At 39.0% G+C, this 144,179-nt stretch overlaps 1 protein-coding gene across 3 annotated transcripts; it reads right to left on the bottom strand.

Moving 5' to 3' along the window:
• Window positions 1-32,560: 32,560 nt before the first annotated feature.
• On the bottom strand, window positions 32,561-130,315 carry ZFAT (zinc finger and AT-hook domain containing). Of its 3 annotated transcripts, none has more exons than XM_054059725.1 (16): window positions 130,057-130,315; window positions 116,569-116,739; window positions 106,821-107,081; window positions 96,577-96,750; window positions 85,455-85,605; window positions 83,706-85,174; window positions 82,305-82,537; window positions 75,240-75,327; window positions 71,616-71,765; window positions 69,267-69,440; window positions 64,272-64,360; window positions 62,301-62,439; window positions 53,240-53,358; window positions 51,376-51,502; window positions 48,690-48,820; window positions 32,561-35,781 (listed from the first exon to the last, which is right to left on the bottom strand). In XM_054059725.1, exons 1-16 carry the CDS (start codon window positions 130,073-130,075, stop codon window positions 35,542-35,544), a joined length of 3,735 nt encoding a protein of 1,244 aa, XP_053915700.1. In that variant the 5' UTR covers window positions 130,076-130,315; the 3' UTR covers window positions 32,561-35,541. The 3 variants fall into 3 exon arrangements, with proteins under 3 accessions (XP_053915700.1, XP_053915701.1, XP_053915702.1); XM_054059726.1 differs by lacking the exon at window positions 130,057-130,315 and adding an exon at window positions 128,044-128,170; XM_054059727.1 differs by lacking the exons at window positions 32,561-35,781; window positions 130,057-130,315 and adding an exon at window positions 46,046-46,162.
• Between the last annotated feature and the right edge of the window lie 13,864 nt (window positions 130,316-144,179).

Genomic DNA, 144,179 nt, shown 5'->3' with positions numbered 1-144,179 from the left:
GAAAGAGTTGCTGTACTTGCCTATCTTCCTCAATATATTTTTGACATTTCTAGATCTTGTGCTTATTCTAGGTTTGGAAGATAATTATTTGAATCACTTATTTCTTAACTTATTGTTATTATATTATATTTTACATTTAGCCCTTAGTGTAATCATGGCAAAGAACTTCAGATTTGATCAAATCTGTTTTCTGTATTCCCTCTGGTCTTTCAAAACAGTAATTGGATTGTTGTATATGTCTGGTGAAAATAGCATTTTCCATTTTCAAGCATCAAAGGTCTTCACAAGTATTTATTGATTGCCGTCTTTTACAAATCCACTTTGAAGCCTGAAAGGTCTGTTACATCTGTTTAACTGATGGATAAACAAGGCTTGGAGTTCCTCTTAGAGTTTGAATGACATAATAGCATCGATATTTTTATTAAATTCCTTCTTTCATGTCCAATTCTGATGGGAAACTTCATCCTTCCTGCACAAACCAATCTGTCAGCCTCACCTCTGTGCCTGGGAAGATCATGGAACAGATTCTCCTAGAAGCTATGCTAAAGCACATGGAGGACAGGGAGGTGATTAATGGCAGCCAACACGGCTTCACCAGGGGCAAGTCCTGTCTGACCAACTTGGTGGCTTTCTATGGTGGGGTAACCGCAGCAGTGGACAAGGGTAAACTGACGGATGCGATCTATATAGACTTCTGTAAGGCCTTTGACATGGTCCCTCACAATATCCTTCTCTCTAAATTGGAGAGATATGGATTTGATGGGTGGACGGTAAGGCAGATAAGAAACTCGTTGGATGGTCATATTCAAAGAGTAGTGGTCAATGGCTCAAAGTCCAGAAGGAGATCCGTGACAAGTGGTGTCCCTCAGGGGTCTGTACTGGGACCAGTGCTTTTCAATATCTTTATCAATGATATTGATAGAGAGATTGAGTGCACCTTCAGCAAGTTTGCAGATGACACCAAGCTGAGTGGTGTAGTTGCCACACCAGAAGGACGGGATGTCATCAAGAGGGACCCGGACAGACTGGAGAAGTTGGCCTGTGAGAACCTCATCAGGTTCAACGAGCCAAGTGTCAGATCCTGCACCTAGATCAGGGTGATCCCCACTTTTAGTTGATGACATGATTGAGAGCAGCCTTGCAGAGAAGGACTTGCAGGTGCTGGTCAATGAGAAGCTCAACATGAGCCGGCAATGTGTTCTCACAGAGCCCACAAGGCCAAACGTATCCTGGGCTGCATCAAATGAAGCGTGGCCAGCAGGTCAAGGGAAGTGATTCTGTCCCTCTTTTCCTGTCTTGTGAGACCTCATCTAGAATACTGTGTCCAGTACTAGAATCCTCAGTGTAAGAAGGATATGGAGCTGTTGGAACAGGTCCAGAGGAGGGCTACAAAGATGGTCAGAGGCCTGGAGCACCTTCCCTATGAGGACAGGCTGAGAGAGTTGGGCTTGTTCAGCCTGGAGAAGAGAAGGCTCAGAGGAGAGCTTATAACGACCTTCTAGTACCTGAAAGGGGCCTACAGGAAAGCTGGAGAAGGGCTATCCATAAAGGCTTGTGGGGATAAGGCCAGAGGGAATGGGTATAAACTGGTAGAGGAGCAGATTTAGACTAGACATTAGGAAGAATTTCTTCACTATGAGAATGGTGAGACACTGGCACAGGTTGCCCAGGGAAGCTGTGGATGTCCCATCCCTGAAGGTGTTCAGGGCCAGGTTGGGTGGGGCCTTGGTCAGCCTGATCTAGTGGGATGTCCCTGTCCATGGCAGGGGCTTGGAACTAGATGATCTTTAAGGTCCCTTCCATCCCAAACTGTTCTGTGATTCTATGATTCTATGATGCTGTGATTTCTTTTCCATCACAATATCCCATGCTGCAGACAGAATTCCAGTTGTCAACACCTGTGTGACTTGCATTTCAATCTGACACGGTTTTGGCCACCTCCACTCTATGGTCATATAACTCTTCCTAAATGAAACCCCTAGCCTGCTCTGTGACGGAAGTGATGCTTTATTTTTCTCGTAAGTAATTTTCTTATGCTTACCCCTCCTTTTCAGTAGCAGTTGTCAATGCACACTTTTAAATATTAATTTCCAAAGCCAGAGACCTTTTTTCCTCTTTGAAAATTTAATCCTCACCACAAATTATTGTAAATTTTCTTTTAATTTCATCACAACTCAGTTCACTTTTCTTTACTGATGTCTAGTTTATTCACCTTAAGTGATAATTTCTTGCATGCCTGGAAAAAAGGCATTGTTGACTTAGTTGGATAATCTCATATCTTATCAAAGAAGTCTTCAGATTTTCTCTGGAACCTGTTTTTAACAAAGTCTTGTAACATGTGAATTTATTTCCTTGTATGTCTATATTTTCCCTAAATATTTCTCCTAAAGTCTTAGATATAATTGCCATGAACTAATTTGGTTTTAATTTGACAGTTCTTTTTTTTTTTCCTACTCACTTCAATAAATCTGCTCAAATCATCTGATTTGACAAGATATCTGACAAGAACAAGAGTTATGCAGAGAAACTATGCAGAGGGAAAATACTTATCACAGTACCACAGATCAGCTACTTTTCATTAGTCCACTGAAATCCACAGGGCTGTTGAATATGGGGTTTTGTGAATTCAAAATCAGTTATTATAGTTCTATCCTTAAAGCCACCTTTTTCACAAGATTTGGCACTTTAGGACAGGATGATTTAAAAGCTGGACATCCCCAAATGTTCCTGCCAGGTCACTGGTTAGATGTGGTGCTTATTTTGCTGTTGCCAGTAAATGTAAACTCTTATCAATATCAGTTTTCATTAAAACATCAGACTGCAAGTTGTGCGGGCTGACAACTCAGATTCACAATCACCTCTGAATTAGCTGCAGTGGTTGAAGAGTTTATCTTCCAGGCTGGTAAATTCTTCAGCCGCTGCAGGTAAATGCAATGTGAATCAGAGCCTGGATCATCCTTGTTTTCCCAGTTATCCAGCTATCAATGCACAAAGAGTCATGAGTCCTGAACTGCACATCTCTGCCCTGCACTTCAGAGGCCTAGGACTTATCAGAAAAGACATGATTCAAAATACTATAGGTAGACTTCAGCTATTCCAATTGTCTCTTCAAGCAGTGAGAATAGATTATTACTAATATTAAAAGGATTTTATCAGATTATTGTATTCCAAAGCCTGGGAGAGAAATACACCAGGAAACAGATCCCTACTGTTCATATACTAGGAAAAATTCTGTTTATTTATTGGTGCAGTTAATCTTTCAGTCGACAGTTACATCAATAGCAGGCTGAGATGCAAAAGCTGCTGCTCTACCATTAGACTGCACCTGTAGAATAAGCCTCAGTTGGGCAGATAGCTTTTTGCCCGCTGTTGAGTGATGGGATTAGCTCACATCTGAGCGCAGACATGATCTTGACATGCAGGAGGCTTTTGAAAATGGTTTGGACGGAGAGTGAATAAGGGTCTGTGGCAGTAGCTGAAATTTGAAGTGGCACAGGGCACCTGACAAGCACTGAGAAAAGGACATAGCGGGACATGCTGGCTGCCTACAATGACAAATAAATGTTCCTAGGCCTTGAAGTCAAGTGGTACACATCAGCCCACATCCACACTAGTAAACCGTGGTAGTCCTCAAAATAAGGTGGCTGCTTACAAACCACTCTGGGGAATGTTGGAACAGGACAAATTCTTGACAAGGAACTGTCTAGGGATTTACCAGCACTTTGAGCCATGTTCCTGTGCCCAGGAGTACACTAGTAATTACAGAGGCAGCCTTGATATGCAAATGTATGCAGAACTGGTACTTCCCTGGTAGAGTAGGAATGGTGATGGAAAAGTCTGTGCTAGGGCTTGTTAGTGTCTAGCTCTCATGATATGGTTGGAAAAGTCACCAATACTTCTGGCTACTCTATACACACGAATTGGAGCACATAGTCCAACACGCAGCAGGGAAGTCACAGCACAGAGGAGATTAGAAAACATGGACAGGTGGTGTGTTTTTCTCCCTCCTCAGTGCTAGCACATCCAGGCAGGACGGACTAGATACACAGCTCTCAGCACTGGCTGTAGGGCACTGGCTCACGCTCACCGTCTGCAGAGGACCAGGCAAATTCAATGCCCTTACAGCCTGGGGTCTGCAAGGTGTATCCTACACAGGTCCATCCACTCTGCTGGGCTGGAGCAAAGTCTTTGGGGTATTCATGTATGTGGGGAAATATCTACTGTATTTTGAATTAATTTCACTCAAAATGTGCTGTTTATCCATTGAGCTTCCTCATCCTTGTATTAGTTTGGTCTGTTTAATAAATTCCTCCTCAGAAAAACAGAAGGCAAAGTTTTGTAATTCATGTGTCGTGTGTGTATTTCAGAAATGACCTTATAGGCAGAGATATTTAATTTTACCTGGTTAAAGAAGCCTTTTAGTAAGAGTCAGTAGATGTTGTGTTTAAATCCAGCTGGCAACTAATCACCACACAGCCACTCTCACTGTCCTCAAGAGGCAGCTGCGACCCCTTGGCTGACTCTCCCAGTTTATATGCTCAGCATGAGGTTATATATATGGTATGGAATATATATATATACACACCATATATATATGGTATGGAATATCCCTTTGGTCAGTTTGGGTCAGCTGTACTGGCTGTGTCCCCTACTCCCTGGCAGAGCAGTATGAGAAGCCAAGAAGTCCTTGGCTTACTCCAAACATTGCTTAACAACAACTAAAACTTCAATGTATTATCAGCATTATTCTCATCCTAAATCACACAGCATTCCACACTTTACTAGGAAGAAAATTAAATTTAGGCTGGCTGAAACAAGGACAGCGGGAGCTCTGCCATACACAGTCATTGTATACCCAAGAGCAACTTCTATGAAAGGTAAAGGAAAAAAAGAAAATCACCTTCATGATTATCCAGTGCAAGTGGATTTTTACAAAAGGCAAAACCAGTTGCATTTATAGATGCAAAAGATGTATGCATGCAGATATATAGCAATTTTTTTTTGGCTGACAGTAAAAATAAACTATTTTAGCTTTCAAGCGACAAATGACTTCTTGTTTGGCAGAGTTGATTAGATTTGTTTTGTGGTTAGAAAAAAAAAAATGTGCTGCAGTTCATTGATACAGAAACAATTAAAATAGATTGGCTTTGCTGATGCAATTCCAGAAATGAAAAAATTATCTCTTTATGCAATCGCATCTGTAAAAAGATAATTGATTTGAATGAGTACAATATTTCATAGAGACTTGAGTGAATACAGTACCTATTTTGCCTCCACATTACCTTTTCATAGGCTTCAAAAACTTAATTCTTAATAGTGACTGGTTTACTAATTGCTTGTTTTTATTTCATACGTACATATGCATTAGTTTACACATTTCCCCTATGGATATATATTTCGATATAAAAATGTTTGGCTTCAGAAAAACAACAAAGTAGCTTGGAATGCTGCAGAGAAGCCACAGTTTGCTTAAATGACACAATGGTTTCTAAACCTTCTGTTAAATTTGTTGCTTCCAAAGCTGTCCCAAAGAGTCATACATGAAACGACTCTTTCTGGGGGTGGAAGGGTGGAATACTAAGCCAAGCAGTATAAATTTCTCCCATTTTTTTTGCCTAGTGGGTGTTCTGCCTAGAAAGTAGGATTCTGTACAGTGGCAAATGCTTTGACTTGCAGAAATAGCATCTACATTGGCACCCAAAAGCATGAGATGAAGTGGAATAATGCCAGGCAAAGGCTGCAAATCCAAGAGAAGAATTTCAAGGTGTGACATGGGAAAAACAGCTAAAGAAATTTACAGCATGTGGTGTAGCGAACAATGACCTGACAGATACAGTGATAATATTTAAAGAATGTGTTAAAATAATGTCAGTAGGAGTGGAAATTTAAGTATGCTGTCTGAAAGTGATTGGTGACATTTAGCTGTCAGGTCAATTAGCTAGCAGAACAATTTATATAGGGCAGTAATAACTCAGAACAACTGAGGAGGAAGGCTGGTTTGCACTTGTCCATCATGAGTGACTGAGAATCACTACTACTTCATCTATGAGAAAGGCAAAGGTGTTACTAGGACATAGATGAGATTTTTCCAGTATATACAATGAAATAACAAATGTCACTGTTTCTCACAGCATCTTGGTGTTCTTATTGTTGGACAAGAAACCTCACCTGTAGTACTCTGAGCCAGTGAGGTCCCAGCGCCCAATAACCCAGACCGAGCATAGTGAAGAAAAAGCCAGTAATCTGTCTGGGCTGCTGTGCAAAAGGAAACTGGGCACAGAGAGGTTCATTCAAGCTGTCTTGACAAAAGGAGGAAAGATTTTCCTAAAAATTACCCCTTCTCTCCATTTTTTCAGTTCCAGAGGGGGAACACTAGGTTGATGAAGGACAAATAAACTTGGCATGAATACATTTAGACAGATAATGAACTCTGTGTATCTTTAAGAGCAGGAGTCAGAGTCTGATGAACCTTCCAGTCTAGTATTCCAGGTAAGGTAAAGTAGTGCAGCCTCATCTTCCAAGGTACCGAAGAACAGTGAGCCATGATGCAGGAAGTTGACCTTGTTTGCACTTGACCTAGAAAATATACAGGAATTGAGCATCTATTTAATTATTAGACTGAATTAGACCTTTAATAAGCACTGCAGGCTCATGTATTTAATTTACAAGAACTAATTTTCATGATGCAATATTATGTTGTTAACAGAAAAAAAAAAATCATAAAACTGAAAATACAGCATAAAATAAATTTAATTTAATATGAAAATAACAGCATAAATATTGCAGTACTTATTTTATTGTTCATAGAAGAAAGTTGTTGGTGGCTTTTCTTAAGTAATAAAAAAACAGGTTTTATATCATCCAAACATGTAACTTAAAAATGGGCAGAGTATATAGTGTTCTGTGTGTTTATTCTGGTTGAAAGTTGCATCGATTTTGTGTTATCCTTTGCTTTTAAGTGTATACTATTAAAGATGTGTGCCATTCCCATGTTGTCAATACGCTGTGCTACTAACACACTGGCTTTGGCCAGTACGTTTGCACCAGCCTTTTAAAGGTTTATGAATTTCTACTTGCCAAGGATTTTGGTGGAACTAGAACCATCAGTGCCTTCTGTTGGAAGCAGCTTATCAAAACAGCAATAAAAAGAAAAGGGGAAAGTTTGTTTGTAATTAAAAACAAAGGTCATTCTCTCCATCCTTTAAGAACAGATTCCTGTAACCTGAAGAATTATTAATGGACCCAGCACGCTGATGATCAAAAGAGAAACTTGAAAGGTGTAAAGATTTTCAATATCTTGCTGGTTTCACAGCCACAGGCCTACAGCCAACATAGTTATCTCTTGTGTGTAAGTACAAAGCCAGGTTAAAGTAATTAATTTTTTTTTATGGCGAAAGATCTTTCGTTTTGGTGATATAATGAAAACCAGTTTGCATACATTACTCAACAGGTGGGAAGAGAGAACTTGGTTCTGTTTCATTATTGGAACTACTTAGATACGCTTTTATGATGAAATCATTGTAGTCAATTCTAAACAGTTACATGCCAAGGAACTTCAACACTTCATTTCAATTAGTTACTAGAAAAAAAATTGACTTACAACTGCTCTATCCTCCTGTGTTTTCTATAGGATGCACTGGATTGCAAATGCAAATTCTCTTAATGCTGTTACTTTTCAGGAAAGAAGCTCTAGAAAAGATTACATAGAGATTGAAAGAATTTCCAGAAACTCTGTATTTTGAGAGTATAATACAAAATTAAAGAAGCAAATGAAAATTTAGCACAGTGAACAGGTGGGTTTCCTGAAGCAGGGAAACCTCAAGGGAGTGGAGAGAACCCCTTGGAGATGGCAGTTCACATGACAGCTTGGAGAAGAATAGTTGGAAATCTGCCTAGAAGAGAAGGATCTCGGGGTGTTGGTTGATAGCTGGCTGAATGTGAGCAAGCAGTGTGCCCAGGTGGCCAATAGGGCCAGCAGCAACCTGGCTTGTATCAGAAATAGTGTGGCCAGCAGGACTAGGGAAGTGATTGTGTCCCTGTACTCGGTGCTGATAAGGCCACACCTCAACTACTGTGATTAGTTTGGGCCCCTCACAACAAGAAAGATATCGAGGTGCTGGAGTGTGCAAAGAAGGGCAACAAAGCTGGTGGAGAGTCTGGAGAACAAGTCTTACGAGGAGAGGTTGAGGGAACTAAGGATGTTCAGTCTGAAGAAGAGGAGGCTGAGAGGAGACCTTACGTTCTCTACAATTACCTGAAAGGAAGTTGTAGCGAGGCGGGTGTTGGTCTCTTCTGCCAAGTAACAAGTAACAGGAAGAGAGGAAATGGTCTCAAGTTGCACCAGGGGAGGTTTAGATTGGATATTTAAGAAAATTACTACAACAAAAGAGTTGTCAAGCATTGGAACAGCCTACTCAGAGGAATGATGCAGTCTCCATCCCTGGAGGTATTTAAAAGACATGTAGGTGGTGTGCTTAGGGACAGGGTTTAGTTGTGGACTGGGCAGTGCTGAGTTTACAGTTCGACTTAATGATCCCAAAGGTCTTTTCCAACCTAACTGATTTCATGATTCTGTGAGTGATGGAAGTCTTATAATTTCCAATATCTGTTCTCAAAAGATCAGCTCCCAATGATATTCAGTCTAATCTCGGATCCAGAATTTCACTCACTCCATAAACACCTTTGGCATTTGTCTTGAACAAATCTCTGGGACACAGCCAATAGTATCCCATAGGACGTAACTCTGAAGGAGAGAAGAGCAAAGGAGAAAATACACTCACAGCAAGAGTGCACACTATGTGTATGGAAAATGAAAATAAAACGAGGTCTCTACACAGAAGAACAGGAAGCAGAATCTGTCTGGATTAGCAGTGAAAGGGAGAGCATAGAAACAAGTGATTGGCTTCTCAGTGAAGAGGGGAAGCTGCAGACAAATGTTGAGAAACTCAGAAGAGGACTTGCATTTTTTGCTGAACAGTGATCATTTACTGCCAGTGAGAAAAAGCAGAAGACAGCTACATACAGCTGGTTTATGACTACACTGCTTGACCTTAGTAAATGCTGTTATTTGAGATTTTCACCTCATCTCCAGCTGCTGGTACAGAAAGATGTGCTACACCCCACACAATACGCAGATGCTCAGACATGCTCAGGCATCCCAAATACCACTCCAAGTTAAACAATTTATTTGAACCTTTGATATTCTCAATAATGTTTTGCCTTTTAAGGTTAACCATGGGGTCTGCTGGTGATCAGATGGGAGAATTTGTAAAGTAAGAATGAACTACCAACAGACTGTGAAGGTCCAAAGCATCCCCAGTCCTGGAAAGAGAGAATAGAGAGGACTTGGGGAAAAAGCAGACCTTTCAGTTTGGCTGAAATCCACAATAAAATTCTGGATCAAATCATCAGACCAGCCAAGTGTAAAAATCTGGAAGATAAGAAAGAGCTAGATAAGAAAAATACAAGTGTGCAAAGAATTAAATAATGACGGAACCTGTTTAATTTCCTTCCAATACTAGATACAAATTCGCATGGCAGTGAAGAAGTTCTGGATTTCATACAGTTGATTGGCACAGTTTTGACACTGTTTTCCGAGCTATTATACTATAAATAAGAAAAGGCACAATCTAGAGAAAAATCTATATAGTATATGCAGAAATATTAATAGTAGGACAGCATACCTGCATTTCTCACTGCTATTGTTCATAACATTAGTCAGGACTTTTATCAGTAGTACTTTTCCAGTTTGAGAAAAATGCAGCAGGTGAGGTGCCAAACTTCTGAATAGTGTTTAACACTGAGTCTTTAAAGAATTTTCAAACGACGTGAAGGCACTGTTGAACCTCTTTGAGAACAAAGTCTAATTCCCAGATGATCTTGAAGCCTGAAACATGCAGGGTGAAATTCAATAATAAAGCATGCAAGGCAGGAAGAATCCACTGTACGAACACATAATACAAACTAACTCCCCAGGCAGTAGCTATTCAGAAAAGAAGATAGGGGATATAGTGAGTCACAAGTTGGAGCTCAGTCAACAATACCCTGGTGTGTGAAAAAGCAAAAATGACCCTGGGATGTGTGAGAAGCAGCATGCAGCCTACAGCAGCAGTGAAGCTGCAGACCTTGGTGTAGATATTGATCAGCATTTGTAACCATATAAAGGTCTTGCTGACACAGTAGTGAAAGAGCAGGTCTCAATGAAGATGTGACCATAAGTGAACTGTTTGTCTAATATAATGCTAGAGAGGTTTGGAGGATGTCACAAGGTGAACTGTCTTCTAAAAACCAGGTAAGGGACATAAATTTATTAAACACAGGGTAGACAGTGTGCTTTACAAGGACTAGATGTACACATTTCTAGATTCTACAAAATAAAACAGGAGTGGTTTGACCATTGTATAATATTAGGTTATATGATAAAAGGCTCCTTTACACATGCACGGGGGAGCCCAGAGACACAAGGGCACTGGGAAGGTCCTGATAGCCCTTCAGAAACACGAGCTGCTGCCCCAGCCCCAAACCTGCGCAAGTGGCTGAGTGGGAGTTTGCTGGCTGTCCAAGGTCAACTCACGTGTATTGGTTTAATGTGACATGGGTTTGGTCGCAGAGGAGAATACAAGAAGCTTCCCTCACATTCAACAGCATCAATGCTAGCTGTGTCCAAGATGGATATGCCACAGGCCAAAGCTGAGCCCACCAGCAATGGTGGTAGTGCCTCTGTGATAATATAATTAAGAAGGGGGGAAAACTGCTGCAAGAAACAGCAGCTGGATAGAGAAGGGAGAATACGTTAAAAACAGCTCTGCAGATGTCAAAGTCAGTGAAGAAGGGGAAGGAGGTGTTCCAGGTGCTGGAGTAGAGACTCCCCTGCAGCCCATGGTGAAGACCATGGTGAGGCAGGCCGTTCCTCTGCAGCACATGGAGGTTAATCGTGGAGTGCTACAGACTAGAGGAAGAGTGACTAGAAAGCTGCCTGGAGGAGAAGGACATGGGACTGATGATTGACAGCCGACTGAACATAACCCAGCAATGTGCCCTGGTGGCCAAGAAGGGCAATGGCATCTTGGCTTGTATCAGAAACAGCATTAAAAGCAGGTCCAGGGAAGTTATTCTGCCCTTGTACTCGGCACTGGTAAGACCGCACCTTGAGTGCTGTGTTCAGTTCTGAGCCCCTCACCACAAGAAGGTTGTTGAGGCTCTGGAGTGTGTCCAGAGAAGAACAACGAAGCTGGTGAGGGGGCTGGAGAACAACTCTTATGAGGAGCGGCTGAGAGAGCTGGGGTTGTTTAGCCTGGAGAAGAGTATGCTGAGGGGAGACCTTATTGCTCTCTACAACTACCTGAAAGGAGGTTGTAGAGAGGAGGATGCTGGCCTCTTCTCCCAAGTGACAGGGGACAGGACAAGGGGGAATGGCCTCAAGCTGCACCAGGGGAACTTCTGGCTGGACATCAGAAAAAAAAAATTTTAACAGAAAGGTCATCGGGCACTGTTAGAGGCTGCCCAGGGAGGTGGTTGAGCCACCATCCTTGGAGGAATTTAAAAGAGAGGTAGATGAGGTGCCCAGGGACATGGTTTAGTGGCAGATAGGAATGGTTGGACTCAATGATCCAAGAGGTCTTTCCCAACCCAGTGATTCTGTGATTCTGCAATTCTGAGATTCTGCGACTCTGTGAAAGTAGCCACGTGCAGCCTCCAGAGGATTCCATGCCAGAGTAAGCAGATGTGCCTGAAGGACTCTGTGACCATGCTGAAAGCCCATGCTGGAGCAGGTTTTCTGGCAGGACTTATGATCCCACAGGACACACACTCTGGAGCAGCCTGCTCCTGAAGGACTGTAACCCATAGGAAGCACTCCCATTGGAGAAGTTTGTGGAGTAGTGTTTCCAGTGGGAGTGACACCACGCTGAAGTATTGGAGGAACACGAGGAGGAAGGAGCCGCAGAGAAAACATGATGAGCTGACCACAATCCACATTACCCGTCCCCTGTGCCACCTCTTGGTAAAGAGGCAGAGAATTCAGAAGTGAAGTAGAGCCCATGAAGAAGGAAAGCGTGGCGGAGAAGATGTTTCCAGGTTTGTTTTTATTTCACATTATCCTACTCTGATTTGATAGGTAATAAATTAAATTACTTTCCCCAAGTCAAGTCTGTTTTGCCTGTGACAGTAATGGGTAAGCAATCTGCATACCCTTATCTCAACCTGTGAGCCTCTTGTTATATTTTCTCTCCCCATCCAGCTGAGGAAGAGGAGTGATAAAGCAGGTTGTAGGGTTTCTGTCATCCAGTTGATGTTAACCCACCATGCCTATAAACCTGGATGATTTTTTTGCCATCCAACCAAGACTATGGTCCCGCTATGAGAAGCGAGACTATGGATCAAAGGATGTGGTGTACCAAGACTAGAAGATGACAAAAGTTACAATAGTACATCTTACCTCCTCATGCAGCCCTCATAAGACCTCAGCTGGACACTAGTTTGGATAATTTAGGAAGGATGTAGGTTAAATGAGGCATGGACAAAGAATGCTGGACTTTTTAATTTCAGCATGACCAGTTCAGGCGAGAACACTGGCTGTGAGAGTTGTGAAGATCATATTGCTCAGAGATGTTTACGAGCAGATTAGCTCATCACCTACCAGGATGGCTTGGCTAAAGCTGATCTTGTTTTTTTTAAGTCAAAATGCACTATAATAGTTTATAAGATTCCCAGTCACCGACAGATTGTAGTGAAGACAGACACCAATTCACTGCAACAGCTTTCACAGAAAATTATGCTACAAAAACAATCATGTAAAGAGCCAGGACAGACTCCTCCTGATGGGAAACATTCCTAATTACATCTGGTTGCAGACTTACAAGAGGCAGGCTGCTTCCTTTGCCAAAAGCATTAGAGAGCTATAGTAAATTAAAGCATAAGTCTCCAAAGTTTAAACCATGCAATCTACAAAACCATAATTCATGTATATCAAGTGCTTTTCAAAATCAGTGACAACCATCTAAAGCAGACAAGAGATCGTTCTAAAACTCACAAACAACTGCAATGGATTTATCAGCTCAAAAGCACATAGATATGGAAATAACATATGATGTAGCATAATATATTCTATGAGTTCCTTTTCTGAAGAAATATATTATTTAAGCTCCAATTTCTAAATATAGAAGAACAAAATGTGTGATAATAGATACAGGCCAGCAAAACATATATAGAATTAAATCCATCTTTTTGTCTAGGACTGGAAAGGCCTATCATAAGATATAGTATATGCTAGGGCAGCAGATCTTAATCCAAGAAAGAATGTTCTCTCTCTAAAGAGCATTTTCCACATTTAAAAAGTAAGAGACACTTCTTTTGCTTTTTTAAGCTAGTACATCAGAAGGAGAAAACACCCAGTCCCAGTGTCAAGCGAAGCTATAGCTGCAGCTCCAGAGACAGAAATATTAGTGAACTAGCATTACTGGAGAAAGCAACATGTAGGCTGGGTTTTACTTGCTGAGTTCATAATTTCCTTACAACCCAATCAGGCTCTGAGCCATAGTGAGGACTCTCTAGCCTTGTATAAATCCCAAGATTGTAGAGGTCAGACAGACCATTAAGAGGTGCCTATGAAATGAGTTGAAGTATCCTGATTGATATCAGGCACTGAAAAGGTCTCTATAGCGGGCATAAGGACCCAGTAATCTCCCTATTCCACAAAGCGCCTCCTGCAGTTTGCTCTCCCAAGTGGTTCAGCTTTAGTTGTGAACCAACTGACTTTTACAGAAAATGCCCCATCCAGGTGATGGGGATGCAAGTTTGAGTCCTTTCATTCTGGGGATGGAATTGAATGGAGGTCTCCCTGGCCCTGGATGTGCTGTGGAAAAGGCAGTCACCATATAACATTGACTCATCCCAACAGAAATGACACAACATAGGTATCAACTCTGGAAGAAGACCAAATGCTTCCATACAACAGACCAACGAGCTCAACATGCAGCAGTGCATTAAACATTTATAGTTCTTTTGCCTCCAGTCTGTACCCAGTCAGTGTAAAAACACCCTTCATCCTCTACCAGAATTTTACCCCCTATAGAGGGAGTCTGGTCCCAGAGACTGTATTTTGTGAAGGCACGAGTGATCCCTCCTCCCCTGCCACACAGATATTAACAGATCTCAAACAAACTATTCCAAAAATGATTACCCAAAATAGATGGGGGGAAAACTAGAAGACCATTAGTGAGATAGGGATGGACAGAAACTTGGAGTTAAGGGAGAAGTAGGAAGAGTGTGGGCAGAGCAAGGACCAACATGGCAGAGCAAAGACCCTCTAAAGAATCTGTGTTAAACAAGCTCCTTCTTAATTTTTCTCACAAGATACTTTCATGTTAATATTCTGCGGCAAAGCCAGACACAACACACAGAGTACCAGACTGCAGGAAATAAACCTTTTTAGCAATGCCTGGCAGCAAGTTAGGATAAGTCAAGGTTCATTTTCTATTCTCACCCTCCCTGCAGAGAGGAATGGTGGAAATACCAAACAAGACACATAAGCATTAAAAAGTGAGATTTTTAAAACATCAGTACACTTTTAGTAATCCCAGGTGTTATTAATAGCAACAGTATGAGCATTTATTTTCCCTACACTGAAACTAGAGTTTTAATCCCTTATTGATTGAAGCTGAAGTGTAGGACACACTGTAATTTATGTGATTGATTCGCATACCTTAAGGGAACCAAGTCATCTGTAAACCAAATTTTTTCTTTCCTTACAGGTCCCTGTTAGATAAATGTCTCTGTAAGCAAAATATCTTCTTTAAATTAAGGGCAAAAGGTCAAATACAATACTAGCAAAAGCAGGCAGAACTTCAGTGAAGTCTGAGTGCAAAATTTTACCTGATAAACACATTTCCTTAAGTTATGAGAAGGTAACTTGGATTAAAGGAAAAATAACTTTCTTAAGACTGAGAAGTTACATGATGCCATGCAGAAGATACACTTGGCAGCATGCCGATAGGGATGTTCACCTGTTCATATATAGAGAATGCACTTTTTTGCCAAAATAGCAGCTTTTTGCAAGAACCCAATCTAGTGTCCAATAGCTGGGATTTGCTCAGATTTTCAGAAGGTACAGAGCATTCCTCCTGCTAAAAGTGTTGGTCTCAGCTCAGGCATAAAATGAGAAGCTTGAATATCCCAGTACCTTCATGAAAGGAAAACTGGAAACCTGTTCAGAAATCACAGATAAATCACCTTAGAAATAAAGTCAGAAGGAGGAGAGAGCCACAAGTACCTCTGGCACTTGTGCCTGTGAAGGACCTCTTCTTAAGCCTCCTCTTTAAAAGCTTCATGTAAAAGTTTCTCCGGTCTCTTGACAAACAGAGTTTTTGCTACATTCAGCCCAGCAGGGGAAAGTGTGATAACTTAGAAGGATGAAACTCAAAAGTATTTCTGGTTCATTTGAAAGCGCAGCAACCATGACTATGTGGTATAAAAGAAAGTTCTTTCAGATATTGTCATTGCTGTGAATCTCAACGTCATCTCAGACAGGAATAATAAGATTTGATTTTTCTTCTACAATTGTCATGCAGGCACTAAGCACCTTGGGGGAGGGAAAGAAACAAGGACTCACAGCATTCATACATGGTGCATTACAAATTTAAGGAGTTGGGGATACAATACAGGTGAGCTTTCTGATCTATAGCACTCAAAGCCTAGAGCTGAGAAAGCCAGTAATGTAAATTTTGATCTGGTTTGTGTAAAAATCTGATTTATATTTTCTGATTTAAGTACAAGTGGGTGACCACCACCCAGCCTGGAAGTGAATGGCAGCCTTCCTAGTCCCAAGTCTGACCTCTTTCTGTCCTGCTAGCAATATACCACCTTAAACTGATGAAGTGTGCTGTCATCTTATAGACACACCTTTTTGCAAGCTGCACATGGAAGTTGTTGTGCATAAAAGACTTGTTATTATAAGCTTTTTCCCCTTGCCTTTCCTTTTTTATGTGTTACTGATGGCACAGGCAAAGAGATTCAAGATTCCTCTGTGCACAGCTTCTTCCCAACAGGATAAGCTGTAAGGAAATTATTATTGGCAGACACCTCTATAAAAAAAAAGGTAAATGAATGACTTGTTCATAATTAATAATTAACAGAAACTGACTGTTAATTATTACACCATTGCAAAGCCCTTTTTTAAAATTTAGCTACAGAGACAATGATTTCTCTTTCTAGTCACACTGATGTCCTGGCCACCGGGCCAGTAAGTAGAGGTGGGTAAGGCAACATTTGGAAAACTACTTGTGTTTCCAAAGCCATGCTGAGTTGCTAGAATGAGCCTGGACATTTGGTTCAAGTCCTTTCTTGTGTTCCTAAATAAGTTTTCATTTTCCTATGTTCCTGTGCAGCCGTGGCTCAGTTGGGTGTAATAGTGCCAACATTTTGAAAGGAAAATTGCTTTCAATTTCTCACAGTATTTCATGCATAAAGCATCCCTTACGATCAGAAAATGCAACCGCTCAGCTTCTGCTGATCAAGGCAGTTACTGAGGCCTCAGGAAACAGGAGGGCTGAGGGCTTTGTAGCTTTTCCAGTCTCAAACAGGCCAGATCCACAATCCTTACTATCATGACCCAGGACTACACTGGCATGAGATAGAACCAATAAAAGAAAGAAGGGCAGTATTTTTGTCCACCTTCTACAGACTGAAGAGGAGTCATTTAATTTTAAAAATATTTGAAAAAAAACAAAACATAGAATCATAGGATCATAGAATGGTTTGAGTCAGGAGGGACTTTAATGATCATCTAGTTCCAGCCATCCTGCTGTGGGCAGGGACAACTTTCAAATGGTATCTGAATATTTAGTGCAATGAAAATAAACTGAAAAAATGAAAAAATCTCAGTTTTTTTCCATACTTCTCTGAAGCGTCTGTTCATTCCTACTTTATTGTTAGTCAGAATCATGCAAAGAAAGGTTTATTATCTACTACCAAGAATATTTTATCATGGCTGTTTAAATGGCTATGAAAGAGCTTTTGGAGGAGCATGAAGCTCTGCTCATGTTACAGGCAGGATAGCAGCAGCAGAGGACACATTTCCATTCACTTCCTGTGAGGTTTTTATTTTTCCTTTTAAAATATGTTTGTACATAACATTGTCAGAAGGTGCCAGATAATACCATAAACACATAGCCTCTGTTCAGCTGCCCTTAAAACAGCCAAAGCAGTGCCCCATGCCCAAGGGATCACTCCTCCTCCATTTCTAATCCTCAGGACCAATGGTAGAAGGGCTGCAGGGCATCATCTCCTCACCCATGAAGGGCCCATGCTGCTGCCAGACCAGTTGTATTTCACTTCCCTCATCTCACCCTGTGAGACACAGCCGCTGCCAGCTGCTCTTGTTAACGCAGATACTTATATCACATTTAACCTCACTTAGATGTATCACAGCACTTCCTTAAACCGGTGTGAAGTTTATCCTTACTGCTCCTAAGGGAAAGTATTCAGAGCCCAGCTAAACAACGACTCAGAACGACTACTGAGAATGAACTTAATACCAAACCATCGCATACAGGGATTAACTGCCATCTCCAATAGTGCTGCTGATGCCCTTTTCTGTTTCCTCACACTTTGTTATGCTGCGGATGGGCTCAGCTGCCTTTCTGCAGCTGTACAGCACAGTAGTTCTGATGAGATGGAACATACAAGTTATTTTGTAAGCTAAAGAGAGGGGAGGGCCAGGAACAAATGCCTGACAGAAAACCAGCATGAACTGGAAGACAAACAGAGCATTTTCCTTGACCCAGCGGAGCATAAAACCTTTCATATCCCAGAAGGGTCCCCTAGGTGTCCTACAAACTGCATTTGGGGAAATGATGACTCAGAACTCGAATTTCCCTTGTTCCAGCTCTACAAGTGCCTCTCGGAAACAAAGGTGGTGAAAAAAGGAACTAATTGTAACCCATCAAGAATGTTTTCAGGCTGCCAGACCCAAGTCCTGTGTCTTTGTGAAGGAGAAGGAGGTGAAGGAGAAGGAAGGGACCTAAGAGCACTTGAGAAAAAAATAAGGGCCACCACAAGCAGCTCACTAATTCAAAGATATCCTGCAGCCAGGATTTAGAAAAGCACTGGTAAAAAGTAATAGGTTATAAATCCTTGATTCCCTCAAAACACTAATGCCAGTCATCTCAAGTTTGCTATTTACTGCCTGCCTAGACAGCTGCTTTTCAGTTTGAGCATTGAATGAAAAATTTCCCTGGACAACAGAGCAGCAGCGATTAAACTTTAAAATCCAATGCATGACTTTAATGGCACAATCTCCTGTACTTTGTGAAGAGAAAAATTGCTATTCCACTTCAAATTTAACAACAGAGCAGACTTGATCTTGCCAGTTTGCACAAGATGACAAACTTGTAACCATAAAAACCTGAAAAACTGAAAACTCGGAAAGAAAAAGAGAACTTACATTATTGGAAGGGGGTGGGGGGAGAAAAATTTCACCGTTGGCACTCAGGTTTTTATATAGAGCATTTTGTAAAAGGAAAAAGAGATCCAAAACATTTACTGGGGAAAAACTGTGCAGAAGCTATTCAGAACCCAGGCTGTTCCACTCCAGCTAGGCTCGCTTATTAAATAGAAATAGAAGCAACCAAACCAGAATGCTCCATCTTCTGATTAAAAACAGAAAAGAAGAGAGAAGTGAATTGTTATCACTGTATTTGCAGCTTAGCAGGCTTTTTTCTTTTCTTTTCTAGTAACTTACTTTTACAAGTGCTCCATTAATAATTCATGCTGCTTCTAAACGGCAGGGCAGCCGCTGTTTCTTTGTCGCATTTCACAATGTCTGAGTGACAACGGTGGCTCTGACTCCAGGCTACTATCTCTGACTATCTGCCAAGAGCGACACATTGCTGTCCTTCCTTTGTCATTCAGTCCCTGACACAGCTGTGACAAATGCTGGCATGCCCTGTCATTCCCTTCACCCTCCGATAACAGAAATCTGCCACTTTTCAATGTGCAGTCTGCACTCTTGTACCCCAAAGAAGAAGCTGTATGTTAATGACGCCTGGTGCAGTGCAGGTCTGCTTCTGCTGGTTGCTTTTTCCTCCGGTTACATATTTGGATTGACTGCGCTTCAGAAAGGACAGACTCTAAATGCTGCTTTTGGCTCAACATGAGCCGGTGATGTGCGCTCGCAGCCCAGAAGGCCAAACATATCCTGAGCTGCATCAAAAGAATTGTGGCCAGCAGGGCGAGGGAAGTGATTCTGCACCTCTATTACTCTGCGGTGAGACCTCATCTGGAATACTCTGTCCAGTTCTGGAATCCTCAATGTAAGAAGGATACGGAACTGTTGGAATGGGTCCAGAGGAGGGCTACAAAGGTCAGAGGGCTGGAGCACCTTCCCTACAAGGACAGGTTGAGGGAGTTGGGGTTGTTCAGCCTGGAGAAGAGAAGGCCCAGAGGAGATCTTATAGTGACCTTCCAGTATCTGAAAGAGGTCTACAGGAAAGCTGGAAAGGGGCTATCCATAAAGGCTGGTGGGGATAGGACCAGGGGGAATGGTTATAAATTGGAGAGGGGCAGATTTAGACTGAACATCAGGGAGAATTTCTTCACTGTGAGAGTGGTGAGGCACTGGAACATGTTGCCCAGGGAAGTTATGGATGTCTCATCCCTGGAGGTGTTCAAGGCCAGGTCGGATGGGGACTTGGGCAGACTGATCTAGTGGGATGTCCCTGCCCATAGCAGGGGGGTTGGAACTAGATGTTCTTTAAGGTCCCTCCCAACCCTTACAATTCTATGATCAGCACCCAGAGAAAGCTTTTATGATAATAGTGTCTCCAAGGGGGGGGAAGAAGCATCTCTTTTTCGCCAAAAGTGATCAGAGAGAATGTCAGCTAATAAAAGACTATAGGTGGAAAGAACTCTGTATTTCCCATCAGTTCTAAGCAGGTTTTGTGCCTGAGCTGGCATGGTGCAGTATCACCTCTAGCATTATCATAGAATCATAGAATCATATAATCATAAAATAGTTGGGGTTGGAAGGAATCTTAAAGACCATCTAATCACAACCTCCCCGCCATGGGCAGGGACATCCCACTAGACCAGGCTGCCCAAAGCCCCAGCCAACCTGGCCTTGAACATCTCCAGGGATGGATGTTATACTGCACTGATGAAGACGCCGAAAAACTTGTGCAGGACAGCTCATTCTGTGTGCCTTCCTTCTGAAGCATCGCAAAGTGCTTTGCAGAATTTTGTAAAGAAAACTATTCTGCTTCCTTTCTCAGAGGCTTGGAAGTGGTGGGTTTGTTTTCCATAGGCAGTGCAAAGTGTTCTCGGGCACTCTCTGACTCTGGCAGCAATTTGCAGCCCTCCTCCCTCCCTCCTTGCCTGCAACAGGAGGGCGCATGCTTGATGCAGTCAGACAAAATTGCTCTATTCGGTTAATGTGCAATATCCATTACTGAGTATCAAAGCACCTGTTCAGGATGCTGATTCCTGGAAGGGGCTGGGAGCCTTAATGAGTTTCCTAATTTCCAGCACTTTGATCTTCCCAGATGAATGGACGCAGGCAAGTGCAAAACAGGGATTAAGTCATCATTGCTAGAGATGCCAGCACTGGTCTACTGAACCCACCATGCCCTCAGAGCAGACTGCAGTGCCTTAATGGGGCATATTCAGCAGTCAACCACCGTACCCTCTGCAAACGTTCACTACATGTTGCTATTATAAACACGGGGGACGAGATGTAACAAGAGCATTCTTTTTCCCACAGAGACATTGAATGCTGCTTCCTTTATCCTTAGCTACAGCAGCGCTCCTACCAATTACAGTCACTAAAGGAGAACAGCTGGCACTTGTTCAACCAGAGCATGCTCTCCAAAGCCCACTGAAGCAGATGGAAGATCTCCTTTCTTTCATTGGATTTTGGATCAGACTCAGAGACACCTGATGGTTTAGAAAACGGGGGGTGGGGAGTGTAATTCCTTTGTTACTTCTCCGTCTTATGTTTGTGATCAGAAACCAATTTTTCCAGAGCTATACATCCAGTGACAGAAGGTTGGAGCAGCATTACCACCACCATTTTTATAAATTAAGAGATGTTAATGAAAAAGCTTCACAATGGAGCTGGAACTATTAGAAACTAGAACTGGAGAAAGAATGAGGCAGACCAACAAACAGGAGCAGACTTTTTATGTCCTTTGCACATGATGTTTTTTTCCCATTAGATTACTTTCATGGCCATTCCACGTGTTCCTCAAAGCTCAATTTGTCTTGTGCACAGGATTTACTGAAAGGTAATAAGCAACTCCCAGCAAAAGAGTCAATTAACATGTAATCTTTGACATTTTGAATCATCAGCGGCTGCCAGATCGGTTTTGCCTTTATACAAAATGAAACCTATTGCTTGAGTGTTTGAAAATTTGATTTTATGCTACATCTTTCCAGATTTTGCTAGACCGTTCTGTCCTCCAGTCTCATGGTGGGAAAGAGCATTGAGTTTTGCCTCTGAAATTACCAATTGCAAACTCTTTATGAGCTCAGGGAGCAACAAACTAATCCAGAAGTGACTGTGATGGGAGATCAAAATTTATTTTCCTTTCATCTTGTCCATTTGGGGCCAAATTTTCATTTTCATACCTGTAAAGATCTGACCAGTGAGCAGGCAGTGTGCCTAGATGGCTGCAGAAGCTGCTGACGCTACCCTGCATGAAGGTTTCCCTCTCTGGTTTCATGAACAGCTCAGAAGCTCCTGACGCAAGCACTGAACCCAATGCACAACGGTAACATGATCTAAGATTATCTTGTATTATCAGAATGCAAATCAGGAGAATTTTAGCAGCTGCTTCACAAGGCAAAAAAGCATGGGGAGAGTGTGATAGGGTGGGCAGCTGACCGTTATCATCTCTACATCCTTCCCAAGCTGTGAAGACACTAGGTCCTTTATTTGCAGTGAAATAACAGTTCGAGCAGTTTTGGCAGAATACTTTACAGATGAGGTACCTTACTGGACAACACAAGTACCTCAGCATTCAACCTACAGACTGATAGACTTAGACACTAATTTCTCTGGTGCATAGAAAGCACATTCTGTGACGGACCCCAACCGAGATTTCAATTGCTATGGTTACAGAAATATTATATAACGGCAAGTAAATGATTATCATTGCTCTGTTATTTCATTATGTGTAATAAAATTTCATTATGTATAATTAAATGGTGTCTGTTAGTTAATGATATGCACATATCTAAATACAGCAGTTGCAATAAGCTCCATCTTGCTCACCTTTCTGCGTTACTGTTGGATCTCCACCGGTCTCAACTTGGCTGAGATTCCACGTCAGTTCAAACAGCTGTAACTATCTGTCCTTGAACGATTAACAAGGAAACAGGATTATATAAACAGATTAAACATACACATAAAAGTAACATAGTAAATAATGCAAGAAAAATTGGAGTTGGATCAATCTCTGAATCACCTGTGAAGACTGGAAAGTTGTGAAATTGCTGTCTTTTAGAGTTTCATGTTTTCTACATCTTTTTCAGCTATGCAAAATGATTGCAATAAACAATCACCTATGCCCAGAAGAAAGGATATAAGAATAATGTAATAACTTCAGTTATTCTGTGTCACTTGTTAGAGACAATCCCCTCTTGGCAAGTTGTTCATTTCATCTGAAAGTCATGCAAATACATATACACATTTGACATCAAGTGATGTCTTTGCTGTCTTCTCTTAACACTTCTGAAAAATAGGCAAGATAATAGTAACACTCAGGAAAGAGTGATTACCATCATTGTGTTAATGATGGTCACAGAAGAAAAGCGGAGGCTCAATAAGCTCTGGAAATGAATTTTGCAGAAGAGCTAAGGAATAAATGAGAAAATCTGAGACCCAAATCCATGAGGAAGTGATTTACTGCAATTTTCTGTGAACTATATAATCCTAAAGTAGAATGGAATTCAAGCCTTTTACTTTTCAGAGATATCTGCCACATCTATGTGTTTGCTGCATCACAGCCACAAAGTGGCTCTATCCACTGCAATATGCTGCCTCCCAGTCAGATGAAATGGCTCGCACCTCAGGTTCACTGGATGGTCAATTAAATCAAGCTGATAAAGCTGATAAATTCAGCCAAAGGACAAATTAAGCAGCACGGAACGTATCATTGCCAAGGCAGAAATGTAACACATGGAGCAGATGCAGAGAAGCTGCTGCAGTCCCAGTGAAGTTCTGGCTGAAGCAAAGCAGTGCTACCAGAAATTAATGGCAATATGGTCTAACATACTGAGCACAAAAGCCACGCCATGAAATGCATGACCCAAACATCGCAACTGATTAAAGTAAAATTAAGAGAAAGAGAGAGACACTATTTAAAGGGTAGTCCAGCAAGTAAGAGTTTACCATCTTTTGTGAAGAGTAGATCAATGCAAGAAGGTTCCCGATAAGAGAAGAAATTAATGGCAGTCAGTGTTGCTGGTACATGAGCAGAAAGGTCACAAACAGTCTGGAGCAGGAAATGAATGGATTGAAGTTTCTATTACACAGTGTTAGATGGAAATGCGAAATAATTACTTTTTCAAATGAGCAAAGGATTAAACTGATTTAAGTGGGATGAATCTAGCCACAGCCCACTGTGTCATCTATGTGACAGTAATTAATATGCAGATTAAACAAAAAATGAAATAGAGTAGTTTACTTTGCATTAAGGCAACAATTTCCTTTCAGAATTTCAGTGACATCTCAGGCCTCAGCAGAGATATCTTGCAATGTGGATGATGTCTTCCAAAGTTCAAAATTCTTAACGTAAAGATAAATTAATCTTCTAGACATCTTTTTAATGCTGAATGACTTAATTTGGAGATTAGAATTGAAGTTCTCATTTTACACAATAAATTTAAAATATGTTTAGGAAAACAATGTTCAAATGACTTACAAATATACAAAATGAAGTTTGAATAGATGTACTTGCATTGGCTTATGTTTGTGCTTTGTAGCTACGTAAAGGCCACAGACAGCATTAGACATAATTAAATGGTCAATCTAATCACTCCAAATATCCATATTGCAGTACTACTCACAAGTCACACACTAGAGTCCAACTGCTTTATTCAGTCTGTATCAGACCTAAAATTATATGGGCAGTGCTGAGTGGTTGTGACAGAGTCCATCAGCAGTCCCAAACAGGGCAAAGTGATTATTTAGGTCCGGGGTTCATCTAGGGAATTCAGAAAGGAACAGCAGAAGCCTGGGCAAGAGGCACAGCTGCAGACAAAGACAGTGTAGGTCTCAGGTCCATCTAGGAGATGGGCAGAGGTAGGATTGGAGAAAAGCTATCGACAGCCAAAGTCCTTCTAGGAAACAAGGCCAGAAACATCTCCAAAATACACACATTTTCAGTGTTAATCCCCGTGCATAGCTGGGGCTAAGCAATAGGCAGTCATGTTATCACCCAATAATTCCTTCCCACTCAAGCGCGGGAATTGGGAAAAGACCTGTGGGTTGAGACAGAAACAACTTTAATAAAACAAAAAAAAATAATAAAACTAATAAAAATAATGACAATATAAACAAAGCTATACTCAGCCTGCACAGTGGCTGCGGACTGCATGCTCCCAGCAATGACAGCCAGACAGAGGACACAGGGGACACAGCAGTTCGGCTGAAACACTACGGTCATAGCAGGCGGGAAACAGCGCACAACAGGAGTGAGAGAACAAGATCCCCTGGGGACGATGGCCATCAGGAAAGAGGGCAGTCCCCAGCAAGCTTCCCATTTATATATAGAGCATGACATTTGTGTTCTGGGATACTTCTGTTGGCCAGCTGTCCTGGCTCTGCTCCTTCCAGCTTTATATACTTGCTTACTTGTTAAACATGGGAAACTGAGAAAAGCTCTAGTTCCATGGAAACAGCATTCCATGGCTGACTACAAAACTAAAACAGAATGTCTTATCACCTTTATTCCCACACTAAATTTAATGCATTAGCTACTGAAATGTGCAGTTACTTAGAGACTGAACTTTCTGAGAAGAAAATTGACGCTATCCTGGCCAAAGCCAGGACACTACCTTCCGAAATACTTCTGTTGCCTGTTGGCTTTGTGTTACGCAGACTTAATAAGCATACTGTTACATACCAGCCATGATGCAGGCAAGCACTCTTGATACTCTTATTAAGAAAGGAGAGTTAAGACGATGTCCAGCCTGTGTTTCATACCGCTTGATTTTCAAAAGCTTCAGAGGGTATGCAAATTACTTCTCACCATTGATGACCAGCCTTGGATGTCTAGCTCTGCAAAATCTTCAAGAACATCATCCTATGCATTTCCTTTTACAATTACTTTTAAGATTTAAGGATGGGATGTCATCCAGAGGCACCTCAGCGTGCTTGATGGATCGAGAACGGCCCTGCAGAAAAGGACTTGAGAGTGCTGGTGGATGAGAAGATCAACATGAATCAGCAATGTGTGCTCGGAGGCCAGAAGGCCAGCTGTGTGCTGGACTGCATCTAAAGAAATGGCACCAATAGGCTGAGGGAAGTGATTCTAACCCTCTGCTCTCGTGAGACCTCACCTGGAGTACAGTGTTCAGTCTAGAGTCCTCAGCATAGGAAGGACATGGATCTGTTGGAGCAAGTCCAGGTGAGGGCCACAAAGATGATCAGAGGGCGGGAGCACCTTCCCTGGGGACAGGCTGAGAGAGTTGGGCTTGTTCAGCCTAGAGAAGAGAAGGCTCCGGGGAGACCTTATAGCAGACTTCCAGTACTTAAATGGGGCTACAGGAAAGATGAGGAGGGATTCTGTTGGGGAGCGCAGTGATGGGATGAGGGGTAATGATTATAAAATGAAAGAGGAAGGATTTGGATTAGATATTAGGAAGAATTTTTTTCTTACCATGAGGATGATGAGGCACTGGAACAGGTTGCCCAGAGAAGTCGTGGGTGATCCATTCCTGGAGGTGTTCAAGACCAGGTTGGATGAGGTTTTGAGCAACCTGATCTAGCGGAAAGTGACCCTGTCCATGGCAGAAAAGTTGATATTGGATGATCTTTAAGGTCCCTTCTGACTCAAACCATTCTATCCTTTGCAGGCCATTACCATTATTGCTATAGCAATGCTCTGTTTTGTGCTAATAAAACTTGATGTTTGGATCCTGAGAAACTGATGGTGTAGCTCTTCAGCAATTCCTGAGCAACTCTTCTACATCTGTTTTTACAGCAGCCTCATCTCGTATTCCAGATATTGCAAGAGCCCCACAGCCACCTGTGTGTCAGGGGCACAGGAATTACTACCCAGCTCCCTCTTCAAGCCACTGTGCACTTGGATTATCACGTAGCAGCGATGAGTTCCCAAGCCCATTGGCACTGGAGAATTAGTTCTGTTGTATGGTGATGCTTTAGAATCTCTACATACGCATAGCTAATTTTGTTTTTAACCACACTAGCTGTTCCTTTCAGTCTCTAAAACCTCATGAGAAATGGTATAATCCCATTGGTTCTCATTTCCATGACACATGTTCCTAACGCATGCAATTACTGCATGCATAATTGCCAGCTTGCATAGGCTCAATTATTAGTTTCTAAATCAGGTATTTAGCTAGTCCTTCTAAATCACTGGGAGGGTGATTTAAACACAAATTTATATACCCTTGTGGTGTCAGCCTCAGTGAAATGGTTTGGGTTTGCAGTAAATCACAGAGTTTCCAGGTTTTAGTGCCTTCTGTTTTATAAGCAGGATCTATTGTCTCAGAACAAGTAAAATGCTTTACTACACAGAATTCTTTTAAATTTCTGAATATGTGGTTAAAGCAAACTGCCTCAAACAAAGGCTGAAAAATGGATCAAACTAAGCATTTCAGAGCTCTAAAAGCAGATGAAAAGTGGCAAGCATATTCTTCTGAATATACAGCACAAGGGAATAAGCATGAATGTACAATTCAGATGGATCTTGGCTCAACTGCGAAATGTGCAATTAGATGACAATCTGGCTTTATGCTGAGCTGTGATGTAGGGCATTCTGACATCTATAGAAACCTTATTGATGCCTCACAGCGCTCAGTCTTTGTGAACCTACTTAAGCACAAAGTATAGATGCTAACAGCTAGTAAGCTAGACTGTGAAAAGAGAGAAGAAAGTAAAAACCAAAGGTTCTAGATTAAGACAAAGCACTTTTATTTCTTCAAGGGTTGAAGAGGGGGAAAAATCCTAGTGGACCTATAGAATAGTAAAAATACAGAATTTTGCTGCTAAACACATTGTTAAGACAGACATAGCTCTTTCTTGCACTACAAAATCTGACTTTTCAAGAAGGCCCCTTGCAATGTGGTTTTGCAAGCTGTGTTTATACTTGCCTTGGTGTTACGCTCCTACCTTAGCATCTACTAATGTCTATTTCCCACTCTGACTCCAGTCCCACTGGTGATGACTCCAGTCCCTCTGCTGAAGAGTGCTCTCATCAGCAGCCTTTTAAAAGTTCCAGTTCTGGGAGCTTGGATAACATGAGGGGTAATGGTTTTAAGCTGAAAGAGGGGAGATTTACGTTAGATATTAGGAAGATATTTTTAACTGTTAGAGTGGTGAGATACTGGCACAGGTTCCCAGAGAAGTAATGGATGCCCCATATCTGGAAGTGTTCAAGACCAGGTTGGATGAGACTTTGAGAAACCTGACCTAGTGGAAGATATCCCTGCCCATGGCAAGGGGGGTTGGAATTAGATGATGTTTAAGGTCCCTTCCAACCCAAACCATTCCATGATTTTATGAAAATACCTCTGTACTGGGCGTTAGCTTTCAGACAGAATACTCTAAAAATCCAAATTCCTGATACTTCTAGCATAACCAAAATCGTAAATCACAATGTTCAAAGAAGAAAAGGTGAGTCACAGAACCTGCATCACGACAGCCACAGAAACTTTCTCACCGATCTACTAAGGTGTCTACCCTGTTTTTCAACTACTCCAGGCTCCACGTGGCCGTTTGACATGGTGTTGTTTCACTAAAAAATGGCGTGCTACTTCTTTTCCTGTTACACAGGGATTTTTTACTTGGACTTTTTCTATCATTATCTTGGATTTGAAATCTCTAATAACAAGCTACCTAGCACCAAAAATATCTGTACTCTTATTTTTAATACCCTAAGCCCATCCAGATTTAGTTCCCAGAAAGTATTTTCACTCCTAATGATAGTAGCAAAATAAATGCTATCAAGTCTAATCAAAAAGGGGAACCATTTCCAAAACAAATTGCAAAACCATTGACTATCTCTGTAATCCACTGTGATATTTCACCCTTTATTCCACTGCTAACCCATAAAGAATATTACAAATGAGGCAGCTGCTATGGTGTCACTCTCGTATATCTTATATATTCCTGTAAAATACACTTACAGTGTATTTCATTTAGGTGCACCACACAAAATGATCTCCTATTTTCCCAAAAATAACACAGCTTCAAGTGAATAAAAAAAAAAAAAACACAAAGCTTGTTCTATAAATTCCCATCCATTGTTTGATTTCATTCCAAAACACTGAAGACCTTTTGATCCCTTTCATTTACCTACGCTGATAAAGTTATTTCCAGCTTTTCAGAAATTTACAGCTTTTAAAAAATCAGGCAGAGATTTGTGCAAAGTATTGACTGCAACTGTAACCCTCTTCATCCACTTTTAGCAAACAAGACTGTAAAAATGATTTTTATAGAGAATAAAAAGGTCATTTATGGCACTGTCAGAAACGTTTATTTTGTGGGTTTGTATTTTACTGGCAATCACTACTCAGTTCAAGTCTTGCACTGGATTTTTCATGAAAAGTAAGTGACATAAAAATAAGAAAATGTTAGGGCCAATTTTGCCCTCATTTAACACCCCATCAATGCCCATCCCATCAATTCCTTCAGCGCAAGCTCTGACAAGCATCCTTGTTAGGTGTGGCTCTGAATACAAAACAGGTCTTATGGTATTTTGTTCTCCTTTGCTGATTCCAAAGGCCCAGAAATCCGAGGTGTAAGAGGATAGCTTGAGGTCAGTTGCCTTTTTCTTCCCACCTGGATCACTCCTAATGCCTGGCTGTATTTTACTCAGTGTAGTAAGAAAGCAACTCAAGATGAGGAGCTTCTACTATTTCAAGTACTATAGCTCATGTTAATGGTCTTCCCCAACACTGCATCAATACCATTATTTGGCCCAATATTTCTTCTGCTCAATGACGTCCCATCATTTCATGGTTTGCTGTCACACTAAGCCCTCCTGTTCTCCTCTAGTTTAATCCTTAAATGTTGTTGATCACTGTACGCCTCGACACTCGGCATCAACCACCAGGTCAATCTACATAAATTCAGTTCAAGAAATCCTTTGCTCCAGCTTCTTCCTTTCTGGTTTCCTGAGGAGATGCAGCTGATATGGAACCAGCTGAACTCAGCAGAAAAATACTCCACAGAGTTAAAAAAGAAAAAAAGGCTAATCCATCTACATCGAACTCTACCAACTAAAGCCTTCCCCTGAAGAAACTATGGCCTGTGGGGAGCCCAGGCAGGAGCAGGCTATCCCTAAAGTTCTGCAGGCCAGGGAAGAGCCCGTGCTATGGCAGGGAGAGGTGTGAGAAGGGAGAAGCAGCCAAGAAGGGCTGTGAAGGACCAACCCCAGTCCCGATCCCCACCTCAGTGCCCCTCCAGGAAGCGGAGTTCGAGTGTGGGAACAATGTGTGCATGGATGAGAAAGATTAGTTTTCTAAACTAGGATAACTATTGCCATCCTTCATCCAAAGGGCTTATAAATTTATTTAAGATTGATTAGACACCTTAAATTTCATTTAGAGAGAGGAGAGAAGAAAAAAAGTACCTGTACTAAAACAAGCACGCAAATGTTAAACTGTTCAGCTAAAGAAGTCCCCTCCTGCACATAGTGCTATCAGGTCAGGAATAAACTGCCTAGCTGGAGTAACTGGACAACCAGATGTCCCTGCAGCTGCAGCAGTCTCTTTCTAGCATTCTTGTGCTGAACTTCAGCTCCGCTACAACTGAGGGCTGAGTCTATATGGAGGTTGGATCTTTAAGGTCCTTTCCAGCCCAAACTATTCTATGAACTAAACTATCCTATATCCCCTGAATGCCGAGATTGCGAGTTTGCACTGTGATCCACTTTGTACAACAACAAAGGAATTATGTTTACATACAGGCAGAGCATTTTTATCCATTAGTACTTACCAAGAAAGACGTAGTGGCCTCCTTTCTCTGCCTGAAACATCTCAAAGATTGACAGAAGTGAACACAACAGCCTTGAACAAATTGTTTTGTTAAAAATGTATAAGTGTTCTGCAATTTGCAGTGTCCTTTGAAATGTGTGGCACTGCTTTTAATCACTTAAAGCCCAGTACAGGCAAGTTCAGAACAGGAACACATGAAAGATCACCTAACCAATTACCTGTACTTTGTGGAATTAAAGCAGAGATGAATGGGATCCTACCTATTTATGTCATAATATCAAGTTTGATACTCTCAGGATATGCCAAAATACATCTCTGTAACTGAGTGAACATGAAAGTTTTCCAAGATGACAAGTTGTCCTCATTTCAAGAAAGAAAAAAGGCAAATGGAGTGGTGCTGCTATTGATGGAAATGATGTCTGCTAATGATGGGAGAGCTGGAAATGCAAATTGAGAAGCTGTCAAGCCGTGTGCAATACAACTCAGTGACCTCACTGTGATCAGATTACAAAAGGGAAAAGAACATCCGCAGTTTATCATGTTATGAGCAAGGACTGTATTGTTAGCACTACCTAAAGAAATCACATTTTTGCTAATGATGCACTCTGCTAATGAGCTCATGTCTTTCTCTGTTTAAACTTTCAGATAAAGCTCAAACATAACCTACAAAAAGAAGAAAACCGTAATCTGCAAAAAAAAACCCAAAACAAAACAAATCACAAACCAAACTATAACAACCCATACACTATGATTTTATGTACATCATATATTTCACTCAGCTCTGCTACGTGCACTCTGGTAACAGTCATTATTTTTTGAGCAAAATATTTAAAAAATAAAAATAAATTATTTTTTCCAGTTTAATAATAGTTGAATAGTTTTCAGCTGAATCTCACTGTAATTCACACTTAAATTTCTTACAGAAACACAACTCCACATTTAAGCAAGACAAGAAAAGACAAGCTTGCAGTCTTTTAAAGCATAAGACTGGTTTCTAAGTATCTGACCTCCACAAAAGATTAGGTGTGACTTTAGAAGGTCTTCCAAAGTAGTTGGTTTCATGTATTCTGCACTCTTTCATCCCGAGATTTGATTTTCAGAAGGTTTTGGTACTTAAAACTTCCCCGCTGGGTGAATATTCACATCTCCATTGACTATACTTTTAACAGTCTTGGGTAAGACTCCTCCGTAGGCAGGCATGAGGAGTTCAAGCCAAAAATCAAGTCCTCATCCTGCAGCTGAACACATTTCCAAAATATTCACTCCCATGCCAAGCTCTCTGCCCACTTGGAGCTTATTCAAACATCTGGATATCTTGCAATGTTATTGCTGCTTTCTTCCTTTCTCTACTGTGCTAATAGTTCCAGTTTATTCTTGAGATACAGGGGTGGGTTTTGTGGGTTCTGTTTTTGGGTTTGGTTTGGTTTGGCTTTTATTAAGTTTGTAAAGCATGTACCCATATTCTGAGCAACTTTATTGGAATGTGAAAGCATTTTTCTTTTCCTTTATTAAGACTGAATGGATTAAGAGCCATATTCTACAGTGCTAAGATGCTGTGTAGACTCAGAACTTTATAAATTTAGAAGAAATATATTAAAACATTTCAAAAATGTCAGACTTGCAGCAATGTCACTTCTGTAATCTTATTTGAAAACATGCCATTAAAAGCTTTCAAGTCAAGCATACATACCCAAGGAGTGTAATTCCTTATTATAGTAGGAGAAATTGGTCTAACATTATCATTGCTGCAGTACTCTCGCCTCTAGCTGTGATTTCATACAAATCGAAATTTGAGGTAAAACAGCATAGAAGTACTCAGTTCCTTTCTCTTTTCATCCCATGAACTTGCCAGATAAGTGATACAGATCTAGTATAAAGCCTCTATTAGAACAGCTTCATATAAGCTAAGAAGCTAGAAAAGTTTGTTAAAAACAGTGGTTATCAAGAAATGGTGCTGGGATTAACAGGCACCACAACTGGCCAGAGAAACCAAACCACATCAGAAGGAAAGGCAGATCCCATTCTTCTCTCTACTCAGAAAGGAGAAACTGCTCTCTGTGGATACAAAAAATCAGAAAGAGATGTAAAATTTTTTTGCAGTTTCCATTCCCCATACCTTGTCCTGCGCCTTTTGCCCTCCAAGGTCCAATTTTTCCTCTCTGCATACAGATGCTTGTTCCATTCTGTAAGATAAGGGCCTTCCACTAGCGTTCCTGGTTAATTTCTATGAGACTTTCTGAAGAGGACTTCAGTTTCAAGCACCATAATCTTACTTTCCATTAAATAAGACTCTGCTGCCACTAAAATTATTTGAAGTCTCCTTTTACCACATTTTTAACAATCTTTAAAAAAGATGGGTCTTCCAAGACCCATCTTCCCTTGGTGCTCAACAAACTCCCAGAAACATTTGATGTGTTCTTAGTTGTGCAGATCAGTTCGCCCATCAGTTACTTGATTTATGCACGCATAATCTTTTAAAGAGCAATATTTGCCAAGTGTCAGCCCTAAGCCAGGACACTCCTCAGGTGTCAAAGAAAGAGGAAAAACCATAAGTTCATACTGTGTAGTAAATGCTAATGAAAATTACTAGTGTGTGCGAGGAATGTATCATCTTCAGAAACAGGAGCTACTTGTCTAACTTAAAACTACAACTGCTTGTCTACCCTCAACTGAAAAGGTCACCTAACCCTCAGAAAAATTAAATTGGACAAAAGGAGTTGAATCTACACTGAAAACAATCTGTGCTGTTTAGATGAAAACAGAAACAGAGCTTGCCAAGTAAAGGATTTAATTCTTACCTTTTTGGTGGTTCCAATTCCAGCCAAAAGATATCTGGAACAGCTGTAGCCTCTCAAAACAAACACCTGATATAAATAAAGCTGTTTCTGTACCTTCTGAATAAACACAAATCTTTGGACAGTCTCTTTGTTAAGTACAATGGCTTACATTAAAGAAGATGTACTCATTTCCTCATGGCACTACAGACCCTGCATTTTCTCAAATGTATTAGTTACGGAGGCACGAATCAATGTGCAGTATTCAACACAGCTGACGGTCTTTCCTGACTTATACCTTATATGCTTCCAACCACTGCATTTCTAAGAAAAGCTGGGAAATAAACCTAGAGCTTAAGAAAAGAGCTGAACTGAAAGTTGTAAAATTAAAAAAAAGATTAAAGGAAATTCACACAAATGTTTATGCTTTCGTATAGGAAAACTAATACGTAGTCATATAAAGTGTAAATATATCTCCATTCTGAAACCCATAAAATGTAGTAAAAGAACTGGACTTTTTCCTTCAAATCAGCAGGAAGGACAACGCTTCTACTGCTGATTAAAAAAAAAAAAGCAGGTCAAGCCTTCAATGACACCAGTTACACATGGTTGTGGTATACTAGAATTAAAACAAACAAATCTAAAAGCAACCCCCTTCCTCCAAATACACACATATCTCATAGACTCAGTGCGTCTATCTGGAAATAATTTACTTAAGAATTCCCGAGTGCTCTTCTGGCTTCTTGCTGCCAGTCAGATAATAATGCGGTACATCACTGAACTGACGCAGAAAGGTTTTACATTAAGAACACAGCTGTTACTGCGTATGACTGGGATGCTCTTCCAAATGTGATTTTTGACAGCGAGGTGTGAATATTTCAAGAAACTCTAAGAAAACTTTTTGAGACTGCTTTCTTCTCTTTTAGGTAATAGAGGGCATTACTCTTGCAAATCAACACTGAGTTTCAACAAACCCAAAGTTTCTTATGAAGATTAATCACGTTGATACATTTTGTACCTCTATTTCTATCACATTGCAAATGCTATTAAACACTTCATGGCTCACTCTAGTCAAGTTTACTGAGCAGGTTAAGAAATAGATGCTGACATTAGTTACCAGCTCCAGCCAGTTACACCAAATGGCAAAAAGGTCTCCATGCTATAAATGTAACAGCACTGGGTCTAGTCGTGCCCTTTCAAGATTAAACCAGAGGAAACACAGTTACCACCAAAGTTAAACGATTTTCAGTTCTTTTCTGTCAACAAATTTAAATTCTCTATCAGCAGAGTTAACAGAGAAGCTACCACTGTTTGTACACTGATTTTGTGTAGCAATAACAGAATACAGTATACTTAGAAGAGGCAGACGACTAACTCCCTATATCAACTTAATTAAAAGCTTTTTTCCACTTTTCTACCCAGAACGTCCACAAGTAAGTTCAATCATATAGAAAGGTCTGCCTAGACTTCATTACTCTACTTTCTTGATTAGAGGCTACTAAGTGGAGGAATAATTTGTCACAGTCAATGCACCAGCATTTTTTCGTTAGCTGTGAAAGGGAAGCCAACACTTGAGAAATTAGAGCACCAGAAGAAAACATGACAATTCTGTTATTAACTAACAACTTTTATAGCTCAAATTTAAAAATATTAAATCAGAAACAATTCAAGATTCATGAAGAAAAATCTGGAGCTATATACATGCATAATTAAGAATATCTAGATTCAATATTTACTTAATTTTTTTGTACAAGTTCCTTCACACAATTGTATTTACAAGCATGTCTGTTTAAAACATATGAACATACATCTTCTTTTATAGGATTTACAAATCATTTGGATATAATTTTTTCTTAAAAACAAAGGAATATTTCACTGATCTGACAGATTTGGTTTCTCATATGGTACCGGACGGGTATTTTTCCAGTGGGAGAGAAAGAATTATCACTATTCAATTATCTAAATAACAGTTATCCTGTGGTACCCAGAATTATCATATATGGCTTTAAATACCTCCCAAACTCAAAGGATCATCTCACAAGTACAAACCACAGTCCATCTGTGGTATTTTTCAAACTAAACCCTTGAGCCTTTGTTTGGGTTAGATCCACAACTTGGCAAACACATTCTCAGCATTTAATCAGAAATAAGAAGCCCTTCTAATTTAAAGAAAACCAACTCTACTTCCAGTCAAGTCAAGCACATATGGAGAATGTATAAAATGGGACTTTTCTAGACATTCTAGCTACCATTATAGATGTTTCATTATTGTGGGATAACATGGAATTGAAGACACAATATTTGTATGGATTTACAGGAATCAAGTGAGAGATCTTCTAAGAAGGGGAAGAACATTTTCTCCTCAAAATATGAACACTTTTTAGAAAAAAAAACTCTGAGGAGGTTTTCTACGTAATACATCCAAGTTACCAATACAATCCAACCAGGCAGTTCACTATCTAGCAACAAGGTCTTGCATCACAAATGAACTGAAAATTTGTCACCTTGCTTGCTTTTGGCTAGAAAAAAAAAAAAAACCAAAATTCTGTCTTTGGCAAATCAAGTAGTCATCTCCTTCGAACACTGTTCACTAGAGCTCCTGCACGGATTGTTCCACTGTTTGTTCTTCTACAGGCTGCATAGCTTCCTGAACATAAACTATGAATTCTGAAGCCTCTCCACCCTGCGTATAGACAGTCACTGTCTCAATTCCTTCCACTTCATCTGATGAGACTACCAGATGATGCTGTTCAGACAGCTCCACTGAAGCCTGCTGCAGCGTCTCTTGAATCATCAAAGTGTGATTGGCTGATTGCTCCTCTTCTTTTACCTAAGGAGAAGTTGAAGTGGTTACAAAAATTTCACCTTTCCAAGAAGTACTCGGTATTGTGATGATTAACGGAAATACAGCACAGAAATTAGAAACCAGATAGTTTTGAAAGAAAATGTCAGTTCTACAGAACATTTGTTGTGAAGACTTTTGATTAATAAGTGTATAGCTAGACAGAACACTGAATACAGCATCTCAGTTATATGCACAGAGAGCTGTAAAGTTCCAATAACACAAGTCTTTGGAGACAGCTTCTATCTCTCAGCAGTCATTCATTCAAAACCACTCTTATTTAAATAAATCTGAAGTCAAACAATTCCTATAGTAGCACTGAGATGAGAATCCACTGAAAACCACACGAAAAAACACCTACTCTATTAATTTCTTTATCTTTTTTTTTTCTTTAGCCAAGGATGGCTTATAGAAGTAAAAATGCAATTGTAAACTTTAATGGACTACTATCAGAAAACTGTGAAATGTAAATATTACTGAAATAGATTCTTAAGACCTATCATTTGTGAGATAGTATTTTTTCCATTATTGAAAGGATAGTTACAGAAACAATTGAAAATAACACAGTTTTTACAGAACATTTTGCTTCTTGTAAAAAAGAAAAAAAACCCAACACAAATTGATATCAAATTTCAAAGAGTTCAAACAGGGGTCTGTCAATTATTAGAATACAGTACTTAGTAGAATTCAAGAAGTAATCTGAATTCTTAATCAGATCCATAAAAAATTCCTATGCAAAGTATCCCAGGCCAGTAAAAACACATCAGAAAAATGTAAGTCATGTGGAGGAAACACATTCTGTTAAGTACTTGTGATAAATGAATGTACTTGTGAGGAGAGAATGAAATAGCAAGTTTTTGCTATGCAAACACATTTGCTAGGCATTTTCAGCACAATACCACTCTCTGTGTTCATTGAAGAGATCTGTTTTATTTGCAGGATCATAAATGCCAAACCACCTGCAACCGCAACATGCAGTGAATCAAATCCTCGCTTCCTTCTCTTTTCAGAAAATGGGTTGTTTTTGTTAAGGCCTATTTATCTTTCATTTAGACTTAGCAAATGTATTATGAAGTAAGCTCCCAGAGATAAATCATGTTTATTTCTCACTGTAAGAAAGCAGCTGATTGAACTTGTAGGAGGCCACATTTTCTATAACAATTTTTTTCGTATCATCAAATACACCTATAAATTGTCCACTTACACAAACAACAGGGAATGGAGACAGAATTCCTGACTCACAACTCATGATAGAAAGCAAAACCCCATGGTATTTCCAATAACCATTGGAAGTGTAATAAGAAGAGAATAAGGGATTGATAGGTATCAACTTACTGGATCTTAGTGTACCTTTGTATGTCAGAGTAGTATACGGTATGCAGCAGTGAACTCGTAAGTGATCTTGAAAAGAATAGGTCAACTATGGTAGCTTCTACAAAGCATGGAATCTAAATAAAGTTAATTCGAAAGGGGAGATTTTTTTTTTTTTAAAACTAGAAGCTGATTCAACATTTTAGTGCTTTGTAAACAATACTATTAGAACAATCAAGTTCAGAGAAATATAATTAAGATTAGTACGGTTGCTTATGAGGGGAGTGGGAACAGAAGAACTACAGAGATGCTTACAAGCATGTGTCTTACTCCTTACAGACCATCAAGGAGAAAAAGAAGTTCTATACGTTTGTTTTCTCAATGTTCTTTTCTAATTTAATTTCTTTTCCTAAGCAACCATTCCCATTGTTGTTCACTGACTTTTAACTTTTTCATTCTGTATTTGTGGATGACACTAAGCTGGGTGGAAGCATGGATCTGCTGGAGGGTAGGGAGGCTCTGCAAAGGGACCTGAACAGGCTGGACCGCTGGGCTGAGACCAATGGCATGAGGTTCAACAAGGCCAAATGCCGGGTCCTGCACTTGGGGCACAACAACCCTATGCAGTGCTACAGACTAGGAGAAGTCTGGCTAGAAAGCTGCCTGGAGGAGAAGGACCTGGGGGTGCTGGCTGACAGCCGACTGGACATGAGCCAGCAGTGTGCCCAGATGGCCAAGAAGGCCAATGGAATCTTGGCTTGTAACAGAAACGGTGTGACCAGCAGGTCCAGGGAGGTTATTCTGCCCCTCTACTCAGCACTGGTGAGACCGCACCTTGAGTACTGTGTTCAGTTCTGGGCCCCTCACCACAAGAAGGATGTTGAGGCTCTGGAGCGTGTCCAGAGAAGAACAACAAAGCTGGTGAGGGGGCTGGAGAACAAGTCTTATGAGGAGCGGCTGAGAGAGCTGGGGTTGTTTAGTCTGGAGAAGAGGAGGCTGAGGGGAGACCTTATTGCTCTCTACAACTACCTGAAAGGAGGTTGTGGAGAGGAGGGTGCTGGCCTCTTCTCCCAAGTGACAGGGGACAGGAAAAGGGTGAATGGCCTCAAGCTCCGCCAGGGGAGGTTCAGGCTGGACATCAGGAAAAAAACTTTAATGGAAAGGGTCACTGGGCATTGGCACAGGCTGCCCAGGGAGGTGGTCGAGTCGCCTTCCCTGGAGGTGTTTAAGGGACGGGTGGATGAGGTGCTGAGGGGCATGGTTTAGAGAGTGTTAGGAATGGTTGGATTCGATGATCCAGTGGGTCCTTTCCAACCTGGTGATTCTATGATTCTATGATTCTAATGTCTGTCAGATGAAGAGGATTTCAGAGATGCACAAACCCCTTAGGAGTTTATCTCACTTTGCACTTTGACTCAATTCATTACCCTGTACAAAGCTTTTTCTTGAACAATAGGTATGATCAGGTGTTAAATTATTCAGAGGTCCCAGAGTCAGTATGTCTATAGTATTTGTGGATATACACATATATATACACATATATGTGTATTTTATCCCATGAAAGATTTACCATTTAAAGAGAATCTTGCCATTTTCATCGACCTTAATGCAACAGCACAATTTTACCTACTGATGTTGACGCTGGCTTTGTTTGATGGCTTTGTTGCAAAGGATTCAGATTATAGGGATAAAACTACAGGAATGGTCTGAGTCCTTTCCATGTTCTGTACATATCTGAACATTTTAATTGAAAGTTACTTTAAACAGCTCCCGCTGAAGTGCAAGCTCAACATCTTTCAAAAGTGGCTGATGCTGTTTTGACACAGAATAACTCATTTATGTTGTCATAAAATACGAGCATTACCAAAGTACCCTTTACTAATGGAAGCTTGAGCTTCCCTTCAAAAAACAAGGAGCTAAATTATGAAAGAAACAACACTGTTAATGTTCTCCTCTTGTTCCTCTCCATTCACCCCCTTTAAAAAAAAAAAATAAAAAAAAAATTAAAGAAATCCCAAGTCCTACTGAAAGCAACAGGAATTTTGTGAATTCATACACAGAACCCCCTTTTCATAATTGTCCTCTCCTCTTTCCGGAGGCTACCTGCTCCACTGTCAGCACCTGCGTGAAAGGAAAGGACATACACAAGATCTACTGATGAAGATAATTATAGGCAGACAAAAGTCTAATCACTAGCGAATTCAGATAGGAAGATGCAATAAAAAATGTTAGATAATTAAAATTCCATGGCTAGTTATGAATCAGCTGACAATTACCACCCTTGATGCTAGAGATTCTCAAACAATGGAGAAATAGGGGTGTCTAAAATTTGGCCCTTTAATTATGGAATACATACAAACTTCTCCTGTGTTAGTGCACTATACATAATCCTCTGACAATATGCCTCAGGCCAGAAAAATCACACTACATTTGCTAAGAGCTGCAAGAATACGCAACGCAGTCTGAGAAGGATCTTGTATAGCCTCACTTTTGTTGCACTAAATCAAAACCATAAATAATTTTAAATATAGTTTTGCGAGTGTACATAAATAATGAAGAAAATAAATAAAGCACAGTTGACATGAAAATGAAATGAAACTAGAACCTCATCCAATTCAATAGCAGCAATCTAATATTTATTCAGTTTTATATGCTTTTGAAATGAAAATGGCCAATAAAGAAAGTTAATTTAACCTCCCTACCTGGCTTTATCGATATGGCTTTATTACCCTTGTCATGCAGGGTAAAGAAGACTAATGCCCTTATTTCTAGTGTCTCTAGCTTCCAGTATCCTTTTTGGACAGCTATCTGTAATTCTTTTAGTTTGACAAACCACCACATTATTTTTGATATTTACATTTCAAATCAGTTCAACGTTTACATGCTTACGCTCGGTTCCTATGAGGTTGTTCCACAGGGAATTATCTCAAAACGTTAATTTGCATCGCTCAGATTGATGAAACAGTGGGACAGCTGCCATACGAATGAATGAAGTCACTACACACTTCTTTTTATTGGCATATGAAATCTTTTGAAGAGTAACATCCAAGACCTCTCTTCTGTTTGAGAGCCAGCTGAAAAGCATCTGTCTGCTTATCCTTTGCTAAAGAATGACAGCAAGAAGCTGAAGCCACACACAGCTGGCATATTAAATCAAGTCAGTACCTGCATAAATATTCTTTATTAGTTAAATGTGTCACTCATAAAAGCCAATGGGACTATAACCCCCGCGTCTTATTAAGAAGCTCAACATTTCTAAATTATAAATGTTCTTAATTTAAATATCCAAGGACCATCTAAATACATGTAAGTGACACTAAAAATGGGTGTCTCTTTGAGCAATCTCTTCAAGACAAGTAAGTTCTTTTTAATTTGAGAGAAACTAATTAAAGCGATTAAAGAAAATATACTCCTTCCCTTCCCTGAAAGGAAGTAAACAAAATATTTGCGGTAAGATGCTAAAGCTGTTTTCTTATTCTACAGCTCATCCTGAGAAATAATTAATATCTTCCATTTCCTCTGAAGTTAGCAGGAGTTGCAGGTCCTTAGTGTTTAAAAGTTTTGCTGGGCTTGACCCAAAATCCCCTACAGAATGTCTCCCTTGATTTCAGACTGAATGCTGCCCTTCAGCTTACCATGAAGAACAAAACTTTATATTAGCTTACAGATGCTCTTTTTTGTATCTTAAGACATTATGCTATACAAAATATCTACAGAAAAGATTAAAAGGAAAAGTGAATATAAGCATTCTAGACTACAGAAAGCACCTGGATATATGATGTGTCAGCTTATGTTGGTGCCTACAGGTCTGTCTCTATCATTTTGTTTAGTGCCATTTGAATAACCTGAACTCTCTCTGTCTCAGTTCTAGTTTACATATAGATATATTGTATGAAAAACACAGCCAGATACACAGAAAATACTGTAATTTGATCACACTGACCTCTATAACGCGCTATAAACCAAAGACAATCTGGCACACAATACTTTCAGAATGTTAAAGAGACTTGATATAAGAGAGTTGCTTTGCATAAAATAAAATCTACAAGGTGGCAAACAAATCTTCATACAAGCGATGTAGACAGTTTAAACGTTTTAGCAATTGGCTGTTTGAATATATCCTGACAGAGAGCCTGTGACTGGCAACTTCACTCATCTGGTAAAACGCTGTATCACCAGATTTCTTTCTGAGGAAGTGCCACAACACTGGCACCATTTCAATAGCTCTAACAGGACAATAATCTTGATATGACAGATATCTAGATGTTACACGGATGACAAGAACTCCACAGAGGCTGAGAACACAGGGCCATCTGCCTCAGTTAAAACTTTATTTTGCTGGTACCATTAAGCACCAAATTGCTCCATGTCCTAAAGCAACAGCAAACTTGACAATCAACCTATAAACAACTCCATGTATTGGCAATTTTTCTAGATGGACATCAGCATCCAGCATCATGTAGGTACAAATGAGAGCCAGACTGAAATATAAGGCATGTTGCTGAAGTACGACATGCAGTAGCCTTTGACATGACAGCCATGCTAATATTATTAGGTATTTATTTTGGAAGATGTGTTACACTATAGAGCTCTGTTCTGTGATCAGCTTCAAGCTGATGTGTAATTTTTGCTGTGCATTGCTACGGCTGTCTCTTTGAAGAAAGTGACTGTTACCATGGTAGGATTTTACTAAAGCCTGAAGAGATCACAGAATAAAAGGATGAAAGGAAGTAAAATAAAGGATGAAATGCATGGAAATACAGTGTTTTCTTAACCTTGATAAAGACCTGTTTAGTTAGTGAAATAGTTGATATTCTTACTCTTCTGAAAAAATTATGTACAAGTCTAGGTTGAAAATAGGTTACCGTGCTTTTCAGGAATAGAGTTTACCCTACACTCCAAGCTACAGAGGTAGTAAGGACATCAGTCCTGTCTCATATTTCTAAATGGGAGAAAAAGAGAAAGAATTCAGCAGCCAATTACTGCTCTTCACAGTTAATATTAGAGTGGTGCTTAGCACCAGGACCTGGAATGTATCACGTATGCTACATACAAAAAGTATTTCATTCCCCAAAGGCCTTCTAATTTCAATATAAAACAAGAGACACTAAGCAGACAGAAAAAGGGAGGTGGGGAAGTATAATATAAATGAGACAGTGGTCCTTTGTGTGACAGGCATTAGTATCAATATACCAATAGCCTAACCACAGAAAATTACTGTCACCGTATTTTTGAACAGTAATTGAGAGAGCACAATGAGATACAAATCACTCTTCATTAAAAATCCACAGAACTAAGCACGATATGGAAGAAAGCATTAAGAAACTTGTTTGAAAAATGTAATGAGCAATTAAATCTTCATGGATTGAGCAAAGGTAGGAGTAAAAATCTTTACAACTAATGAGATATGGGACACTATGAAAGGAGTAAAAAGTGTTGGAAATGAAAACAAGGTTTTGTTTGATGTGCCAAAAAAGGAACATCAAGCAAAAAATTAGATATTAAGGAAAAGAAGAGGGAGTTGATAAGGCAATCAAGACCATGGGCACAGGCTAGTTGTTTTTTTGGAGTGCTGGTTTTGTTTTGTTAGAACAAAGAGTGCAGCTCTGCTCTCCAGCAGTTCTCTGTATACAAGACAGTTAGGATTTGCTCTGAATGAAGAGGGTTTCAGAAGTTTGTTCAGACAGGAAAAATAGTATTGAGGGAAAGAATTAAAGCTTTACACAATCACCTCCTGATAAGCTTCTCACATCAGGACAATAATCTCTGGTTCAGTATGACACATAAAACATATTGCAGACCTAAACATGCAAATTAGCAGCATATTTGTCTATCAGTATCTAAACAAAAACTGGCTACGATGGTATACTGATTTAAAACTCTAGTTAAGACTAGGAACACAAAAATCAACTTCTCTGGCTCAGTAATTTGAGGCAAAAAGAAAAATCCAAATTTTGAAAAGGATTACACTTATTTTCTAAGAGATTTGGTACAAATAATACACCACATTTATGAAAAACCAATTGATTAATCCAGAAATTATCTTGCTATCCTTACACATTCCTGCTAACGAGCACTGGAAATGGAAGAGCAATAACTATAATAAGAACTATAGCAGATGGACACAGACCAAGAAGGGGACACTCTTCTCATGTCCCGGTCAATGCAGTGAGAGATTCGGGAAACAAGCTTTCAAGAAGGTTCATACCGTGAAACCAAGAAAACACACTTTGAATCTTCTCTCAGTGAAGAATAACTTACAGATAAGACACAGACATTAGACAGTGAAAGAGTCCCTTCTGCAAAAAATAAGATAACAGGAGCGCTCAGTTCAGAGTGAAATGTTCCCTCAGAAGAAACACAGTATTTAAATCAAACTTGGAACAAACTTCTTCAGGGTTAATTAATATCCTTATTTGATGTATATTGCTAACTGAAAGAAATAAATATACATCAAGCTAGCTTGTAGCTAAACACTCTCTCTCTCTGTTCTAGTCTATATACAGCTATATTGTGTGAAAACCAAGTCTTTGAATACAGACCTGCAGACACTGTAAACCAAGGGTGGCTGTGATACTGCCATGACTGCTCATTCTCTGATCTTGCCTTTATGTTCAGCATGTGGGCTAGGAAACAGTCCACCTATGTAACTAATGGACCAAAGAGCATCTGCTAGTAAAATAAACAAAAACCCCAAATGAATCAATCTGCCCACTACGGCCCGTGGACAAATTTATACCTGTAATAGGACAAAGAGTGTCAAATGTGCAGAAAGTAAAGTGACTTGTTTTACACTGCCAGTCCCTCCACTTTGCTATGTGCTCTGTTCTCATTAAACTGCTTTCTGCTTCATTTCTTGTCTATGTTTGCCGTCCACTGTGGACAATATCTTCTCAGCATTAAACCTCTCCCCTAGTTATTCTTTAAACTTAGCACTCTTTGCTCACACCTTTTTCCCCACCTTTTTATTTTTTTTTTTGGACTTTAAGCTGTTCAGAACAACTCAAATATGTCATAAAGAAATACCTTCATTAGCTCTGCCAAAAGAAGATCCAGACTGGATCACTAGTCACTCAAAAAGTTTTAAACTGACAAGGATGCACTTCTCCTGCCATGCTGCGATCAAAGCTTCACTGTGGATGTTTGTCAATGCCAGACAATATTGTTAAAAACGTCACATTATTGTTTTTCTCGGGCATTTGTGTGTGTTATGCTCCTTAGCGGCTGTGTGCTTTCATAGCTGTCACACAACAAGATTTCTCCCAAATTAGATACAAGAAAAAGTTTAATTTTTGATAATAGGCTAGTATACCAACCCTCAGGCAAGAATGAGCTAAAGCCATCTCAAGCTCTAGACACAACCTTTGAAAGGCCTCATACACACGACGCTATCAGAGCCAGCAATGATTCCTATTTTCCAATCATAATCCAAGTTAAATAGGGCAAACTTTGCATTTTTGGGGTTAAAAATCATAAGCTCAATCCCAATTCAGGCTATGATTGGTTACTGCTAAGTTGTCAAAGGGTGTTCTTTTACAAAATCATTCCTAGGAACAAAAAAAAAATATAAAATTTCTAAACTCAGAACTGATTTTTTTTCTTCTCAACATTCAGTTCATGAGCCTGGGGCTTTGAACAGACAATCTGATCTTGATTTCACCTCCATTATAACATGTATTCATTATTTAATATACTTGCATTAATACTACATACAACCCAGGACAATAATTGAATAGAAAAACACCTCAGACATGTTATCCCTTCTGTCTTATCACTTAGTAGAAAACTACTTTAAAAATACACAAGTCATAACTAATACACTGGCATCATGCCATACGCTGAAAAGGACTTAGGGATAAAGGCAGAGTTTGTTTCCTCAAGCAAAAGTCTTGCATTAACCTGAAACACTACAAGTCCTGCAGACTGAAGGTATCTGAGCACACAGGTTAGGGGAAGTGCTGAAGCATCAAGGCAGCAGCATTACTGATAAATACGTCTAGATTCACATGCAATTTTAAAGATCAAGTGCAAATGGTACTTTTACGGATGAAAAGTAAGGAAGAGCACAGCAGTGGGAGAAAGTTCCAGGGAGGAAATGGGAGAAAAAGATAGCAACAATATAGTGTAACATTTACAGCAAAAAATACTTTTAATCATTCCAATAATTTGGGATTTTGAAGAAATTTCTTGGCACAAATATAGCAATAAGAAAGCAATTTGGAAGGGCTAGATAAAAATGAGACATGAAGGTAGGAACTGATGAGAAACTGGGTAATGTATGTCCTTAGAGAAAAAGAAAAAACACCTACACAACAGCATAAAAATCAGAACAACTGCAATAAATGTTATTAAGGAAAAAAATGGAACCAAGCTGCTAAGCAAGGACTCAGTGAGGCCATTAAAGAACAAGAGTGGAAATTCAGTGACAGATGATGCTGATATATTGCTGACAACCTGAATGAATTTTTTGTCTCACAATTCACAAGAGAAGCTGAAGGTCACAGAAGAAAGCGTGGAATAAATTTTCCAGCAGGAAAGTGAAATATGAATATGTCTTAAGATCACTTCAAGGTTAACAATTAGGAACACAGCATAATTAAAACCTGACAAAGTCATAGGTACAAATGAGTGATATCCCACAGAAAGCAACTCGGTATTCACGAAAAAAGAAAAGCTGACATTTCTGAATAGGAGAGAATTATAGTCACGTTAATAACATTTAAAGACTTCTTTTTCAAATTAAAATAGGTGTGGCTATAATTCTGAAGCAATCCTCTGGTAGGAAGACAAGAAGAGGAAACTAGCTAAAGCTATATAACAGCTCAAACAGACTTCGATTAAACACTGATTTATATAGAAAACTGTAAGAGAAAAAATGAAAACAGAAAAATAAAAGAAGAAAAAATTAAAAGAGAAATAATTATCATCATCTACAGACCTCCCCTGGTCCTTTACAGGTAACTAAGCAGACGGTCAGCTGTCAGCAGGCGTATTTCCACCTTGTCCCCCCTGGGAAAGCACAGATCTGCACACTTCTGCACAAGCAAAGTGAAAGTCTCTGAGGGTACCAGAGAAAGAAATGTGTGGGTATTTTAGTACATGCAAAAAACACGAAATGATGCCTCAGGCATCAAAGTAAAGCATTGGTAAAATCCAGCATAAACAGAGGTAGCACAAGATCACTCAGCTTGAACTGCACTTCAATTCTTCACTGATTTTGCTTCTGTGAAACTTCAAATTAGGTGATCAAAGTTTTTTTTTATATATTAACAAGACTCTAAGGGGTGAGGGAGTTGGGGGGAACAGAAATAGAAAAGCAGCAAAAAGATTCTGTGCTTTGAGAATTCAATATTTGATTTGATATAACAGTGGAGCTTGTAACAGCCTGACACCAGACCAATGAGAATCATTGATGTATACATGGCAAGGAAAAAAGAAGTGCTCAATGCTTAGCAGCTTGTAAACTCAAAAGGCTAGAAATATAGATGAAAAAGTGAGGGATAAAATTAATTTGGGATATAAACGCTTACTTATGAAGAGCTAACAGCAAATTCAGATGGTCTAACAAAGAAGACAATAGACTTTAAGATGAATCTGACATGGATCACAATTAATAACTGGAGGAGGAAGAATCACTGGATTTTTTAATTATGTTTACAGTTTAACATTCAAATATCAAAATATAGTTTCTCCTTGGCAGCTGCTATTTCAGTAGTCACTTTCTCCAATGCTTTTTGTAGAAGGGCCTTAAACAATGCACTTTAAGGGAAGAACAAGGTTCAGTAATATCGACAGACAACACAAACACCATTGGCTAATACTGCATTCAACCCTTAAACAGATCATATGTACAGTACAGTGTGCATTCTGGCAGTGACTCTACTGTTAAAGATGTTATGAAACTTGTACATAACAGGATTAAAATGTCTCTTCTCTTTAATGACTGAATTCAGTTTCCAAATCTGAATCTGTTACTCTTAAAAAAAAACCCAAATATCCTACGTGATTTCTAATCAAAATACCTGTGAAGTACTGCAAAGGAAAACCTCAGGATGCTTTGTGTTGAAATTCAGCCACGTATCCCTGAGATCTGGGCAGCAAGTTTAGGAATCACACAAATACTGCCTTCCCACTTCAGTTCTCCTGAATCCAATGCTCACAGCACACGGAATAATCACAGTTTTGGTTCATTTAAACAAAAACGAGTCACTTAAACTCTTCGAGACCCCAAGGAATCAATGAACAGAATGAGAAAAGGGATATGCAGAGAAATACAATGAAACAGGAGGAACAAGTGAAGCTGGGAAGACAGTGTGAGAGGAAATGTAAAGTGTCAGTAACCAAGTTAGCAGACACCTGTGAGGAAGAAATACTGAGCAAAAGTCTTGATGTTTGTGTTCAGTAGCCACATCAAATTGAAAACTATTTTCTTTTACTTGCTGATTTTGTATATATTTTTATTCTTAGTTTCTAAACTGTTTTAGAAATACTGTACATGGCAAATATTTTTAGGAAAACCTGTGCAGTACCAGACTTCAATAAAAACCTACATGCAATAAAGTGACTTCTAGCAATACCTTATAAGAAAGATTTGTCTCATTTTAAGAGGAACTATATTGCCTACCACAAATTATGTCACTTAATTATCAGGTGAATCCTTCAGTTTTCTGGAAAGAGAATTTGTGTAAAACTCTGAAATTAACAATCAATTGTACACTTTTTTTTTTTTTAATATATTGATCTATATCTTCTAGTCTTGCACAATTTCCCTGGTAACTAGAAAATTTATCACAGATCTTTCCAATCGACAACTCAATTGAATTTTTCTTTATTTACCTCAAATATGGGTGCTCATGCTGACTTTTGTTTCACATAATCAACTGTTCTAAGGAGCACCTGCAATATTCTTCCTGAAGATGTTACATGCCTGCAGTTCACTTGTGTTGCAACGCTCATTAGAAAAGCAGAGTGAACTCAGACTGAGGAAATGTTTAATTTGTACCCAGGGTAAGTGAATTTAAAACCCTAGAAGTCTGTCAAACTTCAGCCATGGGATAGCACTGCAAAGATCAATGACAATGGTTCATCTTTGGGTATTGTCCTACAGCACTACAGTTGCAGAGCATGCACAGTTATGGAAGAGCATGGAAGGGCATTGCTTCTGCAGATCTGGATGTATGTTGCGCCAAGGACCTCCTGATTCTTCTAGATGAACGTGGAATCAAGTGACCACGCACAATGTAGATTGTTTATTTTAAAAGCCTGAAAACACTTGTTAGAAAAAAGCTGTATTTTCACACACACATACATATATACTTGTATTTGTTCACTCATGTTTTATATACATGGAAAAATGTATGCATTTTTATATGCATAAAGATATATGTGTATATAAGTATAAAAATGTATGTGTGTGGGCATATAAACACACATACACAGAATATGTAGTAAAAAATTAGTTTAGGAAAAATTCTATATGTCTTGCATCATTGTTCAGAATTTAGCCCTTGCAAAATAATACTCATTTCACAATAAATATATGAAAATTATTATATAGCTGGCTTAGAGAAGAGAAGGGCTCTTACCTGCTTGACCACAGTCACAGTGCCAGGTGCCATGGTAACTACAGAAGCAACTGCAGTAGCATCATGGGTCTCCGAACCCAACTCAATGATTTGCTGTAGGATGTTTACAGCTGTTGGATCGAGCCTTTCACCTTATCAGAAAGACAGTAACCATAAGATCATTACAGTAAAACAGCTCGAAGTGTATGTGAATCTAAGTGCTACAGGCACTCCTTCCCCTCCTGCCTTAATCCTGACTCCCAGCACTCCAATAGCTCAATAACATGACACTTTAATAATAGATCTAAGGCAGGAAAGTATTCACAAAACAATTTGCCCGAGGAATGCACGTATCAGCAAGTGAAGCCACACTGATCATTTTTATGCCTATTTGTAAGAGATCTAAAAGACTACATTCAATAAACAAACAACAGGCGCAACTCACAGCAGTAACTGTAAATTAGGAAGCTGCAAGCCTTTATAAATCCAAATATCAGACATTCACCTTAAACGGAACTCGAACTCACAAGAAAGACATTGAGCTGCTGGAGCATGTGCAAAGAAGAGCAACGAAGCTGGTGAAGGGTCTGGAGAACAAGTCCTATGAGGAGCAGCTGAGGCAACTTGGGTTGTTCAGTCTGGGGAAGAGGAGGCTCAGGGAAGACCTTATACCTCTTTACAACTACCTGAAAGGAGGTTGTAGTGAGATGGGTGTTGGTCTCTCCTCCCAAGTAACAAGTGATAGGGGGAGAGAAAATGGCCTCAAATTGTGCCAGGGGATGTTTGGGCTGCATATTAGGAAATATTACTTCACTGAAGAGGTTGTCAAGCATTGGCTGCTCAGGGAAGTGGTGGAGTCACCATCTCTGGAGGTATTTAAAAGGCGTATAGATATGGCTCTCCGGAACATGATTTAGTGGTTGACTTGGCAGTGTTAGGTTTATGGTTGGACGTGATGTTCTCAAAGGTCTTCTCCAACCTAAACAAGTCTATGATTCTGTAAGTTTATACCTATAACCACAACAGTTATTTGGTACATTACAAACTTGTGTTACTACCTGCCTGGTCATCTGCAATACCTCTCAACCTAAAAAAAAGTACTGTTATCACAAGCATGCTGAAAGGAAAAGTTAATTGTGCTTGAGAGAGCTCGTGCTTATAGTTTGGTAAGATTTGTTTGCCCCTTTTTGTTCCAAAATCGTCTTGATGTGTGTAGCCCTGCCAAAGGAAAGGCAAGTTTAGGAAAAACATCCATACATACTTATACTCTCGCTTCTCTTGAAGTGAGAGAAGGAAAGATGCGGATGCTGGACAATGTTTTTTGTTATGTAGGAAAAAGAATTGCCCTCCTCTGCCCACCCCTCCCATGCTCCCAGTGCAAGAAAGAAGACAGAAAGCGAAAGAAACTCTCGAGGTCATGTTAAAGCTGCCTCTGTAATCACTGCTTGATCTAGGAGAGAGACAGTAAACAGAATAAAGCTCGTCTCCTAACCCCGAAACCTTTCAAACTTTACAGTTGGACTCACTGATCTTAAATGTCTTTTCCAACCTAAATGATTCTGTGATACTGTGATGGGGATCTAGATGGGATAATTTCATTTCAAACAGAAAGTAATTCTATTTTGTTATCTATATAACAAACAAGTTTATCTGAGTACTAAAAAGTGTGTGCCTGCTTTAGGTTTTTTTCTCTCTAACTGCCTTTAGACAAGATACTACTGCTTTTCATAGCTGGAAGAGTACCTAAAGCTGGATGCATGAAAGCAAACCATTCTACTTTGAAAATTACAGCCTCATGCTTAAAATCAAAACTGTTGTATACAGCATATTCCATGATCATATTTATTTTAAATTAAATAGATAAAAGCTTTAAAAAGTTTTCAAGAGGCTTTTACTCATTCAGAATCTCCAGTCATTAAAATAAAATAATATACAGAAACTGTCAGTAAATGTAATTGATTATATTAAAATAATTAATTAATGGGAGTTTTTGAAACGTATGTGTATCATGAACTATAAAGACACAATGGTAAACCAGTAAAATGCTATCTTCATATAAAAAACATGTGTATTTATATATATAAAAGAAAAGCATATGAACTTCTTCTCCAGTCTCTGATGCTTTAACACTCTCAGAAACCTGAACATATTTTCTTTTCTTTCAGTTTTCATTATATCCCACTTAACAATCATTATCTAATCCCACCCTTGTTCTTACTCAGCCTGATACAGAATAGCTTCCTTTGATTTGTGTATCATCAAAATTAAGTTTGTTAGTACTGTCTTGGGAACATGGTAAATGATTTATTCCAACACGTCACTTCTGCCGGCTTGCTGATTTAAGCAGGGAGAAAAATAATAGCTAGAGACTTGCCATTAGATACACACCATCTACTCTGCCAAGATAGCTGATCCTTCAATACATTTAATAATACAGGCAGGAAATTCCACACACCTAATAGGAAAGTACAGAACATAGTGTGACAAGTATTAACAACCTAAAGACACAGAAATTCATGAAGAAAGGTTGTTTCTCATCATTTACCCTCAAAGAATAACATAAACCCCAGAAGTAAGTTCTGGATGACTAATTTCAGCATTTTTAAAAGTTTCACTGGAGATCCTATATTGCCCAGTATATCAACAGAATTAGATACTTATGAGAAAAAGATATATTTTGTGTTCCAAATCAAGGAAGGTAACTTACCATTCTCAGAAGTATATCTAAGGTTCTGTAATGCAGCTACTGCAGCCTGAGTGCCTTGAACATCTTCTCCAGCCTCCGTGATATGGAGATACTGAGTGGATGCTTCTTCAGAAACTTCAGCAGTTAACTTGAAAACAAAACCCATCCAATACATGAATAATCTCACTCTCATTTAAGCAATTTAGAGAACAATAAAAGTTCTCAGTTTAAAGGAATGAATTTTGGACAACAAATATTGTAACCTGAGTTACAGAAATACTGGGTGAAATAGAAGTCAAGACGAACATTATGTAGGGATATCATCCCATAGTCTTCTAGATACTACTTCAAAAGTTGTTTTAGGCATGTTAAATTATCTTGGCTTCATTTTTGTTGCAGTTACTTTTGAACTAACAATAGAATCCTATTGTATCAGAGTCTACTAAAGAACTTTTGGCCAAAATTAGTTTATAATGCATGTTCTTGCAGATCTGGTAAAATGCCTCTGAAGCATGAAAATGGCAGTTTGTTTTAGAAAAATGATCCTTTCCATGACCACGTTTTCTCAAGACAAGCTGTCAACATGTATTCTTGCTCTGATAGGACATCTTTATTTATAGCTGTTTCAACAGCACGGACATGCTTGCATCTTGGACGTCCTCTTATTATTTCCAGTTTGGGCATCTACTAAAAGAGTGTACAGAGAATCTTTTGTGAAATGCACGTGGACATAAGACTTTGAAGAATTACATTTTAAAATGCTTGCCTTGTCTCTTTGAATAATTGACTATATTGAACCTACTTTGATATTTTTCAAGGACTTAGCATTCTGTCTGTGGATACTCAAAAACCAACAAGAGCTGCAGGATGGCTCTTCCAAATGAGGCATTAGGTTTATAATGAGGGCTAGACTGCCTGAAATTTAGCAGTATAGGTCTTAAACTGTGGAGGTCAGCCAACTACAGTTGACGTCTGGCTTTTTCCTCTCACTGGACACCAATAATAGCCTTGTCGGGCAGCGGAAAAGACTCAGCTTGCCAACTGTAATTTTTAAGATAAAAGTTCTGCAGTTTGCCCGTAGCTTCTGCATCTGCAGTCAGCTCTGCTCAGTAAGAATAACAGTTTTCATTTTGAAACAAATCACAGAATAACAGAATCACAGAATCGCTAGGTTGGAAAAGACCTCCAGGATCATCGAGTCCAACCACACATATAACAGCAGAGAAAAGCTTGAAGGTTAAGCCCTCTCAAGGCAGCTGCCCTAGCCAACTCCAAACTGAGAAAATTCAGGTTGTTGTTTTTTCCTAACCCAGTTTCTTAGGTTTAACTTAATTTTTTTAAGGTCTGATCTTAGTGATACTGTGTTTCCCTATATACCTCGGACTGAAGCTGCAAACAGAACAAATGACAGAGGACTTACTCTGTATAATAGTACTATTTTTTCAGCTGATGAATTTACAAATTCAGTTTTCCAGATTCCAACTTTCTCTGGACCAAAACATAAGCTTCCTTCAGTAATTCAACATAAGCTTGTAGCTTTGCATATTTTGCAGTTAACGCCAGTGAATATTTAGCATATAAAAATATGCAGTAAGTTTTTCAATTTCACATTTTTTGCTACAACTTTCACCCTTTCTGTTGCAAATAGAGGATGAGAGCCCTAAAATGAAGAAATGAGCACTTATAATGTTAAACCTAGCAAATATTAAAGCAGATAACAGTCATAACAATGTGTGCATTCAAAATGTAGATCAGATCACAGATCCTCCTGCTCTTATCTTATGTGTCAAGAATACATTTTTAAATAATTCTCATTTTTATCCTTACTTTTTTCCCTAGATTTTTAAAAAATCTTAAGGTCAAAACCATGGCAACTTTGCTTTACCTCCCACTTGGTCTCCCCATCGTGTTCCACTAGCTTCATTCCATGCTTGTTTTTAAGATGTCTGTTGAACTCCCATTTCGTACCGTACACAAAGCTACAAACAGGACACTTTATGCCACCTGTTAGGAAACACAAATAAATCCTTGAGTTATTTTAATATAAATTATTTTTCAAGGCAGTAGGGATCCATTTAATTTGACCCCATCTCAATCAAGCCACAGAACTGTAATTCAAAAGGATTTCCTTTAGCCACGTGTCCAAATGAAAAAAAGGGGGAAAATTAAAGTAGTTGAACTTTCACAATGCTTAAAGGGTAATTTTGCATAATGATAATGGAAGGAGTCTGGAACAACTCATTTATTTGGGAAGGCACAGCAATGCTGCTTCCGGGCCTGCACACCTCCCTTTTTGGTGGATGTGAAGTTGCAGAAATGCTGTTCCCATCTTTCCCTCCCTCTACACATCTATCCCTGGGAAGCCCATGCCACAAACCGATTAGAAATAAAGAGCAGGAACAGACAACTGTTTCCATTAGTCTCTGATATGGCGTCATTTCCACAATCAATAGAAATGTAAGAAATATTTGTTTCATCTCTCAGGAGCCAGATGTTAAAGCAGAACATAAATTGCAAAGTAAGTAACAACTTAGCTACCAGGTGAGAACTTGTGCTTACTTTGCTAACAAAAGCCATTCTAGAAGTAGGATGCACATTAGAGAAGGGAAGGTTTTCCCAAGAAATGGCAACATACTAAGTTTGACTAACCTCACTCCAGTTTTTCCCCTAATTGCAACAACTACTGCCAACCACGGGGACACCTCAGCCTGTGCAGAATCACTCTCACAGACATGACTCTGGTTGAAATTCAAGTTTAACCGCACCAGGGAAGACTAGTAACAGTTTCCAACTAATTTTTTTTTTAACATCTGAGAGTCTCTATGACATTTTGTGCTTTAGGCTTGCCAAAAATAAAGTCTAGCACATTTTAAATAATTCTGAACTAATGCTTTTGCTCTGTAAATACATTTTTATTTCAAATTATACAGATCCTTATAAGCAAGTTTTAATGTCTACTCTATTATATATTATTCCAGATAGAAATGTAAATTGTATGTACAGTCTAAAAATCTACAAGATGGGTCTCTGACAAGTTTCAGCTTTAAATATTGGTTCTCTACTGTCTTAGAAAGCCCTGTGTGCTGACCTTCAGGACACAAAGCAAAACGATAAGGCACTGTGCTCTTTCAGTAAGTCCTGGGATATTTTTTTTATAAAAAATGCTAAGACCTTATTATTTAACATACACAGCAGTGGCATACCTTAGTATTTTTTTTCAAATTGATCTTCTCTAAGACAGCTGTTCTGTTTTTCTCAGGTTTCAAACAAACATTATTAAGTTTTTTAGCACATTATCAAAGTGAACCAGGAACAGTCAACAATATAATGCTTTCCTCACTCAACTCTCTTTGCTTTTGAGAGTGTCTACTCTTTATGTTAACATGCAAAACTGCAAATCTGAGTTTTCTATCTATAAAACGATTCACAGCATGAATTTAGAACAATGTTTACAGCATTACAGGTAAAAAAAATGAGCATGAAGAAATCATAAGCATCCAATTTTCTACACTAGATTAAACAGCTTTTATTTCTTTTTCTTATGAAAGTCATTTGGTCAAATGTCAGATCTCAGTTGTTTGTAATTACACAAATAAGTACTTCCCCTCCTCCCCCCCCCCCCCAATTAAAACAGAACAGAAATTATCTACACATGATAAATCGCTGCATTAGGTGACCAAAACTCACTCTAACAAATCTAATGGCTAGGGAAGGGCATTACACCACTTCAGGAACTATGCCACCAGATGGCTGTCTCCACATTATCATGGCAAATGATGACCCATCACATTGAAACACATCAGATACACTCTCATAAGGTGGTCATAAGCAAAATCCTCATTGCCCACAGTCTTTTACAAATAAAGTGATTAGAAAAAGCATTCTGTTTTACAGTAGTGGAAGCCTACTATATGGCATTCTAACAGGCGAAAAGAAAGAAACTTAATTTTGAGATAAGTGAATATAACCACACCCAGTCACTAGTGTCTTTCACTGACACTTAGCATTCTTACACAATTTCTCCTCTTTGCTCTCAAGCTATTGCAAATCTTCACTAAACTTCGTTGTTATACCAGATGTTCAATACTCCATCTCTAGACAAAACTGAAACAGTTTCCCTATTAAGAGAAACTCAAAAGTTCGCAAAAGCAAAATACTTTTGGTCAGATTAGAGCAAAGATATTATCAGTTACAGAAAATGAAATTAAACATTCATTTCACACCAATCTGTAGTATTAGGAACAAACTGCTATTGTGAAAGTGAGGACACTTTTTTGCATTACTTTGATATTGAATCTATTATAACAATACACTAGGTAAATTAAAGCTGTGACTTCTGTCATTATGACTTCAACGAAAGAACAAATTCTGGAAGAATAGGCTTAGACAGGCAATATATACCTCCATGTCAGTGACTTGATACAAAAGCTCATGAAAATGAATTTTTAGACAGTTCTTTAAAGTAATGGGTAACATATGGAGAAAGTCAATGATCACACTCCTTATCTACTTTCAAAACCAAATCTGATGTTTGCACAAAAACAATGAACACAAACGTTATACAGTTCCACATCATTTTTGCTACTATGGCATTGACATGTGCTATCAAAACAATTCATTTATTGGCCTAAAATATTCATAAGACAACTATTGTCTTAAAAGAAAGCATGTGATGATAGCAGTATAACAGAACACAGAGGCCGCAAGTGGATCAGCACGTATGTACTGCACAAGTTTCTGCACAAGCAAAAATAGAAAATCCACCTCTCAGGGAGTGCCGAAATATGCAAACAAAACAAGGGATGGTAGGGAATATCAGTGAAGAGAAAAGAAACAATTCCGGCAAAAAAAATTATGTGACTTACCCAGCACAAAGCAAATGAAACTAAAAATGGAAGCTTCAAATCAGCAGGTAGGCATGGTCTCACAAAAAAAGTAGTAGGCAATACATATCACAGTATCATAGAATCATAGAATGGGTTGGGTTGGAAGGGACCTTAAGGATCACCCAGTTCCAACCCCCCTGCCATGGGCAGGGACACGTCCCACTAGACCAGGCTGCTTAAGGCCCATCCAACCCAGCCTTGGACACCTCCAGGGATGGAGCATCCACAATGTCCCTGGGCAACCTGTGCCAGGGCCTCACCATCTCACAGTGAAGAAATTCTTCCTAATGTCTGGTCTAAATCTGCCCCTCTCCAATTTATATCTATTCCCCCTAGCCACTCCATGCCCTTGTAAAAAGTTCCTCCCCAGCTTTCTTCTAGGCCCCCTTCAGGTACTGGAAGGTCACTGTATGGTCTCCCTGGAGCCTTCTCTTCTCCAGGCTGAAGAACCCGAACTGTCTCAGCCTGTCCTCATATGGAAGGTGCTCTAGTCCTCCGATCACCTTTGTAGCCCTCCTCTGGACCTGCTCCAACAGCTCCGTATCCTTCTTATGTTGAGGATTCCAGAACTGGACACAACACTCCAGGTGAGGTCTCACATAAGAACAGACTCTTATCCCCTGTGATGAGTATTTCAAATTCTTATAGTATTTACTTTTCTTTATTACTTTAAAATATTAAAAGTAAGGTCAGATGGTAGGTTCTATTTAAACAAACAATACCCTCCATGCCTTGAAGCACTTTTCTGGTGCTGGCTGATCATAATTTCCAATATAAACCCAGGAATTAAACCCTACTTTCTATCCTTGGCAATACAGTTGCTCAGCTGAGCTTGTTCTCTCTCCTATTCTATGAATCATTCATTTATTTATAAATTTATTTAGGAATCTTGAGTACAGTCCAGCAGTCTACATTCATATAAATATTTCCAATTAAGATTATTTGCAATGTCTGCAATGCAGTCAAAAACCTGTTGAGAGTAGAAAACAAAAGATGAACAACTATGAGGCAATTCACTCTAGGCTCAGTGGGTAACTTAAAAACAAAATACAAAAAGACAAATAGATAAAGACAGCTTTTATTAGATGTTAATCTTTGTTATTTTCCCTTCTCACTTCTTCCCCAAACCTTTTTGCTTGCTGGTTCTCCTGCCTTTTCCTTTTCCTCCATAGTTCTTTAATTTCAAAGGACTTGTTTAATATCAGGTCTGAAGGGTCTTCTTTCCTTATATGAATACATGAATAATTTTCTAAAATCACTTTTCAGATCTATGAATATGGTAAATTGAAACTTGATAGAGTCTAGTCAGGTAGCAAGTTGCAGCTGCTGGCCCAAGCAGCTCAGAAACACGTAACTTGTAATACTGCATAAGATGTCCACAGTGATCTGTTTGTGCTGCGTGTCCCAGATACAGAACATCTGATTTCAAAATCAGGAAAATTTATATTAAATTCAATAGGACTCATGTTTCACAACCCCAAATGCAAACCTTAATTAAGTCAAGTCTCCCACAAGGAACATTTTTTTTTCCCAAGTGGGTTAACAAAACATTGAGAAAATCTCACGCTTCTACAGTGTGGTAAGAAATAGGCAAATCTCCTGTTTTTATTTTGAGCCTATGTGTAAGATCCATGTGATGCATCATATAGCGGGACATGGAACTGGCAAAGGTGGTTGCGTGTGCAAACACTGCATCTACTTACGTGGCTTTCCTCATGGCAGAGACTTGGTAAGAGGCACTGGCTTCACAGCTACTACATGGATTTGAAGTCCCTTCACTGCTCTAAAATTCTACACAGCGTGTGAATGTGTAAAAAACAGGCACAGCACTAGTGGTAGCACAGGAAATACACTGGTTAACGCTGGTTATATACACTGGCTCCTTAACGCTGGTTAAGGAAGTGAAGAAAAAGAAGGATGTGAAGTCAGAGATGGAAATAATAGAATAGAATATTTCGGATGTAAGGGACCTACAACAATCATCCAGGCCAACTGCCTGACCAGTAGTTCATGGCTGACCAAGTTAAGTCATGTTGCTAAACGTATTGCTTAAACACTGACAGGCTTGGGACATCAACCAGCTCTCTAGGAAGCCTGCTCTTTGTAAAGAAATGCTTCCTAATGGCCAGTTTGAACCTCCTCTGGCACAGCTTGAATCATTCCCATATATCCTATCACTAGATACCAAGTAGAGTTCAGCACTTTACTCCCTACTTCTCCTCCTCAGAAGCCGTAGAGAGCAATGAGGTCACCCCTCAGTCTCCTCTTCTCCAAACTAGAAAAACCCAAAGTCTTTAGCAGCTCTTCATAGGACATTCCTTCCAGCCCTTTAACCAGCCTCGTCACCATTCCCTGGACATATTCAAGGACCTTCGCATGCTTCTTAAATTGTGGGGCCCAGGACTGCACACTGTATTCAGTACTTTTCAGTGGAAAAGAATTATTTTCAGAAGTGCATTCATCTGTCTCCCAAAGGAGAAGGAAAACCTAACTAACATCATTAATTTTATTTCCTCAAAACTTTATAAATATGATCCTTAATTTCTCAGTAACAGAATTCAGTCTCAGGTTCCTATTCTTATGAGTGGCTATGGACAAATAACTCCTCACAGTACGCAGTTATTTAGAAAATTAAACAAAGCTTCCCATGGTGCACAGTTCTTCCTTCACCAGTGCAACTATAGAACAGAGGCTTTGAGTAGTGAATAAGTAAATACCACATCTTTAAAATGACTGCAGGTTCCCTGACGACTTTCACTGTCTGTGAAAGCAAATTGTAAAATTCTACTATACATTCCTGCATTGAAATTTAAATACAAAATCTACTTTTAAAGTAATTTCTGGGGTTTTTTTGACAAAAAGGAAACAAAGAAATGTCATACATACAGGCTGTAACTTCTTAATGCATTTATACATTTCTCCACCATAGTGCAAGTTTAAAGGGAGAGTCTCAGAGTCTGTGAGTGTCTGTGTCATGATTTCAGTATTACTTTAACATGGATTAATACCTTCAATAGATAAATATTCTGCATTAGATGAATAATTTGGAAAAATTATTTAGAAATAATGTTATCTTAGAAGAAATATATTTAATTCATTATCAAATACAACACCATTATTTTGGTCTCTCTTTTTATTCAACCAAACCAGAAATGCTGAAGATCCCAAAAGATATAAAATGGCTGGTAGTTTCCACTAAAAAAATAGGGAAAACACTTCCTAAAGTTATCACAGAATCACAGAACGACCTGAGTTAGAAGTGACCCACAAGGATCTTTGAGTCCAACTCCTCTCCTTGTGCAGGACAACCACAAAATTTACACCCATGTGTCTGAGCATGTTATCCAAATGCTTCTTGAATACTGTCAGGTTTGGCACCATGACTGCTTCCATGGGGAGCCTGTTTCAGGGCTCAATCACTCTCTGAGTGAAGAACCTTCTCCTAATATTCAATGTAATCCTCTCCTGGCACATAGTCCTGCCATTCCCTCGGGTCCTATCGTTGGCCACAAGAGAGAATAGATCAGTGCCTGCTCCTTCTCCTTCCCTTGTGAGGAAGCAGTAAACTGCTATGAGGTTCTCCCTCCTCCTCTCCAGGCTGAACAGCCCAAGTGACTTCAGCTGCTCCCTGAACGCCTTCCCCTTTAGACCCTTCACCAACATTGTGGCCTCCTCTGGACACTCTCCAATAGTTTGATATCCTTTTTGTACCGTGGTGCCGAAAACTGCATACAATAGTTGGGGTGGGGCTGCACTAGTGCGGAGTAGAGCAGCTAAGAGACTCAACTCTATCAAGCATTAAAATATTTTCAACATGATTTTATATTTAATTTGGCTTTCTCCTCTTCTTCCCCACTTCCCCTACACCAAGCACTAGAAGCGAAGGAGCTCTGTGCTTCCTGAATGTCTAAGTACATTATACGCTCAAAAAATATATCTGACTGCGTAGTCGATTGCTTGCTCTGGTTCACCTCTCCAGCGTGCAGTAGCAAAACTACTTACAGAAACAGACAACCTGTACAAGTCTCCTTTGCAAGCACTCAGATGCTGTAAGGAATGAGATACAATCTGTGACACCTGTATCAAGCAAAACCAGCAGCAATAGAGCAATTAATGTCGTGAACCATCTTTTCAGAAGGATGTAGGACCTCCACTGGGATGAAATTTATAACCAAAACAAGCAGTAGTCAGGAATAAAATTGTTTATACTAGTATATAAACGTGGTAAAACCCACTACAATCTGATTTTCTCTTCACTCTGGTGTTACATTAGCTCTTCTACTTACTCTCGAATCTTCAATCCTCCCCAAAATCCCTGTTGCCTTTACTTAGTTATCTGTGACAGCAATTTCTCTAATTGACTAGGTATCTATATCTGATTAGTTTTGTCTTTATTTTTGTGTGGCAGTTTTACACAGACAACAGTAACAAGCAGCTGCTCTAAGCAGACTGAGATACTTAGGACTCTAACACAAAGAAGTAATGCAGAGAAATGCAGGCCTGGTATGACAGCTTTGAGAAGCGGAGCCCCAGGATGCAGCTCAGAACATGACAGGTGTGGGCTGATAAGAAATACCACAAGCTTGGCACCGAAAAACCCACATCTATAAACAAATGATCAGTTAAAAACATCCTTATCCAGAACTGGATAAAACTAGTTTTAGGGGCAACAAAAAGTAGTATTTAACATACGTGAAGAGCACCATAAACAGCAAATTTGGATTTAATCTGCGGCTACAGACCAATGAAAAAGCAAAGATATATGTAAGCAAACGAGTAACAGTGGCTAGAAATGGAAGGGAAGAGGAAGATCATAGAATCATTTAGGTTGGAAAAGAACTATAGAGTCCAACCATAAACCTAATACAGCCAACCTCATCACTAAACCATGTCCCTAAGTGCCACATCTATCCATCTTTTAAATACCTCCAGGGGTGGTAACACAACCACTTCCCTGTGCAGCCTGTTCCAACTCTTTACAATCCTTTCTGTGAAGAAATTTTTCCTAATATCCAGTCTAAACCTACTTTGGTGCAACTTGAGGCCATTTCCTCTCATCCTATTACTTGTTACTTGGGAGAAGAGATAAAAACTCACCTCATTACAACCTCCTTTCAGGTAGTTGTAGAGACTGATAAGGTCTCCCCTCAGCCTCCTTTTCTCCAGACTAAACAGCTCCAGTTCCCTCAACCACTACTCACAATACTTGTTCTCCAGACCCTTCACCAGCTTTGTTGCTCTTCTTTGGATACTAATATGAACAAGTCTCCCAGTGAAGAATCCAGATGTCAACAACTTACTGAAATCCCCATCCCATTGCTGACACCAGAGGGAAACCACCCATCTTAGGACTCAGAGAAACAGTGGAAAGGTGGCCATATGACCACGAAAAGGAGTAGAAACTACGAAACTTGTGTGTTACCATTTTAATTGTAATACTACTGCGATTTCTGTATCTAAGAACTATAACTCCATTTTATTATTTTTAGTGATTAGATCTAGACTAATGGTGATTCTTGAAACACACTGTTAAGATTTCCACTATATTAACAATAAATCTTGGCTTTACTCACATAGATAAGGTGTGCTTCCTTCGCTCAGAAACAAGATTCTGAGCATAACAATTTGTAACCTATACTCTCTTTTTTCTAGTGGGAGAATAATTTGCTGCCATTTACTCTTCAATCTCTTTCCTTACATTGGTTCAATCTTACCTTTACTTCAACCTTGCAAAATTGTCATAGAAATTTATCAATAGAATGATAGAAATTTATCATTCATTTCAACAGACAGTGATACTTTACTTACAGAAGGAGACAAATAAGTGGAAATGATAAATGTATGCAACAATGAATATTACAGGCAAGGTCAGTCAAAACTTTGCTTCACTCAGCCTTAGAAACCAAGAAAAGGGGACACTGAATGAAAGGTAAAAGCTGGCCATTTCAGAATCATTAAAAAGCAGTAATGAACTGAGGAATGCATATCACAGGGAAGTCTACCTTTACACGAATATTACTTCAGAAAAAAAATAACAAGTCTTATATGGTAGAGATGTACCTTGCTGAACAAGGGCTTCTGCTGCAGGCTCCCCAGAACCTGCATTTACATACTCTTCGTTAGGATGCTTTCTGTTGTAATGCCTCTTCAAGGAACCAGATATGTTGCAGGAATAGTGGCAATGTGCGCAACGGAAAGGCTAGAAGAAAGAAGGAAAATGTTAGACCATATATCCTGACCTCTTCAGTCTAAGATTCAATGTTTTGATCCCAGGAAACCATGTTCATTTCTGGTTTAGGCACCTTCCAAGGAGATCTTCCAAAATTCAATATAAATGGGTGCTGTAACTAAATGCTCCCTAAAATTTGGTACTTTTTATTATGTGCAAGACACCAAGTACTGTCAACATTATAAGATTATTACCTCCTTTCTGTAATTCAGTAAACTGTGTGTTGATGATCACAGGTCTGACCACGCTTTCTACTGCAAGGAAATGACTCGGTTGCCGTGAGCTTTGGTCTGAAAAGGGGGAGTAAGTGATCTAAAATAACTGAAAGTACAAAATTATTGCACAGCCTACCTAATTTAACAGATAACTGTGCTTGACAGGGTTGATAACTTCCCTTTCCTTTCCTTCTGTCTCCAACATGTTCCTAACTGGTTTCCTTTCATTGGCACTTATACTTATCTGATCATTTAGTGAGCTAAGTTTTGGGAACTAAATAAATTAATTAACATTAACAGAGAGTTAACTAATAGAGAGTTACTAACATTAACTAACAGAGAGTTTTTGAATTTTTTTCCCAAATACTCCTGATTGACCTATTTCAGTATTTTGCAGTTCTCTTGGTAATGCATTGAACAGCCACACTCATATGCAGGCTGAAGTAAGACTGAAAAGAAATGCTGAGTCAGCAGCTCTAAAGCTGATCATGAGGTTACAACCAGCTGTATTTCAAGAACTGCATTTTACGTACCTTCATCCCGTGAGCCACTAAAAAGGTAAATTGATGTATTTTCAGTTACAAAAAATCCTTTTAAAATTCTAAGTCCACAGCAAAATTACATACTTAAGAAAGAAAAAATATTAAGTTCAAAATGTACCATCTTTTAGATGACTTGTTTCATTTTCTTACATGTCGTCTTCCAAAATTTAAACCATGAATCAAAAGACTGTCTTTATGGAAGTATGTAGCATTGGTATTTATTAACAATGGATGAAGTATACTCTTTACAGAAACAAAATGATTTGCTAGATAATGAAAGATGATCCATATGAAAATAGTATAATGTTTTCATTGAGATATATGTTTATTGCCAAGATAAAGTGTGATATTAAAATGAATATTTTCATACATACAAAATACTGGGTTTTTTTCTGGAAATGAAACCAGCATCATTACTACTACCTGACCATGACACTTCACAATTAATAACATCAAGATCTGTCACGCTGAGAACTAATGTGAAATTTAGGAACAAAACCATACTACAGTTTATTAAACTAAACAGTATCTCTAATCCAAACACTTCATAGAAACATACAATCGTCAAAACACTTTCCAAGACACGTTTCAGATACATTAGTAGTTTAAAATGAATTCTCTTCAGTTTTCTCCCACTATATGAAATCATCTATAGTACATTAGACTGGCAAACTTTCAGAGAAAATTAAGGTGGGCGATGAACAGTGATGTATGGGGTTCACTTTCCTACTTCCTTAGGACATTTTAAGGTACATTTTAGATTAGTTCTATCAAGGACTGACAGTCAAAAAACCCAATAATGTTTGCTTCATATTGCAACATACATACATTTTTGGCAAGTAAAGATACCAGTTACAAATTGTTCATAAACAAAATAACCCTATCTCAAAAATCTGACTACAAAGTCAAAATTCCTGAAATTTTCAAATGTTAAGATGCCACAGTGTCACCAAACAGGAAAGCATGTCAGTTTTAAAACTGTTGTCTGAAGTTCCATGTATTTCTAAATGACTTATGAATAAGCATGATTTATACAGTTTCTTACCTTGAAGGAGACATGTTGTTCCATATGACGTAGGAGCTGTGGCTTTTGGGCAGCTGTATAGTCACACACTGTACATTTAAACTGCTTTCCTGAAATGGGAACAGAAAATGTAATATTTTTTTCTATTTAGGTTCAGAAAACCACTGATTATACTTCCTCATAGAGATGATTTCAAATCATTGTGCTAACAATGAACAATAGCAGAAGTCAGGCACTTGCTCTGAAAATTTTTGGTTAAATAGATCTAAGAGCAGTAATAAAGGAAAAAGGCTCAGGAGTCAACTTTAAATTACAAGCATTAAATAGCCTAGATGCTTCTGGGATAGTCACTTGGGAAAAAAGAAAAAGAATCATTATTGTGTAGCCTAAATGAAATACAAAAATCAATTATTTACAACTGCAGGCACAGTTATTTTGCTATTTGTAAAGGAGACTTGGAAATCCTTGGAATACAGATGTTTAGTAATGTTCACAGGTTTTTACCTGCTTCTGTCCCAAGCACTGAGTTGTTATGAACCAAATACATTTAAATTTTCATGTTTTTTAAACTGTACATTTTCTTGATGTATTTTGTGGTAGGGTATGACATGACCTATTATTTTCCCCACAAGATTTGCTGTGTGTTCAGTGCTACTCTTCCAAAACTAACTCAAACCATCATAAAAAGGGTCTTCTACATTGACTTACAACAGATACCGAGAGAAATAAAATACACTATAGATGAAAAATAAGATAGAATGGCAAATAATACAGAGGTTTTGTGTTTTGACCTCTCACTTCTGCTTACACAATTTTAAAATAATGGACAAAATTGCCCTATCAGCACCAGATTGAATGATGCCTCTGTGCCTTATTCATCATGATATTCTGTTCCTTCTTACCAAATCTCTGCAGTAACCCTAAGACTCATACACAGTCACAAAGGCAAGAGAAAGCACATACTGGGACTAGCTCACACTTTGTATTTGGTGACTTAAAGGCTGGTGTATCAAACGCTAGGGATCGCAGAATCATAGAATGGTTAGTGTTGTAAGGGACCTTAAAGATCATCCAGTTCCAACCCCCTGGCATGGGCAAGACACCTTCTACTGGATCAGGTTGCTCAGAGCCCCACCCAGCCCAGTTTTCAACACCTCCAGGGATGGGGTAACCTCAGCTTCTCCTGGCAACCTGGGCCAGTGCTTTACCACCCTCCCAGGAAAAAATGTCTTCCTAATAACTAATCTAAATCTCCTCTCTCTCAGTTTAAAACCATTACCTCTGGCGCTATCACTGCAGTCCCTCATAAAGAGCCCCTCCCCAACTTTCCTGTAGGCTCCCTTTAAGTACTGGAAAGGATAACACGAAGGTTCTGTGACCTGTTCTTGGAGAATGCTGACTCATAATTTATTTAATTGGGCACAATTTTTCTCAAAACGTACAGTGTTAAAGTAACTGTTGGATTTCTACTCTTCTGCATCATTTAAAAAATCATAGAGTGGACCAGAAGAAGGGTAAAGACAAACATTGCATATTTGCATAAACGTCGCTCCTCCAGACCAATGCAAAAAGTAATTGGAAGATTTGAGAGAGTATCTGACTCCTGAGTACTCGGCAGATTGAAAGTCTGCATTGCAAGAAGGTCTTCTATACAATATAACACAATTCAATAGTCAATACAATATTTATACATATATATATAGGGTTTTTTTTTAAAAAAAACACATTACTTCAGAAGTGGCACCCAGAGAAATGTGTTACTTTAAGTTCCACAGACAAGATATTATACTTGAAATTTCTTTACATGTCTGTGAGCTTTTTAGTCAGTCATCAATACCGAAGGTACTAAACCTCCAGCCTGAAACAGTAACAGTAAAATTGGAGAACAAGAACTGGAATTTCAACTAATGAAAGCTGACAATCAGAATATTCAGTCTGAAATAGTATTTTTAACAGAAGGTATGATTAATGACAATGACAATTAACTTAGAAATCAGATGGATGCCCTGTCATATGAAGACTTTAAATCAAGTCTGCTTAGCCCTTCCTAAAAAGATGTACTATAACCCAGCAGAAAAGCGATGCAAAATGATTAGATTAAGTTATGGCCTGTATTCTGTAAGAGATTAGACCTCGTGATTGTAAGAGTCTCCTTTTGGCCCCGAAATCATTAGTCTGAGTCCTTCTTAAGGTCACCCTTTGTCATGATGGTCAGCCTTTGTCATGATATATTTTTAGGATCCTGTAACAGGAATGAATTCTCTCTGACATTTTTGAGAAACGTCTGTTTGTGGCTTTGCAAAGAGTGAAAATCCCAAACACCTTACCATTCTGTAGGTTTCTTTTACAATCCAAAGCATTCTCTCTCACAAATATTTTTTTCAATTATGATTTAAAATAACACAACTCCCTTCCTTTTATTCTCTGGTTTTAATACTCAATTTCTCCATATTATAGCTTTAATACTATACGAGTCCTGTTACCTCCAAACAAATTACAAGGTGAATTAAATACAGGAAGACTGCATTCCTGTAATAAATGCCCATGACTGTATTTGACTGGCATTGAATACCTATGTGCGAAAAACTGCTCAAAAAGCAAAAGAACCAAAAAGAAGGACGGAAAGGTACAACAGAGAATATTCTGTATTATCTGAAAGAGAATAGGTTTATTTATATTCTGGATCTTGCTCAAGAAAGTTACGAGCATTTTATCCTAACTGTGAAAGTTTCCATAAAGAAAAAAATTAAGAAAATTAAGTAGACTAAAAATAATGAAAACCAGATTTTCTGGTTTATTTCTATTCACAAACAGAAGTAAGCTTGGTATATGGAACTGTTTTCTATGGTGCTCCTCCTGAGAAGTCTGCCTTCTGGAGAATAGAACACACTGAAAACTACTTTAGATTCCACAGGTTAAATTGACCTTGTAGGGCTGATATTTGAACAAGAATTGCCTTGACAAGACTCATAAGCAGCAAAACATCTTTCAAATTCATTTATTTGTAAAATAACTGAAGAACACTAGATGTGTACTCGTAAGAACTTCTGAAGCGCTGTCAATACAGAAAGCGACACTTGTCAAAAAGAAATTGTCAGCATTCAGTGAGGAATGTTATGCAAGACTCCAAAGACAGTGAAATTCTATTCCCACTGGAGCAAATGGCAAAGTGCATTTTCCAAAGGTATGGAGAATCTCCTGGAACATTTTGGAAGTGTAAAAAGCAAGGCAAAAGAGCATTAAGTACTGGATTTATTTATATCAGTCAAAAAGGGAGGTGTATCAACAAGGAACACGCAGTTATCTAAATTACCCCAGAAGATGATGATAGTCTGAAGCCAGATAAGAAAGTCTCCTGGCAATACATTGTCAGTCAAGCCTTCAGCCTGTCCTAAGAGTAAATGATCAGAGAATATAGTTCCTTGCATACAATTAAATGTCTAAATCTAACTTCACACCTTTAAATCAAATCCAGAGAAGGCTCCATCCTCTATAGACCTATTCTTAGCAATGCAAAATTTTCAAAACAGCTTGAGCTGAATTTTAATAATTACTTAAAAATACATATATTTTGTTCAAGAATTAGAATTAACTCATAGGTAAAACCAAATTCAACTTTCATTGCTGAATTTCACTATTTGGACATGCCAGGTGGTAGAAACAAAACAGAAATGTTTTGAAGTTAAAGCCCATGCAATGATCCACATCAATTTACATCAGATATTGGGAAGAAATCTTTTACTGTGAGGATGGTGAGGCACAGGAACAGGTTGCCCAGAGAAGTCACGAAGGACCCATCCCTGGAGGTGTTCAAGGCCAGGTTGGATGGGTCTTTGAGCAAATTGATCTAGTGGAAGGTGTCCCTTCTCATAGCAGGGAGGCCAGAATTGGATAATTTTTAAGATCCCTTCCAACCCAAACCATTCTATGATTCTATGACTTTTTTACAGCACCACAGACAGAGTTCTTTTTTCCTTTGTAGTCTGACTGTGCTGCAAATTTCCTTTTAATTCAAATACAACCTTCTCCCAGCCAGGAATCAGCTGAGAGTTGATCACTGATTTTTTTATACGAAATTTAGATGTATGTGCAACATCTGCTTGTTATAGATCAAGTTATTTTAAAATACTAGAAAGTAAAGTATTTATTGAAAAATGTGGAATTTACTGACTCATGGTAACACTAAAGTTATGCTAGTGATATTACAGTAACTGTATGATTCTTGTACTATGTATTAGATCAATGTAAAAAGGGATTATCTCTTTCATTAATATTATAAACATAGATATAAGCCTACATAAAAAAAGTATCTCTGATGTAAGAACTTTTTTTAAAAAATAAATGAAATGGTCAATAAAGAGTGGAATGAGGCTTCACAAGGTTGCATGAGTAACAAAGATCAAGCTATTAAGCCATAATTAAGGTCTCTACAACTTATCTTTCTAAATCATTTACTTTGATAATCACAGAGGAATAAAGTGTTTCTGCATGTCAAATTTTTAAATAAAAGATGATATTTTTCTGGATTTGCATCTCATTTTTTCCTGTTTGTATCACAGAAATATTAAAACCACAGAGCAAACGCATGTGCTGCATGTGTGCCCACAGGGATTTAATGCTCAGGCTTGCCACTGACTTGACCTGGGAACACAGAGGTACAGCAGCCCTGCCTCTACTGGGCTACTGGATTCAGCAACTCCTAACAATATTCAACACACAAGAAAGTAGTAACAGACTTAAACATGGAATTATTTGTATTTTCAAATTTCTATTTCTATTCACTGTAAGAGGGCTGTAAGGTCAACCAAAAACTTCAGAAAAATCAAGTATTCCAGATACAGCCGCCTTAATTTTGTGAAGTTTTGAATTAATTCACAAGAAGTGTCTCCCAGAAATAAATAAAATTTGTAAGCAGCACTTAGCGTTCAACCTAAAAGTGCTTGTTAATAAGGTCCTATAGCACAGTCAGTATTCACTGCCCTAAAATAAACTTAGATCTAGGAAACATACACATACCATCAGCAGCGTGAAGGAGTTTATGGCTCTTCAAAGTGCCTTTTGATTTGAACTTTTTCCCACACATATCACAAAGGTGCGTCTTCTCGGTGCTGTGACGATTCATATGGGCTTTCAAGTTACTCTTGCTACGAGTGGCATACTCACAGAGAGAACATTTGAAGGGTTTGACACCTGAAGTTGAAAAAAATATACTATGAAACAAACAACCTGTACCTTCTGGACAGAAGGTGGACATTTGCTGGAAAGAAATTTCAAATCATATGAGCAACATAGATAAAAAGTTCAAAATCTTATAATTTGTATATCTACAGTTAAAAATTTCATCTATAGCTTCTGTGTAGATGATACTGAGCTCTTGATTGCATCTTTTAACTTACTAAGAGAAAGGGTTCTTGTAGAATTAAATACTTCCCTACTGAAGCCAGGTACTGAGTTTAACAAAATGAATACAAATTATTTGGTCTTGGTATCCTTCATTTAAAAGTAAAATACAGACTAAGTTGACTGCCTAATAACTACAGCAGTTATTGATTGGAAGTTACAGAAAATTACTTGCTTTAAGAGACTGAGCATGTGTTTAATTCACTCCTCACTCATATTTATTATAGAATATTTCATGGAGATTTAGGAAAGAGTTTTGGAAAAAAATAGAATCATAAACTTATCAATATTATTTAACATTTAAGGTGTCTATTTAAGCTGGCGTACACACCAACTATCCCTCCAAAAGTCTTCAGACAACTACCATTCTTTTACTACAATAAAGAAACCTGTTTTAGGAGGACTGGTTCATTAGATAAGCAATACATAAGTACAAGTTAAATGTGCAAATCTGTGTTTTATTGTTAATTAGTATAAGATTTGATAATGGATCATACAGTAGCTCGTCCTCCCTCCCTCCCTCCCTCCCTCCCTTCCTTCCTTCCTTCCTTCCTTCCTTCCTTCCTTCCTTCCTTCCTTCCTTCCTTCCTTCCTTCCTTCCCTCCCTCCCTCCCTCCCTCCCTCCCTCCCTTCTATTGGTAATATGCAAGCACTTACAATTTCACTTCTCTCACAGTATCTAAAACATGTAAGAGAGATGCTCAGCATGTCATCTAGCAGAAGGTCTACAAGTACAAAGTAAATCCTTCAAAGAAAAGTTGAAAAAATCTGAACTAGCAGAGTAGTTCAACAGTTTCATGAGGCTCTGGCAGTTTTAGATTGATATTCAAGACCTTAAAACTAGATTTACAAGCATGAGGAATTATAGCCTACTTTAAGCAGATTTGATTACACACTTTTGGTTTTGGAATAAATTTCCACTCACCTCTCTCTCCTGCTAGTTAGATGAGATGGGTTCCTAGCTTTCTTGGCAGAATAAACAAACCAAATCTATGGAACACACAAGTAATTCCTCTAAACCTAAAATTCTGCATTTCCCAAACTCCTTAATGTAGTAAAGGCTACTGGATAGTACACATACAGATAATCTCATAATTAAAGCGTCCAAACAAATATGCAGTAGTGGTATAAATGTCTGAACAACCTGCATGGGCACAATCACTTTTGAACTAAAATATCAGTTTGAGAGTCCCAAATTCCATTATCCCCTTTATACAGAAAGATGGCTAAAGAATCCAAAATTATGCTCAAATGCCATAGTCAATATGGTCCATAAACTATCAACTGATCAAAGAGCACAAGTGGTTTTCTACCTGTTATAAAAATAGATAGGTTGAGTAGACACAAGGTTTTACTGGGCATATATTTGAATTCTGAGGAATCTTTACCCTGTGTGTTGCCATATTACTGGAATTTCTCCCTAAAAAGTGACAGATAAGATCAGCAGCATCTTACAGTTTTTTCATGTCAGCAGATGCCATGCTCGGCATGATTTAATTAAAATATACACAGACGTTATATACACACATCAAAACAACTGAATTTTATTTGTTTTACTGGTAGATTTCCAGACCAAGTGTTTTTGGACAAATGTAAAAAGAGTGCAGTAGTTATTGATTGGAAGTTACAGAAAATTACTTGCTTCAAGAGAGTGAGCATGCATTTAATTCTCTCCTCCTCACTCACATTTATTAAAAAATATTTCATAGTTTCAATATTTCAATAGTTTTAGAAAAAAATGGAATCCTAAACTTATTAATATTATTTAAAATTTAAGCTGTCTATTCATGTTATGAGTGTGCAGTTCCATATGTTATTCAGAATATTATTTAGTTAACCTCTACTGCAGCCTGTAGTTTTTGATTGAGATATAGTGATAATTTTTAAGTCCTTTTCATGTCAGCATAGCTTGTGTGGAATATGAGACTGAATATATGCTCAAAAATCTTAAATCCAGGGTTTTACCTTCATGAGCCCAAATATGACGCTGAAGGTCTGATCCATTCTTCATAAAATAAAAATCACAGTAGGGACACTTCACAGCTCGTTTTCCAATAAGTCCTTTCAGCTGAACTCTTCTGCCAAGAATCTCAGAAATAGTATTCATTGAAACCTCTGAGAGAAAAGTTAAAGGTAATAAAAACCGGAAGGACATGAGGGAATTTGTTCTACGTTGTATAAGTAACATTGAAGAGTTAGATCCTGATTCATTCCAACTTTTTAAAAGTTTTACTTCCTCTACTGCCACTTATACAAGACGCAAGCAAAGAATATAAGGACTTTTATCCTTTGGAGCTTCTAGGATGTTCTGTCCTTCCTCTCCTGATCTGTCTACTCAATGTCTTCACTGCCTGGTTTAAAAAAATAGAATTGAACTATTAAAAAAATCTTGAGTGTGCCACTGTCTTAGAAATAATTTTCCAACAATGAACTATCTCAATTAGCTAATTTGATACTTTTTTCCTCAATATTTTCAAAAGATTTTCTTCATGATTTCACTCCATATTTCCAGATGTCAAGGATCCAAAGATCTTAGAGGTCTTTTCCAACTTTGTGATTCAGTGCCCTTCACTGTACAGCTCAAAGAAGATTCTGGCTCTGCCGTGTTTTTAATCTCCTATTAGCTAGTTGAAGACAGCAACTAAGATTCCTCTCCTAGCCTTCACTCATTCAGGCTAAACATACTCGGCTCTTCAAGTTTTTTCTTCATATGATCCAATCTCATGGCTGTCACAGTGCAAAAGCCCAAAATAATGAAGTTTAATTAAAATGTCCCAAACACATAATGAAGATACTGCCAAATGCTTTTAAAAAATTAAAACAAATTACAGTATTTCAGTAGAACAAGATGCTAAATATCATTTAACTCAATAAAACAGTGCTCATGCAGTGTAGAAATTAGGACATGAAAGCTGATGACTCATTATACTCCAAATTCTATTAAATTTGGAAGTCTAATCTTAGATTTTTACCAAATACAAACTGTCATACTTACTCTCCTGATGACTGGCCCGAGAGTACAACAAAAAGTCTTGCCTGAACTCATATGCACAGGGAAAACAACTCAAAAGGGGAATATAAAATCCCATGAACTAAGCAGATACACGTTCTGAAAGTACCCAGACAAGCAAAATACAGACACAAGTCTGATGTCATCTGCCTTCTATTGCTTAGATCCTTCATTCATGACTGCAGACTAGTATGTCTGCTCAGCAGAGATCTATGAAAGCTGATGTCTCTCATGCCTCAGGACTATTAACAAATATCACGTTAAATCAGACAGTAGACAAAATGGTAGATAATTTTTACTTTTGTCCCACTGCTTTCATGGAACCAGAATTCAACTTCCATTCTCTGCAAACTGAGAAGACTAACGCATACTGTTTTATTTCATACTTTCTACTTGATAAATAGAAGAGACAAGAGAGGTCATGTTGAATGATATTAAGAAACGAAGGACTGTGAAGCTCCAGAAATAGGATGTTAATGATAAATACGGAAGTGTTTTACTTTAAATTAATTTTTGATATGTCGATTTAAAATTCAATTCCTTTTAAGAGTATCCATTTTTCCTTTCATCTTTATCTTTTTCAATTTACATTTTTAAAACAATTGCACTCATTTCATTGCAGTACTTGGTAGTTTATACCATCAGATCCTTCACATTTATTTGTCTTGCAATTAAGTATGTTGTACAAATAAAGGATTTCCTCCTGATTAGAAGGAGAGTACACACAGGAAAAAAGATTTGTGCATTAATTCTCCTCTGTATATTAAAATAGTGTTGTTGTGTAACTACTGCATAAGCATATCTTAGATGTTGTATTTCTTTAGTACCATGGAGATTTATTTAATAAATCTGGTATTTTGTTTCTTAGTTCTATTCACCTACAGCATATGAATTAAAAATTAGGACAAAAAATAATAGGCTATGCAGATTTTCTTTTTTTAGCCTTACTACTGTTATAATTCAGAGTTTAAAAGAATCCACTTTCCTGGATCAAAAAATTAACCCTACATTTTAGAGGGATTGAGACACAAAATGACTTGGCTTTAAGTATTTAAATACACGAGTTTAGTATGTCAGGTCTCTCTCTGGTATTTCTGGACCCCAGACACAGCATACACTAATAATTCAAGAGTCAATGGACCAGTGCGGATCGACAGCAACCTGTGAGGGCACAGTACATAACTGACTGTGAGTGCACAGATCCCATTATTTAGGGAGGCCTCCTATACTCCCTGGTTGACACAGCACAAAGGCTTTATAGGCACAGCTCTTGAGATTCGATTTCTATGTTTACTGGGTGACATACCTCCTGAGTACAGCATAGCACAGAAGCCTTTCCTCACCTCAGTTTGCTGCATCAGACATGTTCCCTCATGTATGACAAGCCCTCCAACCACACTGTTGTAGAGCAGTTTGCAAATAAAGAGGTTTGGTAACTAAAGAGCTAACGTGAGAGTTAGTCTGAAATTAAAGAGAAGGAAACTGTTTAAAACACGGGTCTAGCACTATCTAGTGGCAGTGGGAAGCCAAGAAACTACTGCTTTACCGATTACGTTGTATTTCAGATGCAGACTAGTTACATTATTTTAATTGGATTTTTCCTTCCCCAAACTCAGTTCGAGCATGGATGGTATTTTCTTTCCTAATATCAAATTATGTTAGGCGAAAAGTAACACCACAGATGAGTTCATTAAGATATGCTGATGAATGCAGTCAGCTCTCCTTCATCCACAGTAGCAGTGGGCCTTTCTATCCAGATACTGAGGAGGAATGCACAGAGACACCCGTGTGGCTCTGTCACATTCACATCCCTCAGGTTTAAATCAGTCTCTGCCCCGTTGCACTTGGGCACTTTGGGCCTTGAGTTCCCAAGAAAGGATTGTTTACTCAGGCACAGCACACTGCCTTACCACGTCCATTTTATGTTGTGCTTGCACTGATACATCAGGGCACTTAAACAAAAGACATAAATAGAGTTTGAACAGACTGCAGCGGTTCGCATGGATCCAGCCACGGTTGTGAGCTTCAGCTCAATACTGGCCACACCACAGCACAGCCGGTTCATGGAAGAGCCCCGCTGCAGACTGTAGGTGGCCCTGGGAGTGAAGCCCAGCTGCACACTAAGCATGCAGAGAGTCAGCTCAGGGACGGCAACATTCACGAGTTACCTACAGACAAAATAACGGGCAATTAAATGCATTTCCATCAGTTTATTTATAGCCACTGGGAATTGTACGTCTCATGGGTTGATACAGCCTGTCTATATGCCCAATTGCAAACTTCCCAATGCTTAATTTGCATTAACCTAGGCCCTCTTTTGGAAATAAGTTCTTCACCAGACGAAGACGGAATTCCTAGCACAATTATCTAATATATTCCACAACACACAAGCTGGAACAAGAACTTTTTTCATTCTAAATTATAACATCTGCAAACCCGATACAATTCTTACTTTAAACTAGTTACGTTAGATATAGACTCTTCTCTTTCTCTGACATGTAATCACAATACACTGCTCAGTCTAAAACTTTATCCATCTATTGCAATAGACTGAGAAATATTCCTTTATTTTTTCTTACCAGGGTGATTTGTCTTGATGTGTGATTTTATAAGTCGATCTTCAGAAAATGACTTCTCACACACAGGACAGGAATAACTCTTTTTATCCTAAAGCGAGAAAGAAGGGAAGAAAGAGATTGCAATCAGTCCACTGGTGTAATCGCTACAGTCATTATTCAGTAATACACGGTTCTCAACAAAGTTACAACTGAAGCTTCAGTTTTTATGGAAAAAAATGAAGATATTTATAGTGAAATAAGTGAAGGGAAACTATTAAAGTATTCTAAACACATCATTAATCCTCATGAACGAAGGGCTCCAAGATACAGCACATGAGAACATGCACAATAAATGTAAGCATTATCTTCTGACTGACTCTTTAGAGAATCAAGAGTTGAAAGATCGAGTCACATAACAGAAGAAAAATGTATCTGATATAAGCAGTTATATTTGGGTTTTATTCAGTTTTTTCCAAGTCCACTCTTCCAAAACCTAAGGATTAGATCTCATTATTCTGAAGACATCCACCAGTACAGGTATATGTAATACTACTTAATGGTCTGAAATTGAGCAGAATAGTCAAGAATGATAGATTCCACTACTTATTCTGTCTCTACTTCTAACTACATTACAAATATTCAGCATTTTATGTATTACCAATAAAGTATTATTCTACTATTTTGATTTAAAAGCTTACAGACTACTCTGGCATTTGTCACTGATGTTATACAAGGTTTAACACCACCAAAAAACATTGGAGAGTTTTGATGCAATTTCTCCCTGTATGCAATTAGTGTAATTGGAAATATGATGTTTTTACAAACCCATTGTCATGGTTTAACTCTAGCCAGCAACTTCACAGCATGCAGCCCCTCACTCAGCCCTGTGGTATATATACATATATATAAAAATATATAATAAATGGGAAAAAAAATCAGCACATATTTAATGTACAGATAGGTGTTGCTGGTCTTTAATACTCACTTACTGTATGAAGTATGCATACGTACTTCATACAGTGGGTGCCCAGAACACCAGGACAAATCAATACATCTTGCTGTTTCAAGACTTGCATCAAAAAAAAAAGAACAAACCAACCTCCACTCCAGTACACAGTGCTTTAAGTAAAATGCTGTAATTGTGACAACTTCAGCAACCTGATATAGTGAAAAGTGTCCCTGCCCATGGCAGAGGGATTGCAAGTAGATGGTCTTTAAGGTCCCTTCTAACCCAAACCATTCTATGATTCCGTGACTCTGTTCAGAAAGGCAAGGCTATAAGCTTATGCTAGGGACAAAATCCTCAAAACTATCTGTAAACACATCAAGAGCTATACAGCAACATGACAGTATGAGTATCAAGAAAATATTTTTTGACATGATGATGGCAACAAAATATTACAACCAGATTTCTTGCAGCAGTTAGAAAGTTAACTACACTGCGATCTACAGTAAACGGTTTTCAAAAGGGGACATCATTTGTAGTGTAACAAACAGGTAGTGCTTCTGAGCACAGACTCTCTTCCAAGTGTATCTTTCAAGCTGCAGTCTCACTGAAAGCACTCAGGCGAAGCCAAACCTTTTACAGTTGCTTGTCCAGGTCAGTGCCACAAACTTCTGGAGTTCACGTTATTAGTTTGGAATGTTTAAGCATTCTTTTGTCATTGTCCTGAGAGTTTGTGACAGTGCTAGTCCTTCAGTGTAACCCCATCAATCTCAAAACTATCCTTTAAGAAAGCCTCTGTTGCAAATGATGCATTTCAGAGCACTCAGGTCACAATACAGAGCCTCAAAGAAGGTCCTCCCCACCGCAGCTTTAGCTCTTCTGAGTGCCCTTGTCACAGGCGATGACAGAGACACTTTGAAGGAGTTAGGCTGACGTGGTAGTAATACCTTCATCACATTCTCAGCATGCAAGATTTCTCCTAGTATGAATAAAAGTTATTCATCCTATCCCTTATCAGAGTGCCTGCCTTTTAAATGCCTTTGAAGGTTTTTTTGAAGGACACAAACAGAACCAAAGTACCATGAGAGCTGGATCCACCTTTCTTAGAGAGCAGCTGTGTAGTCCAATCAGCTACTTAAATTTCAAAGCCACATCCACACTTCCTGAGATTTGCTTAATCTCCCTATTAGTCAACTTCAGAAAATGTAAGAAACTTAGAATAATTCCAAGATAAAGTCAGCTTTCTGACTGAAAGTACTGATCACATTCCACAAACTAGGAATTAATTAGGCCCATAAATATTCTTAAACCTAGTGAAAAAAATTAGGCTCATATTATCACTGAATTTTCTTGTTTATGCTGTTTCCTTATAAAATAAGGCCACTTACATAGGAATCACAATGTCTTTCTCTTTATATAAATGAATTAAAATGGTGCTAGGAGAGCATCGGCTATAGTGCATTACCAATTTATAGCTCTCCAAAGTGAATTTTGTTTCTCTAAGGCATGTGTTTCAAGATAATTCAAGGCGTAGGTGTACTAGTATACAGTCATGAAAAGAAAAGTGAAATTAACAACCCATTCCCCTTCTTTTAGTAGCAGTGCTATGATTTTATAAGAAGGATATAAACCAAAGCTCTACTAAATATTGGTACTGAGAGCATTTCCAGCAAAAGCTCCCACAACTCAATTAACAAAATATTTGATTGTATAATTTCGTAGAGGAGCAGAGAGCAAAAGCCTGCTCCTGCAGCTACTCAGACGAGCAGAAATTTAATTTCTAATGCCTATGGGAATAGAATTATGACCCTGAGTCACACTTCTGAGGAGTGAAGATGTCCAGAAATCTTCACCATAGTTGTCTTGACATACAAATCAAAATGTTCATGAAAGATTCCCGAAATCAAACTGATGTCCTATTAAAATGCAATCTAGCTAAATGGATGTGATGTACCCAGGAGGCAGCTCTGCACACATGTGAAGGAGGCTATAGAAAAATTTGCAAATGGTTAGACAGACTTTTATGAAGTCTGGCGAGCAGCAGAAATCACAGCTTACAAAATGACAAGCACCTGCATACAGTACTGCTTAAGCATTCTTTCGTGAAATAACCACTAGTAAAACTGAATAGCTAGCTGACATTCATTATGGAGGCAAGGACCAAGAAAAAAAGCCATTTTCCAACTGAATGCTCAATCATTGGACCGTACATTTTTTGGTTAATTCCTTCCCTTTCCAGTAACTTGCATTCTTGACTTTATAGCGGCGCTGCTGCAGAGGCCAAAGTATCGCAGCCAGATCAGTAGCAGTTTGAAAATGAACACTCACAGGAAGGGGAAACAAGCAGCCACAGCTCAAGTATCTCCCTACTGAAAGCTCTAACTGCACTATTACATGAAAGGTCAGCAGCATAATGAAACTTTTAAGCACTCTTCTAAAGCCAAGAATCATTTTCATCCAGAAACGTATGTGAATGCAGATGTAGGCACCTAAAAGCAAGTGGCAGTTCCAGGTCTGAACTCTAGATTTATAGAGATGCTTATCTTGAGTATCAATTATATATACGGATTACAGATAATTTCAGACACAAACCTTTCTGCGATGTTTATCTGCTCAGCACACTAACTATTGTAAAACAAACTCTAGTACCTGCATTAGCATTGTTTAGTTCCACAATTGGTCCCTAATTTTTACCACTAGCTCATTTTTAAGTATACATTATTCTAAAGTCATGATAAACTGCCCACCCCTTTCCTAGGTACTATGACATTGAAGTAACTCATACATATCACAGTTTGAACTTCTAAAGAGTCCATAAATACCAAGAATTGTCAAAAAACACTGTCCAAGCTTTAGAGGTAAATTACAAGTTCAAAAAATGAGAGAATATACACAAAATTTTGGTTTAAAATCAAGCTGCGCCTCAATTCCCAGACTTCAAAAGTAAAAATCTTCCCTGTAACAATGTGTAGCAAATACAGACAGAAGAGGCAACACATACACAGTTCCCGTGATCATCCTCCTGGGAATAAACAATCCTAAATTCAGTGTAAGACTTGGCTGGTGTACAGAGAATGAGTGACAAGGACGAACGCTAAGCTGCTTTTTAATAACCATCATTTATCCCATTAGTCAAATAATACAGGTATCCAGTTGAAAAAGCAGCCAGCAACAAGGTAAGGAGAGATATGTATTCATACAAGGATCTAAACTGAGATTTTGATATCTTCTGTCTCCAGAGAGGCTTTATTTTTAATATTTATTAAGAATCAATTTTGCAAACCATGACTAACATTGAAGTAGGTTTCCACATTTAACAGTGAACAGTGTGTTAAAATACTGTATTTTGGAACAAATGTTCTGGTTCACTGAGGTATACAGTAAATAAATACACCAAAGGCCATTATGAGCACTGCCAAGTCTGGTTACTGAGTAAATTCTAATACTTGAATTTTTCAGTTCATTTAAATACTCAAACATATTTGACAGTAAGCATACTTCTGAAAGATCTCACTGTCACACTGCTTTTAATCATGAAATGCATTTCCTCGGTTCTGCTTAGTATGATGAAAATGAAAATGACCCTCCCTGTGGGAGCTGTCAGACATTCATCACACTTGAAACACAGGTAATTACGTAATGATATAGGATATGTAATTTAGGCTTTTTTTCATAGGTAGTCTTGGATATCATTTACACAGACTTTTGCCATCAGATGGACAACATAAATATAATGAATTCCAAAGCAGCCTAAAATAATGTCCATTATGTGAGCTTTCTGCACATTTCATAACAAATACAAGTTCTGTTTACTACAGCACTGAGGGACAAAAGGGGAAAAAATGTTCCCATTTGTGTCACCAGCTTTTTATGTTTTTTTAAAGCTGTCCTGCAGTCACCAGACTAGCACTTAACAAGAGGAGGTGAAGTGTTCTGCTTTATTATTGTACCAACATCATTAAGGTAACTTCAGCTGTTGGAAATACTGGGCAAGAGCCTACCTGCTGTCTGCAGAAGACAACCTGAAACCACACATACAGTAAGTTAACAGCTTTTTTAAGTAGGCATGCAAGAAATTGTCCTCATCTGGGGAAAAGTTCCTTAAATAGAGCATCACATTTCACTAGTAGAAGGAAGTGCGACACTAACATTTATCACAGCAATTTAAGTGAGTTGTGATGTTGCTTTCTCACATGATTAGGAGGAATGTGTCAGATGGGGTGCATTCTAGCTGTAAGATTTCTTTACAAGACAGTGAAAACAATGACGTTGTGTAAAGAATTAAGAAAGGCCCATTTGTGTGAATATTTCCTTGTTCTGAAAGGACAATGAGTGAATGTTGCTATTAAACAACTGGTGTTCTTTTATCTTCTGCTGGAATAAGAATAAATAAAAATTCAGTGGAAGGGTAAACCACCTTTGGAAAGTATTCTACTGTACAAATAATCCAAAAAACAATTGCAAGGGTTCATGGGTTCATGACAATTTTCTGGCATTCTGGAATCCTCAGCACATGAAGGACATAGATCTCTTAGAGTGAATCCAGAGGAGGAGCATGAAGATGATCAATGGACTGGAGCAACTCCCTTATGAGGACAGGCTGAGAGAGTTGGGGTTGTTCAGCCCGCAGAAGAGATGGCTCTGAGGAGATCTTACAGCAGGGAGCTCTTTCTCAGGGAGTGCAGAGATAGAATGAGGGGTAATGGTTTTAAGCTGAAAGAGGGAAGATTTAGATTAGATATTAGGAAGAAATTTGTTACTGTGAGGGTGGTGAGGCACTGGAACAGGTTGTCCAGAGAAGTCATGAAAGCCACATCCCTGGAGGCGTTCCAGGCCAGGCTGGATGGGTGTTTGAGCAACTTGATCCAGTGGAAGGTGTCCCTGCCTATGGCAGAAGGGTTGCAACTGGATGGGCTTTAAGGTCCCTTCTGACCCAAACCATTCTGTGATTCTATGATCATCAGTCAAGAAAGTTTAATTACAAATAGAATGCTTGCCAAACATTTTCTGCAGTCTTAAACTGCACTTTATTCAATATCAGTATCTTCATAAAAAATCGTTATGAGGTAATATGCTCCACCTAAACTCTCCAGGTGGTCTTCAGGAAAGACTACAGTCAAAAGTGGCATAAATTTATTATTCCGGGAAAACAGACACTTGCCAAATACACTTTTCTTGAGGTCAATTTGGACTAGGAAGGAATTGACCTGTGTTCATATATGGTATGACTGTAGTATGCATGTTATAACCTGTCTGGGTATACACAAGCCTAGAAAGTCCCAGACCAACTGTACCTTGCAAGAAGAAAGGATCCTGCCACATGGTAGAAAAAGAAGTCCATGGCACGCAGACCTTTTGACAACAGCTTAACCTATTCAAGCCAACCAGGGACACCTTCCACTAGGTCAGGTTGCTGAGAGCCTCATTCAACCTGGCCTTGAACACCTCCAGGGATGAGGCATTCACTGGATCAGAGTCAGATCACAAAGCAGAACTGTGCAAAAGGAGGGCTTCCAGCCCAGCATGCAGCCCCTTGCAGTTTCTCAAAGAAAACATACAACAGGGCATGTTGAAGAAGGAAAACAGATCTTATTTTACCACAATGGCATTCAGAGCCAGAAGGCTTATTGAATAAGATAGGAGCCTTTAAAATCTCTTCATTTTTGTAACCACAACAGAAAATGGCAGATGTTCAAAGAGATTGGCTGCAACTAGTTGGAACTACTGAGAAAAAAGAAGTCTTATCAACAACTTAAATTTCTTCTGTCTGCAGTAATTAAGATAGGAACATATTTTCATTTTACCACAATAATCTATTTTTGAAGGAAGGAAATTCAGCTCCAAGGAATGAAGTAAAGTAATAGTGGTCCCAGACCTCATTTTACTCTCAGGATCCCAAAAATCTGATAATTCTGGGAAAAACGAAGGGAAGAAATGGATGCAGACATACTTTACTGGAAACTGCTGTGAGAGGGATAGAACATCTAGTTGATGTAACTCTTGCATTTCCCATACAGAATTACGCAGAGACTGCTTAGGTAAGAACTCATACCTATGTCTTCAAATATTGGCACATGACTGAAAACATTATGATGATGACACTAAATTTAGACAAACACCCAGTTTTGTTTGTTACTTACCAGATCCGTGTGAACTTTAAGATGTGCCTGAAGCTTGTATTTATCTGGAGTAGAGTAGTCACAGTGTTCTGTGGGACACTTCAGCAAAATATTACTGTGTTTCTGAATGACGTGGCGCTTAAGGCAGTTTTTGGTGATGGAAGAATAATTGCACTGGGAGCAGTAATATAAATGTTCTCGAGTATGAGTACGAACATGCATGTCATAATGCACTTGGTACCAAAACAATTTGCCTGAAAATAAAATTAGACATGAAGGAAGTAATTTCTAAAGAACTGTTAGTGAAAATTCCAACATATACCCATTTTTCTTTCAGGGCAAAACATGCTGTTTGAATTATGTCCTTTTGTCTTTAATGAAAACTTGTCCTAAAGACCCTTCACAACTGAAAATACATTTACAAAACCTACTTTCGTCTAAAAAGATTGTGTCATATGCCCTGAAACGCCTAGCCAGGGCAATTTTAATACATATCAATGATCCTTTCCCTATGAGAAAGTCCTTTAAATCTATCCTTCCATACAAAGAATCACAATGCAACTGTACACTAAAAGAGACTGTCAAAATCTTTTCTGTTGCTTCCTTTCGTGTTACTCATTCCTAAAAGCCTTTCTGACATAAAGGCAACAAAAAACTGCATAGCAATTTAAGTAATGTACAATGTTCCAGCATTTTAGAAAGTCTTTTCTAAAAAACTTTTATTCTTTTCCCTTCTCAAGAATGAAGACAACAAGATAAATCTCAAAATATTTCCTCTCCAGTTATGTAAACACACACTTAGAACAAATGGGAATGGTGTATTATTCCCACTTTCATAAATTCAAAGAAACAAATGCCATCAGAACAGCCTTGATCTGACACTCTGTAATGAAAATTTTCATCTCAAATAACCTGGTTCAAAGCAAGTCACAACAATATGCCAGTATATACGTTCTATTGTGCAAAATGTATATTATACATCTTCCTGCACTATATGAAAAAGACCACATTTCATACTAAGCTGATAATGAAGCTTATGCATTAAAGCATGACTGACTAATGCTGATTACATGCCTGAATCTGCTGTGCTTGTCCCCAGTAAATGTTGAGGTAGGGAGAGGCATGAGGACAGAAATAATTTAATTCCATCAGATTTCCCATCAACAGAAAATAGCATTGCTTTGCTATATTCTGCTAGCGGTGTTTTAAGGAGCTCTGAATCATTTCACACTATTTATGCAGCCCAAAGTAAATCTTGCTGGACACCAGAATCCATAAGGAACTACAAATTTAATACTGCTACAAAGATACACAAGTACATCAAAAACTAAATCAGTGGAGCAGGAAAAACATGGCCCACTATATGACATTTAAAAAAAAAACCAAACAAACAACAAACCCCATCATTCTACTGCTCCTTACCACAATATTCACATTCCAAGTCTCCATAAACTTTCCTTATCCTCTCACACAACTCCGTGGTCATTTGTCTCTTCTGCAAGCTATCCAAGATCTGCATAAAAGCAACTGTTCTGCTCTGACCATCCAATGTAACTGCATTAGAAGAGGCCGTCTGTGGACCGATGGCTGCATTAGCAGCTTCTGGTGCTGGCAAAGAGTTTGTAGTTTCTGTTAAATTTTGAATTGGCGGATGGCTTGTTTCTGATTCACTAGAAGCAGCAGTCTGATTTTTCTCTTCAGAGACGGAAAGTTTCTCAGTCACTGCATCATTCTGATCTGGATGTAAACTTTTGTCTTCAGCCAGCAGACTTTCTTCACCCTGCTCATTCATGGAACTGCAGTGATTAACTTCTTCCTCTCCATTTGCAGGAGAAACATTTAACTCATCAGAACCAGATGTACCATTTTTCAGCAGAAAACAATCTGATGTTACACAGGATTGAATGTTTGGGTCTGCTATGTCTGTTGTCTGACACAGTGTCTCTGTCACATTCTCCACTGGAGGATTTTCAAATTCTAACAAAGGAACTGCATCAATTTTTAAGTCATCACTATATTGACCATTATGGTTGACATCTACAGCTGTTGAATCACCTTTACATGCAGACGGTTCTGGTGTGTTAACAGCGTTAGTACTCATGATAGTCAATTCATCTGCACTTTGTGATAGCTGTTCACCGAGGGCTTCTGGCTGGATATCACCTCCCGGCTCAAGCAGGCAGAAACTTTGATTGATGGAGCTATTAAAAACAGAAGTCTCCTGCAAATCCGCGTGCACATCTTTGATGTGCGCACGGAGCCTTACAGAACTGACAAATTTCTTTAGGCACACAGAACACACATATACAAATGGGTGTTTTCGAACATGAAGCTCGAGGGCTTGGTATTTAGTGGCTCCATGGCCACAAAGCTCACAAGCAAAGGGTCTTTCATCACCATGAACAAGCATGTGACGGTCTCGATCAAGTTCATTTTTGAACTTGCGTTCACAAATATGGCAGTCATAAAGAAGTTGCCTTTTGCCCTCTCGTGTCATCAAGCGAAGCTCATCAAAAACATCTTTCACCTTCTTATCTTGAAGGTCATGCGTCTCCTTGATGTGCTTGATCAAATTTTTAACATCTGAGTATTTCTTTTTGCAGAAGCGACAATGCTGCTTAATTTTCTTATGAACTCTTTCAATATGAACTTTGAGATGGCCTTTGCTGAGACAAGTAAATGGGCAGTAATCACAGCTGAACTTCTCCCCGGTATGTTTCCGCATGTGAACATTAAGGTTGGCTTTGATTGCACTGGCATAACTGCAGTATGAACATTTGTAAGGCTTTTCATTTGTATGAATCCTCAAATGTGCTTGGAGGGAGTGTTTAAATTTGAACACCTTGTTACAGTATTCACATGTAAAAATCTTCAGCTGAGTTGGACCCAACCTAAAAAGAAAACAAACCAGTTACATTTACAACATGGAAAATGGTGACATAATACATCAAAATGCCGCTAGATATTCATAATGGACAGAAAGGTTTACTTTAATTTATTTTTAAGAAGTATTCTCTACAGGCCTTTTAAATTCTGTAACTTACATACAAATTATTTTCAGGCATTCTTTTATTTAAAAGTCTCAGAAAATATTTCAGTTTCATGAAAATGTATAGGGAAGCATTTCATTCATATTTTGCATGAACACAAATATCAGTACTTCAAAATTACCGGCTTGATTTCATTGCCTGTTCATATGGTGTTTGCTGAATGGCATATTCTTGATATCCTCTTCGTTGTGATGGGTCTTGAGCTGTTGCCTCTGGAGTCGTGGGTTCACTTTCTTGCGGAGCAGCCTCAACAGGAACAATTTTTGTGGCTCCTAAAAGCAAGAACAAAAAATGCTTATTAAAAAAAATAATATTAAAATGTGCATTGTCTATAACATACAACAAGTGTAAGCAAAACATTAAACTCTGCAATCGTTAGTTCAACTATTTTAGTTTCTGTTGTTAAACTCAGATTCAGAAAATGATGGCTACACTTCCAGAAGACATCAGTACTTATACCACAGATATGCTTAAATGACATGCTAGGACTGCTGGTCCTGAGGGTTATTTACGGTTGTCTGTTAAGAGACCCTATATCCAAATACCTGCACCCTTAAAAAACCCTAACTTTTTTAAATGAAACTTTATTTTTTTCTGTTTCAGCCTCACACTACATTCTTTGAAAACATCAGCCAAGCTGTTTTATCAGTTCCACAAATAAGGCTGAGGAAAGACACTGTTTAGTTTATATTTAAATGTCTGCACATGTTTCCTTAAACAGATCTTTTAACTGTTTATATTTTGAGGCACGCTGGCATTCTGTGATTCCCTCAGAATAAAAGAATAAGTTTCACATGCACTTCTCAGTCTCCATTAGAAGCAGGAAGAAGGGGGCTCCACCTAACACAATGAGATCAGATTCTATCCTTCAGAGCTCTACAGCTAGTTGAGGCAAAAATAAGCTGATTTTAAGATGTGATTAAGTTGAGATTATTTAGCCAAATGTTCTTTATTTTCTGAACAGTGGCAGGAAAAAATTAATGCCAGGCTCCCACAGTTAGCATCGAAGGTAACAAAAATCCATGTAAATATTTACACTGAAAAAGAAAGACCCCCAAACTTCATTTATATCAAACCAAGCACCCATTATTGATTGATCCCCTAGATTTTTACTTCTTTGCATGCCTGTAACTCATCATTCAGTGGTAATGCTATTATCTTCAAAAGCCGAAATTACAGATATTTGTATTTTTATATATTTATTCACATATCTACATTATAAAAATATATATATATATATATATTTGTGAAATCCTCATATTCTACTAAAAAAGTACTACAGAAAAATCTTTGAAAAAAGTAATTCTTGCTTTCTGGTCTGATGCTGAAAGACGAATAGTGCAAGAGGGACCATATACTAAGTAATAAGAAGAAAACAAGACACTGAATATGTAGTAACAGATAAATACCTATCCATCCTAGCGAAGAAGTATTCCAGGAATCTGTAATCAAATATTATTTTATTACACTGAGGACAAAGGAGCAAGAGAGCTTGCATGTGAAGATATCTTTGAATTAAATAATGAAGTTAACAACTTAGGTGAAAATGAAATTTGGTATGTTTCCCTTTATTTTCTTTTTCTTGGATATCATGTTAGTATCTGATCTCATTTCAATTCACCTGATTTGAAGCTGAGGGGAAAAAAATACAACACACCTTTGTGAGAGAGAAAAAAGTGTATAGTATGAAGCAAAGAAATCTGAGAGATGAAAGCTTAGAAAGACCCTAGAAAGCAAAAGATAGAGCAAAAATACCTAATGTATTTTTAACAGGTTTTACTATTAATTCATGCATAAGTACATATAAAATTAAGCACTTGAATAGAAAGAACGATCAAAGAATAATGCACAGGCTACTCTTCTAAACAAAGGATGAAATTAATTCTTGTTCCACTCAAAGAACATGTTTGTGAAGATATTTTTTACAAAATACATGCAATATTAACATAAAGTTCCTGAAACAACAGTTATAAGGACAACAAAATTAAACCACAGTGAGTACACAGTCCAAAGAGAACTAGCTGGTTAGCAAATTACTGAAAGTCCATCAGTCAATGTAAGCTTAAAAAACCCAAAAACATTAGTGTGTTACCAGCATAATTCTCATCCTAAATCCACTATACCAGCTACTGGGAAGAAAATTAACCCTACCCCAGCTGAAACTAGGACACTAGAAAATATCAGTAATAAGTGGAGGTTACTCAACAATACGTGAGAAACACTAAGGGACATTAAGCTGAAGAATGCAGTGCTGTAGACAAGACAAGGGAGAAAGATGGAGACCCTGTGGGTTCTTCAGAGTGATTTAAAGTGGGAAATGGAGATATTCTGAGAAAAGGCCATTTGGGAGTATGTAAAGCTATTGAAGTTTCTTGTATCAGATGGGACATCAGCCAGCTCTGTAAATAACTTGACTGTAATAGCTCCGTTGCTCACTGAACTGGCTGGATGTAAAAATGGCTTTATTTGATTAATGCTTTCAGTTCTGTACTAAAGATTCTGCCAGTTGATCGGAAATTATCTTCCAAGTATTCAACCTAAACATTACCAGAACATGATAACTTCTGTTCTTCCTGTCACTTCCTCTCCCACAAACGCCAAGTTGTACAGCAGACTGCAGCTCCCAAACTACACTGCAGTAGCCCAATATGAAGGGAGCTCATATTACAATGCAGAAGATTTGGTTCAATCAGTGGGTTCAGTATAAAGAGGATAAAACAGACATTAGTATGTTCCCATACTTCAATATTTTTAAAATAGAAACAAATTCTTTTGTATTTAGAGTGACTCAGTTAAAAGAAAACACTATAGAGCTTCACTATAGAGAAGGCACAAGAGCAAAAGATGAGCTGGTGAGGAGGATGACCAGCCTGGGTGAACGAGAGCTTTGGCTGGAACTCAGGAGAAAAAGGGGAGTTTATGATCTTCGGAAGACAGGACAGGCAACTCAGGAAGGACAGTGTGAAGTTATGTAGGGAGAAAATTAGAAGGGTCAAAGCCCAGCTAGAACTTAATCTGGCTTCTGCAGAGAAAGACAATAAAAAATATTTCTATAGATATGTTCACAACAAAAAGAGAGCTGAGGAGAACCTCCATCCTTTATTGGATGCAGGGGGAAACAGTGAAAAAGGATGAGGAAAAGGCTGAGGTACCTAATGCCTTCTTTGCCCCAGTCTTTAATAGTAAGACCAGTTGTTCTCCGAGAATTCAGTCCCCTAAGCTTGAAGGAAGGGAGGAGTACAAGGGAGCCCCCATAATCCAAGGGGAAACAGATAGCAACCTGCTACACTGCTTAGATACTCACAAGACTACGGCGCCAGATGGAATCCACCCACAGGTACTGAGGGAGCTCGCAGAAATGCTCACTAAGCCACTTTCCATAACTTATCTGCAGTCCTGGCTAACTGGAGAGGTCCCAGTTGAATGCCTGTTGGCAAATGTTATGCCCATTTATGAGAAGGGTTGGATGGAGGATCTGGGGAACTACAAGCCTGTCAGCCTGATCTCAGTGCCAGGGAAAGTTATGGTGAAGATCATCTTCAGCGCCATCATGCCGCATGTACAGACGATGAGGTGATCACGCCCTGATCTCCTGACCTACTTAGTCGATGAGGGAAAGGCTGTGAATGTTGTCTACCCAGACTTTAGTAAAGCCTTTGACACTGTTTTCCACAACATTCTCCTGGAGAAACTGGCTGCTCATGGCTTGGACAGGTGTACTCTTTGCTGGGTAAAAAAATGGCTGGATGGCCAGGCCGAAAGAGTTATGGTGAATGAAATTGGTGGTACATCCAGCTGGCAGATAGTCATAAGTGGTGTTCCTCAGGGCTCAGTGCTGGGGTCAGTTCTGTTCAATACCTTCATCAATGGTCTGGATGAGGGGATTGAGTGCTCCCTCAATAATTTCACAGACAACACCAAGCTGGGCAGGAGTGTTAATCTGCTTGAGGGAAGAAAGGCTCTACAGAGCGATATGGACAGGCTAGATCACTGGTCCGACGTAAGCTGTATAGGATTCAGCAAAGCTAATTGCTGGGTCCTGCACTTGGCATGAAAGAACCCATGCAACTTTACAAGCCTGAGGATGAATGACTGGAAAGCTGCCCAGTGGAAAAGGACCTGGAGGTACTGGTTGACAGCTGGCTGAACACAAGCCAGCAGCGTAGCCAGATGGCCGAGGCAGCCAATAAAATACTGGCTTGGATCATAAATGTTGTGGCCAGCAGGACTATGGAAATGATTGTCTCCCTTTACTTGGCATTAATGAGGCCACATCCCAAATACCATGTCCAGTTTTGGACACCTCACTACAAGAAAGACATTGAGCAAAGAACAGCAACAAAGCTTTAGGGGTTTGGAGCACAATTCTTATGAGAGCAGCTGAAGGAAAGAGGGTTATTCAGTCTAGAGAAAAGGAGGCTGAAGGGTGACCTTATCACCCTCTACAACTACCTAAAAGACACTGTAGCAAGACAGTTAGTCTCTTTTCCCAAGCAATAAACAATAGGACAAGAGATAATGGTCTCCCTCAGGGGAGGTGTAGACTGGATATTAGGAATAATTTCTTCACTTAAAGGTTTGTCAAGCACTGGAACAGGCTGCCAAGGAAAGTAGTTGAGTCACCATCCCTGGAGTTATTTCAAAGATGTCTAAATGTGGTATTTAGAGACTTGGTTTAGTGGTAAGCTGGGCAGTGGTGGGTTTATGGTTAGACTTGATGACCTTAAAGGTCTTTTTCAGCCTAAATGATTCTCTGGTTCTATGAAATTCCTGCTAAAATCTAACTAAATTCTATAAACCACCTACAACCTCAAGAATAGGAAATGAAAAGGATCATGAAGAACCAGGAAACAGTAATAAAGACAAAATCAGAAGCATTTCGTGTGGAAAAGGGATACATATCTCTGAGACCTTCAGCTTGGAAGAGAGAGAAATGAAAAAAACCAACCCTCTAAAACTAGCAATACTGTGAAAAAAGTGTGAATAATCATTCTCCATCTCATAAACCATGAACAAAGAGCCGTTCAAAGAAACAAGCAGTCAGCAAGCTTCAAATAAAACATAATAATGTACACTTTCACTTTGCGTGTAATTAAATTATGGAACAATTATTGTAGGAAGTCACAGAGACAAAAAAATATAAATGTATTCCAGGAGGGATTTAGACAAAATTAATAGATACGTATTAAATATGATGCTCCAGATGCAACCACCAGCTCAACAGCTGTCAAAATTTGGAAGGCTTTACATAATAGTTTCTTATTTCATTTCTACATATTCTGTAGGCTGCTTTTTGATACAATTGATCCAACTAGATCAATGTTTAAGCTATAAGTGTTGGGATTTCTTTTTCTTTTTAAGTTTGTGAATTTTTATTTTATTTTATTTGTAGGAAACATAAGTCTGTATAGGTGAAATAAATTACTTAGGTTCTGAAATAAGTCTTTGTTTCTTAAGAGTCTCTTTTTGAATGACTGTATTTTTTCCGCTTCTGTGAGACCCCACGTAAGACGGTTCTGAAAGCGAAACCAACAGAAACTAGCCCTACCTATAACACTCTATGTTCCCCATACAAAACTACCCCTCACCGCAAAATAAAGTTTAAAAAAAACCCAGAATTGTAGAATGGTTTGGGTTGGAAGGGACCTAAAAGATCATCCAGTTCCAACCATGGGCAGGGACACCTTCCACTGGATTAGGTTGCTCAAAGCCTCATCCAACCTAGCCTTGAACACCTCCAGAAACAGGGCATCCACAGCTTCTCTGGACAACCTGCCTTACCACCCTCACAGGAAGAAGTTTCTTCCTGACGTCTAAGTTAAATCTAGTCTCTTAATATTTTATTACCGTCTAATATTTTTATAGCTTAGCTCATCATGAGGTTAAATGCATTTTAACTCGAACAAAGAAGTGGAAACACAGACCTGTTTATGGTGGGATGAAGGTTACTACCCCTTTCAACAGAGCTGGATATTAGATTGGCTGAGCTAAATCAATCTGTAACCTCACAGTAATACAGATACCTGCTCACAGTCAGAGGGGAAAGCCTCATTTCTTTTAACCTTGCTTAATTCCATATTTTCTTTAAATCAGTATAACCTTAGCTTCTTTTCTCTAACCCTCCGCTCATCTACATGTTTGTGATGTATTAAAAATGCCAGTGAAGGAGTTTACAAATATGATCAACCAGAGAAGAGCTCTGGCTAAAATCTACACCATGTCTCTCCTGCAAATACATAATTAGTTTTCTGGTATGTTTTGCCACACAACTGTAAAAACAGGCATAACGATCATAAGGATAGGGATGTGTGGTCAGGGGCTGGGGCAAGAGCACAGTGCTGACCCTCGGACAGCAGTCTACTTACTGACCTTCATGACTTAAGCCATTGACACAGCTACTTCAAAAAGGGGTGGTTCCAATTCCCCTCCTTTCCCTTGAAAGGCTCATTTTGCCATTGCTTTCACTCTTCCCACTTTTAAAACTTGTGTCCCCAATATGAGACATTTCAGTAAGCAAAATTGGTAGGAAAAAAAACCCTCTGACAGAAAATGTGTGTATGTGCACATGTACGCGTACTTATTTTACCAGTTTTTTAAATCAGTTTGGTAACAGTCTAATATTAAATCCATTCATATGCACCACAAGTCCATAATCATCATTCCGCGAGCTACAAAAATAAAGTCATCTTCAACAGAAAAGACTTATCAGTTGAACAGAAAAGATGGTCATCAGTTAAACTAAGTCACTTAGCCCCAAAATGTTACACAAAATTACATTCTTCAAATTCTCCACTTCAGAAAATCTCGATGGAAGAAAGAACCAAGTGTTCATAAGACACAGAACATTGCATAGTAGGAGAAGAATGCAGCTGGCCTTCCATGGATAGTGGTTCCTCAGCAGCAAGTGGGGTGAGAAAAACTTGTGCAGCCTTGTACTGACATTTGTAGGAGGAAAAAAATTCATCTCCTTTAGATATCAAAAAATAACTAGCATCAAGAATTTACTTGAAGTTATTTTTTTTATGTCTTGAACTCTACCAAAACACTCAAGAATTCTACCATTGACCAGTTTAACATGAGCTTGAAAGTAACAAGCTGGTTTCAGCATATTACAGGATTCAAATAAACAATTTAAATGCTCAAATTAGAATCCAGAATCAAACTAATTGAACATGAATAATAAATAAGTTTTAGAAGCCTTGATAATGTTACAGAATTAAACATGGGAAATGAAATGCATAAAAACTAGAAGACTGAGAATTTGGCAGGGTTTACTGACGTGTTGTTAAAAATAGGCTATGGACAAAAGTATCTGCCATTCAAACCAAAGAATTTTTAGATGTGCATTTAATTTGTGTTATTCACTCTTATTCTTAATTGTGATGCTTATGAAAAACTGTATTCAGTTTAATCCGATACAAGGTGCGTGCGTTCATGAACACAGCACTCCTCTTCAGGGTCTTTGGGTCCCTCCAGTTATAGAATCATATAGTGATTTGGGTTGGAAGGGACCTTAAAGATCACCCAGTTCCAACTCCCTTGCCATGGGCAGGGACACCTTCCAATAGATCAAAGCCCAATCCAACCTGGCGTTGAACATCTCCAGGGATGGTGTATCCACGACTTCTCTGGGCAAACAGTTCCAGCACTTCACCACGCTCATAGTAAAGAGTTTCTACCTCTTAGCTAATCTAAATCTCTTTCAGTTTAAAACTGTTACCCTTCATCATATCCCTGCACTCCCAATAAAGAGACCCTAACCAGCTTTCCTGTAGCCCCCTTTAAGTACTGACAGGCTGCTATAAGGTCTCCCCAAAGCCTACTTTTCTCTAGGCTTAACAACCCCAAATCTCTCAGCCTCTCTTCACAACAGAGGTATTCCAGGCCTTTGATCATTCTTGAGTCCCTCCTCTGCACCAACTCCCAGAGATCCACGTCTTTCCTGTGCTCTGGGCTCCAGAGTTGGAAACAGTATTCCAGATGTGGTCTTACTAGAGCAGAGTAGAGGGACGGAATCACCTCACTTGACCTGCTGATCACACTTCTTCTCATGCAGCCCAGGATACAGATGACCTTCTGGGCTGTGAGTGCATTGCCAGCTCATGTCCAGCTTCTCATCAACCAGCACGCTGAACACCTTCTTGGCAAGACCACTCTCAATCCATTCATTCCACATCCTCTATTGACACTGGGAGCCGCTCTGACCCAGGTGTGAGACCTTGCTGGACTTCATAAGGTTTGCACGGTCCCACCTCTCCAGTCTGTCAAGGTAATTCAGTGCCTGCACAGAAAAAAGCCTAGCATTTTTATTCAGACTGTTTACACTGTGGGTTAATGCAAGCTTTCAGATTTCTAAAGCTACAAATCTATTACCTTTCATATGCCTCTCAAGTAAGCATTACAGTAAATGAACACAGGGAAAAATCAATGTTGTCTGACTGTCCTTTCTGGGGCATTAAAAACCAACCGATCTGTTTGTTTGAAGGGATTTTGAAGAGATCAATATAGTCATCTACCAAACACATGGTGTAAAACGGTGTCCCAAACCTAAGTGGCATATAGCAAAATTACAGCACATTGTTAATGTAATACTCCTTAAAACATCTTCCACTTAGGAAGGGAGAAACATAGTTTAAATATTTCCTCTGTCCTGAGGATAAAATACAATTAATTCTAATAGCCTTCTCTACAGTTCTAATTGATAGAGTGCTTATCTGACACCTTGAACAGGATTTTCCAGCACTGGACATGAAAAGGGATATTTCTATGCATTTTTAAAGCTAGTTAACAAGTGACTAGAGAATGCTAATGCTTGCAGAAAGATGACAGAGTTCTGAGAGTGCTTAAGCACTTTTAAGCTTTATTTCAACTTAATGCTACAGATGATCCAGCATATAGTAAGCATCGGTAAGGGGAGAAATGTCTTATCTATTTACGTTCGTCAACAGTGGCCTACAGCAATAACTTATCTCTTCAGCACATGATACACCTTCAGAAAAATGGAATAAAAGACAATGAAAGGTCTTTATAAGAACTCCAGACATGAAAGTATTACCGAGGAATGGGAACAGTTTAAGAATTGCTAGTGACACTAAAATATAGGTAGAGCATGGAAATTAAGGAAAAAAATAGAAGGAAAAGCAATGAACAAATTAAAACATAACTGCATTAAATGACATTATTTCTCCTTTGAATTTTCGAAGTGCTAACCACTTACATAGTATCTTCCAGAATTTCCAAATTCTGAAAAGTAGGATGACAATTCATAACTGTCTTAACAACAATGACTTTTTTATTATATATATTCTTGAACTTGAATATAATAAGATTACTAATGGTCAACAAAATAAAGGAGAGAATCTTCAAAAACAGCTGCACAATCTGTAGATTTACAGCTGTAAATCCTTTCAGTTCATTAGAGCTTTCTGAATTATATATGCACAAATAGCTCCACAGTTGAAGTTGTTTTAATATTTTGAGTCATTCAAAAAGTGTATGTGTAAAGAAAACCCAAACTTTTGTTGTCTGAAGAAAAACTTTACAAGGTTGTAATTAAGGCAACAATGTCCTCTAGATTTTCATTTTCTCTCCCACATCACATCTCACGTTTTCTTCACCAGTTCTATTACTACTATTTTGTTTGTCTCTCTAGGCTAGTTTCCTAAAAAATAGGGCTTTAATTACACTTTCTACTACATCTTTCCTTCCTTCGTGAAAGCTGTCCCTAGTTCTTGCCAGAAATGTAAAGATCTCAAAGATACAAATTCTTACATATTTCACAAAATTTAGCACCTGGAGAGAGGAGACTCCAATTACAGCTCTACCAAAATCCTTTAGGTAGGGAGGATGTGTGTATAAATCCATGAACTAACATGTACATGTATATAAATCCATAAACTAACACGTACGTGAACCCATTACTTGCCTACATGAGCCCCTTAACCAGCCACTGCATGTTCCCCTGTAGAGGACATCAGGGGAGCCTTTTGTGTGTCCGTGAGTGGAAGAGGCACCAAGATGGGGGAAAAGCTACATGTAGGGGGAAACAAGGCAAAAGAGCTGGAAGACACAGTGGGAAAAGGAGTGTTTAGCAACAGCTACGAAAGAGCCTATCATAGGCCCATGGTTAGTGAAATGAAACAGTGCAGACCTCAAAACACCCTGAAACCAAACTTCCACACTTCCAGTGCTCAACTGGCCTCTTCCACATTTCCCTGTATTACAATATTGCAAGATTAAATTTTAGCAGCACAGTATAAGTCCAAATCCCTGTGTGATATTTCTCAAACAATAAAAGTGAAGGTGTTTTTTAATTCCTTTCTAAGCACACAGGACATCTACTGGTTAGCTCATCCAGCTTCCTCTACCACTGGAATTAGAAATGTGTTTTAGCAAACAAAGTTCAAGCATATCACAGATCTCAATATCAAAAGATATTAAAGAACAACACAGCAAATCCAGCTAGCTTCCAACCTACAACAATAAGTAAATAAATACATTCTGATTGTTCTGAGAGCTATAAGCAAAACAAATATTCAGAAATGTTAGCAATAATGAAAAGGAGAACAATAAAACCATGAGGCTGAAAATAATACACAAAATATTGAAAAGGGATTGTGAGAGTCAGATGAGTGACTGGTTTATATAAACAGGCAAATGCAAGTCTAGTTTTAAAATAAATCGTTAGAAATTATTCCAAAATCCTTTGATGAAAAACATAGACATTTACAGATGAAGAATCCTTTAATCTTTACTTGGCAACTTTATTTGATTTTCAAATATGTATACATATTTTCTGTCAAAGTATTTGTATGCATAAATATTAATCTAAAAACACACTAAGGTGTTTGTGTTTTCATAATCAAATTTACATTTCTCAAAAATATACGCATTAGATCAAGATCTGAAAAAAGACATTACGAGGAAAAAATACTTCCCTTTTTCTTGGCCACTGATTTTTTCAGTTTCTTCTTTAAAATACATTCACAGACTAAACATAGCTGCTGTTAATGTAGATAACTACACCCAGGTCCAGCATATGTCATAGCTATGAAGAAATGTGATGGTAGTTCTAAATGATGTAGCTGCCACATGCAGAGATTCTCCATCCAAATAACCAAGTGCCACTAATTATTTTTCAGATAATAAATATCCTAAACAGTCGAGTCTTACAGCAATTACTTTTATACAGTGTCAGCATGGACAAAAACACATTCAGTTATATAATCCATGATTCTTATTACCTGGAATAGCTTCATGGGCTGTCAAAACCACACTTATAATAGGATTTTTAGCTCCTGAAACCTGTTCAGTCTCCTTAGCTGATGGAGTTTTCTCTGTTTTCTGAACTCTGGGCCTCTTTGAAGTTTTTTCTCGCTCATCTTCCTTCCTGTCAAGGTCAACGTCAGAATCATTACCTAAAGAGTAAACATCAAAAAGAATGTAACTATGTACAAAAGAAACACAGGAAAGACAACCACTAACGCTACACGATAGAAATAGGAGAAAATCAATGCTATTGTAGAAGGAAATGCATGTGACCAAAACAAGACAAGCTGCATGAGTAACTAAACAGATATTTTTCCTCTGTTTAACAGAACCAGTGTGATACTTACACAAATAAACAGAAAAAAAAAAGTAAAAATTAAAAAAATGGAACTTAAGAAGCATTTATGTTTCTAAATTATCTTGATATTATTGTGAATTTTGGGGAAATTCTACAAACGTAGGATTCTTTATGATTTCACCATTAATGAACAAATTATTTTCCTCTTTTCTACATGTAACTGTTCTGATGATTTGAGGATTATCTCTTCTAGTACTAGATTCATTATCCACCTTATGTAATGAGAAGTGCCAAAATAGTCTCTCTGGATTAAGCTTCTGTTCCCTACTGTTACTCTGAATCAATAGCTGAAGCACAGTTTTGTTTTTCAATGTAGATTCAAAATGACTGAGTTTTGGGCCAACTTAATTCCTGAAATGTAACTTCTCATTCTGAAGAGCTGCACTTCTAAATCATCCCCATCTGCTGATGTTCAGAATTTCTTCAGCCTCTTAATTTGGAAGTGTTAACAAGAAAGCACCATGACAGTTGTATTCAAAATATTAATCTGAAATAAGAATGAATAATCAGTAACCAGCTAAGTTGTTCCTTCAAGCAGTTTCTTTCATAAAGCAAGCAAGAAATTCCTTACCAAAATTCTATAAAAAAAAAGCTCATGTATAACGAATTTGCAGCATAAAGAATAAAAACAGAGGGTTGCAAGTTTATACCAATAAAATTTCTTTATATTAGATGAAGTGGTAGAAAATGCAGGCTGGAAAAAACTTTCTGGGTAAATTAAGGCATTATGCAAACATTCCAGAGATAATGAGTAAGGAAAGCAAACAGTGACTGAAGAAATAAAATTATAAATTAAACCAATGAATGTTGAATTTTTATTTCTGCATATAAAGCAGCTGACACAATCTCCAGAATAAGTCATTCAAAGAATATTCATAGCATGCTGTAGCTGCTCTACTGAGATAGGGAAACTACATATAAATAAAACTCAGTAGCAGCAAAGGTGTAGTGTGTCTAGATTTATTTACAGCATGCAAATAGCAAAAGCAGTGGAAAGATATGCTACATGGAAATGGTTATAGTTTCATTTCAGTAAAAAATTCAGCTGAGATTCAAGCAAGTCTGTCTTCCAGGTTCTTACCTTAATGCAACAAAGGCTTAAGGTGTCCTGACTGCTCTTAAAAAAAGTGAAGGACATAAACAGAAACTAAAGTGTCATCATTAGGACTGTCAGGACATGTCAGGACATGTAACTAGCACCTGGATAAACTGCAAGCTCTTTACTAGATAGTAAACCAGAAGGAAACAAGGCATGTAGGAATTTGTTTCAATTTCTTAGGCATACTGAGGCAGAAAGGTGTGTAATGACAACTGTTAATCATAGAATCGTAGAACGGTTTGGGTTGGAAAGGACCTTAAAGCCCATTCAGTTCCAACTCCCCTGCCATGGGCAGGGACACCTTCCACTGGATCATGCTGCTCAAAGCCTCATCCAACCTGGCCTTGAACACCTCCAGGGATGGGACTTCCATGACTTCTCTGTGCAACCCGTTCCAACAACTTAATGCTAATCTGTAAATCAGAAATTCACATTTACAACACCCAGAATGAGTGACAACAACAAAGCAAACTGAATTCAAACACAGCTGGCAAGACATCTTTCTACAGAATCACATTAGCAATGTTTTTGGCCCAGCTTCCAGTTTCTAGATTAAAGAAAATTATACTCTGCCCAGACAGCCCCCGCTTCTCAGTGCCTGCTAATGATTTCTTCAGTTTCATCAGATAAATTTCTTGATATATCAGTCTTCTCAACTACATTTTCCACTGTAGATCTCTAAGATTTCAGAAAATACAGCTGCTTTATAGGTGTAAAGGGTCTCATCATGTCCCCATTTAACTCGTTAATATAGTTGCAAATTATTGATTTATACTGACACCACATAAGTCTATCACTGGCATTTCTCTTCAATACCTCAAAGGGATATTTGAATAAAAAAAAATATCGCCTTCGACCAGAAACTGCCTGTGGCATGTTTTCTTTTGGTGGGATGAACGGGGATGGGGTAGGTGGAAACAAACACAGTTCGACACATTTCCTTCATTAAACAGCCTCCATTACTTTGGGAAAAACAATAAACGAATCTTCACAAATTTCACAGCAGGACTGGGAAATCAGCAGAAGAAAAAACCTACTCATAAAGAATCCAAATATACAAAGACTGTGAACTGCTTATTAAACTGTGTTTCCTTGAGGCTACTTCACATACAAATATAGAAATTAATTCGGGTTAATTACACTGCTTTTGCTCAGTGGACAGTAAGAGTTAGTGATAATTTTAGGGGCAAAAAAGGATTTTATATAGCTGTGGACAAAACTTTTAAGTCGGTTTTTTGCATGTTTTAGGTAACAGAAATTCAAAACCACAGACCGGAGGGAAAGCTGTGATTAAGACAAAGGAATTCTCCTCATTTTGTTTCGGCTCACATACTGAATTCCTAGTAGGCATGTGAGTAAAAACCAAGCACCGTACTCCTAAATACTCTTTTCTAATCATTACAAAACAAGACTTAGCCAGTTTCATAAGGAAATAAAGTAGTTGAAACCAAATGACAAAACCATTTTATTGCTTTTTCATGCTTTTCATGTTAACTCATAATTCTATTAACCTTTGAATATTGGAATTCTACTAAAAAATAGAAAAGGATGAACCACAGACTTGAGTTTGTTAGTGATCCACACTAATGAATAACTAACAACTATTACTACAGTAACAAGCTAACAAATGTTTCATGCTGCTTTTCTTTCCTAATGTGCCTCTATCAGGCAGAACAGTTTGCTAGTTCTTTCAGTCAGACTCAGCTGTGGAAAAGAACAAATGTTTTACAATAAATACAGCTGACTATGACTTCCTGCTTTCAAAATAGAACTCCAAAAATGTTATTTAAAAACATTTTAAAATAAAATACAGAACTGCAGTACAAAAATATTCATTTATTAAAATGTTGCTATTTCATATGCATAGAAACCTTGTACATGACTGCCAAGCACTAAATATGAAGATTCTGGCCATGTGAAAACAGTTTCTTAAGAAACCCAAGGGCGGTAAGTACTTAAAACAAAGGTCTGTATCTCAACTCACATCTTCTTAATATGAGAACATCCAGCAACTAACAGGAGGGCAACATTCAGGGGGACATTTGCAGGGATGTGAGAAACATATCGAGGGCCATGCAAACCCCATTAACACAAAAAAAGCCCACATATATATTGGCCGAAAACAGCCAAGCGAGAAAATTCAACTGATTTGCTGATCATGCACTGTCAACTAGTGCTGAAAATGTGTATGAACATTCTCAACACTCACATGATACATGAAAAATAAGCCCCTATCTCCTCTCTATGGAGTGGTCAAGTCAAATTCTGATAAACATTAAAATGTATTCACTAATTTGATGCATGTTGATGGCAGCAGCCTCATTCTTCCCCCTTCTGAGAAGAACGAGCATCTTCTAAAAAGGATTTGCTGATAAAGAGCTGGGGCTGCACACATTAACATTACTTCTTGCTACAAACATAACTATTTCATAGTCTGTGTGTAACCTGAAAAAGACTTGGAAAAAAAAACCCAAACCAACACTCCCCATCAAATCACCAAACAAAAAAGCCCTCAATGAAGGCTGCTTTATTCCTGAATTCTCTCTACACCAAAAGATGCTGAACTGGAAGGTGTGTTTTAGGAAAGGATTAAGAGGGAGACAAAAGCATGTTTTAATGAAAAGATAAGAGCTTCAATTTTCACCACAGGGCTCCAACTGCCTTTCCATAACAAGGGACCACCACAGCAGTAATTTAGTTTTCTTCCTGAAAAAATTATGTAAATGGATTACACTGCGCATTAGAGAGTCATAATAAGTGTTTTGTCTCTCACGACTAGGACAATTCACCTGTATAATACAACAGTTCTTGCTGTATTACAAAGGAACACCCATAAGTGATTTTAAGATGATGTATGAGAAAATGGAGTATATGCAACTTGTGGTAAGGATCCTAAACAGATTTATTTAGACAAACTGCCTCATTTTGCATCTCCCTTGCTAAGCAGCCAGCTGAGCACTTGTCAGCTGGCACTTCAATTCAATAGACGACTAAACTGACCTCCCCTGTCTAGCGACAGGCAATTTAAATGCCTGCTTCTGTTTGTGCAAGAAATACAATGCCATGCCCATGCATCCTAACATATTTAAGAAATGGTGGTGTCTGTGTTGACGAGTAAAGCTACTGTCAGCTCTGGATGAATCACTGCTTTCAGCTGTTGTCTTGCCCCATGGTTCTATTGCAGTTGTTAATTGAAGGTACTGCTCTCCGTATTCGTAATTGGATGTACAACATTTGGCAGGCATAGCCACACAGTCCTAATTGGCACATCTTTAAACTGCTCTTCATTCAAATTATTATTTTTCATCCCCTAAAAGAGGCTGGTATTTCATAGCAGCAAGAGAGTAGCTTGGGAAAAAAAAAGTAAGCTGGCCATTCAAAACACCCAATTGCTTCTCCTGCAGAGCCTGACATACTACTCACAGAAAGAATTAATTTAAATTAGAAACCAGCTGATAGCAAAAACATTTCTTGTTGGTGTTTACTTCCCTTGCCAAGTTCAGCTCCAGCTGCCCCTTGGCCTTCCTGACTTCATCCCTACACAACCGGGCAGCATTTCTATACACGCCCCAGGTTGCCCGTCCCTGCTTGCACTGCCTGTGCAATTCCTTCTTCTTTTTTAGTTTGACCAGCAGGTCTCAACTCAGCCATGCCGGTCTCTTCCCTTTCCTGCCTGATTTTCTACATACAGGAACTGAGCACTTCTGCACTTTGTGGAAAGCTTCCTTAAATATTTTCCAGCTCTGTTCCGCTCCCTTGTCACAGAGGACCACGTCCCATGGGGTCCTACCAAGTAATTCCTTGAAGAGCTGGAAGTTTGCTTTCCTGAAATTTAGTGTCCTGACTATACTCCTCACCTGTCCCATATCCCTCTGGACCCTGAACTACATTAGTGCATGGTCACAGCAGCCCAGGCTGCCACCGATCCTAACGTCACTGATGAGTTTGCTTGTATTGGTGACCATACGGTCCAGTATGGCTTCTCCTTGGGTGGGGTTCTCTATCAACTGGACTAAGAAATTATCTTTGATGCACTCCAGGAGTCTCCTGGATTGCCTTCAGCTTGCCATGCTACTTCTCCAGTATATGTCTGGGTGGTTGAAGTCCCCGAGCAGGATGAGAGCTTGCAAGCACGAAGCCTCCTGTAGCTGGAAGAAGAAGGCTTCATTAGTTGCCTCTCCTTGATCGAGTGGCCTGTAGTATACACCAAATACAAGGTTCCCATTGGTTCTTCCACTTTTAATTTTTACCCACAAGTTTCAACCTGTTTGTGGCTACTCTTCAATGACAGCTCTTCATACTCTATCCCTTTCCTGATATACAGGGAAACACCTCCACCCCTCCTTCCCGGTCTGTTTCTCCTGAACAGCCTGTAGCCGTCAACAGCCACATTCCAGTCATGGGAGACGAAGAATCTCAACTCTTCTAGTTTTATCTTAGGGCAAAAATAAAGTCTGGCAGTACCTCCAGCGAGCCAGATCTAAACCATTAGCCAAAATTGTCAATTTGGTTTAACCAAATAAAAACAGAAATAAGTGTACACACAGCTCTACTTAAATCACAGCAATTCTCCCATGCAAATAAGCCCTCTATTAAAAAATATATTTACCAAGGATGCACATGTGGGATTTGTAAGCACAATGGACATTTTTAATTCTATGCAAAAAATCATCACACTTTTTCCTTGCTGTTGTAATGAATAGGTGCACAAAGTGAAAACAATCATTATGCATGAAAGAATTAAGTTAGATGCACACAGGATTCAGTAACCAGCATGGCTTTGTGGCTCCTGACAGAGAACTATTGATGAGACGCTGCTCTCAGAGAGGCCAGTGTGGATCACTGAGCATCGAAGCAAAGAACAGCACAGGCCTATTACAGCCACCACTTCTTCCTCTGACCAATACCTACTGCAGTTTCAATACAATTTCATAGTGATTTATTCATTGCAATTTTAAATGTCCAATATGCTAAAGACTTCCACAGTTCCCTTGTTGATCTATAAAAGACAGCAGAACATTTTATTACTTGGAATCCTTTCCTAATATTTCAATTTCAGGTCAATAGATATATTATGTTTCTCTCAATAAGGAATATCACAGAGTATCAATATATACCTTTTCAATATTTATATGTTTAGCATAGTTTAGCAATAGTTAAAATATTAGTGTGTTATTAGAATTATTTTGGTGACAAATCTAAAACATCGCAACATATGAGCTTCAATGAAGAAAATTAAGACATACTTGGTTATTAATTAGATGTCCACCCAGTGCTAAACTTTGCCAGAAATTAAAAAAACATAAGAAAGTAGTAAAAAAGTACTGCAGAAAAATCCCAGGAGCGTTAGAAAAGCAGATGAAAGTAATTTCAAGTTGGAAAGACACAGCGGGAAAAGGGGGAAAAAAACACCCCGTAGGTATTAGGTAAGAGGTCAAAAGACTATGGGAGAAGAGCTTGCAGTCAAAGCTCCTTATGATTTTTAAGCCTTCTACTCTGAACTATCATGTCTGAAATGCAAGAAGATATTGTAATTCTGGAAGGTTCAAAGACCCTCAATAAAATTCTCCATCTCAGTCTAAGAACTTCAGCAAGGGAGAAAACTCATGAAGTTAGAAGTTTCAGTACTCCTTTTCTCATCTAGACCAAAGTGTGATTTCACGACTGTTTTGGCTCAGGGGTAGTTTACTCTATAAAATGTTGGTATCAATCACATCTGCTCAAGTAACTGAAATATTTGTTGAACATTATACACCCACAGAACAAATAGTGGGTGTAATACTTGCAGTACTATGTGCTGAGGCAGCTACACCACTGCCTGTGTGTAATACATTTAGATTCAACACCATCTGATGACAAACTACAGAAAGATCTTTCAATAATCAGTAACCGGTGACAGAATAACCCTGAATTAAACCAGATTAAGGCACCCATGAGCTACATTTCTAAATTGCCATTACAGACAGAGTTAACAGACTCTGGTTAACAGTCAATGGAGCATATGAGCAATTCAGCTAACCCGACGCTGCTCCATGGGTTCCCCTAAAGTACTGACTTGATCATTGCCAAGTATAATTAAAGCTCAGAAGACCTAGTGCATAAACACATATGTACAGACAGCTGTCAGCTTGGAACAGACTCCCACCTACAGTGACAATAAGTGCAAAGCAAAAAGCATAAAGAAAAAAAAGTTACTGATACAATTGTGGGCTCTAAATTGACTCTTACAACACAGGACAGCTCTGGTTGGCTGTCTAAATAATAACCTGAAAACATAAGTCCCATACTCAGCAGTAGTCAGAAAAGGAAGCAATCTGAGGTATCATTAAGAAAAGAGTAGAACAGAAAACTAAAATAAACAACTGATGTTGTGGTGTACACCAGAAATGCTCTTTTGTCTTGAACACCACTTGTAGTTCTGGTCCTCCATCTCACAAAAGGCACAGCAGGTGACATGGGTGAAACCTCTAGTTTAGGCACTGTCAACAACTTTGCTAACTAAGAATCTTGGTGCATTTGTCCAAGTATTTTTATTTTTAAATTACAAATAGGTCCTCGTGAAATTTTACATAAGCAGATAAAAAGGAAATCGACAATTTCATTATTTGCTTGCCTTTTCAATGTCAGACTTTAAAAATCAATTTAGTTTCATCCACCATCTTCAAAACTTTCTTCAAAATGAAATTTCAGTCTGATAACAATTCAACAGCTCAAATGTTAAACAGCATGTTTCCGCAGCTGCTAAAGCAACACAAGCATGACAAACCATCCTATGCGTAGACCATATTGTTCTTCTCCCCTCCTCAGAAAGTTTCGAGCGATTCAATGTAATCATACTTTCTTAAAGGATAATAATGCACATGGTACTTTTATCTACACAATCAGGCATGGAAAGGTTGTCCCAAAGCAGTTCATATGGTAAAGACAGAAGTGAAAAGTTTTCCTGTGATGGGACAGCAATCAGTAGATGGCTGAAGAATTAATTTCCTAGATGGATTCCAAGGAAGAATTATCCCATCAGGACAAAATAGTTCCCAATACCTTCACAGTTTGCAGTCCAGGTAGGCAGCTTTGGGCTGGAGACATTCTAGCTGCACTAGACACCAACAACCAGATGCCATCATTATTTGCTGCCTAAGAACAACTTATTTCACTTGATTGCTTTGCTTTTACTAGAGATTTTTTTAAAAAAAAAAAAACAAAAAACAACACAGTTCCATTTGCCCAAAATTGCAGTTGTTTTCTTTTTAAAGAAGAAAAAGGCTGAGCAATTTACTTTGAAAAATCTGCCAGTGTATTTTGTAGCACAACAGATCTACAAAAGATTTAGGAGCTCTAATGAACTAAGATGTGAAGAACAGTTAATTTGAGCTTACAGTCTGATCTGAGCTTTTATTTTAAAAGGACATTAGAAAAGGCAACATTGTCAAAACAACGCAAATGTGGACATTGTACATAGCATATAAAACCAGGAAAGGACACTTGTGATTTCAGAGGTGGGACAGCTGGAGTGAAGGTCACAACACGTAGCTGAAAAATCCTGCCACGGATGGTAGTAAAATAAAACCTAGATAATTTATCAAACCAAGAGTTTGTGTGTTCTGTCAACATATTCTAAGCCTATTTTAAGTATCCTTTGCCACGTAAGTTAAATACTACATCTCACTGAAAGTAAAATAGTCTACTACTTGTGTAACATAATGACAGATTGGACACAAAAGGGTAACAGAAAACTGGAGAAAAATCAATGGCAAATTCTGTCTATAGGTCGAATCAACAGAACAGCATGCTAAGCAATTAGAGCAAAAGCAAAAACCTGATTTTAACAAAAACACAAAATCATATGAAGTTACATTAACTTGGACAAAAGCATTACTTTATAGGCATGTGGCATTCATCGTAGAGCAAAGTTAAATAGGCAGTTGGACTACATGATCTTTGTAGGTCCCTTCCAGTTCTGTTCTACTCTATTCTTTTCTAAATGAATATTCACTGCTGTCTTTTAAACAGGTTTCCCAGAGGGGTGTAAATGCTCCAAGCCTGTCAGTGTTCAAGTGGCATTTGGACAATGCCTTTTAATAACATGCTTCAGCTTTTGGTCAGCCTTGAAGTGCAGTTGGACTAGACGATTGCTATAGGTCCCTTCCAACCAAAACCATTCTACTCTATTCCATTAAATTCCGTAACTTTGAGGGACTGAATATATTCAAAGCAATCTTAAAGCTAAATTTCAACAACGAACTTTCAAACTGTAAAGACAGTCATTCACATAAATTTTTGTACAATAGAGGAGTGTGGCATTATTTTTACACAACAAAACAAGCCATCCAGAAAAGCTGTCTTTAAATCTACCAAAGAACAGGAAAGAACTCAGGTTTTCCCAAGTCACATGATAGAAACACCTCTACAGGATCTTCCTTCCTCACCCAGATGCGAACTTACTTAAGCGGCCTGTACCACTTCTCACTGGAAAACTGTAATCCTCTTTGTGAGAAACAGAACAGCTGCGTATGCAAAAGAACTGTTTCAGGGAGTTTAAGATAATCATTAGTGCAATAAGGTCTTTGACCTTTTTGAAATTAAATTAAAATACCCTAACTTGATTCTTAGTTTTGTTTCAATGTACTTTTTATGTTAAAGAAACAGACAAGTCAATTCCATTCAAACTTACACTGGGAATTAGTTGTTACCAATCAGGTTCAAGGATGGAAACATGTTGTTTCACAACATGCTTCATATATTTTTGTTAGACATTTTCTTACCTCCATCTCCTTCTTCTTCTCCTTCATTTGAAACAATAATGCAGATATGTTTTCTCAGCTGACGTGTGTTGCAGAACTTCCGATTGCATTTCCCACATTCCAAGCTCCCTGGTGAGAACTCAGCCGGTTCTGGAGCTTCTTCTGTCCCAGGCAGAGCTTCTTCACTTGGAACAGAGTTATTTTCTGCTATATCTTCATCCATACAAAACTTCTTAGTGGACCCTTTTGGTCTGCCCCTTTTCCTCTTCGCTACAAGAAGATCTAGAAAAGAAAGTTAAAATTAAAAGAAGCCATAATTAATTTCCACAGCTAACTTGCTGATATCCTTCTGATCTTTGAAAAACAAGAATATTAAATGAAACTCAAGAGCGTCTTCCCCTAAAGCTTAGAAAAAGGTTAGCTTTCTGCAAACTTATTTCTAAGCCATGGTATTTGTTGGCATTTCTGCTAGCTGCAGAGCAGTAACATTTATGTTACTAAGATGGGCAGGTGCCAAGTGCCACAGTTTTGCAGAAATTACACCACAAGCACTCTTTTCAGTTGTTGTGTAAGTGTATCAGCATGCATATTCTACAAAGTTGTTCTGCTGCATTCTGACATTCTACAAAAAGACCTTTTTAATTTAAGTCACTCTCAAAGAATTGCTTAAGCACTGAGAAGTCTTCAGAGAAAAACAATTTATCTTTTAAAATGAACAGCTCATTTTCCCTTTAATAAATTGAACAATTACTCTCTAATAAATCCTGTCGTTCTTTATTGTTCGCACTTTCAACCCAGAAGTTGGTATAAGAAATCGCTGGCAACAAATAAATTCCAGAAGTCATGCAAAATATGTCTCCTTAATGAGCATTTCATTTAAAACCAGAATTCATGCTCAAATCTTAATAACTATAACATAACTTTACATCTCCAGATTTATGTAAGAAGAAACATTGGTAAAATCAATGACACATAGCGAACACAGAAACACGTATTAACAGAAAAAGCTTCACACTCATATTCCCTGATGAATATTTCCCACGTTGTCACTGTAGTTACTTCCAAAGCCAACTTGCTACCTTCTGCTCACTGATGTGAGAAAAGTTTTAATCAGAAAAAGCAGATATTCAGAGGGAAAAGGGAATTTTCCAGATAGGTTCTTTTAGGAGATTTCATCCTAGCTACAAGTTACTTCCACCTAATAGGTTCATAAGAAGAAAAGAATCAGTCTCTATCCTTCCTGTTAATCTCAGAGGCTGCCTGCTTGGTTTTTAGTCCTTATATTGTGCTTCTTGAGGAATTATTCAACTGTTATGTTATACATTTTACTTTGAAGCCATTCTTCTGCAAGAAACGGTCAGCTCAGAAACAGTAAAGCATAGCAGCATTTAAATGATCTTTTTAAGTCTGAGCAGACATCTGGTGAAGTATAAGATCTACTTTGCATATCTGCAGAAAAATACAGATGCCAAGAGGGGAAAATAAGTATGCATCTAAAAGAGCTTGCCTGATGGTGTGTAGAGAAACAGGGCAGAGTCAGGCTTCTTCCAGGCTTTCAGGATTCATTTTATCTAATATTAGACACTTGAGCTCTCAAATTAGTTAATAATTGTCTTCTATATTTAAGGAACAGAGAAACTGCTTTCCAGAGTGCAGTTCAAATCATGTAAGGCCTGAGTCATCTCCAGATCCCACGGTGACTAAGATCCCAGTTTAAGAATCTCCAGTTATATGCAGTGAATTCCAGCTTGAAGAATTGAAAAGTACAAGAGTGATAGAGTCATAGTGATTGCAAAAAACACCCAGAGTACAATGTGCACTAAAATTTAAATAGACCAAGTATGAAGCACCTGTTGACCATCATATTTGTAATATCAGAGACAGACAAAGGACAAAAAGTTATACAAAAAAACAGCCAAGGACTCTAGTTGTAATGCTCAGAAAGAAAAAAAGGAAACTTAAGTCTTAGGTATGTTTCAGCTAATGGCAGCCAGATCAAAATAGTCCCTCAATGGGTTTGGGTTTTTTTTTCCCATGAAAATATTTCCAAATCTTGAGACTTGTGTAAAAATAAAAAATAAAATCATCCTATATTTCATAATTTAACTGTTGTTTTGGGTGGTTTGGTTTGGTTGTTGCTTTTCTTTTTTTGCACAGCACAGATGGGAGAAGCATGAAATGTGTCTTCTGAGTTATGAGAGAGAAATGTCCAGTAATTAAGCAACTGTTGCAGTTCCAAAGGCTTGAAAGTATCTTAAGTTTATTCAAGCTAAAAGAGACTGGCAATACTACAGGTAAATTGTGCCCCTCATGGGAAACTTACATTTATCCTGCTCTTACTCTCACCAAAACCTGTATATATCAAGAATAAAGATTAAGAGCTGCCTAAAGCTTTTTATCAAGTATTCATCTGCTTTATCAATTGAGACTGACAATGTAAAAGTCTGAAAAATAATGAAAAGAGGAAAAAAAAAATACAAAAAAAAAAGACCTTACTAAATTGGTTGACTTAGAGCATACGGAAAAGTAAATGACCTCAAGGAATCTTGATGGAAGATCTTGATGGAAGAGAACAGGAGGTGGTGGCAGCATTTTATTCAAAATCTGTTCAACATTTCCGTTAAGTATACCAGAAAAAAAACCCACATACTGAGACCATAGTTAATTATGCAATTAATACCAAGTGAAAAGAAGGCATTCTGTCTTGTTATAGGAGCAACTGAGTACCTGTCTGCTTAAATATAATGTAATAAAAACACTAAAAGCCTCATTATGAATACAAAAATAAGTAGCCTTTTCACCTAACTATTAGAAAGCCTCCATCAGCATTGATCTGAATTTCTATGCTACTACACTCCTGTGAAAGTGGTTTTGTTGATTATCAGTCAAAAAGACAGGGGCGGTTTCGGTGCTGTCAAAACTTCTCTTTCCTACCATTCACATTATTTTGACATCCATCAATCGCAGCAATCAGTATTCGATGCCTTGAGTTAAACAATTAATATGCAATTAAAACAAGCAAATAATATTTATCCTCATGTCAACCTGTAAGGAGCTCACAGTTTGCCAGTGTTTCAAACATAATATGAGGAATACAGATGTTAATACTGCTTATGTTACTATAAAACAATTAAATTTCAGGATATGAAGAGTGAAAGCAACCACCATATTCTCAGTGTATGATATTCTTTTACAACATAATCATCAGATTACCCAACAAAAAGAAATTAAGCAGAATCAGGTAAAAGAAGTATGCTGCTTCTTGACTGGTGTAATGTAAACTTAATGAAAAAATAGAAAAGCATTTTCAGACTAAGACAGAAAATTACACAAAAACTGATATGCAAGTGGAAAAGCAAAAAATGTAGCTCTTGCCACTGTGACTACAAACGGTGTAAAGGAATACACAGAATGTGTAAACTTCCTCCTTTAGAATGTTGGTGGTAGATCCTCTTTTAGAGCCTACAAAACTGTAGCTCTTGCCACTGTGACTACTAATAGTATAAAGGAATACACAGAATGTGTAAATTTAGGTGTTCGTAAATGAGCTTAACTGAAGGAGAATTTAAAGCCATTCTCAAACGTCTGAGAAGGTTTGGTGGCAAGCACTGGGTACCAACATACACAGGAACAGGAGGATTCATACGGACAACCGCTACATCACCAGAACTTCTGAGACTTATGGGAGTCATTTGATTTCCTTGCACCTTGTTTTCCTCATTCCAGAACCAAACATATCACTATCTACGTCGAATTAGCAATGCTAGAATTAAGTTTTTAACAATGCACATGACCATAAAATCATAGAAACATAGAATCATAGAATAGTTAGGGTTGGAAGGGACCTTAAAGATCATCTTGTTCCAACCCCCTTGCCACGGGCAGGGACATCCCACTAGATCAGGATGCCCAAGGCCTCATCCAACTTGGCCTGGAACACCTTCAGGGATGGGGCATCCACAGCTTCCCTTGACAACCTGCTCCAGTGTCTCTCCACTCTCATAAAATGCTAGTTGCCTCTCTCTATCCAGATTACCCCGATAGCCGTTCAAACTGCATTGCACCACTCACATATCAAAGCATCATCTAACATTAACAATACACAGTAACTGAATAGCACTACATAGTCATTCCTCTGCTAGCACATAATCAAGCCAATCAGAAGAATTATCACCTGCCAGAAAAAAAGAAACCACTTCATTGTTAAAAATAAAGTAGTATATTTAATAAGTAAATAAATAACCTCATTTATTTCCAGGATGCTTAGTCAGAAGTAGAAGCTCTAAATCACTCATTAAGAACATTTTGAAAGTAAGATCCTGTTCCAGAAGAACATCTTAGTTGTTTCTGGGGATTACGTTGACTGATATTGGATGCGCACAATATTCAAGAAGACATCCTGTGCTATGCTATATAATTATGTACTCAAAGACATTTATAAGGCACTTTGAAATGATAATAAAGCAAAAAAAAACCCCATGTAAGTCTATTTTTGCACTGTTCCTTCACAGGAATTATTTAAAATCAGTCTATTTAATAATCAATTGTCTCAAAAATGTTCAGAACATGAGTAGCACAAAACATTTTCATTTATGAGGCCTTCATGTTATCATGCAGCAGAATTACATTTAATTAATCCCTTGCAGTTTAGCTAAGCAAAACATACATAGATAGATATAGATACGTAGATATATAGATACTGCAATAATATTCTACCAAGGTCTATGATCATTCTCAGGAATTATTTGTCTGGGATCATGCTACATAAACCCAGAGCACTAGGGCCTAGACAAATTAATTTAAAGTTCATTTTTTAAATAAATAATGTTGAATAAAAGTAAGCATAAAATTTAAATAACTCTACTGTTGAGGATTTTTAACTCTTCATACATTAGACCATAGATCATGTAGATCCTGGCACGCCAGCCCTGTAGATTCCACCAGGCTTAATGGTCCTTAGTGCCTGCCTAAGAACCAGGCTTTACTAAAACTGGTTCACTAAAGGACAACACTCTTAAAGGGTAGGATTTTCCAAAGTACTTTATTATGTAGAGGAAAATGCAGTAAATCATTAAGACTATACACTCTACGAATATAATGGAATTTTCTCCTCTGGTTTTCTACCTCTCAGTTTTAACTCATTCTGTGTATAAACTCAAGCTACACATGTACAAAACATCTTCAACAAACCATTTTAATGTTGTAATGGGGTAAATATCTCTGACTTTGGAAGAGGAGAGGATCCCATGCCTGGAGGTGTTCAGGGCCAGGCTGGATGGGGCCTTGGGCAGCCTGATCTAAGTGGGACATGTCCCTGCCCATGGCAGGGGGTTTAGAACTAGATGATCTTTAAGGTCCCCTCCAACCCAAACTATTCTATGATTCTATGATGATTCTATTCTATGGTAAGTGATCCCTATAAAATGGCCTTTTTTCTCCAAACCCATGCAAGTAAGCAGGCAACACAGTCACCACTCTCCCAGCTGCAGCATGAGTCAAAAAAAAAGTTCATGAAAAGTCACAAAACACTTGCACATTCGCTTAAACATTCTGAGTAAATTTTAACAACTAGATGCATTATGCAACATGAATTCTTCCTCAAATGTCCATATAAAAAGTTTACATTTTATTTAATGAATTACAAGAGCATATGGCCGTATTCAGAATCTTCTGTACAAAGTGTCATACAAATCTAAATACAAATAAATATCATCCACAGCCTCATATTGTTACTGGTATGTGCATACACCACAGCACCTAGGAACACCTCTTATCCTCGAGCCTGAATGCATGCTCTAGCTGCATCCTGTGTTCAAGTAAGGATGAGGCAGATGCATATGCCAATTTTTTAAGTGACCTTCAAGAGTTAAACTCCTTGGAGAAAATTATTATACCCAGATATTAACTTTCTTCCAAGTTTCACAATCATTATGTCAGGCCAGGAGATTGTGCTGCTGAGCGCATGTATCCTATAACGCAGATATAGCCTGAAACTAAACTGCGATTCACTCTAGTGAGATGTCCCTGCCCATGGCAGGGGGATTGGAACTAGGCGATCTTCAAAGCCCCTTCCAACCCTAACTATTCTATGATAATATTATGACTAGATGAAGCTAGGGTCATCCATGCTGTCCCTGAACCCATTACCAGTCTGACTAAGCAGAAGCAAGAAAATAAAAGCAGAAAGTTTTGACAGGCACTTTGAAGGAGATAGAGATCATTATGAAAAGATATGAAAGGAAACCGTGTGCGAAAGTAGAGTATGAGTGACTACTGTTAACCAGTAAATAACCATCATTTCCCAAATAAAGACACCACATTCCAGTGCTGGACAAAATGTGACTGAGGCATAATTTGCTTAACAGCAACATCTGCCCAGTACCCTCGATAAAAAAATTCTAACATCATTCTACAAAACTGGTTAGGAAAAATCAACTCTAAATATATCACAACCTAACTAAGGGAAAGTGGCGCGACTAAATAAAATTCAGCAGAGAGCACTGCCAATAAAATAACATTAAAGTAACAAATACATATTACTTTCCTAGCAGTATACTTGTTCACAGTACTTACAAAATCATTAATTTATTACTCAGGCAGAACACAGAACTCCATTAACAACTCAGCATTCCCTGGTCTATATCAATTCTAGTGTATCTACAGTGTTTAGAATCATAGACTCTTAGAATAGTTTGGGTTGGAAGGGACCTTAAATATCACCTAGTCCCAGTGCCCCCGCCTGGGGCAGGCACACAAAGATGTTCATCTATCAGCCGACGAGTACCAAACGGAATCTGTAATTTCTAAGACTCTCATTCATCAATAACTTCTCCTTTTAGTGGCAATACTGAATTACCACAAAGCAGGACCCACTGAGAAAAGTATTGTATACTATAACTTTTTTATTTTTCATCTGCTGCAGATTCCATAAGAGGAGGGAAAACATGGATGCTTTGACAGAAGATCTCTTTAAATGTCTACAGTAAACTGTGAAATATCCTTTTAAAAAAAAAAAAAACAAAACAGAACACAGGAAATAATTGAATGGGACTTCAGATCAGACTATCCTTTTCTCCAATCAATCTGTGTGATGGGAAAGAAGAAATATTAAAGTATGAGTGGAAATCTGTGTGGAAGTAATTTACCTTGACATTCTTACTGACAGCAGATGGCAAAGAGTTGGGCTACATAATCCGAAAGTGGAGGCACCATGGCATCATATCAGATGACAAAAAGTATTCACCAGGAATAATGAAAAAGGTAACTTATGACTATGTAACTTCACATATGAACGTTATATTTTACATAATTAGATTTGCAAAGTTATTTTCCTAAAAGCTGCATATGTCTGATTTCTGCTGCTTCAGACCATAATGGTAATTACATACTACTCTCATAAATGTACAATGCATGCTTAGCAATATAGATTACAGAAAGCACAGACAGTCCCTGACACAAATGCAAAAAGACGTTTACAGGAGAGCCTTTTTACTAACAGAAATAATAATGTTACAAAGCACCATTCTCACCGTGCTTAGAAATACAGTTTAGTTAAGGGCTAACAGGAAAGAAAGGTTAAAGAAAGCAAGAAGCATTCTGCATGCCTTGGAATGGAATTTTGAAACTTGATGTAGATCTTATATTTATTCACCTTCTTCTGATGTACTGTTTATTTTAGGCAAATAACACTCTGGTGCAATTTTTCCTCACCAATCACCTCAGGAGATAGCAGCTATAGTTGAACACTATATGACCATTATTAGAGTTATCTTCTGGTGCTGATGAAGTTACTATAATTACAGCTGGTAAATAAATGAAGAACTATCACATGCATATGCTAATGATTTTCAGTATGACATCAGAGTTGTTTTTATTCATAAGCATAGACTTATGAAAATGCAGAAATCATGATGATTGCAAAGTCATAGTAGTTGTGTTAAATAAGAGATTTGCCAACAAAATAAATCCATTGCTCAGTAAGAGTTTAAACCAAGATATAATTATGAGGTCTGAATTATTTGGAACTTATTGCCAGCACTACAAAGAATTGCAATTATAATCAGTTAAAAATGGAATGAATGTAACTTCTTCCACTGCAGAGTAAAACTAATCCATCCTTTTACTACCAGACTGCTTTATTCAATACTGCCAATATGAAGGCACAGTTATAAATCTATGAATCATGCCATTTCCTTTCTGGAATAGAACTATTAATATTATCTGAGGCACAACAAGCAACAAGTTAGACACCTCAAATCAAAACACCATTTCTAAGCCTCGAGATTTCCATTCACAGTGTCCTGGTTGCTTTTTAGTACTATTACACAATCTTCCCACTGCAATTACACAGCTCAAATTAAAGCTGAAGGAGACAGACATTGCTGTACTTGACATTTAAAATTAATTGACCAATGTCATCATCCCCTATCACATCCTGAGTTTATGCATACCTGTCCTCTGATCTGTTCCACACTGAATGAAATTCAGGTTGGCAGTTGTACAGTGATGTTAAGGAAAATAAGAAAGTATAGTTGTTAAGGAAAATAAGGAGATATGATGAATATATTGATATAAAACTTAAATATTATTGTTAGTGGACTGTGATGAACAGAATATTGTGTTAAGAGTATAATCAGAAACGGTGTGGGGAAAGTAACCTTTAGGGCAGTTATAAGAACACTGCTTAGTTACGTATAGTCCTGAATACTGTTCAATTATGTACAGCCTTTTCTATGGTTGGTTTGAAGTCCAGTCCAGCTGAATCAACAGGTTGTGCAACAAATGTCAGACCTAGAACAGGTATTTGATTCAATCTCAGAATCACAGAATCATAGAATAGTTTGGGTTGGAAAGGACCTTTAAGATCATTTAGTTCCAACCCCCTTGCCACGGGCAGGGACACCTACCACTAGATCAGGCTGCATAAGGCCCCATCCAACCTGGCCTTGAATATCACAGCTTCCCTGCGCAACCTATGCCAGTGTCTCACCACTCTCATAGTGAAGAAATTCTTCCTTATGTCTAGTCTAAATCTGTCCCTCTCCAGTTTATACCCATCGCCCCTAGTCCTATCACTACAAGCCTTTTAAATAGTCCCTCTCCAGCTTTCTTGTAGCCCCCTTCAGGTACTGGAAGGTCGCTATAAGGTCTCCTTGGAGCTTTCTCTTCTTCAGGCTGAACAAGTCCAACTCTCAGCCTGTCCTCTTAAGGATAACTAATGATTAAAAGGTTAAATTACATTGAGTATGAGCATAGATTAAATATAGGTATAAGTTAGTGGAACTGCTTGAGGTTTTCTTTAAAAGTTTTAAAGAATAAATAGAAGTTTCTCAAGAAAGAAGATAAGCAATTTTTATGATCAGTGGAGAAACATGAAGCATCACTTGTGAGGGAGAACTGAAATAAGACAGTGGAGATGAATTATCAAGGTGGGCTTTAAAGAAGAATCATGAACAATAGAGAACTAAAAGCCCATGGAAAAACACAATGGAGAAACACTAAGAACTTTTCGAAGAAACAGTAGCTATTATATAATGTATATACATACTTGATGATTTTGTATGGGCCTTTGCCACTCAATGAAGTGACGGCCCAACTCTGAGTTGTTAATAAAGCAAGCCTAGAGTTATCCACAGTCCGGTGAAAATCCTTTAACAAGTGACTGTTATAAAAATAGCCATACACAATGCAGAATTATCACACTTCGGGTTTTATTACAAAACTAAATGACTTCGAAAATTACATTCCTCTCATAAATTTATGACTGTACCTTCTCCATCTTTGTTTATGTTTGTTGGTACTGTTAGAGGTTGGAGCGGAATAATGATGTCATCCACATTGGTCCCTTCTTCCGTATGCTTCTCAGAGACATGGGACAATAGTTCGGATTGGTTTGGCGAGAATAAGTTACAAAGCTTACACATGAAGATGGAATTGATTCCTGAAAAAATAAGTATAAAATGAGCAGTTAATATTTTTCAAATTTAAGTTATTTTACCACTAGCTATGACAATTTTGGTTGAGCTAACACAGTACTTATCAGGTAACTTAATACACTTAACAGCCAGTAATGAGCCAAAACGATGAGTGTTTTATCCTTTACAAAATAGGTCTGAAATACAGACAAGCTGGGCCCAAAATCCTGATTTATGTTCACAAACTTCACTGTTTGTTCCTATATGTACTTAATCTTTTTACTTAGCTCCCTTAAGCAAGTCTAAATCTCCAATTATCTATGTAAGTACTGGAAACAAAAGAAGGTTAAAATGATTAAAGACCTTCTAAGGTAAAGGGAATTTTTTCCTTCACTATAGTAATATTTATTGGAAAACAAACATATTTTGTAATAAATGTATGCATTCATGTGTCACTTTTGCTTTAGCACTTTACCCTGAGCATACACTATGAGTTACAAATGTTAAGTGCTTGGTTTCAGGGGTCATTATCCTCAGACATAGCTCCACCACTGAAGAAACATTGGGGAGGAAGGTCAAAACACACGCAGCATTTTTAGATGACAAAACTGTTGCATCATATATGATAGTGACAGCTATGCAACCACATCATCTTTCTTTCTCCTTCTTGTCATTCACTTTCAAGGTTATACAAACACGAAGTTCTTTCTTCTTTTATCCCAATATTAAAAAAAAAAAAAATCTACATGGAGAAAAATGGGCAGGAATAGGAGGAAATTTAGGGACAGGAAAAAAAGTTTTGCTCTCAAAACAAAAAATGTGATATCAGACTCAGAGGTCTTATTAACATTTGCCATCAACAAAACCACTTAGCATTTCATACGCATTCCAGTTCTATGAAAAATTCCTATTGATTCAAAACAAACCGCAACGAATTGAAAACCTTCAAAGCAGCAGCAAGTGAAGAACTTTGTTAAACCTTTAGCTGGTCAATGCTTTAAACAGAAATTTTACAGATTTTTTTGATAAAAACTTTGTGTGTTTCTTTTATAATTCACAGGTGTTAGAGATGTGATATGAAACAAAGCCACGGAAGAGTAAGTGACAATAAAGAAGGGCTAATATAAAGTAAATAATTCACAAAAATCCACCTAAAAAAAAAAAAGCTGGTAAGCTTTTGGCAGAGTTAATTCAGAGGACTTTGCTTTCTAAAACTGCTGTTGTTTGGTTTAATTCTCTGATTTTCAACAGTCCTTGCTCCCTCCACTGTTCAATGAAACTTAACAACGAGGAATGAATTTTAAAGCACGCATGTTCTTCAGCTGCGTATATAAACTCCTGGCCCAGAGACTGGTTCCAAATGCTCCTCTCTCCTCTGCCTCTCCAGGGAAAACTAGGGACACAGGCTTACTGAAATCAAATTGGAACAAACAATGCTATTGGAGGTACAAATCAAAACACAGATTAGCCGGCTGAGTACAGAAATAAAGTGATATTTTGTGAATTTTGGGGCGAATCTGGGGAGAAGAGAGCAGGGAAGCTACAATTCTGGACCTGTTTTCAAAACAATCCCAAGCAAAGATCACCACCCCATTCAACATTATTCCGCTCCCTTCATGGCACACTAATTACACTGTTCACCTTCTCAATAAAAATCCATCTTTAAGACGCTCTGAATGGTAAGAACCACAGAGCTGGCTCTTTTTCTCACTTTGTTGCACCCGGAACTATAACAAAAGCATCCACATCTTCAGAAACAATACAACTACCTCAAAACTTAAAAGGCAGGGTATGCCTTCACATCTTTTAAAACATCTCTGAAAACAACTCGAGTACTGTACCTGTTTTTTTTTTAAATCCCCTTTATTTCACACACAAGCAGCTATGTGAGATGTCTAATACACTAGACATGTTCTAATGAACTCGGCAGAGCTCCTTCTCAGGCATCCTCAAGCACACGCGCACAACTATTTTGATTGCAGTATGTTTATAATGGAACGTTCCTTTGGACCAGTTCCTTTGAACTAGTTCTGCTCTACTTGGTATTAGTCTTTCTTTTTAAATGAATGCAGCCTGTTACTGGCCCAGTGGATGAGGGTTCTCTCCAAATTTGGTTCTCTCCAAATGCAAATGCACATTTATTATTCACACTGCAAAACCTATGAGCATTTTTCCAAAGGCTTAACCAACACTGAACGTTGAAAATCCATTATTTAGCTCATACTTCTACTCTGAGGCTTTATTTGGCACTGTTTCTGCTTCCCAACCTACTCACTGTTTCCTCTAAAAGCTCAGGGTTACTGCTTTGTGCCTCCTGCCTCCTCCTCTAACAGTTTTAATCAGTACTCACACCACTTGATCTATCCTCCTCCCACTGAGGACTTGGAGAGGGGCAGAAGAGCAAGAATTACAGTATCACAGAATGGTTGGAGTTGAAGGGACTTCTGGAGATCATCCAGTGCAGCTCCTCTGCTAAAGCAGCTGGGTCACCTACACCAGGCTGCACAGGAAGAAATTTAGATATCATATATATATCATTTACATAACAGGAAGAATTTTTTTTTACTGTTGAACTTCATGATTTTCAATGCCCCTTCCAACCCAAACTCTTCTGTGATTCTGTGAATGTGTCCACGAGGGTTTTGAATATCTCCACAGAAGGAGACTCCACACCCTCTCTGGGCAGCCTGTTCCACTGCTCTGTCACCCTCACACTAAAGAAGTTTTTTCTCATGTTAAGGTACAACTTCCTGTGTTCCAGATTGTGCCCATCGCTCCTTGTTCTGTTGCTAAGCACCACTGAAAAGAGTGACCTCAACTTCTTGACATTCACCCTTTAGTTATTTATAAGAATCGATAAAATCCCCTCTCAGTCTTCTCTTCTCCAGGCTAAACAGATCAAGCTCACTCAGCTCATTAGAGATGCTCCAGTTCTACCACCTTTGCGGCTCTCCAATGCAACCTCATCTGCTTGGTTGTGTAGAGAGCCTGATTACACAAATTCTTGTTTAAAGTCTTTCTAAGACACATTCAGGATTCACATGTAGCAATAAAAACATGGGAAACCATCACAGAGCAGTCCAGCTGGAACAAAACTATGAGTGCACAGACTGGGTGGCAGAAAGCATCAAGAGAACACGCAGAAGATGCATGCACTTTGCTCTGAGGTGAGATGGAAACAAAACTGAGTAAAGGAATTATTTTAGGAAAAATGACTGGAAAAGAAGGTTATAAAGCAGAAGATGAACTGTGCTGCTCGTGGGCCTAAATATCTATGTTAGGAATAAGCAAATGATAATTGATTAACCAGTTGCTAATTAGGTGGTGTAAAAATAGAGCAATGAATTACAGTCAATTAAGTGTAAAAATCAAATAAGCAATAAGTTAATTAACTATGCAGAGAATCAATGATTAATTAGTGAATAATTAATTATGTAGGAAATCAACAAAGCAATTAATTAGAGAGCAATTAAATATGCAGAGAAAGAAAGGAACAGTAATCAAGCATGCAGGTAAACAAACAACAGGAATTTCAGCCAAAACCAATTTAGAACGTTCAGTTCACTAACCACGCTTTGTGTTAATTCATTATCTTCAGTTTGCCCACATGAACTGTGCTAAATGTACGTTGAAATAAATAATACCACTTATTTTCTTCTTAAATGGAAAAGTGCCGAATTAAGCTATAACATAAGTGAAGCCATTTTGATTTTTTTTTTTAATTCTTCCACAAAGTCCTCAGGGTATTTCTTAATTAGTCATTTTTTTTTCTTTATATATAGCATGTACACAGCAAAGGGAGATTATCAAACTGATTACTAAAGACAAATAGCAAATTGCAGACTAGAATACGCTTATTCCCAATCCTCTTCACAAAGCATAAAACAGTACTTGTCCTGATTTCCTTTAAAGTCGGAGAGGGAGAAAGAAGCACTTATATTAGAAAAATCCCTCAAATCAAGTGTTTGAAGGAATTAGGTAGCATAATATTACCAGGTATACTTTCAGTCATTGTATGATAAAATCTAGTCTAGAGTTAAAATTAACTAGTGAAAAATGTATTTTGCATAAAAGGTAGACATGGGATTGGTGGTTGTTTTGTAAACACAGAGCAAGGGAGGGCGGAAATGAAGATTATCCATCTGCATTTATATGCCATAAATCATCGTAACGTATCCAAAATTCTTCAATGCAGGCAATAGTCAAAAACTTTTGTAACAGACTTTGAACTTCTGCAATAGTTAAAAGGAAACAAAACTCTGTAGTTAGATGCAAAAATTAAAAGTCATCAAATATCTATTGGCATGTGGAGTAACAAAGTTGACAGCACATACTTAGGTACCTGCTGAACCTTCCTACAACACACGGCAATATGTTCAGAACATGAATCCAGCAGAAAGTGTCCCTACCCCAGGCAGGGGATTGGAACCGGATTATCTTTAAGGTCTCTTGCAACCCAAATCGTTCTATGCATAACCACACATGTCCTTCCAAACAGTGCTGAAACAAACCTTGCTCCCTCATCACTACCAACCTCTCAACAGAACTCCTGCCGCTAAAAATCTTACACACCATTCTTACACTAGGATTTTGTCTTGTTTGAGTTTTGTCTTAGTGTTTAGTTGGTTGTTTTTTAATGACAATTAGGTATTTCTGATTGTTTTACAGACAAGTAGTGATATTTATGGTGAAAATGAGAAAAAGAACAAGGTGCATCACATCAAAAAGATTTCCTTCCATCTTCAGCATATATAATATAAACTTTCTCTTCAGTTTACTCACTCCTTTATCTCTCAAGTTAAATAATACTAGGGGGGTTGGATTAGATGATCTTTAAACTCCCTTCCACCCAAACAAGTTCTATGATTCTCTCGTTCATTTCCAATTCTTTTTTTTTCCCTTCCCCACCCCTTATCATGTATTTTTAACCTTTCCCTTTCTCTCCTGCATCTCTTTTGCCATGCCAGACTCTCTCTTCTCTCTTCCTGTTCCCTACCATACACCTCCAATCTTTCAACCTACCTACTAATGTTAACTTGTGCTTCTATTACCAGCCTGTCTTTCTCTTGCAATTACAAGAACTTTGCCTCTCTCTGTTGAGGACTCTCTCTATACATACTCCTTCTTAGCTTAAAATCTTAGAGGTAAACATAGCTACCAGGTTTCACAAGAATTAGACAGGTCACATCTAAAGCTACCACAAGCATACTACACCACTGCCTTACTGAATCTCATCAGCAGATTCAGGTATTCTTAACTCAAGTTAAGTAAGAATGATATATCTTTATTTCCAGGGTTAACACCCATTACACCACAGAGAAAACCACCACATCTCTTCTGCAGCAGTACTTCATCATAGAAAGACACAATCTGAGACACTGCTTTGCCATTTTCTACTCCAGTAAAACAACTAGAGGATCTCAACGTACTTATCCACAGATGTGGCTCCTCACATGCTCGATCCTAAATCCACTTTGCTTCTATCCTCCTATCTATGAACACATCAAGGTTTGCAAAGAAAGGCCTTGTGGTGGGGGTAGTTTCTCTAAGAATTTTTAGAAACACAGACCCATGCCCTCAGCTCAGATTCAAGTCCTCGGGTCTATTCTTCTGGTTCCACAACACCGGCTCTTTCTCCAGTGTCTGGCTGCATTTTCAATTTGCTACAGGTCACTTAACTCCCTGCTCCAGTTCACCAGCAAGAGCTAACAGGGAGCAGTGTGCCTGGGAGCACACAGCAGCCTGGGCGCTCCAACGCTCCACCTGATGTGCAGGTCCATTGTAACACTCTCTATTCACTCCTAAGGTTTTCCAATCCCTGGGTTAAGTCATACCACAGCACACAGGGCTTGTTGAAATTCCAATTATTTATTAGGCGAATAGTTTGGGTTTTTTATACTCTCTGTATGAAAGCTCTTAAAAATAACTGTATGAAAGTCCTTCTGTTGTGCATCCAAGGGTACAGCCAGGAACCAGAATGTAGTGAGCCAAGAATGAGATCAGAAACATCAACTTCTTATTTAAGGTTCTTAGTCTTATCATTTCTAAGGGTATGCAGAAGGTGAGAGTCTCCTTCGTTAAAGCTATTTGAGCAAGGATATTTTCAGTGCAAAAGAGGTCAACAAGTTAATGTGATGAACAAGAATACACAGAGACACAAAATTGGAAGGCAAAAGATAATAGACAATGCTAAGGACCAAAAGCCTCCAGTTACTAATTGATGGGACACCAAAGAAAACTCAGGCACAGCTTTGGAGAAGGCCACTTGGAGTTTGTAACTGGTAAAAAATGAAACAAGAGGAACAAGAAGGCATGGGATACTTTAGGAGCACCTGTGGGACTGTATGTATTTAGTTCCCAGGGGAGGCTTCTGTGAGAAGACACCAAGAGCTGCCCCCATGTCAGGCAGAGCCAGTTCCAGCTGACTCCAAGACGGGCATTCTGCTGCCCAAAGCTAAGGCCATCAGTGACGTTGGCATGCCTCACCACGAGAGGAACCGCATGATGGCATGGGGGAAGTGATTGAGGAGGAAGGAGTGGCAGAAATGAAGTGTTATGAGCTGACCACAACCCCGATGCACCCTCCCTCCCTTCAACCACTGGGACCACCACATGTCCCAGACACAGCTACTGGGGAAACCGGGGCGAGGAACGTGAACAAGGGGCTCGGCACCAACAACTGGAGTGGGGCCATGGGTCACAGCCTGTGCATCTGATGCCAGCTGCTGGGCAGGAGGCACAAATGTCGGCACTGTCCTCAGACCTGGGGTGTGGCGGTGTGCTATCGGATAGACAGAGAGGCCATGCTTGTACCTGGGGGATCTGCGAATGCGCGTGCACTTGTAACCTAGAGAGCTCGTTGTGTGTGCTTTCACTACTGAGCTTCAATCTCTGCCCTCCAAAGGGGACTTTGACTGTCCCACTTTCATTTTATGTGGATCCTATACGTAGAAAACAGTGCCTCCCATGCTGGTGTCTCATGTGTGCGGTGTGCGTGAAACGTGTCTCTGGGATACGCACTCAGCTTTGCCACTGGTTAAATCTTCAAGGGGGAAAGCAGCAGCCACCTCCGACAGCCTGTGACAGGGACTCCCATCGGATATCCCCACAGTGTTGCCTCTGATCTTGCTCCAACAAGTTTTACTTCCTTACTTCCCACTCTGCTGGAGTACTGCATTCAGTTTTGGTCATAAAGGGCCCAGAGAAGGGCCACTAAGATAATCAGAGGACTGGGAAACCTACCGTATGAAGTAAGGCTCAGAGAACTGGGTTTGTCCAGCCTTCGGAAGAGAAGGCCTAGGGGAGACCTTATTACCATGTGCCAGTACATAAAAGAGTGTCTGCCAAGAGGATGGAGACTCCCTTTTCAGAAGAAGTCACATGGGAAAGACAAGGGGTAATGGGTATAAGTTGCCCTTGGAGATTCCAATTGGATTCCAGAAGAAACTTTTTCACCATGAGAACAGTTAACACTGGCATAATCTCCCCAGGGAAATGGTAGATTCCTCTACGCTGCCTGCTTTCAAGGCTCGGATTGACAGGGTGCTCGACCATCTCGTTTATACTATATATCACCTAAAAAGGTAGAACCAGATGGTCCTTGAGATCCCTTTCGACCTGGATTCTATGATTCTACTATTAAGATGTGCTACTCTTCAATCTCTCTGTCCATACCTACAGAAACAGCTGTGCATGTGGACAAAGAAAATCAAACCCTACAATCCCATCTAAACACATCTCAGCACTGGTCTACATTCAGAGAGAACTGCCTAAAATCCAGCAGTGATTTAAAAATATTTCTAAATGAGCTACTTATTCTTATAAAAACTCCCAATACCCAACACCTTAACAACGTCTACAGCTAGCTAACCCAACTATTACAATGCACTCAGAAACAGACTGCAGTTTCATCTACCAACAAAGCACAACACTGCTTTGCTGTCCAACAAGCTTAGAAAGAAGTATTTAAGTTCCCCTGTAGTATGCTATCTTGCAATCTGCAATTATTGGATCACAGCTCTATTAACTACCAGCTCTCTTGATTCAACCGAGTTAAAGCCTCCATTATAATATCAAACATGATAATAAGGTGCTAACATGAGAATTTCTGAGAAGATGCAAAGGTATTCTTTTCAAATAAAGAATGCTTGCTTTCTAAAACTCCAGAATGAGCCTTAAGGAGTTTATTAGATGGCATTTTCAGTATCACTAGGAGACCTGGGTGTCTGCCCCGTCATCCCTGCTCAGGAGTGCATTGGGAACGCCTGGAAAAGAGCAGCTGCTGGGCAGAACAAAACCAAAAAGCAGAAAAAAACCCACTAGTTGAGGTGCTTGGGCCATGAACACATGATGGTGGTGCTATTGTGAACAGAACTAAGAGAATTTTTGTGCATCCAAAATTTAAGAGATTATGAAAATGCTTTTAAATTGAAGACTGAAGGGGAGGTGACAAATGCAAAAGACCACAAAGATCAAGATGATTCACCTTGCAGTGGTGAAATCATGAAGGCTGTACTCAAATGAAGGATGACACAGAAGCCAGTACAGGAAACAAATGAACAGTTGAAAGAAATTGTTTGGTTTGTTTTCCATTTCTTTGTTGTTGCATTTTAAAAGATACATCTACATACAACTACAATAATGCAAGAAGCCTAATGAGGTGTCATGCCCCAAATGTCTCACAGCACACAAGGACTACCGACAGACACACATTTAAATGAGTTTCTGGAAACTATTGTTGTAATGCCAGTGGGACACCACTCCCTTAAAATACTGAGAACAGAGAGTAGGATGCATTGTTTGTGAAGTAATGCCATCTGCTAGAGGAGGCTTAGGGCCAAATCTGATTAACAGGCTACTTTAACAAGGAACAGAATCCCTGAGGACTGAAATACTCACATTGTATAGCAAAGCTGAGAGCTTGCACTACATGAACAACAGTGATCACAATGGTAAGAGTGACTGCCACACTGAAGGGAATAAGAGAGGTTACAAAGGCAGAAACAACAATATGTTGTAGGCTGCAGCTGCTCTTTTGCAGATTGGTTAAATGTCAGATTGGGAGAGGATGCCAAGATTAAATGTTTTGACACCATTAATGACTGCTTCAACCAGCAAGCAGTCAGGAAAACCTGAGGAAAAAAAAATAAGATAAACAGTTCTTGACTTTATCAGAAGTAAAACAGAGGACAGCATTTGAAGAGACCCACTCTGTAACTGTGATTAAAGAAGCACTCAAAAATCCTTTAAGAGTGTTAAGGAGACAAATGTACATGTTCAACAATTTGAATTGTATAAAGATAAAAAGCATCTTTAACAAAACAAAAACAAACCACAAAAGGGATTAGAAAGATTCCAAGAAGAGTTAAATACTTGCAAGCAGCATGAAGACCATTTAAAAGCATCATATTTGATGCTAAACATCAAAGATTTTAGAAAGGAGAAGAAAAATATCTAGCATCGCTAAAGAGGGGAGAAAGGAAGCTTTAGTAGAAGAAAAAGCATTGTTATAAAAGTTTTGTCAAATGAAGAAAACAAAATAATGATTGGAAAACATGACATATTAGACATAAAAACACAGCAAGGCAGGTCAATACGGATAATTTTATCAACTTGAAAAATAAAAAGCAGAATGCAGCATTTGCTAAAAACACCTCAAGAGTAACAACCCTGCCTGAGATCCTTGTAGTAAAAAGCAATTTGTGTACGACAAAACCCTTCAAACAAAGTAAGCCTGTAGCAAAACAAGATTTTCAATTTGCTGTTGTTTTATAAGGGTTTGGAGAGGTTTTTCTATGAAAGATTTCTCAATTCCAGCAAACTCTTTAAAGATAGCCTCAAAACAAAGTAAAGAACTCTACTGCTCAAACCCAAAACCTTACGATAAACAGTCCTTTAAAATATAGTCCTATAACATGCAGACCTATAACAATCAGGAAAGATTACTGCTGTAGAAGTCCATTCTGGGCTTGCATCTCTGGAGCGTGTTCCTCTAACTTGAAAGACTAAAATAAGAAGAGTAATAATGAAAAAATAATCCTTAAAAGATACAAAGATAAGGACAATCAACAATACAACATACTTCTATATGAGAAGTATATAAGTAAACAAGAATCTTTTTGCCTGGGAAGGATGGAGCTGAGGGATGGAGAAAAGGCAAGAAGTAAAATGATGTAGAAAACACACGTCATGAAAGAGATGAGCAGATGATCTCTCTGAAACTACCATCTGCTCTTTTCAGTCAATCTCTCCCCATACTGGAATCACAGAATCATAGAATGGTTTGGGTCAGAAGGCACCTTAAATCATCCAGTTCTAATCCCTGTGACATAGGCAGAGACACCTTCCACTGGATCAGGCTGCCTCATCTAACCTGGCCTTGAACACCTCCAGGGATGGAGCACCCACAACTTCTCTGGACAATCTGTTCCAGTGCCTCACCACCCTCACCCTAAAAATTTCTTCCTAATACCTAATCTAAATCTCCCTTCTTCAACCTTAAAACCGTTACCCCTCATCCTATCACTGCACTCCCTGGTAAAAAGAAGAAAACATGAAAGGAGGCAATCGTTCATATAACTGTAAGATAGGAACACACCCACCTGGTGTTAAGATTCTTGGAAGGGATGTCAGCAAAGAACTAGTAAGTGGAAAGACACAATTTGGGGCTCAGCAAGCCCACAATAAGGCCTAAGAGACTATTCTGGACAAACATCCCTACGTGCTTGCACTTCTCTACCTGGACATACATTATGGGTCACTATTAGAGACACGATGTATCGGCCATGCCACAAAATTAAGATCCAGCTGATTTACACTTTCTCGGTTTAAGTCACAACAGCAATGCACAATGTAGAATTAAACACAGCTCAGTTACTATAGCATTCAAAGTTTATTGTATTTCACTGATATAACACTACCTCTGGAAACCTCCAGATATTTGACATAAAGATATGAGTATCTCCAGTACAAAGGTAGATAAAAGGACTAGTAACAGGCTAGAGTTCTGGTTTTTTGATAGATCAATTTTAGTTGCCAACCTGAGTTACTGGAAAACTTAAGAACCCAGGTTACACTGACCTGCTCCAGAGCTATCTAAGAAACCAGAGCTTGCCTTGTGTCACCTGAGCAAACAGCTGTCCCAACAGGACACTGGCATGAGGCTCTTATCTCTCTCTCCTTTGTCTTAAGTGTGTCCTCACACTCTCATCATAACCAAACACACTATTTAACTGATTTGTTACTAGATTTGTCAAAAGAAACTTGAGTCTAAACTACTGAAATTTAGCTAAAGAAAACAAATGTATTTTTTTTCCTTTTAAACACATTACCTTTACAAACGTTCCTGGAAAAATCAAGTTCTTCAAAAGAAGACACTGCTCACACTCACTTATCTTGGCTAGAATATACAAAATTCAGAACTGAATTAAAAAGGATGTTCTAATAACTAGGAAATAAATTTATCTGCAGCAGGTTTGAATAATTTGTTTATCAAACATATAAACAAAGTATCTTTCCATTATTAAAAAGAAAGTGCCTCAATATATACACTTACAGTAATACTTTGGGTTTTTGCATGTTCTAAGATCGCCCTCCTGTGGCTTAATACAATACTGCTGGAGTTACAACAAACACACTATCAAACAGCATCGTCACTTAAGCCATGCTACCATGGGTAGAGAGAACATTTGGCACCTCTCAAACAATAAGCAAAAACTCTGTGATCAGCCATTGGCATCAGGATGAATCTGAATTTTGAAAGCACACTTAACAGAAATGCACCTGTAGTCAATACAGTTCTGTAGTTGCAGCGTCAAATGTAGCGGACATTTAACAGTTCTGGGTTCAGCTTCCCTCACAACATTTTTATTAAGACAAATGTGCTTGAATAAATACGAATTTATTATCAGCAATGGTAGTACTGGTAGTAAGAGAATTAATTTCTCATCTAAAGATGGCTCAGAGAATAAAAAGCACTCCTGGAATGCTTTTACAACAGTAAACAACACAGCACTTGTATTAGATACAACTTTTCTCCTGATAGTGCCCTTCTCTTTGGCATAAAATCCTGTTTGCTGTAAACTAATTGTAAACACTGCACAGAAATAACTTAAGAGGCTAAAAATCAGAGCATCATCTCAGGGAATGACAATGAAAAGCCAAATTTCAGCATACAGGGTAATTAACTAGTGCTAAATTATTGCAACACCACTTCCCAGACTTGTGCTGCAAGGAACACACCTGGATTGCAAAATGCAGAAACCACATATGCAGTATTGCTATGGTTGTCATGTCTGTGTAACTTCACTTAAAGAAGAATCACTGAATCACTTGGTTGGAAAAGACCTTCAAGAGAGTCCAACTCTCTCTCTGAGGCAGTATTTGAGATAGACTCCAAACAGAGGTGATTACAGAACGGACATCTGTTCAGCACAGATCATACATAACACAAGCTGTAACGGTACCAAAAATGCCGGCAAGTAAACTCTCCTAATATTTTTTAGTTTTACAAAGCAGGAATCCTTTATGAAGCCTGGGCAATGCGAGTGAGCGATCTCCATCAGTTGTGTGCAGTAAAAAAAGAGCTGGTTACAGAATATATTTCCCAATTTTTAAATGTATATTTGTATAGTTATGTCTGCATATATACATATTTACATGTGTATAAATCTTCCCAGAAACCTTATGCATATTCTATAACCTTCTAAGGACTAATTTTAATGTTATTACGAACTTGACAACAATGAAAACGCTGTTACTTTCCAAGGTTTAATTTTAATGTTACTATGAAACTTCACAACTACCAAAACTCTTCCTAATTTGGAGCTTACTCCAACTCTCTACCTGACCTTGTATTCTTAATAAAGACTCCTCCAAACAGAGGTGATTACAGAAGACAGATCTGTTCAGCACACATAATAATTCACACAAGACGTAACCATCTTCAAACAACGAACAGTGCCTGAAAAAAAAGCACTTTTTACAGAAGACATTCATTAGAGGGACGTTTTAACTTCCAAAAAGAAACAATTACTTAGATGGAACCTAACTCTACTATAGCTTAAATAAAAAATATCCCACTTTTTGTAATAGTCACTACTTCTTGTACCGCTGGGGTTGCCCCGTGCCCCTCCCTGACCGACGGAATCCCCATGCAAGGAGAGCGACCCTGGCACGTCCCTGTACCCGTCCCTCCCCGACCAGCTCCGCACTACTTCGCGTGCGGAAGCAGAGTGACGACATCCGCCCCGCCGGAACTACTTCCTCCCCCCCGCCCCGCATCCCTGCTGCGAGCGGATCCGTGCGCGCGCCCTCACCCTCCAGGCCGGCCCCGCGCCGCTCACCTGCAGCCGCAGCGTCCATGGCCGCCGCGGGGGAGGGGCGAGGGCGGCGGAGCGGCGCGGCCTGAGCTAGGAAAGGGAAAGCAGGGGAGGAAAAAAAAAATCCAAAAATCACTTTGGAGGTCGCCAGGGCCCCGCGGGCCTCCCAGTTTGGTAATAAAGAAATGGGATTTTAATCGCTGGGGCCGGCGGGGCCAGGCGGCCCGGGCGGCGGGTTATGGCGAATCTGCCGCGCCCGACACGACGGCTGCTTCCGTAGCGGGGAAAGGGGGGGCGGGGGGCGGGGCCAGGGAAGGGGCGGGGCCAGAGCTCGGGAGGAAGGCAGAGGCCGTGGGTGGGGACAGAGCGCCTGGGAGGTGGGCGGAGGAGTGGGGGGCGGGACCAGAGCGGGCGGGGCCAGAGCTCCGCGGAGGGCATGGGCGTGGCCAGAGCGCCTGGGAGCTGGGCGGAGGCGTAGCGGGCGGGGCCAGAGCTCCGGGGGCGGGGGAGGGACGGGGCGGGGCGGGGGAGGGGCGGGGCCAGAGCTCCGGGGAGACGGGTGGGTGGCTGGGGGCGGGGTCAGAGACAGAGCTTCGGGAAAGGCAGGGGGCGGGGCCAGAGCGGGTGGGGGAAGCAGGGGGCGGGGTAGAGTGGGCGGGGGTGTAGGGGAGTGGCCAGAGCGCCAGGGGGCGGGTTCGGAGAGGCGGGGGGCGGGGTCATTGCTCCGCGGATACAAGGGCGGGGCAATGTAGGCGGGGTTAGAGCGTCGGGGAGGCAGGGGGCGGGGCCAGGGCAGGCGGGGCACGAGGAGTCAGGACAGGCAGGGGCCGTGCCAGAGCGGTCAGGGGCGGGGCAGTAGCGCAACGCGAGGCACCAAGGCGGGCAGTGGTAAGGCCGGGTCCGGGGTAGGGGGCGATGGGGAAGGCAGGAGGCGGGGCCAGAGCCGTCAAGGAGCGTGACCAGGGCAGGCTGTGGGCTGGGCCAGACATGGCGGGGCGGGACGTGGGCACGGTCCGTGTAGTCTGTGGGCGGGGCCAGGTCAAACGGGGCGGAGTCAGAGTCGACAGGGGCGGGGCGGGATGGTCGTGCAGCGCATGCGCAATGGCCGCGGGCGATTCCGCGTGTCCCGAGGCGCCGCCGCGGGGTGGGGCTGAGGCGCACGGAGGCGGGGGGCGCGGTTATCCCTCTGTCCCAGCTCCTGTGCCTCCAGTCTGGCGTCGTTCATCGCCGGAAACTGCAAACACGTGTCTTAATGAGCTTGGAGCATCTGCGTGTTTGCTACAAGAGAGTCCCAGAATCCCAGGTAGCCAAGAACGCCACAGGCATTCTGGCTTGGGTCACAAACAGCGTGGCCAGCAGGCCCAGGGTTGTCCTGTAATCGCAGCGGGATTGGAGCAGGTCCAGAGGGCCCAGAGGCTTGTTCAGCCTGGAGAAGAGAAGGGTCCAGGGAGATCATATAGCGACCTTCTGGTACCTGAAAGGGGCTACGAGAAAGCTGGGGAGGGGCCGTTTACAAGGGCCTGGAGTGATAGCGCTGGGGAGAATGGCTACAAAATGGTAAGGAGCAGATTTTGACTGGGCATAAGGAAGAATTTCTTCGGTATGAGAGTGGTGAGGCACTGGCACAGGTTGCCCAGGCAAGTTGTGACTGCCCCGTCCCTGGAGGTGTTCAAGGCCAGGTTGGATGGGGCCTTGGGCAGCCTGATTTAGTGCAATCTCCTTGCCTGTGGCAGGGGGTTGGAACTGGATGATCTTTAAGATCCCTTTTAACACAAACTATTCCATGATTCTGTGTAGCGATAGTGGTACCGAAAATGCTGGCAAATAAACTCTTAAGACTCGTTTTGAAGTTTTAGGAAACAAGCATACTTTATCGAGCCTGGGCGACATGACAGACTGATCTCCATCAATCGTGTGCAGCAAGATGAGCTAGAGACAGAATGTTTCCCGCTTTCATATGTATGTATAACTTTTCCCTGAAATCTTATGCAGGCTCTGTTACTTTCCAAGGTCTAATTTCAATATTACTATGAAACTTCAGAATTACCAAAAGTCTTGCTAATTGGGAGCTGGCTCCGCCTCTCTGTTTGACCTCACCTTTGAGATAAGGAGAAACTCCAAACAGGTGATTACAGAAGAAGACACATGTGTTGAGCACAGATCATACTTCACAGAAAACATTATCATCTTCAAAGAATGACGGTGCCTGGAAAAAATACTTCTTGAAAGAAAACATGCTATCAGAGGGGCATTCTAACTTTCAAAAAGAAGCAATTACTTTGATGTAATATAACTCTGCTTTAGCTTAAATGAAAAATATTCTACTCTTTTAATAGTAACTACTTGGATCAACAGAAGTTGCAGTCAATGGTCCTTGTGGGTCCCTTCCAATTCAAGTCATTCTGTGATTCTGTGAGTGATGCACACCTGGATTTAAGATGCACATGCTCTCCTCTGGCAGCTTTTGTAAATAGTTCTGGCCCAAGAGCCTGAGAGTTCAGCTGCAGAAAAGAGGTAACAAAGTGAGATGTTCCCAGTGCACTTGGCATCTTAGTCTGTTTCTGTGCCTTACAATGGCCTGATTTTGATGGGAGTGCCTGGCAGAGAAGAGCCTGGGGGTGCTTTTTAACAGAAGCCAGCAGTGTGCCCGGGTGGCCAAGAAGGACAATGGATCTTGGCCTGTATCAGAAACAGCATGGCCAGGAGGACCAGGGAGGTGAACATGCTGCTCTACTCATCATTGGCGAGGCCACACCTTGAATCCTGTGTTCACTTTTGGGCCTCTCACAACAAGAAGAACATGGAGCCACTGGAATGTGTCCAGAAAAAGGCAATGAAGCTGGTGAAGGGGCTGAAGAGCTAGTCTTACGACAGTTGGCTGAGGGAACTAGGATTTTTTAGCCTGGAGAAGAAGAGTCTGAGGGGAGACCTTGTTGCTTTCTATAGCCACCAGAAAGGAGATTGTAGCAAGGTGTGTGTTGGTCTCTTCTCCCAAGTACCAAGTCATAGGATGAGAGGAAATGTCCTCAAGTTGTGCCAGGGAAGGTTAAGATTAGATATCACGAAAAGAATCTTCACTGAAAGGGCTATCAGGCAGTGGAACAGGCTGCCCAAGGAGGTGGTTGATTCACCATCCCTGAAGGTGTTTGAAAGATGAGTAGATGATGTGCTCAGGCTTAGTAATGGTATGGTTGAACTCAATATCAAAGGTCTTTTCCAAACTAAACAATTCTATGATGTTATAGGATTGTTTTGGTTGGAAAGGATCTTTAAAATCATTAATTACAACTGTAATAAACCATAACTGGATAAGCTTGGAGGAAAATATGATTTCCACTGTTTTAGTAAGTGCATAAACAAATATTGATGAGATGTAGGTGAGATGGATATTTGGTCTCATGCTTAAGACCATGACTGCTTTATAAGTTCATTTTTCATCTGAGCGCACTTCAGAATTTTTACATTTGCCTCAGCAAGTCATGTATCAATGTGTATCAACAGTCTGATGGATCACCCCAAGTTTTTTATGTGGCTCCCAAGTTACCAATTTATGGCCTTAAGCTGTGTCAGGGGAAGCTTAGGTTGGGTATTAGGAAAAATTACTTCACAGAAAGGGTGATCAACAGGCTGCCCAGAGAGGTGATTGAGTCAGCATCCCTGCAGGTGTTTAAAAGGTGGGTAGATCAGGTGCTTGGGGGTATGATTTAGTAGTTGATAGGTACGGTTGGAGTTGATGATCTCAAAGTGCTTTTCCAACCTAATGACTCTATGATTCCATATGAAATTATTTTTTTAGGGTTTTTTTGCCTTAGGATGAGTTTGGATATGAGTGCTTCCATGATGCAGTACAACTGGTGCCACTGGAATATTCATAACTACCTACATCTGCCTTATATTCTTCTGTTTTGTTCTGTTTCTGCATTAACAGCCACTGCAGTTCTATCACTTTCACTCTTAACTCATAGAATCATAGAACCATAGATTGGTTTCAGCTGGAAGGGACCTTATAGATCATCTATATCCAACTCCTCTGCCATGGACAGGAACATCTTCAACCAAATCAGGTTGTTCAAAGCCCCATCCAACCTGACCTTGAATGTTTCCGTGGATGGAGCTTCTACCACCTCTCTGGGCAGCCAGTTCCAGTGTTTCACCACCCTCAGCATAAAAAATTTCTTCATAAGATCTAGTCTAAACTTATAGTTTATAACCATTATCCCTTGCTGTGTTGCTACAGGCCCTGCTAAAAAGTTTGTTCCCATCTTTCTTATCAGCCCCCATTAAGTGTTGACAGGTTGCAATAAGGTCTCCGTGGAGTCTTCTCCAAGCTGAACAGCCCCAAGACTCTCGGCTTTTCCTCATAGGAGAGGTGTTCCATCCCTTTGGTCATATGGGAGGTGAACTTTCACTGGAGCAGAGCAGAGGGGCAGAATCACCTCCCTTGACCTGCTGGCCACACTTACTGTGTTGCATCCCAGGGTACAGTTGGCCTTCTGATCTGCAAGTACACTTTGTTGGCTCATGTCGAGCAGCATCCACCAGTCCCCCCCAAATCCTCCTCCGCAGGGCTGCTGTCAATCCAATCTCCTCCCAGCCTGTATTTGTAGTTGGGATTGTCCTGACCCTAAATCATCATAAATGCTTTATATATTCAGTATTAATTAATTCAGTGCTGAATTCCATAATGTCTGTTACTGTAGTTAATTTCAGTACAAATGGCCATGCAGGAATCTCATTATCCTTCCCAAACATTAACAGTGTTGTATTAATTTTTTGTCATATCGCAGATCTACTTAATTAAGCGTAAAGAGTAAAAATTATGAAAACAAGAATTTATTTCAGTATTAATTACAGTAATAAACTTAAATTATTTCCTGTTGCAAGAGCAGTAATGCATACAGATTAACTGAGAAATAGCTTATAAAAATATTTTTATAGAACAATATTATGACAATTAAATGCAGCCACAGGCAGGAGGCCACAAAACCTGTATATTTCTCAGTCCAACAAAACTGTTTTAACCTAGAAAACAGCTATAGCGTGATCTGCATCAGAAACGTTGACTGCTGGGTGCCAAACCCAATTCAGCACAGTTCTGGAACTGAACCTCTGCCATCCTGCAGTTCTGGGATTGAGCAACCACTTGGGTATTTTCCAACCATTTCTACTGTAATCCACTGTTGAGCTGTCCGTGCAATCCTGGTGATCTCCCTGCTGTGGTGGGAGCAGCCTCTCTACCACTGCCCCGTCGCAGAAATCGGTGGCAGCTAGTGTCGGCAATTTCCATTTTCATTTTTATTTTCTCTGTTGGATCCTTAAATAATCAAGTTCTTTAGCCTAACAGCCAGCCTCACAGTTTTACCCCATACTTTATTCTTGTAAGGTTCTTTTGGCCTGCACAGAAGGATCCATCACATATCAGAGCTCACTGAAGTAAATGCCCTTAGATCAGATATAAAAGATGACAGAGAATGAACTACAGCCCTGTAGCCAAACAGGAGAAAGATCTGTGTTATTTAACTTGCCAAGATGTAGGGAAGCCGTGGTCAAGCATCTAGGAGGGGTGGGAGCATAGGGATTTGTAAGAGAAACATTGAAATTGGTACAAATGGAAGTGCGAGTGTGTTGGCAGCAGAAGGAGCTGGAGAAGGGAATGTGCTCAGCAGGCTGTTGAACTGTGGCACTTCTATACATGGCTCCTCAAAACACCAAGCTCAGGAAAGGGGAGAGCAGACAGCACACAGGGCAGACACAGGGCAGTAAATCAGCAGTGTTGCCTAAAACCCCATGGGATGGGGAAAGATGAACACGCAAAAGATGAAGATTATTGTGCTCCTAACCAGCAAAAAGGCCCATCCAAACACCAAGCTTGCCACCAAGGAAGAACCGGGAGACATGATGGGGACTCATCCTGTGTCCCGTGTCCTCCATGTCACCACAAGTATTTCTGTGCAGACTACCTGAACAAACATCCCTGGTGTTTAGGCTTATGGCAGGATAAGTATGAGGAATTGCATTAATGTGTGTGTGAAACAGAGGCACCTCTCCTAGCTGAAGTCACATTATTCTCTGTCATAACACTCGCAGCATTAAACAGCCTTACATTGAGTTCTGCTACATGAGTTGCTGTAGTTGGAGATGGGAAAGGAGACAGAAAGGTTACTACCAAGGAGGGCTTGGCCAGGACCAGGCTGAGTCTTGGGCCCCAGGAGAAGGACTTTGTGCAGCTTTATTCTGCCAGTGTCCACCAGTATTCCTCTTGCTCAGAGTGATTGGCATGAACAAACTCGTACAGAAATATGTTCTTCAGAATTTATGTCAAGGACCCAAACTCAAGACCGAAGGGAAGAAAGACCAGGCCTTTCCAGAGGCTATGGTTGCATTCCTCTGCTAATTTACTTAATTTGTCTCATTTTATCTGAGTGACAGAGCGACATCATAGCAGTCATGCATGGCTATTATGACCTGCATGGATATTCTGGCCTGATGAAAAGCAACATTTAAGTGTCTGCTTTTGCCTTTAGGTTGCTGCCTTGACTCACCCTCTTCACCTTCTGGACTCCTAATGCCTCTTTTTGCCCCATCCTTCAGAGGTATCTTCTGAAAATAGAGAACTAACAGTGCTTATGAATCTTGAGTCAGGCTTCTCAATGCGATATAGTCTCTTTACACTCATTCCTTCCTTCATCTCAAGATCTGGTCTGTTCATCTCATTCTGTCCTAGTTCCTTTAACTACATTCAAGGTCCACTCTTTACCTGTGCATTCCCTCTCTCTCCTGTCTATCTCATTGTCTGACCTCTTTTGCTGCATTCCAGCTCCCAATCCCAGTTTTCATTTGCATAAATATCTTCTGTGCTTACCTTAAAGGCTCTCTGTAGGTACGTTCTGCAGCTACTCTTTCACCCCAAATTCTGTCTGGCCACTCCCAGATAAGCTGCTGCATGCACAAGTGCTCATCAAATACAGCTACCAGTTCCCTCTCTTCAGTCCACTGAGCAGTTCCTTGTTCTAGCCTCAATGCCCAGCCAGTTATTGGCCGACTTCCCTTCAATCAACTCTCCTATAGTAATGAAAAACCCTACGGAGCACTAGAGAAATCAAAGTTCACATATAGAGAAAGTTAAGTATTGCATGGGGCTGCAGCCTTCTTCTGGTGCTGGAACCCATGCAGAAAGTGTGGATGCCCTTATTGATGGCATAGCAGATACTGACTCCTTGTCCCAGTTCCGGGGTTTGGCTTTGTTCACAAAAAGTAGGAAAAGCAATTTACTGAAAACGTGTTTTCACTGGTATGAAACCAAGTGTACTTTGCTTAGCTTTTCAGTATGACTGGTCCCACAGAAAGGAGTAAAATTAATAAAACATTAGAATTAATACTGCCTTGTACAGCTTTCGTTTCCATTTGGTTTTGGATGAGCTATTTCTGGGAATCTTTAGGATCCTAGTCACATATTGCATTTGTACAGAATCTCCAACTTAGCACTGTCGGTGGACCTGACCTAGACATGAAAAATAAGTCTGTAAAGCAAGACTCTGCCTCATTTGTTACAGAAGCTGGAAAATACTGAGAAATAAATGTGAGGTTTTTCAAAAAGAAATTAGGAATAGATTTTTCAGAAGGACAACACTTTTCTCAAAGAGCTCCTTTATGATATAGAAACAGTGTTCAGTAACCATGTCTTCCTCCGTTTCTGGTTGCTTACCATGCCATCTTGCAATATGCTTTGAAAAGTATCGTGCAGTTTTATAGCTGAAAATGTTAACATTTATGCCGAAAAGTGGTAATTGCTTTTAAACACACACACACACACACACACACACACACACCCCAACCCCCCTCCCCACTCACCTCCCCGACACACCCACCCACCCATCCTGTATGTCTTAAATTGAACGTAAAAAGTTAGGGAGACTTTTTACTCTAAATTTCAGTGCACCACTTTCCATTTTTTCTCTAAAACATTTTGTGAAAAGCTGTTTCTGTTGAAGAAAAAAGTCAATAAAAATCCCCCTTAAGCACCCACAAGAAAATTAATTAAAGCCACAGGGACAATGTAAAGCTTTATAGAGGACACAAACTAAGTGCTATTTAATTGCTCAAATGAAGCAGTAGTCCAGTGAGAGAAAACAGTAAATTATGTGATCACGGACCTAAGGATCTGCAACAAAAAATACCAGCAAGAGGGTAAAAAAATGCTGACAGTCTGGACACTTAATGAGCTTCCAGTGTTTGGCTTTCCAACCTTACTGATTTTTATTATCATATCAGTATTTTTAAGGCAAAAATCCTTTAGCATTTTATGAAGTAGAACAAATAAATCATTCTAACAGGATTGCAGAACTCATAGATGTGACAAAGTAAATATTATAAGAAATTTTGTAAAAAAAATATCTTCACATCACCTTGGTGTAAGCTTGGTGAAGAAACCGACCCAAACTGCCTGTTGCGATCCTTTACTAATACAGGGAACCCTACAATACACGTGCACTTTACCATATGTGAATTTACTGCCCTTGCTTGCAAACAGCTATTTGGTGAATTGAAAAATTTTACTGAACTCATAGTGGTATGTTCTGATTTGATGTTTTTCAGAAGAGCAGTTCACGCAAAAAGCAGTTTCGGATAAAGATGGGAGGTATGTTCTTAATACAGATGAGATCACTTTACAAACTCCTGTTCAGATTTCCCTGTTTCTTTCATGACAAGGATATTGCAACATGGGACAGATGTGAAATAAATCAGATAATTCAGAAAGAAAGTCTCATGAACAGCAGTATTTTATACTTCGTTTTGCTTTTTTTTACTTTCATTAGCACATCAGGAAGTAGGATTTTTTTCTCTAGGGGTAAGGAGTATTTTATTGGATGTTATTTAAATAATAAAACATTGATATTGCCCATCCCTGGAGGTGTTCAAGACCAGGTTGGGTGGGGCCTTGGGCAGCCTGGTCTAGTAGGACATGTCCCTGCCCATGGCAGGGGGGTGGAACTAGATGATCTTTAAGGTCCCTTCCAACCCAAACTATTCTATGATTCTATTATATACAAAACTGTTATCCTTTCATGTAATTAAAACTATTTTAATTTAGTGTAACTTATCTTTGATAGAATTGTTCTTTCAAGCTGATGAATCAACACTAATTGGGGTGTTTACTACTTGAAGCCCCCTTTCCCTGTTGCCACTTTGAACTGCGTTATTGCTGAACATAAAAATAAAACCTTCCAGATTTTTTATTTATTTCTTCGTTTGTTTGTTAAATTGCTAGAGCAAAGGTTTCCTCCTCCTCAACACTGAATGCTTGAAAACAAAAATACAAATATTTAACAAAAAAATTGACAGAATCACAGAATGGTCAGGGTTGGGAGGGACCTTTGGAGATCATCCAGTCGAATCCGCCTGCTAAAGCAGGTCACCTACAGCAGGTTGCACAGGAATGCATCCAGGCAGGTTTTGAATATCTCCACCAGAGGAGACTCCACAGTCTCCCTGGGCAGCCTGTTCCAGCGCTCCATCACCCTCACCATAAAGAAATTTTTCCTTATATTCAGTGTTTTCCTAATGTTTGCCTGTAGTTCCATACTATATCTTTCAGTATTCTGCATTCTCTGCAAGTTACTGCAACTCACCTTTGTAGGCATCCCTTGGGGCCATTTTGAGGACACACTACTCATTACCGACACTCCAGAAGTTCAGCCCAGACTGGGCTCCTGTTTCAGGAGATATGAATTGGGAGCAGACAGCAAACCTCCTTATCCTGCAAACTGCCCGGCCATGGGCAGCACTGCCCCTGGAAGGAGCTGCCACATCACACCCTCAAAACCTGTGCTAGGGCGATGCCCACTTTGCAGGCCTGAAATCGAACACGCCAGTCACTTGGTCAGAAGTGCTGCCACGCAAGGTATGGACACTTAATACCAGGCTTAACCTCTTCAATGCAAGCTGTTACAGTTTCTTCGTGACAAAACAGTTCAGTGCTCTTCCCACTCTTTTCCTCTGAGCTGTTCAGCCATCCTTGCCACTATGTTTATTGCCATCTAACTATATCTCTGCACAGCCACATACTCTATATTCCATTTGCAAAACAACCAAGGTACAAAGAGTTATTTGTAACTTGGATTAGTTCTCTCAGCCAGCCTAGAGACAACCGCACGAGGTGCTCAGGGACATTGTTTAGGGGCAGATAGGAATGGCTGGACTTGATCATCCAAGAGGTCTTTTCCAACCTAGTGATTCTATGATTCTATGAAACAACTGAACAGACTGGAGAGAGTGAGAATTGGAGTTGTATCACCATGCATTGATCCAGAACTTCTACTCTTTAATTTTAGTAAATTAAAAAAAAAGTTTTAAACCAATTAGTGCAATTATCAGCTTTCAGTTTACCCTGTAGAGACAGTGTGAATCACCTTCCCCTCCAACTCGGAGACCTGGGCGAACATGTATTACCATGTGGGGAACACATTTCATTAGTTTTCAAATAAAACCAACATTGTTTAATAAGAGCAAAGACTGAAGTTTGTTAAGTAATTAAGTAGTTCCTCCTGAGTTTTGTAAACTGTTACTCCACTAAGGGAAAACTCTACCCATATTTACAGCTGTGAAGGTATTCAACAGTGTCCATTTAATATAGATTCTTGGAGAAGACATGAAGAAGAGCATTCTCAACGTATTTTAAGTCTATAGTTTAGGGCATATGAGGTATATAATTGAAGGGGTTTTTTTTAAATCTAAACAAAAATATGGTATCTTCCAAAAAAGAGCCCAAAGCACTGTATTAAACAAAGATTTTAGGTGCTTAAAGTGAACTTACCTTCACCTCCTTGTGAATAGCATTGCCCCTTGTCCTTATTCAGGCAGTTTGATCATTCATGTGCCAAAAGTCAGCCCACCACTACACAGGTTTAAGAGGAATTTTCAAAGCTATTCAGCACATATTTTTTTTACTTCATTTTTATTTCCCTTTTGATTTCAAGGGGAAAATAACTCAAGCTGATGCTGCAAGTCCTACTTGAAAATGCAAAGGAGATGAATACTCAGAAATTGTAGGAGGTTGTTTTGAAACTAGTTTTATGTTTAAAAAAGAAAAATGTTTATTGCTTTAATGTAAATGCTTTGTTTTTTTCCCCACAGTATCTGTCTGTAGTAACTGTGTCTGCTTGTTATTTTTATCTGCTACATTTAATGTGGAGTTCTGTGTTTAGGACTGTGTAATTGCTGTTTTCTTGTTACAGAACATTAACTTCATGCTTCCAGTAACAACTTTATAAGGAAAATGCTAATAAAAATGGGGCAGTGCAAACTATGCATTTACAAATCTCTCCAGAGCTTAGTATGAGGCTTATCATAATTCTTGCCATCTGAGGATTGTATAGTCTACTAATACTGATTACATTGCACAGTTAATTTAAAAAAATATCTCCTGCAGGCCTGATAGAAAGGCAACAATTATAAATAACTTCAGAAAAAAATACGTACAGTCTGAAAATGCTTCTAATAAACAGATCCTAGTTTTCTCGGTGCGGCAATATAACCACTGCAGGACTTAGAAATACCCCGTATTAATCACATTTCTGCTTGCAGGTTTATACTTTTTAATCCTATCATGACTGTAAAACATGTTTTTTTTCCTTTGCTAGGTGATGTCAGACTATCTGGAGACAGCAGCACAGCTGGAGCATTGTGCGGATTTAAATGGTGTTTTTCATTGTTCTTGTAAGGACTTTTTGACTGGGGTTGGTTTCTTACGCACGCTCCTATGAGACAAGAGATTATATGTGCTGTTTCTTCAGCCTAGTACAAATAGAACACCACACAGCTGGACTGAGACAGAAATACATGTAAGGAAGCAAACTTTGCCAGAAGCTTTTCAAAATACAGCACTGTCAAAATAGAAGATTATTTATATTTATGATGATGCATACAAAAATACAGTGCACCATCCAAACAGCTCCCTGATTTCATTCTCTTCACCTTTACTGTAATTCAGGGAAAAAAGAAATATGCATGTACCAAATAACAAAAGTAAATTCATGGTACAAATAGTGTATTCTCAGTACCACTAAGAGACAGTGGTATTGAAAAGGCACAAGGACAGGTATAGCAGATAGAGGTCTTTGTTATTCTTTTCCTACTGGCAAAGTTTCCACAGCTCTCACTGAACAGCCAGCTATTTAGTAGAGGAGAGAGGAAAAGCAGCACCAACCATGCTGGGTTTGATTTATTAACTCAACAGTAGGAATTTGACAACCATGATTTACCAGACTGCAAAGTATGCAAATCTGACAGCTTCTACATGATTTGCATGATTTTGATTTGATTTGACATTGCATCATATGTTGGGTTTCAGCAGACTACTGTGCTACTCTTAATCTTCATCAATTTTCTGCAAAATTAGCATGTCATTACGTAGTTCAGATCTTAAATTCCTTCCTAGGAAAGTGAGAACCACCACTACCTACCTAAATAATTTTAGTTCCTCCAGTTAAATAATACATACCTGTATTATGGATGAGGCTTTGAGCAGCCTGATCCAGTGGAAGGTGTCCCTGCCCATGGCAAGGGGGTGGAACTGGATGATCATTAAGGCACCTTCCAACCTAAACCAGTCTATGATTCTATGATTTACATGCACATCCCGTTACCCGCATTCTCTTTTCCACATATGCTTAATTTGTGCTACTGAAATGCATGTCTCAGACTTTATTTACCACCGGTGCTTTTTTTTTTTTCCCCCAATACGCTTAAATAGAATACGATTTGCATTAATCTGTCCATCAAGCTCAGTGGTTAAGGCAAGAGTAAGTTTTCTCAGTGTTCATTTCTTCATTACTAAAAATGTTTTAAAATTCCAAGAAAGAGTATGTGTACATTACTGTATCCTTAGGTTTTTGACCTACAGGGGGAGAAAGGAAAAGTAATGGGGATTTCCTTATAAACAAATAAAAGGCAGTTTATTTATTGAGCGCTCTCCTTTTCTAGTAAAAAATCCCTGTTACTTCGAAAAAAAACAGTTAAAAATAACCACTGTTAGTTATACTCTGACAGTTGTCTATCAAATACGTGCAACTGAATGTTTTTAAATCAAAGACCACTGCTCCTCATACAAAAATCATCAGAATTCAGGCAGTCTGCAAGTGTAGCATCCACTCTCCCTATTCTTTTAATTATATTTTTTTACATAAGATGGTAATTAAATAAAGAATTTCCTGTTCTTGGGGATTGGAGATGGCACCTTTCAGTGTTCTTCATTCACAGGCAACTCCCAATTCACTTTTGAAGTCAAGACGCTGGGCTTTGAGCAGTAGTGATTGAGGCATGGACATACTTTCCTCTCCTGATTTTGTATGGAGAAGTATGCAAATATATGGGAAAAAAATCTCCAGCTTGATTCGTCAGAGCCTGTCTGCCCACAGCCTCTCCAGGTCCTCAGAAGCATCCAGACTTTCTGACTGGCTGCAGAAGAGGACTGACCTAGAAAACACTTTAAAGGAGCACACGCCTTTTGAAAGAAGGTAAAAAAAAAATTATGTATCTAACTTCTGCAGTGTCAATATCATTGATTTCCTCATTAGTCTTTGCATATTACGTTGCACCTTCCACAGCTACCACAGCCCAATAATTCACTAGTTGACATAATAAACATTTATGAAAAAAAACTAATCCCTAAAAGGGAAAAGCTGTAGAATCATAGAATAGTTGGGGTTGGAAGGGACCTTAAAGATCATCTTGTTCCATGGGCAGGGCCATCCCCCTAAATCAGGCTGCCCATGGCCCTATCCAACCTGGCCTTGAACACCTCCAGGGATGAGGCATCCACAGCTTCCCTGGGCAACCTGTGCCAGTGTCTCACCACTCTCATGGTCAAGAAATTCTTCCTAATGTCTCATCTAAATCTGCCCCTCTCCAGTTTATACCCAGTCCCCTTCATCCTATCCCCACAAGCCTTTATGAATAGCCCCTCTCCAGCTTTCCTGCAGGCCCCCTTCAGGTACCAGAAGGTCGCTATAAGATCTTCTCAGAGCCTTCTCTTCTCCAGGCTGAACAAGCCCAACTCTCTCAGCCTGTCCTCGTAGGGAAGGTGCTCCAGCCCTCTAATCATCTTTGCAGCCCTCCTCTGGATCCTTTCCAACAGCTCCATCTTCTTC

This window comes from Cuculus canorus, chromosome 2 (genome assembly GCF_017976375.1).
Source record: "Cuculus canorus isolate bCucCan1 chromosome 2, bCucCan1.pri, whole genome shotgun sequence".
Lineage (NCBI taxonomy): Eukaryota > Metazoa > Chordata > Aves > Cuculiformes > Cuculidae > Cuculus > Cuculus canorus.
Note: the sequence above shows the minus strand (reverse complement) of the source record. Positions and strands in the feature narration are given on the sequence as shown.

Coding starts and splice junctions, on each gene's coding strand:
- ZFAT (XM_054059725.1), bottom strand. Junction 71,766..75,239: donor CATCAAGACAAATCACCCTG/GTAAGAAAAAAT, acceptor CTTTTCTCTCAG/AGGTTTCAATGAATACTATT. Junction 48,821..51,375: donor TAGATATACTTCTGAGAATG/GTAAGTTACCTT, acceptor CTTTCTGATAAG/GTGAAAGGCTCGATCCAACA.